The sequence below is a fragment of the Pleurodeles waltl genome, chromosome 1_2 (genome assembly GCF_031143425.1).
Source record: "Pleurodeles waltl isolate 20211129_DDA chromosome 1_2, aPleWal1.hap1.20221129, whole genome shotgun sequence".
Lineage (NCBI taxonomy): Eukaryota > Metazoa > Chordata > Amphibia > Caudata > Salamandridae > Pleurodeles > Pleurodeles waltl.
Genome location: NC_090437.1, coordinates 1,175,711,252 through 1,175,855,430, shown reverse-complemented (window position 1 = coordinate 1,175,855,430; position 144,179 = coordinate 1,175,711,252).

Genomic DNA, 144,179 nt, shown 5'->3' with positions numbered 1-144,179 from the left:
TATCTGGTCCAAGGGAATTGAGGCCAAGACCCACCAAGGAGGGAACTGCACCCTGGTCCCAGGCTGGATCTCTGCATCAGGGTCTGCCTCTCTAACCATTGTGCCACACCCCTAACCTTTTTTCAGTGAATTTTGAAGGTTTTTTTTTTTTAGGTAAAGTTAGATATTCTTATAATTCCTAACTAAAACATCACTTTAACCTTTGTTTTTTTCAGTGAATTTCTAGGGGATTTTTTTTACAAAAGGAAAGATAGCCATTGCAGTGCACAGCAAGGAAGTTGGACACAGGGCCTGACATTGTCTGTTGCATTGTGCTGTCCTCGCACAAGCTTGCTGCCCCTGCCTCTACTCCTCCTTGCCCTTAATTGTTCGATTCCATGTCCCTGGCCCCTCAATCCAGCCAAGTTTGGCTGTTGTTCTGCCACTGCCCTTCCCACTGCCCTCCATGGTTAGCTGGCTGCCCTACCCACCTCCTCTCTACCCTCTGTACCCGGTGTCCATGCACCTGCCCCCTCCTTTCAACCCCGCATGTCCGATGTGCTGCCACTGCCCTCCATGGTCAACTTGCTGTCCCTGCCCACTCCTTCTGCCCTCCACTGCCCGAGTCTATGCCTCTCTCACTACCCTCCTGCTTAGACTTTGTGCTTAGCTTGCTGTTCCTACCCTGCTTCTCTTGCCCTCCGATGTCTGTGTGCATGCCCCTGCTCCCTCTCATTTGCCCACCATGTTCCTTTGCGCTGCACTGCTCCTACCGCCTGCCCAACATGGTCATGTTGCTGCCCCTGCCCCCTCAACCTCACCTTCCATTATCTGAGCCCAGGCCCCTAAACCCTGCTCCGTGCCCTTCATGGTCTATTTTGCTGCATCTCCTTCCTGCCCTCCATGCTCTTTTGTGCTGTGACTGTCTCTCCTGCCTGCCGTGCATGGTCTGTTGTGGAGCTCCTGCTCCCTTCATCTTTTGTCTGTTTCCAGCCCCTATCCGCCCACCCTCCATGGTTCTTCGTGCATGCCCCTTCACTTCCCTCTTGCCCACAATGGTCTGCTAAGCTTCCACTAACACCTCTGCCTGAACTGCACAATCTTTTAAGCTGCCTCTGCCTCATCCCACCAGCCCTATGTGTCAGCTTGCTGTCCTTGAACCCCTCTCTCCTTTCCTCCATTGTCCGTGTGTATGCCCTTATAGCCTCCCTGTTGCCCTCCACCTGCCTAGTACTGTCCATGTGTGGGCTCTATCCCCTCTCTCCTGCCTTCCATGGCCATTCGCGTGCCCCTGCCCTCTCCATCCTGCCCTCCATGGTCCATTGCAATTGCCCCTCCTGTCTGTCTTGTATGGTCAGTTTGCTGCCCATGTATCCTTGCTCCATCCTCTTTTGTCCTTATGCATGCCCCTCTCTCCTCCATATTGTTTTACATGGTATGTTGTGCTGCACTGCCCTCCCACTTGGCTTGTCTATATGGTGTCTAATGCTGCTGCGACATCTGGTACCTGCCCTGTAAGGTCAGTTTGGTGCCTCTGCCACCTCCCTCCTGCCCTCTATTGTCTAAGTCCATGTCTCTACCCCATTCTTCCTCACCCCCCATTGTTCTTTGTGCCATGCATGCCAATAATTTGAACTTCGTAAAAGTGAGATTTTGAAAAAACAATTGGGGGAATTGATTTTTTCTATTGACTTAACTTTAAAAAAAGGAGATTTTAGGCGGGAGACTTAAAAAATAAAGCTCTTTTGGGCTTAAAAAAATCATGAGTCTCCCATCTGATTGTGATCTGTTGGCTTGTATGATTGTACTGCTGCTTCCTCTCCCTCCTTCCCTCAATTGCCCGTTGTGTTGCCACAGCCTCTTTGCCTGTTCTGCATGGTTGGTTTGCTGCCCCAGCCCCCCTTGCCCCTGCCCTCCATGGTCCTTTGTGCTGCTACTGCCATTCCCATTAGCTATACTAATTGATTGATGGTCAGCTTATGCATTCCTTTGCTGATATTTGTGTGTAAACTATTAAACCTAGTCCTTGTCAGTCATTCTTATACAAATGCTTACATCTGAATTGATTTAAACCAAGCAGAGATGGGTTTACTGGGGAGCACCAAAGTCCGATAGGGACTACCATATGCCCGGTCCAAGCCGTTAGCGCACATTGGAAAAGTAAATGAGGCACAGGTTTGCGCACCAACACACCTAAAGTCATCTTGCTAGAATCAAAACTGTTACACTTAAAGCATTTCATTTAGAAAGGACAAAAATGAGGGGGTCTTTTTCCCCCATATTAAATTATGGTTAGTGCTCTAAAAATCTAATATAAAGACACATTTTTTTAGTTATTCAAATATCAACAAAGCAATTTTGATATCATTTGCTAGTTTTTAAATTATTTGTCCAGTTGATCACTTGAATATTTGTTGCATTCAGGGGAGCATGTTAGACTTGGTATCCTTGGCATGGTTTCCATGTGACGTTTGGCCTTCAGACCTATTTCTCTTGCTGAATTTGTTTTTGCGAGCCTTAGGACTCTGCCCACTTTACCACTGCTAACCAGTGCTGAAGTGCTTGTGCTTTTTCCCTGAAACAAGGTAACATTGGCCTATGCCAATTTGACATATTTAATTTACTCATAATTCCATAGTAAAGTGCACTACATATGCCCAGGACCTGGAAAATAAATGCTACCAGTGGGCCTGAATCACTGATGTTGTCACCTACTTAACTTGCTCTTTAAACAAATGTAAGTCCTGCCATTGTATAACCTGTGTGTGTATTTTTAACTTGCTCTAATATAACTTCTGCCCTGTTGTGCTGACCTACTTCTCTCTTGCCTGGGGAAGAAGAGCTTGCCTTGCAAGCACTATTTTGAACTCAGTACCCTAGCGTGACTCAATGGGCTAGTCTGCTGGCCTCCTAATCTGAGCCTTAGGGACATAACAAGCTCCCCAACAGCTCCTGAACCCATTTTTAGAAAGTACCTGGCCCAAAAGTGGCGCTTCATGTTTTGAGGCGCTATTTTGTAGTTTTCTTTAAAAATTCATAACTCCGGTTCTACTGATTGGATTTGTGTTGTTTTGGTCTTGTTGTGTTGATTAAATTACGCTTTATTGTCCTATCCTGGAGTGTGATCTTTTTGTCTGGTGTTTTCACTGTTTGTACACATACCCATTGTTTCTAAGTTAAGCCTAACTGCTCTGAGCAAAGGTTAATTAGGAGTTTCCTCTTGCCTAGGATTGTGGCTACTGCTTGATCAGGGCTCATGCCCCAGTCAACCAGTAACCCAAATTCTAATAGAGAGGATGTGGTGTTACAGCCTAGAGCTGCTGATTTTGGAACTGGGGAACCAGGTTTGGTTTTATCCTCTGCTCAACATCCTGTGATTATGGAGATTATGGGCAAATCATTGAATCTCTCTGTGTCGAAAACCAAAATGAATGTGTTGCTGTCGCGTTGGTCCTTAATAAGTAAACTTACAAGGTGACGCATATAGGTCGATAAACCCTTTGATTCGTATAGGTGCTCTTACCATACTTTCTTCACAGAATCAGAAATCAATACACAATAGTCATTAACCATTAGTCAATTCAACAATCAATGGAGTCAGTAATTTTCACTCACCATGACTTTTCAGTCATGAATTACAACATCTTGATTATAAGTTTAGTACGTTTATTCCCTATTCGTTAACAATACTAAGTCATGAATTTTTAATCATCAACTCTTAATCAAAACAATTCTAATAACACTTGTTGATCAGCAAGTCACAGAAGATGTGACCTAATCAAAGCTTGAATCAAAAGACATTCTAGTGCATCAAAATGAGACATTAATGAAACCCAATTCAGTAAAACTATGACATCCATTAAGTTCAGCAAGATAGTCCTTCAAACCATTTGTCCCTATATTTTGTCAGTTGTCACATGAGTAACCTTAACTAACTCAAATTAGCATCACCATGTGGGGTGTCCAACAAAACAAATTTAGAACACAAATTTGGAAAACATCTACGTAAGAAAGGTAGTAAGGCAGCGAGGTTGGTACCTAGAAAGAAAAGGCATGAAAATGCAATGCATTCATTGTCATATCTACCTATCCACGGTATTGGTCAGCAAGCAGAATCAGTCTTCGTCTTCAGGTCATCAGTCAATCAGCAACGCATCAGGCTCTCAGTCAAAGAGTATGAGCCCAATGACAGAATCTCGAATCTCTACTTCTCAATATCGCAGAAAAATCTGAATAAGTCTCTCTCTGTCACGTCGTTATATCAAAGTTCCCCAAACCATCCCCCAATTTCCAATGGGTCAATTAATCGTATGTTATTACTCTACCCAATAAAGTCCTTTTACCAAATCTATGAATTCTATTATTTCACAGTTCTCATGTCTTTGATTGGTCCGCCTTACAATGTTCTCATCATCCGGCTCGTCAGGTATCAATTTTGTTGCATCTTTGTCTTCAGTCAGTGTCTTCATTGTTTGCGTCCTGGGAAAGAACCCTTTGCACACTTTGCACACATATAGTTACTTTACAAGAGACCTCATCTCCTGTCCGTCGGTTCCCATAGAAAGCCTCTGCTAAGCATTTTATTAAAACAATGAGCGTTTCACAGTCAGTTCACTCTGTCAGCATTTTTCATTAAACGCTAATAAATACAGCTTTTGCAAGAGGCCTGGCAAAACTAGGCCAAGGCACTCGCTAAGTTAAGGCCTACAATTAATAAGAATGAGAATAATTCATTGTCCTTAATATAACATATTACTACATTAATCCAACACATTTTCAATATTTCAGGTGGATTAATTATATTTTAGTACATTTAGTGAATACTGGTGGCCATTCTTCGAGGTCACAATTTCAAACGTGCACATTATCTTTCTACGTTATTCATTTTTCTACATAAGTCATTATTCAAAATACATAAACATTCATTAATAAGTTCTAATTAAGACATTTGTGTTAGCAATCCCTCCTCTGATGACTAAATATGTCATCACACCAAATTTGCCACCCACAATTTTACAATTCTATCTCTTCAACATTTTGGGGGTCATTCTAACTCTGGCGGGCGGCGGAGGCCGCCCGCCAGAGTTCCCCCGACAGAACACCGCTCCGCGGTCTGAAGACCGCTGCGGTGATTCTGTGTTTCCCGCTGGGCTGGCGGGCGACCGCCAGGAGGCCGCCCGCCAGCCCAGCGGGAAACCCCTTCCTGTCGCGAATTTCAGTGTCTGCTCAGCAGACACTGAAATTCTTTGTGGGGCCCTCTTACGGGGGCCCCACGACACCCCATACCGCCATCCTGTTCCTGGCGGGCAAGCTGCGTCGCCATGGAGGATTCCAGAGGGCAGCGGAAAACCGGCGGGAGACCGCCGGTTTTCCTCTTCTGACCGCGGCCAAACCGCCACGGTCAGAATGCCCTGCGGGGCACCGCCAGCCTGGTGGCGGTGCTCCCGCCGACCCCGGCCCCGGCGGTCCTTGACCGCCGGGGTCGGAATGACCCCCTTTGTCTTCTCCTTGAATTTTCCCTGAAGATTCTTTCCCTATTTCTTTTTTCCCTCCTCTGATTATTTGTAAACTTTTTTAACCTAATTCTTTTGCATAATTTACATAATCCTCGTATTCTGAATAAGTGAACTGTGACAATTAATATTCCCTGTATGATTTTCAATAGCACCCTATTCCAAATACTACTAAGCCAATTTCCCACTGAAGCAAACCCCTTACCAACCTTTTCCCAAACACCTGGTTCTTTCAATTCCTTCAAATCACTACTTGTGTTAGTCAGATTAGTAGGTAAGTCTCTTATCTTTTTACTATTGATAGGAATATACGAGCAGCAATGCCTAGAGTTAATCATTTTACAGACTGCTATTTGTCGTTAAATGAATGTCTAAAGCTAGACAATTTTGAAGAGTCACAGCTCTATCTGCAGCCAATTCATTATCTATCAGGAGTATAGCCCCTGAAAATGTTTTCAGCATGTTATCCACAATAGTAGACAACTTTCGAATCTTGATTGAATTTAGGATGACTCCCACTGAAGGAATCACTGCACCAAATATATCTCCCACTATCGCAGAAGAGGTTTCCCTCCTCTGTCTTTTACGATGTAATTTTGTCCTCCATCTGGTAAATCTTTGTGAATACTATCCTCAAATAACATGTCCCATACCATCCTGTTGGAAGACAGTAATAAGCATTAAGTCCACAAATATAGTAGATCCCCGGAATTACAGGGCCCACTCCATTCAACACAAATGTCCATTTACTCTGAAACAAAACACATGCCTACATTCACTCGAACCCACAAACAAAGTGTCAGTGAGTGATTTAGGCCTATGTATACAAAGCTTCCCTACGTGTAATGCATCTAAAGCTAATTTTCTTTGTGTTTTAATTGCAGTATAAGCATGATCATTTAATAAGTCCTTTTCTCTAATCCTTTCTTTAATCTTTCTTTAAGTGCCTTTCTCCTGTCATCAGTGTGATCTAAGAAGCTCTTCCCTAAAGGTGTAAGCAAGAATGTGAGGTTATTCTTATGAGCATAAGCGGTCCCAAACATTAGTGTAGGTTCAAAGAATCCTCTAACTAATTCTATGTTATTATCCTTAGCTACTCAAATACCTAATAATAATTGGGACAAATGAAGACACAAGGTCGTGATTGTAATAAAAATATTGAATGTACTCTTGATTTTAGAATCTTTTTAGTAACAGACTACAACTTATCCCATAGGTTAGTGGAAGGCTATGGTAAGTGACTCCTTCCTCGGCTGATGAAAGAATCTCTGTACACACAAGACAATCCTTGCATCCATCATCTCAACATACTCCCTCAATAAGCGATAGAAAACATTAGAAGAAAGCTCTCCTTGAACATTAGTAAAGTCATGCAAATACTTCTCATCTAACTTAAATCTTTCTAAAAACGTTAATGTAGTAGTCTCAAAAGCAGAAGTATGGTTGGCTCCTTTTGCGTCAAGAACATACATACCCACAATCAACATTATAAACAATATCTCACACATAATTGCCAAACCAATGCTCATATATTTACAGCACCTAACATCCATAATCTGCTTATCTACATCAGCCATGATCTGTAAAGAATCAGAAAGCAGGAGTAACTTAGGGAAGTGCAGCAAAATCAAAAGTAGACAAATTCTTTCAGCAGTTCAGTTTCACTTCCAGGAACCCTTCTCCTTTTGATAATCGGTTAGCAGCTTTGTCAAAATCCGTTTTCAAATGTCATATCAGGTCTTTTCCGGTTATTTCATCACTCTTTTTCTCAGAAGTTTTTCTCAGATTGTTTCAACAGTTGAGTTCATCAATCTTCTTCAAGTCACTTCAAAATACTGACTCAGAACTTCCCTATCAAAACAAAAAGACATAAACTTGTGTTACCATTCGTTTGCAGTTGCATATGCCCATTCAGGACCTGCGTATCTTCGACTTGCTATTCTCTTTCTTTTCAACTTTCAATCACCACTCAGCTCTCCTTCACTCAGTTCTTCTTTTCTCGTAGTATCTACTTCTTCCTCTATAATTTGATCGACAATCACCTCTTTCCTTTTCTCCACTTACGAATTCGGCCACTTATTTCCTTTTCGTGTACCTTCTGTTAGTATTCTCTTCAGGATTGGACTAGCACCCTTTTCCTTCTCTGTGGTGTTTTCTCTTGATGGACCTGCAACAGGTTCAGGAGGAGTCAGATCACTTTGAATTTGATCCCGCTCAACTCCTTCCCCTTCTTGGTCTGGCACTTGCTCTGTTTTTCTCTCGGAGTTCTCTGCTTTTGGGAGAGCCCTCTCAATACTTGACTCTCCTGCTCGTTCAGTTGCAATAGGTTCCTCTGCATCCTCCTGGAGGTCTTCACTTTCATCTCTCACAGGGGTGATAGAACCGTCCTCAACGAGCTCAGGTTCAGCTTCAGTTCTTTCTTGCTCCTTTTCTGGCTCTGGTGCTGTAATTTGTCTCACAGTTGTTGCTACTCTCAACAATGCTTCTTCATGATCCAGTGGACAGGCCACTTTCTTTGTGTGACTCGCGTGATTCCAGTTCGGAATCCCTGCACACTTCACAGCTGTCGTAATTGTTAAGATCACCTGGTATGGTGCCTGCCTACGAGGCTCCAAACACGTCTTGTGCACGTGCTTGCGGACAACAACCCAGTCACCGGCCCTCAGGTTGTGCTTTGGATCGTGGATTGGCGACAGTGTGGTGGCCTCTACCTGCTGAGAGAAAGAGCAAACCACATCAGCCAGACCTGTGCAGTAATCCATCACCATTTCATCTGTTATGTTGACAAGTGCATTGGCTGGAACTGCTGGCAACCTCATTGCTCTGCCCATGAGAATCTCATGGGGTGACAATCCTGTCTTCCTGTCAGGTGTGTTTCTCATTGACATCAAAACCAAAGGCAAAGCATCTGGCCATTTCATATTTGTGGCTGCACACATTTTTGCAATTCTTGATTTCAAGGTACCATTCATTTGCTCCACTAGTCCTGATGCTTCAGGGCAGTAACTACAATGCAACTTCTGCTCAATGTTCAATGCTGCACACAACAGTTTAATCACTTTGTTTTTGAAGTGCGTTCCCTCATCTGATTCTAAAGAGATCGGAAATCCGAAATGTGGTATCAGTTCCCTAAGCAATAACTTTGCTACTGTGGGACTATCATTTCTCCTTGTAGGGTACGCTTCAATCCAATGACTAAAAATGCACACAATCACCAACACATATTTCAGACCTCTACATGCAGGCATCTCAATGAAATCCAATTGCATTCTGCTGAATGGACCTCCCGCACTTCCAATGTTGCTCAAATTCACCACGGTCCCTTTCCCCACATTTAATTGCTGACTAATGACACATCAATGGCATACTGTTTCAGCTGCTTGTCTAAATTTGGGATTAAACCAGTCAATTTTGAACAAACAAACCATGGCGTCCCTCCCACTGTGTGCCTGACCATGATAATACCTCGACATCTGGGACAACAAGCTATTTGGCAAAACCATCTGACCCTCTTCAGATACCCACAGCTCATCTTGTCTTTGAACACATTTCATTTTGATCCATGACCTTTTCTCTTCTTTGTCAACATTACTCTGCAAAGTTTTTAACTCTTCTAATGTATCGATCACTTTTAATGCAGAGCTCGTACATGTATTGCCTTCTTCAGACATCAATTCCCACTTGTCCTTGAATGATATACAGTTCAATGAGCAAAACCTTGCGATTTGATCCACATAGCCATTTCCCAAGGACATATAGGCCCTCATTACAACATTGGCAGTAAATACCGCTTAACGCCGTGCAGAAGACCACCAACACACCGCTGCAACACACAAACACATCCCCCCACACATCACAACACACACCACCTCACACATCACCCACACCACACCATGGCACTGCAAAGACACACCAAGTTCTCTGAGGAGGAGCTCAGAGTCATGGTGGAGGAAATCGTCCGGGTAGAGCCAAAGCTATTTGGATCACAGGTGCAGCACACCTCCATAGCTAGGAAGATGGAGATATGGCGCAGAATCGTAAACAAGGTCAACGCAGTGGGACAGCATCCAAGATCTAGGGATGACATCAGGAAGAGGTGGAACAGCCTATGGAGAAAGGTGTGTTTCGTGGTCTCAAGACACCAGATTGCAGTTCAGAGGACTGGCGGCGGACCCCCACCTCCTCCCCCACAACTAACAACATGGGAAGAGCAGGTCTTGGCTATCCTGCATCCTGAGGGCCTCGCAGGAGTAGCAGGAGGAATGGACTCTGGTAAGTCAAATCTTAACTATTACATCCCCCACCCTACCTGCATGCCATCACATACCCCACCCTCACCCTCACCCTCACCCCCATCACTCCAACACCTCACAAATGTCCCACTATCACAACCCGCACATCCCAACACCAAGCCCTGCATGTAACACCAAAGCATGGACAGCCATCGCCAAAGCATGTCCACTACAGATACCCACACAGATCCCCAAACCAATTATCACACAAGGTCCTACACAAGAATGCAAGCACTGGAGTACAGGGTCACCCACCCATTGCGCACGATGGCACACACAGATGCAATAATCATGCCTTTACACCCCTGCAGGACCCCTACCCAACATCACCTGACAGGAGGTTCCAGACATGTCCAATCCCCCCACAGAAGAGGCCCACAGTGATGACAGCAGCTCTGTCCAACTGGATCAAGATGACCAGCCCGGCCCATCTGGGACCTCGGGACAGTCGGTTCCCCTGACACTGGCACAAGCCACCACAGAGAAACACCAGCACAGCACCCACGCAGTGGGCCCATCCCTCTGTCCCCAGGACACGTCAAGCAGCAGTGTGTCCACCACTGCAGGAAACCCAGGCAAACCCACCACCCCAAGAAAATCAGGGACCCAGGGCAGTGGCAGTGGGCACACGGTTCAGGGGACAGAGGCACAGGAAAACAGGGGAACTGGGAGGACTACTGTGCGACAGGGGGAGGACAGGCCCAGGGAACCCACTCTCCACGAGGCCCTCTCCAACATCATGGGAGCGTACCATCATTCCCAGGAGACAATGGCAACGGTACTGGCCAAGTTTCAGGAGACCCAGCGGCTGCAGGAGGAACAGTATCTGGGGATCAGGGAAGAACTTACGTCCATCAACACCACCCTGGTCACCATTGTAGGGGTGCTGAAGGACCTTGTGAACACCAGGAGGGACACTGTGGCACAACAAGGGGCCCCTGACACTAGCCTGGATGATGAACAGCCCACCACCTCCGCGGCGCTAGTGGACAGGATGCACCGCCACAGGACCACGACACCAGCACCCCACCCCCTGCAGATGGAGAACCACCCCGCAAACAGTCCCTGAGATCCAGGACAAAGACAGAGAACAATGCCAAGACCCCCGACAGGAAATGAGACCCCCTGAATGTCATCATTCTGTCCCACTTCATCACCCTGTCCATCCATCAACTGCCCTAGCTCCACTTCCTATGCCCCTTTGGACAATGCACCTGTGAAACAAATAGACTGGACTCTGCCATGGACAATCCTTCACCATCACCCCTGCCCATTTTACAACCCCCTCCAATATTTTGCACTGAAATAAACACCCTTGAATCACAAATCAAGCTGGAGTCAGTCTGTGCTTTCACAAATGTGTATTTGCAATAATTATGGAATATGGCAATGTCAATTGTATTGTCAACATACCGATGTAAACAGCTCTAGTCCATGAGGTAATATAGCAGAGGTCACACAGTGGGACCCACATCTGTGAAATGGAAAGGCAAAGTGACAAGTCAAGGTCCATACACTGGGTGAAAGTGACAGACATATGATGGGTCTAACAATTGTATGAGAGGTGTGAGGCAGTGACATCTTCTTACCTGTGTCTCACTGGAAGTATTGCTGGATAACATTGTTTCTGTTGTCGATATCCTCTTCTTCTGCCTCCTCTTCTTCACTGTCCACAGGCTCCACAGCTGCCACAGGACCCCCATCTGGACCATCCTCCTGCAGAAAAGGCACCTGTCATCGCAAAGCTGGGTTGTGCAGCATACAGCAGGCCACGATGATCTGGCACATCTTTTTTGGTGAGTAGTAGAGAGAACCACCTGTCATATGGAGGCACCGGAACCTGGCCTTCAGAAGGCCGAAGGTCCTTTCGATCACTCTCCTAGTTCGCCCATGTGCCTCATTGCGTTCCTCTGCCCTTGTCCTGGGATTTCTCACTGGGGTCAGTAGCCATGACAGGTTGGGGTACCCAGAGGCACCTGCAAATGTCGAGGGACAACTGTTAGACACACTCTAACCCTTAGGGACAACCCCAACCCAGACAACTATTCACAGGGTATAGGGTCCTTGTCCTCACCTATTAGCCACAAACTGTGCCTCTGGAGTTGCCCCATCACATAAGGGATGATGCTATTCCTTAGAATGTAAGCGTCATGCACTGATCCAGGAAACTTGGCATTCACATGGGAGACATACTGGTCGGCCAAACACACCATCTGCACATTCATTGAATGGTAGCTCTTCTGGTTTCTGTACACCTGTTCACTCCTGCGGGGGGTACCAAGGCCACATGTGTCCCATCAATGGCACCTATGATGTTGGGGATATATCCCAGGGCATAGAAGTCACCTTTCACTGTAGGCAAATCCTCCACCTGAGGGAAAACGCTGTAGCTGCCCATGTGTTTAAGGAGGGCAGACAACACTCTGGAAAACACGTTTGAGAACATAGGCTGGGACATCCCTGATGCAATGGCCACTGTTGCTTGAAAAGACCCACTTGCCAGGAAATGGAGTACTGACAGGACCTGCACTAGAGGGGGGATTCCTGTGGGATGGCGGATTGCTGACATCAGGTCTGGCTCCAACTGGGCACACAGTTCATGGATTGTTGCACGATCAAGTCTGTAGGTGACTATTACGTGTCTCTCTTCCATTGTCGACAGGTCCACCAGCGGTCTGTACACCGGAGGATGACGCCATCTCACCATCTGCCCCAGCGGACGTGCCTTATGGAGGAAAACACAAGCAGAGAGTCAGCCAACACTGAGGTATTACTACATGTCATTAGCAAATATTTGGAAATCCGCAATGTGCCTGTTACTGTGTGTATGCAAGGCCTAGGTAGGTGTGACACAGTTAATATAAATGCCATGTGGCCCCCAGAAATGGCAGCTACCTGACCTGTAAGGTGGGACAAGGGGATATGAGGTAACTGCGCTGGCGTTCTACACCGTCGCAGTAGGCAGCGCAATCCTGCATTGGTTAACATTGGACCCTATGGGTCCCAGGAGCCAATGATGATGTACGCCGGCGGTGACGGTATGCACCGCCGCCGACGTGACTGCCATTTTCTGTCTGTTCACTCACTTGATACCTGACCTTCGACAGGAAAGGACCTACACTGCAAGTGCTGCTGTGACCTAAGTCTGGAAGCGACAATGGCTCATGTGTCTGGGGAAAGGGCCCCTGCCTTCACTTCGGAGGAGTTGGAGAAGTTAGTGGATGGGGTCCTCCCCCAGTACACGCTACTCTACGGTCCTCCAGACAAACAGGTGAGTACACTGTGAGCATGCTGCATGGGCAATGCCTGTTTGGAATGGTGTGGATAGAAGATGCATGGGGGGGACTGAGGCCTGCATGTGCGGACGGTGAGTGTATGTGCGTCAGGGCAAGGGTGGGAACGTGGGTCAATAATTGTGACGGTCCGGACGGTTGATGTTTTTCCTTTTCCCCTGTATTATTCCTCTAGGTCAGCGCCCACCAGAAGAAGGATATTTGGCGTGCCATCGCCAAGGATGCCTGGACCCTGGGGGTCCACCATAGACGGACCACCCACTGCCGTAAAAGATGGGAGGACATTTGCCGCTGGACGAAGAAGACAGCGGAGTTCCACCTGGGGATGGCCTCCCAACATAGGAGGGGTGCCCGTCCCACCATGACCCCCCTGATGTTCTGGATCCTGGCTGTGGTGTATCCGGAGTTGGATGGGCGCTTGAGGGCATCACAGCAGCCACAAGGGGGTGAGCATCTGACTCTGCGCGCATCACGAGGTGTCTGGGTGGGGGAGGTGGGAAGTGGGTTACCCTAGGCCAGGGCGGGCTTTGTAGGCAAGGGTCCTTTGTGAGGCAGGCTATGTGGCACCCTAACCCCACCAGTGGTAAGAGCCATCTACACCTAGCCAGGCTCCTGTGACTTCCATGTGTTCAGTAATCGGGCATAGGCCTTGTACCGCATGGACATGTGATTAATCTAGGAACACTAAGTGCATGGTGTACTGCAGAGGGCTGCTGTGTCTGTGGTGTCTGCCAATGGTAGTGGTATTGCATGCACTGAACATGCCTTTCTTCTGCCTTTCCCCCACCCTTTTTGTGGTCTCCTTGTTCTTGTGTGCAATAGCATCATCAGGCAGAGGAGCAGTGGCACCGGAGCAGGAGGGAGCTGCATCCCACTTGGCCCTGGAGGGCGAGACAACAGAGTCTGAAGCCACCAGTGGGACGGAGATTGAGGGGAGCTCCACGGCGGGGACAGGAGGTGACATCAGCGACAGCGACTCCTCCTCTGATGGGAGCTCTCTTGCGGTGGCGGGCCCCTCTGTGCCCCCCGCATCTACAGGTATAGCTGCCACCCCCCTACCAGTGCCGCCCTCACAGCAGCCCCTTGGTGTGTGTCCCGTGGTCGCTCACCCAGGAGTGTGGGCATCTCCTTCGCCCCAGGCACCTCAGGCTCTGCCGCAGTCAGCCCTGCTGCCCTCAGTGAGGAGGCTATTGACCTCCTGAGATCCCTCACTGTTGGGCAATCTATCATTGTGAATGCCATCCAGGATGTCGAGAGGCATTTGCAACAAACAAATGCACACCTGGAGGGCATTCATTCTGGCCAGGCAGCCCAACAGAGAGCATTTCAGGCTCTGGCCTCAGCACTGATGGCAGCCATTGTCCCTGTGTCCAGCCTCCCCCCTCCAACTTCCTCCACCCAGACCCAATCACCTGTACCTCAGCCTATCCCAAGCACACCATCAGACCAGCATGCACACACCTCATCACACAAGGGTGGCTCTGGCAAACATAAGCAACACACATCCCACAGGCACTCACACAAGCATCATTCCCATGCAGACATACCAACATCCACTGCCTCCACTGTGTCCCCCTCCTCCACATCGTCCTCCTCCCTCTTTGTCTCGTCTCCACTCACACCTGCATGCACAACATCTTCCGCCACAACCTCCATCACCCGCACGGCCATCACCACACACCGTTCACGTGCACTCACCACCCCCACTACCATTCACACATCCCCTGTGTCCTCTCCCAGTGTGTCTGTGAGCCCTCCTCCCAAAGTGCACAAATGCAGGCACACACTCACCCAACAGCCATCCACCTCACAACAGCCTCCAGCCCATGCACCTTCACCCAAATTCAGCAATCGTACACCTCCTACAACCACTACCTCTTCCTCCACTCCCAAACCCACTCCATCTATCCATCCCAGTGTGTGTAACTGACCTCTTCCCTACACCTCCCCCCATCCGTCTCTTAGGGCCAGGCTTTCCAGGTCCCAACCCAGCACCTCAGTCACCACATCACAGGGCACAGTGGTCCCAGCAACAGCCGGCTTTTGGAGTGCACCAAGCATCAGGGCAGCCAGTGTGCCACGGACCGAGGGCAAGGACATTCCGCCACCTGCAAAAGTAAAAAAGTTGCCCACATCCCGGAGGGAGAAGGCGAAAACACCTGCCACCAAGGGCTCAGGGAAAACAAAAGGGGATAGTGGCAAGACAGCTGTGCACCATCCAAGGTGGGGAAGGGTCAGAAAATCAAGGGCATGGTGGCACCGGCTATGGGACCAGTATCACACCTTCTGTCCACGTCAACCGGTACGGAGGAGAAGACCACCACCTGCACCGCCACATGCACTGCCACCAGCACTGCAGTCCCTGAGCCCGCCACCAGCACCGCAGTCCCTGACCCCACCACCAGCACCGCAGTCACTGAGCCCCCCACCAGCACCGCCACCACAGAGTCCGCCACCAGCACCGCCACCACAGAGTCCGCCACCAGCACCGCCACCACAGAGCCCGCCGCCAGTACCGATGCCACGGAGGCCGCCGCAAGCACCGCTGCCACAGAGTCCGCCGCCAGCACCGATGCCACAGAGGCCGCCACAAGCACCGCTGCCACAGAGTCCGCCGCCAGCACCGATGCCACAGAGGCTGCAGCAAGCACTGGCGCTATTGACACCGCCGCAAGCACCGCCAGCGACCCTGCGACGTCCTGAGCCAATGGCACCACCACAGACATGGCTGCCAATCCCAGTGGTCAGTGGACCGAGCCTGGTGGTCAATTCCAGAAGCCTGGGCAGCTTCCATGATGCAACACCTTCAGTGGAGAAAGGCATCCACTATCTCTGTCCTTGGCAGGATGATGCACTCTGGGCACAAAGCCCCCTCCAGAACCAGTGGAGAAGGGCATCCACTACCTCTGTCCTTGGCAGGATGAAGCACTCTGGGCACAAAGCCCCCTAAAGAACCAGTGGAGAAAGCCATCCACTACCTTTGTCCTTGGCAGGATGAAGCACTCTGGGCACAAAGCCCCCTCCAGAACCAGTGGAGTATCACATCCACTACCTCTGTCCTTGGCAGGATGAAGTACTCTGGGCACAAAGCCCCCTCCTGAACCAGTGGAGAAAGGCATCCACTACCTCTGTCCTTGGCAGGATGAAGCACTCTGGGCACAAAGCCCCCTCCAGAACCAGTGGAGACTGTTATCCACTTGAGAGACTGTGGCTTTGTACTCCCCAGGATAATGCAGTGGGCAAAACACCCACTGGACAGACTTGAGAGACTGTGGCTTTGCACTCCCCAGGATAAAGCAGTGGGCAAACCACCCACTGGAGAGACTTGAGAGACTGTGGCTTTGCACTCCCCAGGATGCAGCAGTGGGCAACCCACCCACTGGAGAGACTTGAGAGACTGTGACTTTGCACTCCCCAGGATAATGCAGTGGGCAAACAACCCACTGGAGAGACTTGAGAGACTGTGGCTTTGCACTGGAGCAGTGACGTCATGCACTCATCCGGCTGAGGTGCCCCCCCTGCCCTTCCCCCTGAGGTGCCTGTTTCATTTCGATCTGATGCCCCTGCAGTGTTCTCTGCGTTTGAAGTCTGGTATAGAGTGTGGGCCTCGCCCATGCATTTTTGGCCCAGTGGTCCACGGACAATTAATGGTGCACTATCCGGACTTGTGTAGTTGGTGTACATAATTGTGTATACTGTATTTCGAGTTTTGACTACTGTTTTTTTCATGATTACAATCATTCAACTCATTTTCTTTTGTCCTTGCGTTCTTGAAAGGGGGGTGCGGGGGATTAATGTAATGTTGCAGCATGTATTTGTGTGTATGGTGTTGTGGGTGAGGGTGGGGATGGGGGTGTTGCGTGTTACATGTGTGTGTCACTCTCTTTTCCCTCCCCCCTCCCCTGTGTTGTAGGTGCAGTACTCACTGTGGTCATCGCCGCCGTCTTTGTTGCTCCTGATAGAGGAGCGGGAATACCATCGCAGGGAGTATTTATAGTTCTGGCTCCATGGCGTCCTGGTTCCTCGTGGGGTGTGGAGAGGTGAGTGTTTTCCCTTCTAAGTCCTGTTTCCGCTGTGTTTTTGTTCATGTTGGTTCCGCCCCAGAAAGGGTGGTGGATTGACCTCTCATAATAGTGTGGGCGGTACATTGTCTTCCGCCTGTCTGTTGGCTGTGACCGCCGTGCTGTTTGTTTGTACCGCCGCGGCGGTCTGAGTGTTAAAGTGGCTGTCTATGTTGGCGGTTTCCACCAAGGTCGTGATTCCATTTTTTTTTTCACCGGCCTGTTGGTGGTCTTACCGCCGCTTTAACACCGACCGCCAGGGTTGTAATGTGGGCCGTAGTCCTGTGACTTTATATGTGCACTGCATTTCACCGCGGCAATTTCTTCAGGCAGTTGAATTGCACATAACAAATCCTTTATTCTCTCACCATTTTTCACTGGTGACCCAGTAGAGGTCAACAAACCTCTGTGACCACAATTGACCAAAATCATGAACTATTCCAAATCCGTACAGGCTATCTGTATAGATAGTAACTCTCAATTGAGCAGAGACATGGCACGCTCTAGTAAGAGCGACCAATTCCACTACCTGAGCAGAATACACTCCTTGAAGCCAGGAAGCTTCTAAGGTACCTGTAATTGTGCACACTGCATATCCTGCTCTCAGTGTCCCTGTACTGTCTCTTAGACAAGAACCATTGACAGAAACAATTTGGTCATTTTATTCAATCTGGTATCTCTAAGGTCAGGTCTCGGTTTCGTGCACAACTCAGTTACTTTGAGACAATCATGTTCAACATATTCCTCTTTCTCAATTTCAGTAGTATTACTTGGAAGTAAAGTTGCCGGCTTCAGCACTGTACATCTTATCAGTGTCACATTTGGAGCACCCAAAATACTCGTCTCATATCTTGTCAGTCTAGCACCAGTCAAGTATTGGGTTTTCGTCCTTGTCAGTAAAATCTCAAACGAGTGAGGGACCATTACAGTCAGGGGATATCCCATCACTACTCCTTCACGCAGTGAAAGACTCTGACCAACCCCGGCAACGGCTCGCAAACAACCCGGTAAGCTGCTGCAACTGGGTCCAAGGTAGCTGAAAAACATGCTACTGGGCGATGAGCACCTGCATGGACCTGCGTCTAGACAGACAATGAACCAACATCACGCTCATGACAAAACAATGTGAATGGCTTTGTGTAGTTAGGCATACCCAAGGCTGGAGCTCTGCACAAACTCTCTCTCAATTCAGTGAACGCTTTCACCTGATCTTCATCTAACGCTATGGGATCTGTGACATCCTTATGAGTCAGCTTCTGCAATGGTTTTGAGATTTCCGCAAAATTCAGGATCCATTGGCGACAATAACCCACCATTCCCAGGAACATCCTGACATCTCTCTGTGAAGTCGGAGGGGTTCATCTGCAGTATCATTGTGATCCTTTCTCTGGATATTTTCCTCAATCCCTTTTTCAATCTGGTGACCCAAGTACTTCACTACCTTCTGGCAGTACTGCAACTTCAATGGTGACACTTTATGACCAAACTTTCCCAAATGATTCAATAGGGCAATCGAGTCATACTTACACTCGTCCCTTGGCCTGAATACAATCAATAAATCATCAATATACTGCACCAGAGTCGATTGGAAAGGTAATTCTAATGAGTCCAAAGTCTTTTTCAAGATCTAAATAAACAAGGATGGTGACTCTGTGTATACTTGAGGAAGTCTACACCAACAGTAGACATGATCTAAGAATTTGAAACTGAAGAGAAATTGACTATCCTCATGAAGAGGCACAGAAAAGAATGCTTGTGACAAATCAACTTCTGTGAACCACTCTGCATTGCATGGAATCTTGAACATCATTACAGCTGGGTTGGGCATTACGGGACAACACTTGACCACTATGTCATTTATTTTTCTTGAATTCTGAACAATTTGGACTTTCCCACATGGCTTCTTCAACCCCATTATTGGTGAATTACATGGGCTGCTCAACACCTGTTTCAAAACTCCCTGCTTCACGAAATCTGCAATTATCTGAGCCACCTTCATCAGTACATCTTGTGTAATAATATACTGAGGAAGATGCGAAAACTCTGCATTCGGCTTTAGGTAACCTTAATCGGTTTCACTCCTTTGATTAAACCCATTCTTTCCCTGTCAAATCCCAAACATTTTCTTGAACCGTTCCCTGCAAACCAGAATGCTCTTTTACTGTGAACATGGGGAAAAATTTAATCAGGGAATACTCTTCATTTGTAGTCACACTCAGGTTCTGGAGCTGGATCCTCCATTGCTATTTGTCTGGATCTCAATTCCATCAGTTGAACAAGTAATCAGACACCTAGTTTTACACAACAAGTCACTTCCCAGTAGGGATACCGGGCTGGAATCACAGACTACGAACGTATGCAGTCCCTGGAAATTGCTAATCTCAACTTGCACTGGATCTGTAATCGGGTTTGTCAAATACTGATTTGCTACCCCTACAACCTTAACTGTTCGACCTGAAAGGGGCAAATTTAGAACTTCTGCACTGTAGTGTGTGTAGCTCTTGTGTCTACCAAAAATAAAACTCTATGACCCATAACCTTTCCTCTCACATAGGGTCCTCTCTGGTCCACTTCTAAGGAAGCTGCAAGCATACCTGTCTCATCATCCGAACTATCATTCACCCAATCACCAATTAATTAATTCTCACTGTGTAACGGGAACTGGTGTACTGCATTACTACTTCTGTCTTGTTTCTGACCTGTGACCTGTTGTGTAAGCATCATCTGTTGCTGCTCTACCGGGGCTTGAGGTATCTGCATTTGCTGTCTAGGTACCATGGTGACCTGCTGCTGCATCGGCTGCAACTGTGACACTTGTGCACGGGGCATTTGCACCTGTTGCATAGGCTGAAAATTCTGCATTTGATTTACATTATTCTGGAAATGTGGATTAGGACCCCTCAATCTCGGTCCTCTCATAGTCTGAAATGCATTGACGTAATTATTTTGCTGAACAACACCCTACTGCACCATCTTCGGACACTCCCTCTTCCAGATGTCCCACAGCGCCACAGATGTGACACAGCAATAACTTCTTCATTCCCTGCACATCACTCCGAACCTCTACAGTATTTAAATCTGGACCACAAATCATATTGTCTCCGTGACCTCAACCTCTCATTTGAGGCTGGAACATGACATTTCCCTGCTGCTGTGGCATTTGTTGCACATAGGTCACCTGTACTCCTGTTTGAGCTGCCTTAATCTGCATCACCATTGCCTTCTCTTTCAACTTTTTCTGCTTTAACTCAATCTCATCACTACAGTATTTTGCATACTGCAACATCTCATCAATTGGCTTCGTTTGCTAACAAATCAAATGACTCTTAATCATTTGACCTATGTCAGGTCTCTCCACAAACCAAAACTTGAAATGCAGCATGTCTTTTGTCTCAATTGCTTACTTGCCACTAAACTCCTTGAATGCTTTCAACAATCTCTCATAGTACGCATGTATTGATTCCTTCACCTCCTGCACTGTCCTTTTGATTCTCTGCCAATCAATGTTTTGGGATGAAATCCTCTTCTTCAGGAACTCAATCACCTTATAATAATGTTTCATCACCTCAGGTGATGGTGCACCCGTATTCTTATCCCTTGTCAGCCAGTCTACGGCTCTTTTACACTCGACCCACAAGTCTGCTGGAACCACTATCTCCAGTAAGGTATTTCAATCTTCCCACAAAGATTTTGAGAGCTTCACAAATCTGTCCGCCTGCTGATACCATTCTACCGGCTTTTCCCTCAGCTTTGGGTAATCATTTGCGAACAACAGAATATCACTCCTATGCCAAGGGACATGAACAAACTGTCACCCTGGAATCTTTCTCATCTGTAAAATCTTTACTGGATTCTTGCCCTGTTGTACATTCTCAGTCGCCTCAATAGAGTCTTGTTTACTTTTATCCTTCTTCTTTGCCCATCTGCCTTCCTACTTTTCTAATGCTCCCCAAACCTGAGCACTCTGCAGCAATTCTTTATGGTGTGTCTTCATTCCAGCTGTCATCATGTGTTCAAAATCCTTTGCCTCAAAATCCAATCTGTAGCTTCTCTTTAGATGCTTCATCTTCTCAATTTCTATGTCTGCTTCTCTGCCAAGTCTGCTAACCTCTGATGTACCTTGCTCACTCTTCTTGTAATTCTCACGCATAAGTATCTCAATTCTGCCACTGTGTCTGACTCTAATCTATTCACCCCATTGTTCCCTCAACTAGTTCATTCACTTCCATGCTTAGTCTGACACAATTGATCTGCTCTTCACCTTTGGAAGCATTCTGCAGAGTATTCAGCTTGTCCAACCATTCGGTCAGCTGCTAAGCTGTCAGTCCTTGTAACAAAATGTTACTCGCGTTCATCTGTGGTACCTGCTGTACCACTGCACTTGATGCCTGCGGTGTCAATCATTTCAAGCTCTGATCTGCACCAGGTCCATTCATAGTATCTTGAAGTGCAACACGTGGCCTGAGATCTAACAATGATCTTGACCCATCAAAGGTTTGACCCATGGAAGAGACTACTTGAATTTGCTCATTGGTTCCCCTCCTCACTAGACTCTGGGACATCTCCCCTTGCTAACTCACGTCCAGTTTCTTCTGCGTAAGTAATGGTACCACTGGACCAACAGTATTCGGCAGCGATATTGCATCTGGGGCTGTTCTACCCCCCGAACATTGTGGGAGTGTAATTCCCATGCTCTGATTCATAATTGGTGTCAAGTCCGACTGTGTCCCTGTCATAGGCGTAAACCTCGGCATCTCCTGCGGCTGTACCTGGGGCAACAAAATCATAGTCGGTGCAGTCTGAACCAACAGTGGTCTTGGAACCACTTGCTCCGTAGGTACCACTAAGTTCGAAGTTGTCTCTAAAACAGGCACTTCAGGATAGATTCTCTGTATGTGTGGCAGATGCATCTGTGCCTGAAGTACTGGAGTAGTCAACACATTAGATCCTTGCACCACACCCTGTGTCTGGCTAGTATTAACCTGTATCAGACTCACTGTCCCCATTGCCTGTGCTGGGCTGTTGGATCAGCACTAGTATTCGGACCATTATCATGCACCGTATACGGTGGTGGTCTGTCTCTCAGTATCTGTTTAACAAGGTCCTCAGTATCAGAGTCATCCTCTAATATAGAAGGCTTTCTTGCTTCCTTACTTTCAGACAAACCCTTATTTGACTTTCTAGTTGATTTCTTTCCTTCCATCTCATCTTCCTGCGTAATCACTGGAAATAACTTAACATCCTGCAATGTCACTGCTCTCCATTTCTGCTGCTCCCAATCCCATCTTGCCTCTGCTAGTGACTTCTCTACCTTTCTCACTCTGCGCTAAAATTTCATTTGCTGTTGCTGTCTAGCTACCATTTCCCAAACTGCTAATGCCTCAAACTATGCTGGTCTCAGAAGGGGCTTCAATTCATATAGCGCCATCCGCAACTGCTCTAAAATTTTCAAATTGAATGTCCCTTTCTCAGGAAATGCTAAGCTTCCATTTTTCTCTGTCAACTTGCACCACTGCTTCAACCAAAGACATAGCGTGACACCTCGCTCCTACATTACAATGTAAGTCGGAGTATTCTCTGGTGGTGCAGGATCTCTTACACTCTCTTTAATGTAAGTATCTCCCTTTAAGGCACTCTTTAATGCCTTGAAAAACTTCATCTTTTCTACCTTTTGTTTATTCAAATCAAATCAAGAAATTACTTTTACTCCTAAGATTCGTTTCACCCACGTTCTCAACCAATTGCCTCTCACGGATGGCAGCCAATCCTCCGTGCGTGACCCTTCACTCTAACCGACCTATCCCAGCGCGGCTCCAATGAGGTCACACTCACACACACTGCAGCTGACAAAGCCTTACGGCTCATCCTCCTAAACTCCAATTCACACAACTAATGCAAATTACTGCGAGCACTAACCAAAACCCAATAACCAAAAACAAATCTGCTGGTTTACTACAGGAAGGTGACTCAATCGCTTCAGAAATCTTACAGATTTTCAATGATGGCCCTTTCACTCATCCAGCTATTCCTCTTTCTTGGTATCCCGGGTTCTGAAGCAAAATTCAACACGCAAATTGTACTCTCAACTGATCAATGGGTCTGTCCAGGTGCACATAGGACTCTCCAAATTTCAATCTAAATTTGCCTCTCGCCCACTTTAACTCAAACACTGACTTGTTGACCACGCCCGATCAACCTGCTAAACCAGACAGATTGCAAGATATAACCAAGTGTCGCATACACTTTTTCAATATACTCCAGAGTCCTAGACCATGCGGGATCCGCGCATCAACAACCATGTGGACAATTTTTTAGCACAAAGCGTCACACACATATGAAGTTCAACGACTTCCCTACTCTCATACTATGGAGTACGCACACTCCTACTTAAACTTCATCTGGAATACGCAGACTCCCTAAATTCCCTCACATACGTCACAATTCACCTGCGATTTGCATAAGTCGTGAAAGCGCAATCTATCTCTCCCACTCTGTCTCTGGAATACCAGGAACATACCCAACACTACAAGCAGGATCCAAGATCTGGGAAAGTCATTTCTGGGTTAGGGGAACATCATTCCCTCTACAAATGCCATTTTGAAGAACAAAATCCAAATTTCAATAATACTGAATTCTTGAACGGATCAATCTTTAAACTATTACCATAACTAGAAACACCTGTCCATCAATCTCCATCAGTGGTCAATACCCATCACTCTATATCGAACACCTATGGCAAGCCCCTATAGGAACAAACCATCAGTCTTCTAACATAACTGCTGTGGTGTCGGTCCTTAATAAGGAAACTTACAAGGGAACGCATATAGGTAGATGAAACATTTGATTCGTATAGGGTGTTCTTACCGTAGTTTCGACACAGAATCAGAAATCAATACACAATAGTCACTAACCATTAGTCAATTCAACAATCAGTGGAGTCAGTAATTGTCACTCACCATGACTTTTCAGTCATGAATAACCACACCTTGATTATAAATTCAGTACGTTTATTCCCAATTCATTAACAATCCTAAGTCATGAATTTTTATTCATCAACTCTTAATCAAAACAATTCTAATAACACTTGTTAATCAGCAAGTCACAGAAGACGTGACCTAATCAAAGCTTGAATCAAAAGACATTCTAATGCATCAACATAAGACATTAATAAAACCCAATTCAGTAAAACTATGACATCCATTAAGTTCAGCAAGTTAGTCCGTCAAACCATTTGTCCCTATATTTTGTCAGTCATCACGTGAGTAACCTTAACTAACTCCAATTAGCATCAGCATGTGGGGTGTCATGCAAAACAAATTTAGAACACAAATTTGGAAAACATCTACCTAAGAAAACTAGTCAGCGCAGTTGGTACTTAGAAGATAAGGCATGAAAATGCAATGCAGTCATTGTCATATCTACCTATCCACGGTATGGGTCAGCAAGCAGAATCAGTCTTCATCTTCAGGTCATCAATTGATCAGCAACGCATCAGGCTCTCAGTCAGAAAGTATGAGCCCAGTGACAGAATCTCGAATCTCTTCTTCTCAATATCGCAGCAAATCTGAATAAGTCTCTCTCTGTCACGTTGTTATATAAAAGTTGCTCAAACCATCCCCCAATTTCCAATTGGTCAATTAATCAAACCTTATTACTCTACCCAATAAAGTCCTTTTACCAAATCTATGAATTCTAATATTTCACAGTTCTCATGTCGTTGATTGGTCCGCCTTACGATTTTCTCATCATCCGGCTAGTCAGGTATCAATTTAGTTGCATCTTCATCTTCAGTCAGTGTCTTCATTGTTTGCATCCTGGGAAAGAACCCTTTGCACACTTTACACACATATAGTTACTTTACAAGAGACCTCATCTCCTGTCCGTCGGTTCCCATAGAAAGCCTCTGCTAAGCATTTTATTAAAACAATGAGCGTTTCACAGTCAGTTCACTCTGTCAGCATTTTTCATTAAACGCTAATAAATACGGCTTTTGCATGAGGCCTGGCAAAACTAGGCCAAGACAATCGCTAAGTTAAGGCCTACAATTAATAAGAATGAGAATAATTCATAGTCCTTAATATAACATATTACTACATTAATCTAATACATTTTCAATATTTCAGTTGGATTAATTATATTTTAGTACATTTCGTGAAAACTGGTGGCCATTCTTCGAGGTCACAATTTCAAACATGCACATTATTTTTCTACGTTATTCATTTTTCTACATAAGTCATTATTCAAAATACATAAACATTCATTAATAATTTCTAATTAAGACAATTGCATTAGCAGTGTCCTTGTGTGATGGAACTCATGCTCATGTAAAACACTCCAATACCTTTGAAGCACATCTCCGCTATTAAAAACTGCAAAATAAAACCTCAAGCTTTGTGCACACTGCTATTGCTGGCATTGGGCTATACTTGGGCTACGTTTAGGTGTTTGGGCTATATTTGTGCTCTTTTTCTTGGTGGCCATATTTGGAGACGTTTTGCTAAGAAGCTCCTTAATTTCTTATTTTACTTCATTAGCCTCAGTAGAAAATGCTTTCAGTTTTTCATTCTCAATTCCATAGAGGTGAGGTTCAGATGTGCCACACTATTGTCATAAATGCAGAATGTTAGCAATGTGGTTGCTCATTAGATCATTGTGGTAAAGCTGAAGTTGATTACCAGGGAGTTAACTGGCAGTCTGCTGCTGGTGTTGTGATTGCATTTTTCATTCTGAATGTAAGAATGTATTAATGAATTAGACGAGGAAGATATTTGATAACTTGTTTAAAATGTGTCATAATTTTGCTTTCTACAGCACTAAACATAATTTCTATGACAAAGTGGAACCCCCTCGTTTTGCCTCTTTGCTACAGGAAATGTTTTAAGGATCATCAGTTTAATTCAATAAAGATGGCTTTAGGACTGCCACACTTTTGTCATAAGTAAGACTGTTAGTGCTCTAGTTGTTTTGAGAACACTCTGGGAGGCTGCAGTAGAGCCAGCATTGTATGATTGGGCTATTTTCCACACAAATGGGCAACATTTTTCCCATTTGTGTGAGGAAAAACGACAGCTAGTGGAAGTCAGATTTTCGGGCTGCACTATGCACCTTTTTCCTTATGATGCGGTGCCTCATCAATGTCTCTTGTTGCACAGTGCTCTCAGTGTGCACACTGCCTCCCGAGCACAGCTGGGTGCTTTCCTTGCACTGTCTGCCTGCAGGCTCAAGTCCTCCTCAGCCTGCCCTCCCCTCTCACAAGCCAAACCCCTCCCTTACCCCAAACTGTGGGGCAGCAGCCTATCACAGACAAAGTTGCAATAATGACACAAGCAGATACATTAAGGTGTGAGGAGACATTGTGGCCCTCATTCTGACCTTGGCGGGCGGCGGAGGCCGCCCGCCAAAGTCCCGCCGTCAGGTTACCGTTCCGCGGTCGAAAGACCGCGGCGGTAATTCTGACTTTCCCGCTGGGCTGGCGGGCGGTCGCCTTCAGACCGCCAGCCAGCCCAGCGGGAAAGAGGCTTCCATGATGAAGCCGGCTCGGAATCGAGCCGGCGGAGTGGAAGCTGTGCGACGGGTGCAGTTGCACCCGTCGCGTATTTCACTGTCTGCGCAGCAGACAGTGAAATACATGTAGGGGCCCTCTTACGGGGGCCCCTGCAATGCCCATGCCAGTGGCATGGGCACTGCAGGGGCCCCCAGGGGCCCCGCGACCCCCCCCTACCGCCATCCGGATCTCGGCGGTCCGACCGCCGGGATCTGGATGGCGGTAGGGGGGGTCGGAATCCCCGCGGCGGTGCAGCAAGCTGCGCCGCCGCGGAGGATTCAATGGGGCCGCGGTACACTGGCGGGACCCCGCCAGTGGTGCCGGTCCGACCGCGGCTTTACCGCCGCGGTCGGAATCCCCATTGGAGCACCGCCGGCCTGTCGGCGGTGCTCCCGCGGTCCTCCGCCCTGGCGGTCAAAGACCGCCAGGGTCAGAATGACCACCTGTGTATCTTAATGTAACTACTCATTTTGTTCTTGGCACAATCCCCCAGTGGTGTTTCATGGCAGGGTCACTATTCTCCTTCGATATGTGAAAACACTTCCAATAATGACAATGCTTGAAAGGAATCCTTCACAGTGTGTGTCCAGTCCTTAAGTAACGGAGTGACCTCTGCTCACTAAGAGAGTCAAGTTTTGCAGCAACCGGGCCTTAGATAGGAAGTCTCCTCTCCTCCTCTTTTATGTCCCACATTGTCCCACATCGTGCTTGAGACCCAGTATGAGATGAAAGAAGAATACTACAAACAGCAGTAAGTTAAATCTGTTTGTTAATCCACCTTGAGTAAAGATTTGTGTTTTGTCATATAACAGAATTGACTGACCATAAAGTAGGACAGGGTTAATGGGCCTGCTGAAGAGCACACCTCTTATAATGTCAAGTTTTTAATTTACCATCCTGCTGATATAGTGCAGTGAAGTAAGAACTGGAATTAAGGATCTGCATGCACACTGCAAGGCATAGGTTTAGAACATTATAGTTTTTCCAACCTTTTGTTATTCTAGCATTGCTAAAAAGGCTTCATTTGGATAGCAATAGTGTATTTTGTCTGTAGACAACCCTAACTATTGAAGTATATGTTAAAGTCAGACTTTGGCCCTCATTCTGACCCTGGCGGTCTTTGACCGCCAGGGCGGAGGACCGCGGGAGCACCGCCGACAGGCCGGCGGTGCTCCAATGGGGATTCCGACCGCGGCGGTAAAGCCGCGGTCGGACCGGCACCACTGGCGGGCTCCCGCCAGTGTACCGCCGCCCCATTGAATCCTCCACGGCGGCGCAGCTTGCTGCACCGCCGCGGGGATTCCGACCCCCCCTACCGCCATCCAGATCCCGGCGGTCCGACCGCTGGGATCCGGATGGCGGTAGGGGGGGTCGCGGGGCCCCTGGGGGCCCCTGCAGTGCCCATGCCACTGGCATGGGCATTGCAGGGGCCCCCGTAAGAGGGCCCCTACATGTATTTCACTGTCTGCTGTGCAGACAGTGAAATACGCGACGGGTGCAACTGCACCCGTCGCACAGCTTCCACTCCGCCGGCTTGATTCCGAGCCGGCTTCATCGTGGAAGCCTCTTTCCCGCTGGGCTGGCGGGCGGTCTGAAGGCGACCGCCCGCCAGCCCAGCGGGAAAGTCAGAATTACCGCCGCGGTCTTTCGACCGCGGAACGGTAATCTGACGGCGGGACTTTGGCGGGCGGCCTCCGCCGCCCGCCAAGGTCAGAATGAGGGCCTTTGTGTCTTCTCTACACCAAGCACTATTAACACACAACAGCTACTGGATGAATAGTATGTGACGCCTACCCCTTGTAACCTTCATTCTCTTATGTAACATTCCTTGTACATTGACTTACATTTGCCTATACTTGATTGTGTAATATGTGTTTAATATAAAGTGCTCTGACACATACCCTTGCTCTGGGATGAGTAGAACTCCACATAGCAAAATAAATAAAAACGTACATTTTAAATTATTACTTAAGCAATTACAGACATTCTATTAGCGCCTGCAAATCTTACAAACAGAGGTTGAATAAAGCCAAAATCCTTTCTCAAAATCGTACAAAATGGGTGCTTATTCCTCTCCATTGCTTTGGCATCTAGCTTTTGGAGTTCAGATTGCTTCCATTTGGGATGAGATACCAACAAAAGGAGGGCTGGTGGCCATAGAAGTAAGGTCTTTTGGTTGGCCCCAGAGGGAAGTGAAAATAAGAAACCCATCTTATAGTCTACAGGTTGCTTTTCTGAAAGGAAAACAGATAAGTTGTGGGTGCTGCTGAATGATCCTTAGGCCCATATTTATACTTTTTTGTATTATGTCCCTTAGTGTCTGCAAGTTGCACCAGGACAAATTCAGCATATTCCACTATCTCTTGGCCAGACCTGGGTCAATTAATGCTACTGGCCGTGGCTGGGCCACCATCAGTTTCTGCACTGGTGACATGGACTTTATAAACAAGGAGAGAGTGAAAGCCTGGTGCTGAAGAGGAAAGCGATTACATGAGATGTGCAGATGGAAGATTTCAGAAAGATGTGTGGGAGAAAAAGGGCCTCACCTTGCCTAGATGGTCTAATGTAACGGGCTTTAACCTTGATTCTGGCTGTACAAGTATAATTTACAAGTGACAACCATTCTGTGTGTTCTGTAGAGAGGGCAACGATTGGAGGAGAATGGAATTGAAGGAGACAAGTGGAGTGATGACAGTGTCATCAGACTTGAGGGAAAGTTAGTGTTGATATGTTCGGGAAGGGAAACGCCCAAGGTTTTGGAAAGGGGTCTATTTCTTTTCCCCCCCAATAGTTTTTATTTGAACCCAAACAAACCCATCCGCTTCTTGCCAAAACTGGGAGCTTTAGTCTAGCTTTTGCTGAAAGACGAAGGCAATAACGTAGGTACTGTATAACATAAAGGCCCTCATTATGACATTGGTGGTAAATCCCACTTACCACCACGCTGACTGCCGCCAACTTGCCGCCGCGGATATCCATTCACCATATTATGACACACACACACCAATCCATCAGTATTCAGCCACTCACACAAATCCGCCACACCAAAGGTCAGTGATAAACTGGCGGTATCCAAACCCACACCGTTACGCCAACAGAACAACGCCCACCACATTATGACCCACAAAACACCACGGCGGACATTCAATGGCAGTAAACCATTGGCGTATATACTGCCATGCTCAAAATGGACACAAACAAAACAACACCACATTGGACAATTCGAACAACACACACCTGACACCCATACACACACCACCATACACCAGATTACACAAGGGAAAGCTGCCAGGGCAAATCCAACCAAGGAGGGCAAGCCATGGATGCACAATATGTCAGACATAGAAACCAAAACGCATCATTTACATCCCCACAGGTATCCCAACCAATGTCAGCGGAGAAGAGGTGCCAGCAATATCCAGTCCCCCAACTGAAGAGGCCCACAGTGATGACTGCAACTCTGGTCTTCAGGATCTGGATGACCAACCTGGCCCATCAGGGACCTCTGGACAGCCGGTTACCCAGGGCCAGTCACACACCACCACAGAGCCTCCCCCATCAGGAAACACCACCACAGCATCCACCCAGAATACCCACACCTCTGTCCCCAGGACACATCATTCAGCAGTGTGTCCACCTCTTCAGGGATTCCAGGCCATACGTCATACCCAAGACAATCAGGGACCTGGGGTCAGTGGCAGTGGGCACACGGTTCAGGGGACAGAGGCACAGGCCAACAGGGAAACTGGGAGGACTGCTGTGCGCCATGGGGAGGATAGGCCCAAGGAACCGACTCTCCAGGAGGCACTTGCAGAGATCCTGGGAGCCTATCAACATTCCCAGGACACGATGGGCCAGATCCTGGACAATGTGCAGGAAAACAGGTGGCTACAAGAGGGACAGTACCAGGGGGTCAGGGAAGACTTGCAGGCCATCAACAACACCCTGATCTCCCTAGCAGGGGTGCTGGCAGACATGGCCAACATTATGAGGGATGCAGTCACACAAAAGCGGGCTCCTGCCACTAGCCAGTCATCTGAACAGCCCTCTACCTCCTCTAGTGGCCAGGAGGCCCCTCCACAGGACTCATAGGCCACCAGCACCCCGCACCCTGCAAAAGGGGAACCACCCCACAATCGTTCCCTGCGATCCAGACAGAAGCAGGAGACACTTGCCAAGATCCCCGCCAGGAAATGAGACTCTCCTGATTGGCCCCCTTGTGTCCCACTCAGTCACCCTGTCCACCTTGAACTGCCATTGTCCCCTTCCTATGTCCCCTTGGACAATGCACCTGTGCTACAAACAGACTGGGACAATACCCTGGACTCTCCTGCATCATCACCCCATCCGCTTGCACTTGCCCCTCAATATTTTAGCACTTCAATAAACACTCTTGAAAAACAAAAAACGGTTTGGAGTATGTCATATTTTTCAATTATGTATTTATTGAAACAGGTACAAACATTGCAATTCAGCTGTACAGAAAATGAGCATACATTAATGACCTGTAGCTGGCTGCAGTGATCACACCAGAAGTATATGTGAGGTCACCAACATCTGCAAAATGAATTGCCAGAGGGAACAGTAAGTGGGCATAGAAGTTGGAAATATCAGCATGCCAGTGCCACAGAAATTCAAACAAAGTTCATTTAAATGTGAAGTAACACTGTCCTACCTGTGTTTCATTGGAAGTATTGTCTGATCACTGATGTTCTGTTGTCCTCATCCTCATCCTCATCATCTGCCTCCTCATCCTCACTGTCCACAGGGTCCACTGCCGGCACACGGGCATCTCCAGCCTCCTCCTCCTGCAGAAAAGACATATGGCGTCTCAGGGCCAGGTTGTGCGACATTCAGCATGCCACTACTATCTTGCAGACCTTCTTGGGTGAGTAGCACAGGGATCCACATGTTAGATGGAGGCACCGGAACCTGGCCTTTAGGAGGCCAAAGGTCCTTTCAATTATCCTTCTGGTTTGTCCATGTGCCTCATTATAACATTCTTCTGCCCTTCTCCTGGCATTCCTCACAGGGGTCAGCAGCCATGATAGGTTTGGGTAACCAGAGTCACCTGCAAATATTGAGTGACAACATTTAGCCACATATGGCCCACACCAAACCCATACACCAACATATACTGGGTGGGAACCATGGCTCACATATTAGCCTCTGTAGTTGGCCGATCACATTTGGGATGCTGCTATTCCTCAGGACAAAGGCATCATGCACCGACCCAGGATACTTAGACGGGAGACGTACTGGTCCACCAAGCACACCATCTGTACATTCATAGAGTGGAAACTCTTCCAATTTCTGAACACCTGTTCATTCTGACGGGAGGACAAATGCAATATCTGTTCCATCAATCGCCCCAATTGTGTTGGGGATATGTCCCATTGCATAAAACTCGGCCTTCACTGTGGACAGCTCTTCAACCTGGGGAAATACAATGTAGCTGCACATGTGTTTAATCAGTGCAGACAACACTGTTGTCAGCACTATTGAGAACATTGGCTGTAACATTCCTGCTGCCAAGCCCACTGTCACTTGGAAAGAACCAGTTGCCAGGAAATGGAGCACTGATAGAACTTGCACATGAGGGGGGATCCCAGTGGGGTGACGGATAGCAGATATAAGGTCAAGCTCCAATTGGGCACACAGCTCTGTGATTGTGGCCCTATCCAGTCTATAGGTGATGATAATGTGCTTGTTCTTCATTGTTGCCAAGTCCACCAGGGGTCGGTAAAGAGGGATATGTCTCCATCTTCTATTCATCTGCAGCAGCAGGAACCTATGGGGCAAAAGGGTGAGAAGCCTGTCACAAACTGAACAATGGAGCTACAACAGAACTTTGCATGCTGTTAACTTGTAATGGGTCAATGTTATTTGTCCAGTATGTCCTAATTTCACCAGTGACGCAGTAATTTTCCAGGGCCTCCCCCCCGAATTGGCGTATTTACCGAATTGGCGTATGCCTGTCCTGTGTGGAGGGACAGGTGGAAGTGAGGTAATTCCGCTGACGTTGTGCGCCGCTGCGGGAGGCGGTCGGGAATCACTGTGCAATTCCTCATTGGTTAACATTGGGCCCTATGGGTTTCAGTGGCCAATGTTGATCTACGCCGGCGGTGATGGTATGCACCGCTGCGGACATGACTGCCATCTTCTACCTGATTCCTCACTTGCTATCTGATCTTCTACAGGAGAGGACCTACACTGCATGTGCTGCTGTGACCTATGTATGAAATCTACCATGGCCCGTGTGACTGGGGAAAGGGCCCCAGCCTTCACTTCAGAGGAGTTGGAGAGACTGGTGGATGGGGTCCTACCCCAGTACGGACTGCTGTATGGGCCTCCAGACCAACAGGTGAGTACACGGTGAGCACGATGCATGTGGCATGAATGCATGGAGTGGTGTGTGTGAAGGCCTCGTGTAAAGGGGGTGGGTGGATGTCCTCTGGGCGGCGTATAGGTTGTGTGCTGGGCCATGTGTGTGTAAATGGTGATGTGAAGGGGTATGGTGGGCCTTAGTGTAATAGGCAGGACTGTTTGTCTCTTGGTATTTTCCTGTGTGTATTACCTTTGCAGGTCAGCACCCATCAAAATAAGGGTATATGGCGTGCCATCACCAGGGAGGTGAGGAGCCTGGGGGTCCATGGCAGGCGGTGCACATACTGTCGCAAACTGAGGGAGGACCTAAGACGCTGGGCATGGAAGACCACGGAAGCCCAGCTGGGGATGGCTTCCCAACGAGGAAGGGGTGCCCGTCAAACCCTGACCCTCCCGATTGCCCGCATACTGGTGGTGGCCTCTCCAGAGCTGGATGGACGGTCTGGGGCATCACAGCAGCCACAAGGTAGTGAGCACAGTGCCCGTCCATACAACTTACGCATGGTAGGGTGGTATCCAGGTGGGAGGTGTGTGTCAGTAGGTGCCCCTAAGCCAGGCCTGACATTGCAGCACAGGTCCCCTGGTGGCTAGGGTTCAGAAGGGAAAATCTTGCTACCTAGCTCGTAGGCATCCACTACTGGCCAGGGCTGCATGGGTCCCAGGTGTGCTGCATTTGGTGGTGTGTGCCCCTCCTCATGCCTTGGCTGCTAACTATTTCTCTGTTAGTGCTATGGTATATTGCGTAGTCCTGTTCCCTGTGTGTGAGAGTGCTGTGTACACAAACAGTGGTGTTGGTGCAGCCATTGACTAAGTGTATCCTTGTCTCTTCCCCCCTTTTTGTTTTGTCATCCTGTCCTTATGTCCATTAGCATCATCTGGCGGATAGGCAGAGGCACCGGCGACAGAGGGAGCTGCATCACACAGGACCCTGGAGCCAGAGTCCACCGATGGTGAGGGCACCAGTTGGACGGAGGGCGAGGGGAGCACCACGGCGGAGACTGGAGGGGACAGTTCTGACACAGATACCTCCTTCGATGGAAGCTCCCTGGTAGTGGCGGACACTTCAGTGACCACCCCAGCTACAGGGCCACCCCCGTACCAGCACCACCCTCCCAGCAATTCCTCAGCAAATTGCCCAGATGCAACAGACTAATGCATTCCTGGAGGGCATTCACACTGGATTGGCGGCCAAACAGAGATCGATCCAGGTTGTGGCTTCCTCTCTGATGGCAGCCATTGTCCCTGTTTCTACCCTCCCCCCTCTATCTTCCTCTTCCCAGTCCCATTCTCCACAACCCCAACCCATCCCAAGCACACAGCCAGACGAGCATGCACACAAGACAACACACAAGAGTGGTACAGGCAAACACAAGTACCACACTTCATCCCACAGGCACTCACACAAACACTATCCAAATGCAGACACACCAGCATCCACTATTTCCTCCCTCCCAGTTCAGTCTACACTCACAACTGCATGTACTACATGATCATCCACTACCAGCATCATCACCACACCAAGCAGAACACACACCTCACTGGCAGACACCTCCACAACAGCCATGCACATGTCCCCTGTGTCCTCTCCCACTGTGTCTGTCCCCCCACCTCCTAAGGTACACAAGCGCAAGCACTCAGACACCCAACAGCCATCCACCTCACAACAGCATACAGGCCATGCACCTGCACCCAAAAGCAGCAGACAGACACCTCCAACAACCACTCCCTCTTCCTCCATTCCTTCTCCCTCTTGCCACCCCAATGTCCCTAAAAAACTGTTCCTATCCACTATTGACCTCTTCCCTACCCCCCATCCTGCACATATGGGCAGTTTTGGAAGAACCCAGCCAAGCACCTCAGCCACCCATTCCACAGGGTCAGTCGTCACCACACCCACTCATGGTGGAAAAACATCCAGGCCACATGTCCTGAAGGTGGAGGAGCTTGCACCAGTCAGCCTCAAGGGGAAGGAGCCTGCCCCAGCTGCCAGAAAGACCAAGGTGCCTGCCCCAGCAGGCAAGAAGGGAAAGGAGCCTGCCCCAGCTGCCAGGAAAACAAAGGAGCCTGCACCAGCAGACAAGAAGGGAAAGGAGCCTGCCCCAGCTGCCAGGAAGAGCAAGGAGCCTGCCCCACAAGCAGGAAGACCAAGGGGCAGGAACTGTGACAGAGCCCCCACCACCAACCATGGTTGTGCAGCCGTCCTAGTTTGCAGGGGATGGACAGGAGCCTCCCCTCACCAGCAGCACCACCACCATGGAGCAGCCGTCACCGCTGGTGGACGGTATGTAATCCTGCCTCCATGGCTGCTGTGCGGCCTGCCCCCTGCAATTCCAGTGGGTATGACACCCACCTGAGAGACTGTGACCTTTCACTTCCCAGGATCAAGAGCACAGGGCACAATGCCCTCTCCAGAACCATTGGGTAAGACACCCAAATGCCCAGCACGCCCCAGGATCAAGAGCACAGGGTACAAGGCCTCCTCCAGAACCAGTGGGTAAGACACCCACATGCCCAACACTCCCCAGGATCAAGAGCACAGGGCACGAGGCCCCCTCCAGAACCAGTGGGTAAGACACCCACATGCCCAACACTCCCCAGGATCAAGACCACATGCCCAACACTCCCAAGAATCAAGAGCACAGAGCACAAGCCCCCTCCAGAACCAGTGGGGAAGACACCCACATGCCCAACACTCCCCAGGATCAAAAGCACAGGGCACGAGGCCCCCTACAGAACCAGTGGGCAAGTCACCCACTAGAGAGACTGTGGCCTTGTACTCCCCAGGACCAAGCACAGGGCATGTTGCCTCCTCCAGAGCAAGTGGGCAAGTCACCCACTTGAGAGACTGTGGGCTTGCACTCCCCAGGACCAAGCACAGGGCATGTTGCCCCCTCCAGAGCAAGTGGGCAAGTCACCCACTCGAGAGACTGTGGCCTTGCACTCCTAGGGCCAAGCACAGGGCACGTTGCCCCCTCCAAAACAAGTGGTCTTGTTACATCTCCTGTCTGAGATGTCCCCCTGAGGTGTCTGCCCATTTACCAACTGATGCCCCTGCAGTGTTCTCTCTGTGTTGAAGCCGGTGACATGGATGGCCTTGCATTTTGGCCTGTGGCCATGTGGCCTTCGAACACTGTGGACTGGGCTGTGTCCCTTTTTCTGTACATATGTGCATATCTATTATCTTGCCTGACTTATTTTTCATGCTGTGTTGATCGCATTACATTCACTTTTTCAAAATCGTTCTGAGCTCAGTTTCCACCAGGCTTTTGGTGTCGTTGGTACCACCTCGGAAAAGGTGGTAGTTTCCAGGATCTTAATAGGGTGGGTGGAACATTGACTTCTACCTTGCTGTAGGCGGCTACCGCCGTGGTGGCTGTTGTTTCCGCCCTGGCAGTCGGTGTGGTACATTGGCTGTCTTTCAGAGATCTTTCAGCCATGGTCATAATTTGGCATAGTTACCGCCAGCCTGTTGGCGGTATGATCGCCACTTTAACACCAACCGCCAGGGTTGTAATGAGGGCCTTAGTGTCACAGTAGGTGGTCATTGTGAAGGACTCTGGAGTAGAAGGCAGAGGACTATTCAGAGTAAGTAACTATCTCCTTTTTGACGTTTGTACATTTTAATGGGAGGGAGTGGGCTTCTAGTCGCAGCTTGCTAAACAAGTTGTGCTGGAATTGCTCTAACGCCAGGGTTGTTTCCTTATATGTGTATCACTGGGAGTTTGGACAAAATATCACGTACAAAATATCCCTTTGACAAAATGTTTTGTCAAGAATATTCAAGACAAGAATATCGTGAAGGTATGTTTCTATTTGTATGCATATAACTCAAATGGGCTTTAGACCGGGCTACAGCACTGAATCTGCCATGATTGCGGTTACGGAAGAAGCGAGAAAACGAATGGACCAAGGTCAGGCAACTGTAATAATAATGCTAGATTTGAGCGCGGCATTTGATATGGTCAATCATGATCTACTCATTCAAAGAATGGGAAATAGTGGGATTAAAGGAAGGGCGCTTAAATGTTTAAGCTCGTTCTTACAAAATAGAACCTTTCAAGTCCTGGATCGTTTTTTTTTCTCAGCCCAGTTGAAACTTTTATGCGGAGTTCCGCAGGGCTCATTTTTGAGTCCCACTCTGTTCAACACTTACATGTCCCCCCTAGCAGAAGTCATAGAACCCTTTGGGGTATCCCTGTTGTCGTATGTGGACGACACACAGCTGGTGGTTTCCTTCTCCCCCAATAAGGAGGCAGACAACTCGGCTTTGTCTGCCTGTCTCCAAGCGATTGCTGCCTGGATGACAGAAAGCAGGCTGCAACTCAACGAAGAAAAGACAGAAATTATGTTTTTAGGAAAACTGGCCAACCCTGCAAAAAATATAGGACCAGTAATACATTTAGATTACTTACCCCCCCGCCCCCAAAGCTCAGATTAAAGCCTTGGGAGTTTGGTTGGATCCCAAACTCACCATGGAACATCAAGCCAAGAGAACGTCAGCTACCTGTTTTGGGATTCTTAAGCTACTAAGGAAGATTATTGGTCTGCTTCCGCCATTGGCCAAAAGATTGGCCATACAAGCCCTGATTTTATCTAGATTAGATTATGGAAACAGCCTCTTTTTGGGATCTCCAGGTTATGTGGTTAACAAACTACAGGTGGTACAAAATGCTGCATCACGTCTGCTCTTTAATCTGACTAGGACCACATAAGCTAAAAAAGCTCTGATTGAACTGCACTGGCTTCCAGTGGCAAAAAGCATAAAGTTTAAGGCTCTTTGCTTCTTCCACAGAGCTCTATATAAAAAAGATCCTCATTATCTAAAATCATTAATTTCACTATATACACCCACAAGAGTTTTGAGATCGGCCTCTAAAGCCCTGGTAGTGGTACCCAAAGTAAAGAGAACATCATGGGGAGGAAGATCCCTGAAGTACCAGGGAGCCAGACTTTGGAACTCCCTACCCACGAATATTCGCATGATGAATCAGGAGACAGAATTTTGGAAGGCCATTAAAACCTGGCTATTCTAAATTCTTCTAAGTCCCCCCCCTCTAGGGAAGTTTGAGATTCCTCCAGTATGTTCTAAACTTTTCAAACTGATCAGCGCTACGAGGCCTCCAGGTAGCTGGCGCTATATAAGTCTCAATAACATAACATAACAATAACATGCAAAGCTTTACTATACTTAATCCCACAAATATGTGCTGTTGGAAGTTGTCCTTTCTACAGGGTCACCCCCAAACCTTTTGCCTTCCTCCTCCCCTTTCTGCTGAATTTGTTTTTGTTTGCTTTAGGACTCTGGGCACTTTACCACTACTAACCAGTGCTCAAGTGCATATTTTCATTCTCTAAAACATGGTAACATTGGCTGATTCACAATTGGCATATTTTATTTACTTATGAGTCCCTAGTAAAGTGCACTACAGGTGCCAGGGCCTGTAAATTAAATGATAAAAGTGGATTTGCAGCACTGATTATGCCACTCACTTAAGGAGCCCCTTAAACATGTCTCAGGCCTGCCATGTTGACTTCAATCAATCAATCAATTAATCAGTGCTTGTAAAGCACAACTACTCACCCATTAGGGTCTCAAGGTGCCGGGGGTAGGGGGCAAGAGTAGCATATACCGGTGAGGTGGTTATTAGAAAAGCCATGTCTTCAGTTCTGTTGTGAAGCTGAGGAGGGAGGTGGTTTGTCTGATGTGGAGAGGAAGAGTGTTCCAGGCGGTGGCTGCGAGGTAGGAAAAGGAGAGTCCTCCTGTTCTGGTCTTCCTGACGCGGGGTACTTCTGCGAGAGAAAGACTTGGCATTTAAAACCCCTTTCCAAGCCGTCAGCTCCACTTTCATCACACAAAATACACTCCTAAGGTAGACATTAGGTAGCCCATAGGGCAGGGTGCAGTGCAAGTAAAAGGCTGGACACATACTATTTAGTTTTCATGTCCTGGTAGTGAAAAACTCCTAAATGTGTTTTTCACTACTGTAGTCCTACCCCTCTCATAGGATAACATTTGGGATTACTTAATACATTTATTAAGTGTAATTCCTGATTGGAAGGATGTAAAGATATCATGTTTAGAACCTATGAAATTGCAGTGAGAAATCATCTTTAATGGTAAAATCAAATTTATCATTACCATTTCAAAAATTGGCACTTTGAGAAAGTTGGCATGTTTCTGCTCTCAGCCCTGTGTCGCCTGATTCCTGTCTCCAATACACATCTGGGGTGGGTGACAGCTGGGCCTTGTGCATTCCCTCTACACAGCCACACACAATCAAGGATTTTAGGTATGACTTCATGGGCATTAATGGGTCATTAACTGGCTTGATGGGGAGCGCAGAGCTTAACACTGCCTCACTTACACCTGAATAGGCTAGTCCTGTCTACCCACAGTGGGGCTTTGTCACTCCAGTCAGCTTGGAGCCAGGACAGGGGAAGCAGGGCACCCGTATACTTCAATGGAATGCCTCTAGATGCCTCTCCCACCTTACAGAACCAGGGCTCCAAAGTATAAATACTCAGACACCACCTCTTCAGTCTACTTCTGCACCTATGGATACTCTGCTAGGAAGAAGGACTACTGTGCAGCTGAAAGGACTGCCTCTCTGCTGGACTGCTACTTTGCTGGATTCTTGCATTGCTGTGTTGACCTGTGACTGCTGCCCTCTTGTCTCGGAGTAAGAAGGACTAGACCTGCATCTCTACAACCCAGGACCTAGAGTGCCTCCTGTTTTCTGAAGTCTCACAGACACAAAAGACTTCTTTCTGTGGCCCTCACCGGAATCACTATGAAGTCTTGTAAAGCAACACCACACAAAATGCTCACCAGGATTTTAGCTACTGTGTTCAGCAGGCCTAAGTGGATCCCTATATTCCGCCCACACTCTTGACCTTGTCCCCAAATTACCACTGTTGGCACTTTGTACTTTTATGCACTATTTTCACCTAAATCTTTAAAATGGCATATCTCAGGATCAACCAATTGGATTTTTGTCATTTTGGTCTTGTTTCACTAATAAAAATATGCTCTAATTTTCTAAACTGGAGCATTTTTGTGGTGTTTTCACTGTGTTACTGTAATATAGGTGTTGCAAAAATACTTTACACAATGCCTTTTAAGTTAAGCCTGACTGCTCTGTACCAGGCTTCCAGGGAGTGAGCACAGTTTAACTTAGGGTGTGTATCTGATGTACGCATACTAGGACTGTGGTCCCTACTTGGACAAGGTGTATACCTCTGCCAACTAGAGACCCAATTTCTAATATGTACCTTGACAATGTATGTATCTTCAAGGTACATAGATGTGAAATTAAGAATAGTAAATCTATACTTACCTATTTACACTTACCATCTCAATATTTTGAGCTTCTGTATTTTTGGCACAATATTCTGTCCAAATGAAATATTTGTCCTTGATATTTTATCAGTGATCTCCGATCTTCAAAAATCATTAATTACTAATAAAACTGGGACATGAATGCAGAAGCGCATAGGTGCCCAATGAACCTCCTCCCACTATATGCACATTGAATAGAAATTAGAAGTATGCTTAAAGCTTAAGATGTTTTCTGAATGCTGCTTTTGCATTTATTGAGGGCTGCAACTTTGGGCTGATTTTTGGGGTGAAACTGGTCTGCCTTCGGCTGAATTTGGGCTCAAACTTTAGACCCCTCCCAATGATGGGCTTGGGACGGGCCTCAAAATCTAGTAAGACTGAGTATAACGTAGTGGAATCAACTGACAGGCTGCTGCTGTCGGAAGTATATGTTTTACTCAGAATGTCAGACTTTGATTTCACATAGCTGAGGAAGATAGTGTGAATTGACAGAAAATATGCTCTCATTCTAGCTTCTGGAGCACCTTCTATAACCTCTCTCAGAAATTCAATACAGAAAATAGTTGTGTCTCAAACGTGGTTCATTAAATCGCACCAGGGAGTCAGAAATCAATGCTTTGTATGTCAAAAGTTTAGGACTGGAGAGAGTTTTCGTAATGACCTTGAGTGAAGTGCCACCCTAATAGTACATAAGGGGAAATATGAAACCGAGGGAAGTGAAATTAGTTAATTTTGTTAAGAGTCGGTCGTATGTTCCAGTTATGATGGGAGATAGTAACTGCACAACTTGGTGGCCCAGAAAACTTGAGACCACTTTCCTTCCACAGATGTCCATTAACTGTCATTCGCAGCTAATCTCGTGCCACCTATGCTGCAAATGAGTGGACACACTCTAAGTCAGTGAAAACAGAAGTAGAGGATAATTCAATTCATTTATTGAAAATGATCCCTGTAACATCTTAGGCTGCAACCAGTCAAGGCAGGCAAAAAAAACTAAATGTCTGGGCAACCTTGAAAAGTTTTCCCATATTAAAATTTACTAACAGCCTGTGGCAGCTAAGTACATTTGGGGAACACTTCCTTCCGAATCCTTATGGGGGCAACGTTTTCTAGTCTTAACTTGTCAACGCTTCTCACGTTTTTGTTGCTACCTGAGATATTGAGAGACTCCCCGAAGTATTTCTGATTTAGATCGTGTATGGCCTTGAAAAATATATATTGATTACTCCTAATGAAAGAGGAACAATGGCTGAAGAGAACTGAGGTGAACGAAGTGCAGATAATTGCATAATTATCAATTTTTACAGTCCGAGAGCTGTGAAGATAAAAAGACAGAGACATCGATTTTAAGAAAAGGAAACAAATGTGAATAGTCACAATAGAGTGATATGATTGACTCAATGAATGGAACTGTTTATTATCATTAGGAACAATGTCTTGCTTGAACATTTTGATTACAGAGACAATAATAAAGATTACAGCACTGAGTGCAGCTTTGGGTCGGGACAAATGAGTGAAAACATCGCATGTCATTCCCAAGAGGGAATGTTATCTAGCATAAATAAATTCAGACATTTTTTAAACCTGGACATAGGTTTATTGTAGCATTACCTTTGTGAACTGGGCCTGTCATCTCCAACCCATGCTCCTGAAGACATTTATTTTCATGTTAAAGTTACGAGCAAACCCAAAGCATGACCCAGAGAACACTGTTCCACTGCATAGCTGGGCATTTTGTCATTAGCAAATAAATTACCTTGAAACTAATTATTGCCCGCTTGCAGACTGACTCACTTGTTTCTAGAATGCGGAATTAATTATTTCCTCCTAGATAAACTAAAATATCACCTTCTTAAAATAACAGACATTAAAGCTTTACCAACGTAAATTTTTTTGCAATTTGATCAGCTTAATGAGAAAATTCAACAGTTTTTCTAAGTGAGCCATGCAGTAATCAGTTGAGTGTACTGTTCTCTGAAGTGAAGGTTTGGAAAAACACTTTAGCAATATATTTAGTGTTTTTATAAACAAACATTGCATGAAATAACAAGCATCCTTTCAGTAGTTTTAGAGATATTAGTCTATGAAAAATATGTGGGACTCCGTCGACAGGCATAGAAGAGTTGCAATTTAAAGATATCTTGACTGTTAAATAGGGTGTTTTTAATGTGCCCATAACTTTAGGGCCATTTGACGAATTTGCATTACATTTGCCAAACTCTTAGTATGTTTAAAATACGCTTTGCATTTTTAAATGTGTGCAGATCCATCAAGGAGGGGAAAGTTTAGTGATGTGGATCAAAAAAGTAGCAGGGGTTGTGGTGTCTAACAGCCATTTAGAATGTTTTGTTTTTGGTTAATATGTCAAGTTTTATGTAGATCCATAAAAGGTGGCTTAGAGTTCAGGAGTAAGGGCAAAAGCGATTATATGTGCCAATAACTTTGACACATTTAATGAATATGCATTAAAATTAGCAAGCTGTTAGAAACTTACACCCAGTGCAGGAATCTCACGGTTAATACTGAATCAACAAGGGCAGGTGAAATTGAAGGGGGAAGAGGGAGACAATAAATCTTTGATTTCCTAATAATCTTTGCACAGATTCATGGATTTGTATGAGCACTGGCAGACACGTAGGGCCTCATTTACTAAGTCAGGGCGCAGGACAGTGTGGCAAGCCTTTTTGCTGACCCACCCTGAGTCAAAACTTAAGGGCAGGAATGTGCAATATCTACAAGATATAACACATTCCTGTCCTTGTCCCCTGCACTGGTGCACAAATCGCTGCGTAGAGCCAATGCAGGCGTCCTTGCACCATGGTGCAAGATTGTCTGCATTGCAGGGATGATTGTTTATGTGCAGGAAGGGGCACCTTCTTGCACATAAACAATAATTAATTGCTTTTTACTCTTACTATGTATGCTGAAGAATGCAGCACACATAGAGGAAAAAATGGGAAGAAATAATGTTATTTCCCCCCATTGCCCCACTTTAACGTCGCCCCTGAGTTGGCGTAGGAATCTGACGCATTCCCAGACTTATAAATCTGGGAATGCATCAGATTTTATTGGATTCCATGGGTGTTGCTGTGGGAACAACCACAACAGCCCCCATGGAATACCCATTTCATGCAGTGTTATGCGTGGAAATTGGTCCATTTTTACAAGGTCATGAAAAGCCACGCAAAGTTGCTTCGCATGGTCATGTAAATATGGGCCAGCCACTGGAGCGTCACCAAGAATGATGCTCCGATGGCGCAGTGTGCCACTGAGGCCTTGTAAATGAGGCTCCTAACATGGTTTACTTAGGGGGTCATTACAACATTGGCGGTAAAAGGCGCTTACCGCCGTGCAGAAGACTGGCAAAACACCGCCGCGTCCGCAGAATTCCACCACAGCTATTATGACCCACATCTGGGAATCCGCCGAAATTCAGACACCCACACAAGACCGCCACACCAAAGGTCAGTGATAAACTGGCGAAAACAAAACCTCCACCGTCACGCCAACAGAAATACGCCCATGCTATCACGACCCACGAATCCACGCGGCGGTCTTTCAACCGCGGTATTCCATTGGCGGTACACAACGCCGCGCTAAAAATACACACACATCTCCAAAACAGCGCCACATTGGACAATTCAAAATACACACACCTGATACACATACAAACAACACTCCCACAAACCCAATTCAATATAAAACACACACCCATATCACCCACAAACCCCTACGACCACAATTCACGGATGAAGGCCAGATAGACAGAGAGCACAGCAACTGAGAACCCCACCACACAGAGGCACACAACATCATCACCCATACAACATTACACGCACAAAACACCACACACCACTACACATCAACACACACATCAACACTGACACCACCCCACACATCACCCACACCACCCCATGTCACGCCAAAGACACCCCCGGTTTTCAGAGGAGGAGCTCAGGGTCATGGTGGAGGAAATCCTACGGGTAGAGCCACAGCTATTTGGCTCACAGGTGCAGCACACATCCATAGCTAGGAAGATGGAGCTATGGCAAAGAATCGTGGACAGGGTCAACGCTGTGGACAGCATCCAAGAAATCGGGAGAACATCAGGAAGAGGTGGAACGACCTACGGGGGAAGGTGCGTTCAGTGGTCTCCAGGCACATCGCGGTACAGCGGACTGGCGGTGGACCCCCCACCTCCTCCCCCACAACTAACAACATGGGAGGAGCAAGTCTTGACCATCATGCATCCAGAGGGCCTCGGAGGAGTCGGTGGAGGAATAGACACTGGTAAGTTAAATCTCAACTATCATATCCCCCACCCTACCTGCATGCCATCACACACCCCCACCCTCACCCCCTCCCCTATTACTCCAACTCCTCACTAATGTACACATAACACAAACCACCCATCCCAACACCAAGCCCCGCATGCAAAAACAAAGCATGGTCACCCCTCACCAAAGCATGCTCACTGCACATACCCAGAACAACCCCCTAACCAACATCACACAAACCCACACACAGGAATGAATGCACTGGGGTACACAAACACCCACCCATTGCACACCATTACACACACACATGCAATAATCATGCTCTCATATCCCTGCAGGACCACTACGGAACGTCACCACACCGGAGGGTCCAGACAACTCCACTGCACCCACAGAAGAGGCCCACAGTGACAACAGCAGCTCTGCCCTACTGGATCCTGATGACCAGCCCGGACCATCGTGGGCCTCGGGACAGTCGGTTCCTGTTAAAAATGGGGTCTTTGGTTGACAGTCAGGTTACTCCCTGTTCAAGCAAGGACCCTCACTCTAGTCAGGGTAAAAGAGAATCACCCTCAGCTAACCCCTGCTTACCCCCTTGGTAGCTTGGCAGAGCAGTAGACTTAACTTCAGAGCGCTAGGTGTAAAGTATTTATACCAACACACACAGTAACTTAATGAAAACACTACAAAATGACACAACACCGGTTTAGAATAATAGGAAATATTTATCTAAACAAAACAAGACCAAAACGACAAACATCCAACATACACAAGTCAAGTTATGAATTTTTAGAGATTAAGCTAAAAAATAGCGATTAGAAACAAAAATGCTTCGATGAGATGTTAACACGGCGTCATGACGGAGTCGTTCCCAACAAGCCGACATAGCGGCGCCGGACACGGAGTCGTGTAGACCCCCAAGTACAGTACCTTTGGTGAAGAGTGAAAACAAGCCGATGCGCGATGTCGGGGATCGCAGCGTCTGCGCGAAACGTTGAATCCGTGCACTTCGAGCGGAGTCGGTCACGACGTGGTGTGGCGACTTCCACGGAGTCGCGGACTTCAGCGGGGCTGCAGCGGCGTCGGGCCTGTGAAGAGCGGCGCGTTCCAGCGAGGGTCACAGCGTCGGGTGCAGGCGGCGTTACCGGATTCGGCAGCGGTGTCGGTCCGGAGTCGTCCGAAGTCGATTTCCTTGGATTTCCACCAGCTTTCCTTTCAAGGGCCCAGGGACTGGATAGGGCACCCCTTGTCAGAGCAGGAGTCTCTCCAGAGACTCCAGGTGCTGGCAGAGAGAAGTCTTTGCTGTCCCTGAGACTTCAAACAACAGGAGGCAAGCTCTATCTCAAGCCCTTGGAGATTTCTTCACAAGATGGAAGGCACACAAATTCCAGTCTTTGAACTCTTACTCTGGCAGAAGCAGCACTGCAGGAAAGCTCCACAAAGCACAGTCACAGGCAGGGCAGAGCTATCAGCTCTTCTCCAGGCACAGGTTCCTCTTGGTTCCAAAAGTGTTTCTCAAGTCTGTAGATTTGGGTGCCCTTCTTATACCCATTTTAGTCTTTGAAGTCACCTTTCTTCAAAGGGGACTCACACCTACTTGTGAAATCCAGCCTTGCCCAGGCAAGGCCTCAGACACACACCAGGGGGTTGGAGCCGGCATTGTCAGAGGCAGGCACAGTCCTTTCAGATGAGAGTGACCACTCCACCCCTCCCTCCTAGCAGAGATGGCTAATCAGGAAATGCAGGTTACACCCCAGCTCCCTTTGTGTCACTGTCTGGTGTGAGGTGAAAAACAACCCAACTGTCAAACTGACCCAGACAGGGAATCCACAAACACAGCAGAGTCACAGAATGGTTTAAGCAAGAAATTGCTCACTTTCTAAAAGTGGCATTTTCAAACGCACAATCTCAAAATCAACTTTACAAAAATATGTATTTTTAAATTGTGAGTTCAGGGACCCCAAACTCCATATGTCCATCTACTCTCTAGGGAAATCTACACTTTAATCATATTTAAAGGTAGCCCCCATGTTATCCTATGAGAGAGACAGGCCTTGCAACAGTGAAAAACGAAGTTGGCAGTATTTCACTGTCAGGACATATAAACCACATTACTATGGCCCTCATTCTGACCCTGGCGGTTTGAAACCGCCAGGGTGGAGGGCAACGGAAGCACCGCCAACAGGCTGGCGGTGCTTCCTGGGCTATTCTGACCGCGGCGGTAAAGCCGCGGTCAGAAAAGGGGAACCAGCGGTTTCCCGCCGGTTTACCCCTGGCCCAGGGAATCCTCCATGGCGGCGCTGCTTGCAGCGCCGCCATGGGGATTCCGACCCCCTTCCCGCCACCCTGTTTCTGGCGGTTTACACCGCCAGGACCAGGATGGCGGGAACGGGTGTCGTGGGGCCCCTGGGGGCCCCTGCACTGCCCATGCCACTGGCATGGGCATTGCAGGGGCCCCCTAACAGGGCCCCACAAAGATTTTCACTGTCTGCTTAGCAGACAGTGAAAATCGCGACGGGTGCTACTGCACCCGTCACACCCCTGCAACTCCGCCGGCTCCATTCGGAGCCGGCTTCCTCGTTGCAGGGTCTTTTCCGCTGGGCCGGCGGGCGCTCCTTTGGCGGGCACCCGCCGGCCCAGCGGGAAAGCCAGAATGGCCGCCGCGGTCTTTTGACCGCGGTGCGGTCATTCGGCGGTGACCGCATGGCGGGCGGCGACCGCCGCCAGCCGCGGTCAGAATGACCGCCTATATGTCCTACCTTATCCATACACTGCACCCTGCCCTTGGGGCTACCTAGGGCCTACCTTAGGGGTGCCTTACATGTAAGAAAAGGGAAGCTTTGGGCCTGGCAAGTGAGTACACTTGCCAAGTCGAATTTACAGTGTAAAAATACACACACAGACACTGCAGTGGCAGGTCTGAGACATGATTACAGGGTTACTTGTGTGGGTGGCACAACCAGTGCTGCAGGCCCACTAGTAACATTTGATTTACAGGCCCTGGCACCTCTAGTGCACTTTACTAGGGACTTACTAATAAATCAAATATGCCAATCATGGATAAACCAATCAACAATACAATTTACACAGAGAGCATATGCACTTTAGCACTGGTTAGCAGTGGTAAAGTGCTCAAAGTTAAAAAACCAACAGCAACAGATCAGAAAAAATAGGAGGCAGGAGGCAAAAAGATTGGGGATGACACTGCATAAGCAAAAAAGTCCCCCTTGCACAGGCACAGCCCAACACTGACCTTCCCCCCTCTGGAAACACCAGCACAGTGCCCACCCAGCAGGCCCATTCCTCTGTACCCAGGACACATCAATCAGCGGTGTGTCCACCACTACAGGGAACCCAGGATAACCCACCACCCCAACAACAACAGGGACCTGGGGGCAGTGGTAGTGGGCACACAGTCCAGGGGACGGAGGCACAGGAACACAGGGGAACTGGGAGGGCTGCTGTGCGACAGGGGGCGGACAGGCCAAGGGAACCCACCCTCCACGAGGCCGTCTCCTCCATCATGGGAGCATACCACCACTCCCAGGAGATGATGGCGACGTCCTGGCCAAGTTTCAGGAGACCCAGCGCCTGAAGGACGAACAGTATTTGGGCTTCAGGGAGCAACTCAGAACCATCAGCTCCGCCCTGGGCACCATTGTAGGGGTGCTGAAGGACATACAAAAAACCATGAGGGACACCGTGGCACTCCAAGGGGCCCCTGACACTAGCATGGACGATGAACTGCCCACCACCTCCGCCGGCGCTAGTGGACAGGACACCCCGCCACAGGACCACCACACCAGCACCCCACCCCCTGCAGACGGAGAACCACCACGCAAGCGGTCCCTGAGATCCAGGAACAGGACAGAGCAAGATGGCAAGACCCCCGCCAGGAAATGAGACCACCCTGATTGTCCTCCCACTGTCTCACTTTGTTACCCTGTCCAGATTGCAACTGCCCCAGCTCCACTTCCTATGCCCATATGGGCAGTGCACCTGTGTGACTAATGGACTGGACTCTGCCATGGACATTCCTCCACCGTCCCTCATCACCATATTACTACCCCCCTCCATTTTTGAGCACTTAAATAAACACCCTTGAACCACAAAACAATCTGGAGTCAGTCTGTGATTTGGTAAATATGTATAATTAATGACAGTGTCAACATGCGTTTCCAATTGTAAAGACAACATACCTATGTCACACATCACAAGTCCTTGAAGGATACAAGCAGATAACACACGTTGCTAACCACACCTGTGGAGCCGTAATGGAAAGGTACAACTCAGTGACGAAATACTGCTATGAAATGACAGACAGGATAGAGGTAGAAGTGTGAAAGTGAATGTAATGCTAAAAAGAAAACTGTTCTCACCTGTGTGTCACTGGAAATATTGCTGTATGACTGACTCCCTGTTGTCTATGTCTTCTTCCTCAGCGTCCTCCTCATCACTGTCCACAGGCTCCACAGCTGCCACAACACCGCCATCTGGACCATCCTCCTGCAGAAAAGGCACCTGGCATCGCAAAGCAAGATTGTGAAGCATCGAGCAGGCAATGATGATCTGGCACACCTTCTTCGGTGAGTAGAATAGGGAACCACCTGTCATATGGAGGCACCTGAACCTGGCCTTCAGGAGGCCGAAGGTGCGTTCAATCACCCTCCTAGTCCGCCCATGGGCCTCATTGTAGCGTACCTCTGCCCTGGTCCTGGGATTCCTCACTGGGGTCAATAGCCAGGACAGGTTGGGGTAACCAGACTCCCCCAATAGCCACACCCGGTGCCTCTGGAGTTGACCCATCATAGAAGGGATGCTGCTATTGGGCAGGATGTAGGCGTCATGCACTGAGCCAGGGAACATAGCATTTACCTGGGAGATGTACTGGTCTGCCAAACATACCATCTGTACATTCATCGAATGATAACTCTTCCTGTTCCTGTACACCTGTTCACTCCTGTGGGGGGGACCAGAGCTACATGGGTGCCATCAATAGCACCTATGATGTTGGGGATACCAAGGGCATAGAAGTCACCTTTCACTGTAGCCAAATCCTCCACCTGAAGGAAAACGATGTAGCTCCTTACGTGTTTCAGCAGGTCAGACAACACTCTGGACAACACGTTGGAAAACATAGGCTGGGACATCCCTGATGCCATGGCCACTGTTGTCTGAAAAGATCCACTTGCAAGGAAATGGAGCACTGATAGCAACTGCACTTGAGGGGGGATTCCTGTGGGATGGCGGATTGGTGACATCAGGTCTGGCTCCAACTGGGTACATAGTTCCTGGTTAGTGGCACGGTCAAACCTGTAGGTGATGAGTAAATGTCGCTCCTCCATTGTCAACAGGTCCACCAGCGGTCGGTACACCGGAGGATTCCTCCATCTTCTCAAATGTCCCAGCTGACGGTGCCTAGGAAGGACAACAGCGACCACAGAGTCAACAAAATCCCAGGTATGTACCCACAGATACACAGAACACGACACCAAAGACAAAAATCTTCCTGTATGTGTGTCGAGTGTAGGCCTAGGTATGTGTGACGCAGTTGTAAATGAAGCCATGTGGGCCTCTGAAATGGCGGCTGCCTGACCTCTAAACTGGGACAATGGGATGTGAGGTAACTGCGCTGGCGTTGTACACCGTCGCGCTAGGCTGTCGAAGACCGCGGCGCAATGCTGCATTGGTTAACATTGGACCCTATGGGTCCCAGGAGCCAATGATGAAGTGCGCCGGCGGTGATGAGACGCACCGCCGCGGACGTCTCCACAGCGGACGTGACCGCCATTTTCTATCTGTTCAATCACTCGATACCTGATCTTCGACAGGAGAGGACCTACACTGCAAGTGCTGCTGTGACCTCGGTCTGGAAGAGACAATGGCTTCTGCATCTGGGGAAAGGGCCCCTGCCTCCACTGCTCAGGATTTGGAGAAGCTCGTGGACGGGGTCCTCCCCCAGTACACGCTACTCTACGGTCCTCCAGACCAACAGGTAAGTACACAGGGAGCACGTTGTATGGGCTATGCCTGGGTGGAGAGGGCTGGTTGTAAGAGGGAAGGGGGCAGAGTGCAATGAACATGAAGGACTGTGAATGCATGTGCCACATGGCAAGGGCAGGGATGTGGGCCACTCACTTCGACGGTGCTCTTGCTAATGACTTCTCTTCTTCCCCTGTGCATGTCATGTAGGTCAGCGCCCACCAGAAAAAGGACATTTGGCGTGCCATCGCCAAGGACGTCCGGACCCTGGGGGTCCACCAGATACGGGGCACCCACTGCCGGAAAAATGGGAGGACATTCGCCGCTGGAGCAAGAAGACGGCGGAGGCTCAGCTGGGGATGGCCTCCCAACGTGGGAGAGGTGCCCGTCGCCCCATGACCCCCCTGATGTTCCGGATCCTGGCAGTGGCCTACACTGAGTCGAATGGGCGCTTTAGGGCATCACAGCAGACACAAGGGGGTGAGTACACCCTCATTCTGGGGACTTTGCGTGCAGTTGAGGGGTCTGGGTGTGGGAGGAGGGCTGTGGGTTTCCCTAGGCCAGGGCGACTTCCATAGGCTAGGCCCCTCCGTAATGCAGGCCATGTGCCACTCCACCCCACCGCAGTAGAGTGCCAAGTACAGGTATACATGCCCCTGTGGCATCCATGTGTGCAGATGTCCACCATAGCAATGTAGGCCATATCCCAGGAATTGCATCTGTAAAGGCCAAGAGCACGGCGTAGTGCAGGGGGCTGCTGTGTCTGTATTGTCTGCAACGGTAGCGGTGAGCCATGCACTCAACCTGTCTTTCTTCTGTCATCGTCCCCTTTTTCTGTTCTCCCTGTTCTTTTGTGCATCAGCATCATCAGGCGGAGGTACAGTGGCACCGGAGCACGAGAGAGCTGCATCCCACATGGCCATGGAGGGCCACAACACAAACTCAGAATGCACCAGTGGGACGGAGGGCGAGGGAAGCTACACGTCGGTCACCGGATCACCAACCAGCGACACAGACTCGTCCGCCGATGGGAGCTCCCTTGTGGTGGCGGCACCATCTGTGCCCCCCACTTCTACAGGTACAGCCGCCACCTCCCCTACCAGCACCACCCTCCCAGCAGCCCCTCAGCGTTCGCCCCGTGCCCGCTCACCCAGGAGGGTGGGCATCACCTTCGCCCCAGGCACCTCAGCCCCTGCCCCTGTCACCCCTGCTGCCCTCAGTGATGAGGCCATTGACCTCCTCAGGTCACTCACTGTTGGGCAGTCTACCATTGTGAATGCCATCCAGGGTGTAGAAAGGGAGTTGCAACACGGTAATGCATTCCTGGAGGGCATTCATTCTGGTCAGGCTGCCCTTCATCGAACCCTGCAATCTCTGGCCTCAGCACTGATGGCAGCCATTGTCCCTGTGTCTAGCCTCCCCCCTCCAACTTCCTCCACCCAGACCCAATCCCATGTACCCCAGCCCATCCCAAGCACACCATCAGACAAGCATGCATACACCTCAAAACCCCAAAGTAGCTCAGGCAAACACAGGCACCACACATCCCACAGGCACTCACACAAGCATCACACACATCCAGACACAGCAACATCCACTGCCTCCACTGTGTCCCCCTCGTCGTCGTCTCCCTCCTAACTCCCAGTGTCGTCTACACTCTCACCTGCATGCACTACATCTACAGGCACTAGGACTCGCACCAGAACACCCAGCACCACACCCCGCTCACCTGCACTCACCACCCCTACTCCCATTTGCACATCCCCTGTGTCCTCTCCCAGTGTGTCTGTGATGCCCCCTCCCAAAGTACACAAACGCGGGCACCCACACACCCAACATCCATCCACCTCACGACAGCCTCCAGTACCTGCACCTGCACCCAAAACACCTAAAGTGACACCTCCTACAACCACCTCCTCTTCCTCCACTCCCAGACCCCCTCCAACTACCCATCCCAGTGTTCGTCAGAAACTCTCCCTCAGCAACGTTGACCTCTTTGCCCCCATCCCCACCCCTCCAATTCATAAGTCCCGTGGTAGCGCCTCAGCCAAAAAGACTTCAGTACCAGTGGTGCGTGTAACAGGTGTGTGGAGTGCACCGGCCACCAGGGCAGGCAGTGTGACACGGAGCCAAAGCACTGCCAGTCCACCCCCTGTAAAGCATCTCAAGTGGGAAAGTGGTCGGCGGGACAGGGTGAAGACTCCTGGCGGCAAAACTGCTCACAAGGGTCCCAGGGGGATTGCAGAGTCAGCTGTGACTCCTCCAAAGGTGGTGAAGTGCTAGAAGAAGTCTGCACAGTCTGGTGAGAGCAGCACGGCGGAGAAGGGCGCCATCCTCCCTGGCGGCCGGGACGCCACCGCCAGCACCGTCATCACTGGTCAGGAGACCACAGTCGGAGTCATTGCCCAGGAGGGCAGAAGTATTGTCACTGGTCAGGAGACCACCGCCGGAGTCATTGCCCAGGAGGGCTGAAGCATCTTCACTGGTCAGGAGACCACCGCCGGAGTCAGTGCCCAGGAGGGCCCGGCTGCCACAGCCCCGCTGGGCAATGAGGGACCGTCATGCCACACACCAATGCACAGGTCAGAGACCGCCATGGCAAAGCACCGCAGAACAAGAGAATCACTGCCATGGTGAAGACCGCTGAACAGGGCAAAGCACCCCTGAACAGGGCAGAGAACCGCTGAACAGGGCAGAGACCGCCATGGCGAAGCACCGCAGAACAAGAGAATTACTGCGATGGTGAAGACCGCTGAACAGGGCAGAGAACCGGTGAACAGGGCAAAGACCGCCATGACACAGAACCGCTGAACAAGAGAATAACCGCCGTGGTGAAGACCGCTGAACAGGGCAAAGCACCGCTGAACAGGGCAGAGAACCGGTGAACAGGGCAGAGACCGCCATGGCAAAGCACCGCTGAACAAAAGAATCACCGCCGTGGTGAAGACCGCTGAACAGGGCAAAGCACTGCTGAACAGGGCAGAGAACCGGTGAACAGGGCAGAGACCGGCATGGCAAAGCACCGCTGAACAAGAGAATCACCGCAATGGTGAAGACCGCTGAACAAGGCAAAGCACCGCTGAACAGGGCAGAGAACCGGTGAACAGGGCAGAGACCGCCATGGCAAAGCACCGCTGAACAAGAGAATCACCGACATGGTGAAGACCGCTGAACAGGGCAAAGCACCGCTGAACAAGGAAACACCGCCACATCAAGCATCGATATCCCATGTACAGCTGGGACTGTGACGGAACAGGAACCGTCACGGAGAGCCTAATGCAGTGTGGGCACCATTCCCCCTCCAGAACCAGTGGAGACTGTTATCCACTTGAGTGACTGTGGCTTTGCACTCCCCAGGATGGAACAGTGGGCAACCCACCCACTGTAGAGACTTGAGAGACTGTGGTTTTGCACTCCCCAGGATGGAACAGTGGGCAACCCACCCACTGTAGAGACTTGAGTGACTGTGGCTTTGCACTCCCCAGGATGGAACAGTGGGCAAACCACCCACTGTATGGACTTGAGAGACTGTGGCTTTGCACTCCCCAGGATGGAACAGTGGGCAAACCACCCACTGTATGGACTTGAGAGACTGTGGCTTTGCACTCCCCAGGATACATCAATGGGCATGGAGCCCCGTCGTGCATCTGGCGTGGTGCTGTAATCCGGCTGAGGTGCCTCCCCTTCCCTTCCCCCTGAGGAGCCTGTTGTATTTCTATCTGATGCCCCAGCAGTGTTCTCTCCGTTTGTGGACAGGTATCTATTGTGGGCCTCGCCCATGCATTTTTGGACCAGTGGTGCACGGACATTGATATGTGCATACCTGCACTACTTCTTGTAATGTATATACTTTTGAATGTGTATATATATATCTGTATATATTTGGTAACTGTATTTTGATACATTACAATTTTTGAACTCATTTCCTTTTGTCTTTGCATTCTTCAGGGGGGTTGTGGGTTGTTACTGTGATGTTTTTAAATGCATTGGTGTGTGTGTTGTAATGTGCGAGGGTGAGGGTGGGGGTGGGGGTGTTGCGTGTGTGTCCCCCTGACTTTTGCCTCCCCCCTCCCCTATGTCGTAGGTGCAGTACTCGCCGTTGTCTTCGCCGCCGCAGTTGCTGGTGTTCGTAAATGAGCAGGAAGACAAGGGCAGATAGGATTTGTAATTCTGGCTCCATGGTGTCCTCCTTCCTTGTGGGATGTGTAGAAGGTGAGAGTTTTCCCATTGCAGAAGCTGTTTCCGCTGTGTTTTTATCCACGGTGAATCCGCCCCGGAAAAGGTGGCGGATTGGCGGGTTGTGATACTGTGGGCGGTACATTGTCCTCCGCCTGTCTGTTGGCGGTGACCACCACGCTGCTTGTCTGTGCCGCCGTGGCGGTCGGAGTGTTAAAGTGGCTGTCTATGTTGGCGGATTCCGCCACGGTCATGATTCCCTTTTTTTGTCCGCCAGCCTGTTTGCGGTATTACCGCACCTTTAACACCGTCCGCCAGGGTTGTAATGACCCCCTTAGTCTTGATAGTTAGCAGTTCCTGTTAATTTGTCATGGGTCACTGTTAAACGGGGGTGGGGTGATCATGTGCTAATTTGGTGGTATTTTATGATTGTTCATGAAATTTCACTGGCTATTTACAAGTTACACCCTTAAGGACGACTTGTGGCTCCTTGTTGGACTTTAGCACCAGTGTCCACAAATCTGAGGGGCGAATAAGGATCTAAGAGTCATCTCATGGAGTCCGTGGATGCAGGAGAATGGTTTTCAAACCTAAGAGTTTTGTTTAGGGGTTCACAGACTCAGCCCCAGTGTAGCAGAAAATAATTATTCCAATGCGAATTAAAATGGAAAATACTGCTTTTTTTTACCACTTTCTCAAATTTGCATGATTACATTTTAGGTATAGGCAGCTGCAGCCTCAGGAAGGCTGGTGATGCTTCTACCAACTCAATGAATTAAGATCTACTGCTTATAAGTAATAGGTTGCCTCATGTTTCCAACATGCTAAATGCAGTGCTTAATTTGTGCTTGTTGTTTCCGGTGCTGAGCACCAGCACTTATTTTTGAGGGCCGGGGCTTATTCTTCTGTCTCAAGCATTTGCTGGAGCAAATGAGACATATGGGAAAGACGGAGGAAGGGAAAAACGAAAAAGTGTTACAAACGGAGAGAGAAGAAAGCGGCAGGAGTGACCTGAAGGGGCAAGGAATGGATTGAAGAGGCCCGAGATGGCTTCAAGACCACGCCCCCTCAGTATTCCGTGCACGCAGATTTAATTGCAATAGGCGCGTGTTTAGTCGGATTTCATGTTTTGATCAAATTATGTCATGGGTATTAATATTATTATGTATTTATAAAAGCTCAGTTAGTAAAATCCTTTACATACAGTATCATAAAATCAATTAATTCACATAAAATAGTAATCATAAAAGGCTTCAAGTTTGTTCATTTTTTTATGTGATCATTTTATTGGATATTAAAGTTTTTTATAACAACAAAAGTGCAAAATAAGTTGGCAAAATGATTAACCAATTACAAGCTTACTTGGCTGTCAGACTTGCATGAGATGTTCTAAGGAGATGATGCTGAAGGGGCATTGAGTTGATTTGCTGCACAAGTCAACTACTTAACGAAACTGGCAGTTAGTCTGTAGTCAGTGACTCCATCACTGCTCTTCTACAGGTGCAGATCCTCTTAGTGTAAAGATTGTTTTTAGCTAATATCTACGTGCTATTTGAATAGCCTGACTGATGCATGCTTTATGGTCTATTGTGTCCTGTGGATGCTTTCATAACCTGCATTGTTTTCTGCCATCGGAATTGTGCCAGCTCTGAGCCAGGTCTAAAGTCATCAGCTTGCCAAGTCGATACATGGTAAGCTGGCGTGTGGCTGTGGAAGACAGGTCGGCTACTAAATAGGGTTATAGCTGTTAAGAACAAGGGAGGTGTGAGATCGCCTTCCTAGTGTGTTCTTGTCCTTGCTGGAGGAGAGACGCCGGATGGTTGCGATTTTGAAAGTTAACAAGAAAGCTGCTAAATGCCCAAGGTCACCCTAGTTGTGAGGGTGTGACTGCCTGTTCGATGTAAATGCGGGCCAGGGATGATGGTCCCTGGACCTCGATTTCTGAGCATAAACGCTGGTTTAGGGTGTGAGGATTGAGCAGCGCAGTTTGTGGCTGAGTTTTACATGCAACCCCAGGCGCATATCAATTTGACTAACAAGTCTAAAGTCCAAACAGATTTGGGACGAGGATGCGCTGTGAGGTAAGCTGAGGACCTTCCTGTATGTGCTTGAAACCATAGTATTCAGAAACTTTGTGTCTCTGCAACGCAGGGCTTCTGAACCATAAGAGATGGTTGGGATCATTTTTGCCCTGATTACATTTATAAGTGGTTTCGATGAGGTCCCAGACATGTGCTTTGCCAATTTTCCAAAGGTGTTATCTTTGGAGATCATGTTGACATGATTTTGATTTTGATTTTGTTTCCTATAATCATCATTTTGATCATTTATAGATCCACTACAAGATGGTTCTTAACAGTGTGCATTTGGAGGACATTTAGCAGGCGTGGAAGGTCTACTTTGGTCCCGGTCACACGAAGTTCGTATGCGTACAGCAGGCAGCCCAAATGTTTTACACCTATTTGGGGCCTAAGGTAATTATAACTTGCGTCCACACCTTGCACAGTTTTCTCATCAATAATTTTATTACAAATATTACAGTGATATTATCAATGATGTCATAGAAGATGCCCTGAGTGATGTAATATCTGGGGAAATTAGCAGTGCATGGCGAGGGTGCGAGTTATAGTTACTTGAGGGCATGAGTTATAGTTACTTGAAATAACTCTCACTATAATAGCTGAATTTCTATGGCTTTGTACGTGTGCAATTTGAACCTAACTATAACATCCCTGTAACCTTTAGGTTCTTAGTGGATTTTTAAAGACTTTTTTATCTATTTCCTAACTATTAACATACCTGTAACCTTTGTTTTTTCAGTACATTTCCAGGTCTTTTAATGTTAAGTAAGAATCTGGTGCTTCCCAACATTTGAGTCAGTTGAGGATGTTGTTAGCCCAGATCAGGCCTTGGCAAAATGTCGTATGAGATCAATGTAAAATTTACTGAGCCTAAAACTGTTTACTACTCAAGGTCCAGCTATGATCCCCACATGTGTCTACAACATATATGTGCACACAATACACCTATCTGCTTCTCTTGTGCCCCTTAGTATTGTAAAGTATGTTCCGACGACCAGAAATACTGTCACAGGTGGGGTAGAGTGCACCATGGTTATTTGGGATTTGTGACCAGCAAAGCAGTAAGGGGGTTATTACAACTTTGGAGGAGGTGTTAATCCGTCCCAAAAGTGACGGTAAAGTGACGGATATACCACCAGCCGTATTACGAGTCCATTATATCCTATGGAACTCGTAATACGGCTGATGGTATATCCGTCACATTACCGTCACTTTTGGGACGGATTAACACCTCCTCCAAAGTTGTAATAACCCCCTAAATCTGTTCCAGACATCGCAGCACTCAAAGGAGTTGTAGAAAAATAAGTCCTTCAGTTAAGTTCAGTTGCGGTAGGTTCTTTTATTGAAAGACATCGACATTAAGTCCATCGAATGGTCATCTTACCATAACCACAGCCATTATATTCATTGGATGAACATCGTTACAAAGCAAGCCAACACGTGTTTCGTCACAACAGGTGACATTTTCAAGGCTCTAGGAGAAAGCATGGTCATAGAGTTCCAGAAACGTGAGAAAGGTAGGTGCAATATGCCTAAAAAGTATGTTGGGTAACTCGCTTATAGTAGTATATAGAGAGGGTCAAAGTTGTATGAGACCATGGTAGGTCTCACGCCTCGGAAAAGTGAGCCGAGAATAAAGATGGTGAAGAAACGTGTGTTCTAACGTCAGCCAGCAAAGCTCTACACTGATGATTGTATAAGAGAATCCACATATCAAGGGAGCTTTACATATGTTGAGATGTTACTACACATTTAATAGTCACCAAAATTGTAGTTTCAACTGCCAAAATGGCAGATGCCTGGCCTCATGGTGGGGGGTTTCAACTATGGCAGACACAGCAATAGGCTACCGTTGTTGACTGTGACAGTTGCAGTCCAATGGTTTTTCCCATCTGCGGTGACGACCGTGTACAAGGCATACATGAACACTGCGGTTTGGCAAATAACTCACTTGCCTCCTGACACTGCTGCCATCAACACCTCCACCACTTCAGCTGCTGGGAGCAATCATGCCAGGCAAAGCAGGTGAAAGGGCCCCTGCTTTTGAGCTGGAGAGGCTTGTGAAAGAGGACTTCCCCTGAATGGGTAGCTCTATGGGCTCACCAGAGGAGCAGGTAACTATTTGACTCTGTTCAACACCATCCTTTCCTTCCTCACAGGCTACAATATGCCTCTGAGTTCCAGTGAGTTTTTTGGGTGCCTGTTGTCACAATCTGTGGTCCATACATAGGATGTACAGGTTGTGGATTGTGGAGCCCTGTACTCAGTGTACAAATAACCATTGTGTTGCGTGATGTGTGCCTAGTAATGGCACTAACTTTGGCCAGGGGGTTCTGAGAACAGTTTGTTTTTTACTTTCTTTGTGTGTGTGTTTTCCTGAATAAACCACGTTTTTGGGTTGTTGAATTTCTGGCATGGTCTCCCTTTTTTGGGGTGTTTTTTTCAGTGGTCCGGTTCTCAGAAGGCCAGTTTTGTTGAATCCTTTAATGAAAAGGACGAGGATTGGGGGACCAAGGGTATAATGCCCTATTACTTACTGGTAATCTTCATTGCTCCTGGTCCTGTTGTCCTCATCCCATTTATCACATCCCACCCTCTCTCCTGTGTGGCCGGCCTTCTGTTCTGGGGCTTGGTAGTCCAGGCGTAAAGCTGGGTAGGCACAGTTTATGTACTACTGGGATATAGAGTACCCAGCGTTCCTTGTGTTCTTTTTTCTGTCATGGAGATAGTTATTTCCTTATAGACCTACTCTGTACCCCAGCAGGAGAAGGAACACCAGCCACAGGCTAAGGAAGCTCAATAGACTGCTTGATCCAACAGCCAATAGAGACAGAGATGCAGCCCCAAAAGAAACAAAGAGAGATTCAGATTTCTGGAATTCCTCAGTACGAACCAAATACAAACTCAAAGTTCTCTTCACATCCAGCAAAGACCAATCCAACTCAGAGTCCTCCCCCACCTCAGATGCCAAAGCATGCCAAATCACCTTCTGTGAACAATGAAACTGGGAAGAAACTTTAGGAATAAAGGAAGAGTCCACATGCAAAACTACCCCATCCTCTGTGAAGGACAAGAAAGGCTCCCTGGCCATGAGGGCACTCCGTTCCCCAAGACGCCCAGCTGAAGTCACAGCCACCAAGAAAACCATGTTAAAAGTGACAAGTTTAATATCAGCCCTCTCCAGAGGCTCAAAATTAGCCAAAACCAAAGCCATAGGCAAATCCTAAAAAGGAAAAGAAGGTTTCTTCACAGGACGCTCTAGTGAACAAACTCCTGAGCAAGCAAATCACCAAATCATCCACATCCTGCAGATTTACCCAAGGAGACTGAAAAGCCTTGATCACAGCCCACTGCGCACGCAAGATGGATACAGCCAAACCTTTCCTCAAAACCCACCCACATAAACTGGAGGACCACCAGTAGAGAACAATCGAAGAGAAATACCCCCACCAGGTCAGCACCACTTTTGAAAATTACCCCAGTGACAATTATAAGTCTTCAGAGTAGAAGTTTTTCTGGAGCACTGCACAGCCCCGTGGCAGGCCCCTGTTCCAAAAAAGAGACCCCACCTCTCAATTTCCACACCGACAGCCGCAGCCTCATAAGGTCCAGAGAGGAAATGGAGAAGACGAAATCAACCACAGCTCATTGACTGCCAATCAATTGAGAGTGGGAAATCATGATCTCCTGGGCCAAAAAGGGACCACCCAAATCACCACTTGATCCTCCCTCCTTAACTAAGTCAGAAACCCTGCAATCAGGGCTACCAGAGAAAAGGCATCCATCAAACAATTTGGCCAGGGGATTTACAGGGCATCCACCGCCCCATGCCCAATCCTGCAGAAACCAGTCACAAACATGAGTAACCTGTGCATTGAGCCGGGAAGCAAATAGGTCCAAGAAGGGAACACCAAACCTCCTGCACACCTGGGGAAGCATGGCCCAAGAGAGATAGCTCCTGGGCAGAAGGAAAAATCTTACTGAGGGAATCCACCACCCCATTCTTCACTCCCCCAATATACACAGCTCTGAGTGAGAGATGGTGCAACTCCCCCCCAGTAAAACAACAGTAGCACCGCAGCATTGAGGGACCGGGAACAAATATCTCCTTGATTCTTCAAATAAGCCATTGTTACCTGATTTTCAGACCACACCACCAAATGGAAACACTTGAAAGTTTGACACCCACATGTTTTTTTGGTGGGTTTTTTGCTTTTTTTTTTTAGCAAATATAACCGTGATAGCTAAACAGGATGAAACATTGAATGAAAATTGACAAAGTTGGGTAGATGAAACAGACATACAGAGAAAAAAAAAACAACGAAAATTCCTTACAACCATACACTATTGTGAAACTATTTTCTGAATTATTACCCAGACCAACATCTTATTAGACAGCAAAAAGCACCTAAAAGTGCTCATTTTAGCTTCTTACAGCACCATATCCGAATGTTATATGTTGGACTTTTTGCCTTATGCAGGGTCATCCCCATTCTTTTTGCCTCCTTCCTCCTGGTTTTTCCGACCTCTCGCTGTTGGCTCTAGGACTCTGAGCACTTTATCACTGCTGACCAGTGCTAAAGTGCAGGTGCTCTCCCATCTAAAGTTGGTATGATTGGCTTATACCTAATTGGCATATTTAGTTTACCTATAAGTCCCTTGTACAGTGGTATCTCTATACCCAGGGCCTGTAAATTAAATACTACTAGTGGGCCTGCAGCTCTGCTTGCGCCACCCACTGAAGTAGACATTCAAAACCTGTCTCAGGCCTGCTAGCGCAGGGCCTGTGTGCGCAGTTTTCTGCCACAGGGACCTGGCATCTAAACTTACTTGCCAGGCCCAGAACTCACCTTTTACTACATGTAAGTCACCCCTAAGGTACGCCCTAGCTATCCCTATGGGCAGGGTGCCATGTATGTAAAAAGGCAGGACATGTGCCAAGTTGCGTGGCCTGTCCTGGTAGTGACAAACAGCCTAACTGGTGTTTCACTGCTGTGAGTGCTGCCTTCTCATAGGATTGCATTAGAAATGCCCTGCCTTATGTGTAAGGGTTATTGTCTGTTTTATGAGGGGTAGCGTAGGCTTGTTTGGTATGGTTGTGATGGTGATAATAAATGCTGCTTACTGGTGTGGGTGTATTTTTTATTACTATCACAGAAATGCCACTTCTAGAAAGTGTACATTTATCTGTGCTTATGACTCTGGTGTTTTGCAGCTTGACTCCAATCCACGTCTGGGCAGAGTGACAGTTGGGGCTTTGTGCATACTTTTCAGACAGCCTGTACACAGGGAGGGTGGAGGTGTCACAGAGGTGCATCTGCATACTGAATAGTCTTCCTGGGCTGAGAGAAGGGAGAGGCGGGGCACACCTACATTTGTAAAGACTGTGCCCTGGCCTCACACAATAGGGTTGTTAACCCCCCAATGATGTTTGGAGCCTGTGCTGAAAGGAGAGAGGGGGCACTCCCAGAACCAGTTGTAACTGTCTGGAACCTCCTCTCCCTACCATTGTAAAACACTGTAAGAACTGACTATAAGTACAGGGGAGTTTTCCCCACAATTTGGAGACTCTTGGAATCATCTTGGAACTGGACACCAAAGGCTAAAAGGACTCACCAGGAACCGCCATGGACTGCTGCTGCTGTGCTGACCTGTGACCTGCCTGGTCACTGTGAAGGACTTGCCTCTTGCTGACTTTCCCTTGTGCTGGCCTGTAGTTGGGCCCTCCACCTGAGGACCTTGTCTTAAGATTCTGCTCCCCAGGGGCAGGGTGCTGTGGCCCCTGACCCCTGCATCCATTTCTTCACGAGGGGTGCTTCTCTGTGGTTTGCAGTGCGCTTATGGAGCCTTGGGAGCTCAGAGGCTCCTGGCCGCAGCGGCCCGGAAAGCTGGAAGAACACTCGCGCGCCGCATCGGGTGCAGGCGAGTGTCTGCTCGGGCCCCAGGAGTGGTCTGATCTTCTTGTGGCTTCACGGCAGGACCAGGGGAAGGCGCAGGAAGTGCCCCCTGGCCTCTGGGTTAGGAGCAGGACGCTCCTTTTCTGCTGTTAGGTAAAGCGGGCATTATTGTGGGCCCCCCCTTGGTGGAAGGGTCAGTGGAGGCCCGGGGGGGCCCCCCAGAGATCACGGGTCCTGGGAGGGTCCTGTCATTAAACTGGAGGGGGTGCGTGGTGCCCCACTCCTGCCCTACGTTGTTTTTGCTGGCTTTGGCCCCCCTCGTGAGCGTCAGTTGAGGCCCTGGGGGGCCCCCAGCAATCGCGGTCCCCTGAGGGGCCTGTTTATATAAAAAAGAGGGGAGGTGTATGTCGCCCTCCTCTGACCCCAGAGTATAAGGGAGGCCCCCGTTTTGCGCATAGGAGCGCCGGGGGGCCCATTGTTCGCCATCTAGGCACTCGAGGTGCCTTCATCCAACCAGGTACTGTTTAAAGGACCAATATAGTTGCAATCCAAAGTTCTTTCTACAGACTTTTGTTTGATTCATATATTACCTACCTGCGTTTGATGTTTTTACATGTGTGTATGCAAATGTTCCTTTTATGGACATGCTTGCTAATATGTTTTTCTAACTTGCCATATGTTTTCTAATGTTCCTACTTTGGGCATTTTATGATATTCTTATGACAAGTGCTGTGATGTAATAACGTGTTTTCCTGACTACTGCTTATGTTGCAGAATACTGAGTAACCTGTATGTAATGTGTGACTACTGCTAGGTTGCAGAGTAAGTCTAACGTTCTGACAACTGCTAAGGTAGCAGGATAGTACTGATATGTGATGTTTGGTCTGATAATTGCCTTGTGTACAATACAGTATATTTTCATATAATTTGTTGTTGTGTTTCTTTTGTGGTGGGGATATTGCGTCACATGTGTTGTGTGTGTTGTGCAAACGCTTTACACATTGCCTCTGGGTTAAGCCTGACTGCTCGTGCCAAGCTACCAAGGGGGTGAGGAGGGGTTATCTTGGACGTGTAACTCCCTTGCCCTGACTAGAGTGGGTAAGTTCTGCCTGGCTGAGGTGCATACCCTAGCCAACCAGAAACCCCATTTCTAACATTATACTTCAGGAATCGGTCACCATATACCCTTAAACTTACAAACTGCACCTATTTGTTGCCCATAAAGTTTTCCTTAAGTGCACAACTTAAATTTTTGCCTCCCAAGCCACATATGAAGGAGGAATAGGCGATTTCCAGGCTTGTAAGATTAGAGATTTGGCAATCAGCTATGCTATAAATAAAATCAGTTTCGCCCGAATAGTTAACTCAGAATGACAAGAGGTGCCAAACAGGGCTCCCATAGCATCAAGAATAAGTACAACCCGCACCTCCAAGTTAATCCACTGAAAATATTTATCCCAGTGCTGTACCAGCTTTGGACAGGTGAAACGTAAATGAAGCCACTCCCCTTGAGTATTATTGCATTGCGGACAAAAACCTGAAGCGGACAGGTATGCTTTTCAGATTTGTGCTGGGGTGAAATATAACATCCATTTTGAAAAAAAAAACATTCTCTTGAAATTTGCCTTATAAGATATACTATTGAGGTTCCTCCATGTTTGTAGATCTATTTTGCACACAGCGGTGTTTTAGATCTTTGTCAGAAACGAGGGACTATTCAAAATGCTTCCTGGGAGCTCAGAATCTGGTACCAATTGGCTATCCCCTTCTGGTGCCCATAAAACACCTGAGAAATTAGAGGAGGAGAAAGGTCAACTTTTGGGACGCATGGAAGTAAAAAATGCAACATATGGAGATAGGAAAATCTAAGAATATCTGTAATAGGTACTCCACCATGGCATTGTGCCCAGGTAAAAAATAAGCAAATCTAGTGAAACCCAGTTTTGTCCATTGATTAACATGGGATGGAATCAACTTTAGCCCCATCATCCCTTAATCAACAAGCAAGACTGCTGGGTGGAAAATGGGGACTTGATATTTCTCTAGAAATTGTGAGAGCCTAGCACAAATTGAAGTAGGTACTTTATATCTAGTAAGTTTGGGCTGTCGTGGACACTTAAAAAATATGGTGCAAGCTGAAAGCTGTGCTCTGCTAGCATAGATTTCAAATACAATTTGAGATTTGTAGATAAAGCAGCTCTGGTGCCCCAATCCATAAGAAAAGCCTCATAATACATCTTAAAATGCAGCGGGGATAGCCCTCCATCTTCGACAGAAAGGGCTAAGACTTCAAGCTGCGCCTGTGGGTTTCTGTTGACCCATATAAACTGATGATTAATCATATTAAAATGTTAGACATTTTTTTGAGGGATTTTCATAATCACACTAGAAATGATGAACAAAGAAAGAGGAAGAATCATCATTTTGACCAATGCCACATGTCCAATAATTGACAGTCAAGAAGCTTGCCATTTCTGTAAAAACCATTGTACTTTCTTAAAGATAGATATATAGTTTAAACAAAAAAGTTCCGAAAAGTTGTGAGATACATATATACATAAATATCTAATGGGACAAGAGAAATGGAACTGGGCCCTGTTAGAAATTGGGTTTTTGGTTGGCAGTCAGGTTACCCTCTGTCCAAGCAAGAACCCTCACTCTAGTCAGGGTAAGTCACACACAATCCAAAATTATCCTGTGCCCACCCTCTGGTAGCTTGGCACGAGCAGTCAGGCTTAACTTAGAAGGCAATGTGTAAAGTATTTGTGCAATAAATCATACAATAACACCATATATCACCACAAAAATACACCACACAGTGTTTAGAAAAATATATAATATTTATCTGGATAATTGCAGGTCAAAACGAATAAAGATGCAATGTGAAATTGTAGAGATATCACTTAAAAGTGATATAAAGGCAGTCATTCCAACCGCGGCGGGCGGCGGTAGCCGCCCACCTGGCGGGAACCGCCGAATGACCGCACCGCGGTCAAAAGACCGCGGCGGTCATTCTGGCTTTCCCGCTGGGCCGGCGGGCGACCGCCAAAAGGCCGCCCGCCGGCCCAGCGGGAAAGACCCAGCAACGATGAAGCTGGCTCCGTATGGAGCCGGCGGAGTTGCTGGGGTGCGACGGGTGCAGTGGCACCCGTCGCGATTCTCAGTGTCTGCAAAGCAGACACTGAAAATCATTATGGGGCCCTGTTAGGGGGCCCCTGCACTGCCCATGCCACTGGCATGGGCAGTGCAGGGGCCCCAGGGGCCCTACGACACCCGTTTCCGCCATCCTGTTCCTAGCGGTAAAAACCGCCAGGAACGGGATGGCGGGAAGGGGGTCGGAATCCCCATGGCGGCGCTGCAAGCAGCGCCGCCATGGAGGATTTCCTGGGCCAGGGGAAAACCGGCGGGAAACCGCCGGTTGCCCTTTTCTGACCGCGGCATTACCGCCGCCGTCAGAATGGCCCAGGAAGCACCGCCAGCCCGTTGGCGGTGCTTCCGCGGTCCCCGGCCCTGGCGGTCATGGACCACCAGGGTCGGAATGACCCCCAAAGTGTCTTAAGTCTTTAAAAAGCAAACAAAAGGCCTGATTACAACTTTAGAGGAGGTGTTAATCCGTCCCAAATGTGACGGATATACCACCAGCCGTATTACGAGTTCCATAGGATATAATGGACTCGTAATACGGCTGGTGGTATATCCGTCACTTTACCACCGTCACTTTTGGGACGGATTAACGCCTCCTCCAAAGTTGTAATCAGGCCCAAAGTCTCTTTCAAGCACAAAGTACATGGTTGGGAGTGGAAAATCTCCGCAAAGGGCCGCAGAAGAAGAGATACGTGGAAAAATGGTGTGTGCGTCGATTTCTCCCCAGCACACACGGACTTGCGTCGTTAGTTTTTCACGCGGGGAAGTCGTGTGTAGTTTTCCGGCGCGCGGACAGTCTCTTTCTGTGGGTCGCAGGATTACCAGATGTCGCGGGGTCTGTGCGTGGATTCGCCTGCTTGTTTTCCAGCTGCGCGTCGTTCCGCTGGGCTGTGCGTTGAAGTTTCGCTCTAACGCCAGGCGTCGTGTCGATTTCCCCTCTGGAAGTCGGGCGGCGTTGTCCTTGCGAGGCCGTGCATCGAAGTTCCGGTCGCCAAGAAGGCGTCACATCGATCAGCGTCGGTGTGTGGCGTTTTTCTCGCCGCAGAGCAAGCTGTGCGTCGAAATCTTTGGTGCACGAAGAGTCCAAATGAAAAAGAGAAGTCTTTTTGGTCCTCGGACTTCAGGGAACAGGAGGCAAGCTCTATCCAAGCCCTTGGAGAGCTCTTTTACAGCCAGACAAGAGTTCAGCAAGGCAGCAGGGCAACAGCAAGGCAGCAGTCCTTTGTAGAAAGCAGTCAGGTGAGTCCTTTAGGCAGCCAGGCAGTTCTTCCTGGCAGGATGCAGGTTCTGGTTCAGGTTTCTTCTCCAGCAAGTGTCTGAGGAGGTAGGGCAGAGGCCCTGTTTTATACTAAATTGTGCCTTTGAAGTGGGGGTGACTTCAAAGAGTGTCTAAGAAATGCACCAGGTCCCCTTTCAGTTCAATCCTGTCTGCCAGGGTCCCAGTAGGGGGTGTGGTAGTCCTTTGTGTGAGGGCAGGCCCTCCACCCTCCCAGCCCAGGAAGACCCATCCAAAATGCAGATGTATGCAAGTGAGGCTGAGTACCCTGTGTTTGGGGTGTGTCTGAGTGAATGCACAAGGAGCTGTCAACTAAACCTAGCCAGACGTGGATTGAAAGGCACAGAAAGATTTAAGTGCAAAGAAATGCTCACTTTCTAAAAGTGGCATTTCTAGAATAGTAATATTAAATCCGACTTCACCATTCAGCAGGATTTTGTATTACCATTCTGGCCATACTAAATATGACCTTCCTGCTCCTTTCAGATCAGCAGCTGCCACTTCAACAATGTATGAGAGCAGCCCCAATGTTAGCCTATGAAGGGAGCAGGCCTCACAGTAGTGTGAAAACGAATTTAGGAGTTTTACACTACCAGGACACATAACTACACAGGTACCTGTCCTGCCTTTTACCCACACAGCACCCTGCTATAGGGGTTACCTAGGGCACACATTAGGGGTGACTTATATGTAGAAATAGGGGAGTTCTAGGCTTGGCAAGTACTGTTAAATGCCAAGTCGAAGTGGCAGTGAAACTGCACACACAGGCCTTGCATTTGCAGGCCTGAGACAAGGTCAAGGGGCTACTGAAGTGGGTGGCACAACCAGTGCTGCAGGCCCACTAGTAGCATTTAATCTACAGGCCCTAGGCACATATAGTGCACTCTACTAGGGACTTATAAGTAAATTAAATAGCCAATCATGGATAAACCAATCAATAGTATAATTTACACAGAGAGCATATGCACTTTAGCACTGGTTAGCAGTGGTTAAGTGCCCGGAGGTCAAAAGCCAACAACAACAGGTGAGAAACAATAGGAGGAAGGAGGCAAACAGTTCGGGGATGACCCTGTCAAAAAGCCAGGTCCAACAGGCCCATATATCCAAAGAAAGAATATTATCAGTGGTATTAAATTACAGAGTTTCTGACTTAGAATGATTAATCCTATATCCCCCAGATAAAAAATCTTATGATCAGCAAACAGTTTAAATTTTAGTGCCTGAGGAACGGGCAGGAGAATAGAATTATCTTGGCACTGTGCTGCTGTTAGAGGCTCAATGTACAGCGTGGAAAGCACCTGAAAAGGGCGCATCCCTGACGGTGCCGCAATGAACTTGTAAAGTTCCTGCTACATGCGTATTAACCAGAATTTTTCACAGAACAAAGATTTCGCAGTACCTGGATAAACTACCTAGGAAAATTAAACTTTGCTAGGATCTTGAACTAAATCAAACGCTTTCACAGCGTCCAGCATGATAATGGAAGTCAGTTTGTTATTGTGGGAATAATAATCAATAGCCTGAATTAGGAAGTTAGTATTTGTCGCTAGCGGCCTACCCGGCAGAAAACCACACTGATCTTCATGAATTAAGCCTTTTGCTACTGAGGTAATTCTTTGTGCCAAGATCTTTGCTAAAAGTTTATAATCAAAATTAAGTAAACTAATCGGACGATGAGGGTCGGGTTTTTGAAATGGCCTATCGTTTTTAGTAAGCTGATAACGGTAGCCTTTGTAAAAGATGCTGGAATCTCTGACCCCTGGAAAATATTATTGAACAGAGAAACCAAGCACCCATCTAATTAGCCTACAAGAGCTTTGTAGACTTCAGCCAGGAGGCCATCTTCCCCACAAGCCTTCCCATTCGATGAATCCATCATGGCCTCCTTAACTTCAAGAAGTGAGATAGGTTATACAAGTTTTACCCTAGATATCTCGTCTAATATTGGTAAGTTTAATGCATCAAGGTATTGATGAATCAGCTGGACATTGTTTGGAAGAGAGGAAGTATAGATTTTTAAATAGTGGAATAAAAAGACCCTTTCAATATCTTCAGGGTGATTGATGTGTATACCTTGTACCTCATCAAAAATAGTTTTAATAATGTCTTTATTAGATTTTATTTTTTTCACAGACCCGGACATAAATTTACCTACGTGTTCGCTCTCCTCATAAAATCTATGCAAGCTTGTATGTTGATTAACTATCTTGCGAGATACAAACTTAGCCTGTGCCTCACTCAGTCTTATGATTGCCTTTGAATCATGAGCGGTCTGGAGGGCTCTTTGTGCTTGATTAAGCACCTATTGGAGCTCTTTACCTTTTCCTTAGCTAGTTTGACCATATAAGATTTATAAGATATTGTTTCACCTCTTATGTGACCCTTAGGTGATTCCCAAATGGAGAATAAGGATGCAGAGTCTTTGTTGATCTTTAAAAAATCAGTGACCGAAGTTTTAAGAATCTGTACTCATCCTTCATCTGCTAAAAGAGATTTATCGAAGCTCCAGCATGGACGATTTGACACCCACATGTGTCGTCATATGGTGGTTGAACCACCAACACTGCGGCAGTTGTACTGCCCCCATGGCGGACTTCCAGGACTGCCAAACTCATACTATGGCCCTCAGTCTCCTTTCTATAGCTGTACCAAAAAGGAGAGGCGACAGTACAACCAACATGAGTCATAAAGTAATTTATGTTATTGTAACCCTTTCGCTGCTAGGCCCTCCCCCCGAGTGCAAAACCTTTTTTAGTCTATGTGGGGAAGTTTGTGCATAGACCTTAATAACGTTTTGTCCACATAAGCTAACCATGCAAAATGTGTATCCTTCTTTTCCAATATCCTGGGGATTCTAAAGCTACCCAGGGTTTGTAAATTCTCCTGGAAAGTACTGAGAAAATAGCCAGAATATAGCCATTTTGTCTTTTATGGAAAAATAGAAAAAAGGGCTCTCGTTTCAGGGGCATCATCAACAACCTACTTCAGCAGCTACAGTAGGGGTGAGATTTTTATGAGCCTTTACTGCCTGCAACTGAGCAGACAAAGGCTCAGAATTTTATGGGAAAGGGTAGGAAGGTGAGTGACCGAATGGATGGATGTGTGAGTGAAAGGGTGGATGGGTGAGTGAAGGAGTGGATAGATAGATGAATACATTAATGAGTGAAAAGATTGATGAGTGAAAGGGAGGAAGGATGGATGAATAGATTTATGTGTGAAAGGGTAGATGGATGATGAGAGAAAGGATAGATGGACGATAGAGTGAAAGAGTAACATGGATACTAAATGGATGGATGAATGGATGGATGGATCGGTGGATAGGTGGGTTGACAGGGTGGATGGGAGGATGAGTGGAAAGATGGATGGCTGAGTGATATGATTGATGTAAGAACGGATGAGTGAAAGGATGAATGAATGAGTGAAAGTGAGGATAGATAGATGGCTGGACGAAAGGGTGGATGGATGAATGAGTGAAAGTGTGAAGGAGTAGATGGATGAATGATTGAAAGGATAGATAGATGAGTGAAAAGGTGGATGGATAGATCGATGGATGCCTGTGTGAATGAAATGGTGGATGGATGGTGAATAAAAAGACGGATGGATTGATGCATGGATCAATAAATGAAAGGCTGGATGCAAGGATGGATGAGTGAAAGGGAGGAAGGATGTATGGATGGATGAGTGGATGGACAGATGAATGTTGAGGTGGATGGATGGATGGGAGATAGGATTAATGGATGAGTGAAAGGATGGATCGATTTGTGAAAGGACAAATGGATGGAATAATGAGTGGAAGGATAGCCGGCTCATTGGACTGAGTAAAAAGGGTGGATGGATGGATGAGTGTAAGGAAGGATGTAAGAATGATGGATAACTGATTGAAAGGATGGATGTAGGGATGGATGAATTAAAGCATGGATGATGGTTGAAAGGGAGGGTAGATGGATGGGTGGATGAAAGGGTAGACAGATGGATGAGTGAAAGGATGGACGGATATAAGAGTGGATGGATGGGTTGAAGAGTGGATGGATGAGTGAAAGGATGGATGGCTGAGTAAACGTATGTTTGGGTGGAGGACTGAAAGGGAGAATGGATGGGTGTATGGAGTGAAAGGTTGGACGGATGATTAAAAGGGTGGATGGATGAGTGAAAGGAATAGATGGCTATATGACTGAAAAGACTGATGGATGAATGGATGAAAGGGGGAATGGATAAGTGAAAGGTTGGATATTTGAGTGAAAGGATGGATATGATTGATGGATATGTTTGAAGGTAGATGGATAGCTTTCTAAATGGATGGGCAGATGGATGGACAGAATGGTAACAGACTGAGGGGGTCATTCTAACTTTGGCGGGCAGTGGACGCCGCCCGCCAAAGTAACCCCGTCGAAAGACCGCTCCGCGGTCAAAAGACCGCGGGGTCATTTCGACTTTCCCGCTGGGCCGGCGGGCGACCGCCAAAAGATCGCCCGCCGGCCCAGCGGGAAAGGCCCTGCAACAATGAAGCCGGCTCCGAATGGAGCCGGCGGAGTTGCAGGGGTGCGACGGGTGCAGTTGCACCCGTCGCGATTTTCACTGTCTGCAATGCAGACAGTGAAAATCCTTGTGGGGCCCTGTTAGGGGGCCCCTGCACTGCCCATGCCAGTGGCATGGCCAGTGCAGGGGCCCCCAGGGGCCCCACAACACCCGTTCCCGCCATCCTGTTCCTGGCGGTAAAAACCGCCAGGAACAGGATGGCGGGAAGGGGGTCGGAATCCCCATGGCGGCGCTGCAATGGAAGTCAGTTTGTTATTGTGGGAATAATAATCAATAGCCTGAATTAGGAAGTTAGTATTTGTCGCTAGCGGCCTACCCGGCAGAAAACCACACTGATCTTCATGAATTAAGCCTTTTGCTACTGAGGTAATTCTTTGTGCCAAGATCTTTGCTAAAAGTTTATAATCAAAATTAAGTAAACTAATCGGACGATGAGGGTCGGGTTTTTGAGATGGCCTATCGTTTTTAGTAAGCTGATAACGGTAGCCTTTGTAAAAGATGCTGGAATCTCTGACCCCTGGAAAATATTATTGAACCGAGAAACCAAGCACCCATCTAATTAGCCTACAAGAGCTTTGTAGACTTCAGCCAGGAGGCCATCTTCCCCACAAGCCTTCCCATTCGATGAATCCATCATGGCCTCCTTAACTTCAAGAAGTGAGATAGGTTATACAAGTTTTACCCTAGATATCTCGTCTAATATTGGTAAGTTTAATGCATCAAGGTATTGATGAATCAGCTGGACATTGTTTGGAAGAGAGGAAGTATAGATTTTTAAATAGTGGAATAAAAAGACCCTTTCAATATCTTCAGGGTGATTGATGTGTATACCTTGTACCTCATCAAAAATAGTTTTAATAATGTCTTTATTAGATTTTATTTTTTTCACAGACCCGGACATAAATTTACCTACGTGTTCGCTCTCCTCATAAAATCTATGCAAGCTTGTATGTTGATTAACTATCTTGCGAGATACAAACTTAGCCTGTGCCTCACTCAGTCTTATGATTGCCTTTGAATCATGAGCGGTCTGGAGGGCTCTTTGTGCTTGATTAAGCACCTATTGGAGCTCTTTACCTTTTCCTTAGCTAGTTTGACCATATAAGATTTATAAGATATTGTTTCACCTCTTATGTGACCCTTAGGTGATTCCCAAATGGAGAATAAGGATGCAGAGTCTTTGTTGATCTTTAAAAAATCAGTGACCGAAGTTTTAAGAATCTGTACTCATCCTTCATCTGCTAAAAGAGATTTATCGAAGCTCCAGCATGGACGATTTGACACCCACATGTGTCGTCATATGGTGGTTGAACCACCAACACTGCGGCAGTTGTACTGCCCCCATGGCGGACTTCCAGGACTGCCAAACTCATACTATGGCCCTGAGTCTCCTTTCTATAGCTGTACCAAAAAGGAGAGGCGACAGTACAACCAACATGAGTCATAAAGTAATTTATGTTATTGTAACCCTTTCGCTGCTAGGCCCTCCCCCCGAGTGCAAAACCTTTTTTAGTCTATGTGGGGAAGTTTGTGCATAAACCTTAATAACGTTTTGTCCACATAAGTTAACCATGCAAAATGTGTATCCTTCTTTTCCAATATCCTGGGGATTCTAAAGCTACCCAGGGTTTGTAAATTCTCCTGGAAAGTACTGAGAACATAGCCAGAATATAGCCATTTTGTCTTTTATGGAAAAATAGAAAAAAGGGCTCTCGTTTCAGGGGCATCATCAACCACCTACTTCAGCAGCTACAGTAGGGGTGAGATTTTTATGAGCCTTTACTGCCTGCAACTGAGCAGACAAAGGCTCAGAATTTTATGGGAAAGGGTAGGAAGGTGAGTGACCGAATGGATGGATGTGTGAGTGAAAGGGTGGATGGGTGAGTGAAGGAGTGGATAGATAGATGAATACATTAATGAGTGAAAAGATTGATGAGTGAAAGGGAGGAAGGATGGATGAATAGATTTATGTGTGAAAGGGTAGATGGATGATGAGAGAAAGGATAGATGGACGATAGAGTGAAAGAGTAACATGGATACTAAATGGATGGATGAATGGATGGATGGATCGGTGGATAGGTGGGTTGACAGGGTGGATGGGAGGATGAGTGGAAAGATGGATGGCTGAGTGATATGATTGATGTAAGAACGGATGAGTGAAAGGATGAATGAATGAGTGAAAGTGAGGATAGATAGATGGCTGGACGAAAGGGTGGATGGATGAATGAGTGAAAGTGTGAAGGAGTAGATGGATGAATGAGTGAAAGGATAGATAGATGAGTGAAAAGGTGGATGGATAGATCGATGGATGCATGTGTGAATGAAATGGTGGATGGATGGTGAATAAAAAGACGGATGGATTGATGCATGGATCAATAAATGAAAGGCTGGATGCAAGGATGGATGAGTGAAAGGGAGGAAGGATGTATGGATGGATGAGTGGATGGACAGATGAATGTTGAGGTGGATGGATGGATGGGAGATAGGATTAATGGATGAGTGAAAGGATGGATCGATTTGTGAAAGGACAAATGGATGGAATAATGAGTGGAAGGATAGCCGGCTCATTGGACTGAGTAAAAAGGGTGGATGGATGGATGAGTGTAAGGAAGGATGTAAGAATGATGGATAACTGATTGAAAGGATGGATGTAGGGATGGATGAATTAAAGCATGGATGATGGTTGAAAGGGAGGGTAGATGGATGGGTGGATGAAAGGGTAGACAGATGGATGAGTGAAAGGATGGACGGATATAAGAGTGGATGGATGGGTTGAAGAGTGGATGGATGAGTGAAAGGATGGATGGCTGAGTAAACGTATGTTTGGGTGGAGGACTGAAAGGGAGAATGGATGGGTGTATGGAGTGAAAGGTTGGACGGATGATTAAAAGGGTGGATGGATGAGTGAAAGGAATAGATGGCTATATGACTGAAAAGACTGATGGATGAATGGATGAAAGGGGGAATGGATAAGTGAAAGGTTGGATATTTGAGTGAAAGGATGGATATGATTGATGGATATGTTTGAAGGTAGATGGATAGCTTTCTAAATGGATGGGCAGATGGATGGACAGAATGGTAACAGACTGAGGGGGTCATTCTAACTTTGGCGGGCAGTGGACGCCGCCCGCCAAAGTAACCCCGTCGAAAGACCGCTCCGCGGTCAAAAGACCGCGGGGTCATTTCGACTTTCCCGCTGGGCCGGCGGGCGACCGCCAAAAGATCGCCCGCCGGCCCAGCGGGAAAGGCCCTGCAACAATGAAGCCGGCTCCGAATGGAGCCGGCGGAGTTGCAGGGGTGCGACGGGTGCAGTTGCACCCGTCGCGATTTTCACTGTCTGCAATGCAGACAGTGAAAATCCTTGTGGGGCCCTGTTAGGGGGCCCCTGCACTGCCCATGCCAGTGGCATGGCCAGTGCAGGGGCCCGCAGGGGCCCCACGACACCCGTTCCCGCCATCCTGTTCCTGGCGGTAAAAACCGCCAGGAACAGGATGGCGGGAAGGGGGTCGGAATCCCCATGGCGGCGCTGCAAGCAGCGCCCCCGTGGAGGATTCCCCCAGCCGGGGGAAATCCGGCGGGAAACCGCCGGACCCGGCTGGGCGACCGCGGTCGGAATACAATATGAAGCACTGCCAGCCTGTTGGCGGTGCTTCAGCCAGCCTCCACCCTGGCGGTCATAGACCGCCAGGGTCAGAATGAGGCCCTGAATGTTGGATGAAAGACTGAATGTATGACAGAATGCAAAGGTGAAATTAAGGACATCAGCGGGCAGATGGAAGGATGAAAAAATGAATCAATAGATGCTTGGATCTAAGAGACAAGTACGATCTTCTGAGGAGGGTCGAGATGGCTCGCTTTGCTTGCTTGGTGCCATCAGAGCTTTGGTTCAAAGTGAAGGGTATTTTCATTTTCTGGTTACTCCCTTGTCTGTTTCATTTCTTTAAAATGGTATCAACGATTAGTTTAAAGTGCTAAAGTCACCATTTTCTCAGCTTTCAGAAACATGCAGAGCTAAATAAAAAAACAATTTTTTTTACCACAGTTATGGCATTTTTCAAAGAGGTAGCCCATTTCCCCATTTTTTGTGCTTTCAACCTACTTACTGTTTGTGGTGCAAACTAGCATGAAACCCATGGGTTTGCACCATACAATAGGCCTTGATTGGGCACTGATTAGAGACCAGTTCATATGGTGAAATATGTAGAGTGACAAATAGGTATCAAGGTACCTGTGCATTTCTGAAATGGGTACAAGATATGGATTTTAGGAGCAGTGGTTATTTGTATCTGGCTTTCATTTAGAAGGCACAAATGCAGCGACACCCAATTGGTAATAATAAACATCCCACTTCTATGCTACCACATGTTTTCTGATAAAAATGGTACATCACTTGTGCGGATAAGCCCAGTGCCGGCAACAGGAAGCAGCCCAAAATGCAACATGGATACATCACCTTTTTCCACTCAAAATTGACCAATTTTTTTGACCTTAGGTCGCTGGAAACTAAGGAAGCCTAGAAAACCTATACATTTTTTAAAACAAAACACCTAAAAGAACCCAGGATGGGGTGATTTGCATTTCTCTTACCAGGTTGTATTACCCATAATCCATTGCAAACCTCAAACTGTTTACTGTTTACTAAAAGCAAATGTTCCTCATATTTCTGTGATGAAAAGGTTTGAAATCTGTGGGGAGCCATTAACATCCTTCCACCCAGCATTCCCCTAAGTCTTCTGATAAAAATGGTACCTCACTTCTGTGGGTGGGCCTGGTGCCCACAACAGGAAATGTAACATGGATACATCACAATTTTCCACTCAAAACTTACCTGTGTTTTGGAAAGTGGATAGCTGTGGAGTTTGGACGCTAGCTCAGCTGGCACCTAGGGAAACCCAGCAAACCTGTACATTTTTTAACACTAGACTCCTTGGGGAATCCTGGATGGTTTGACTTAAGTCCTCACATTTCTGTGATGGAAAGTTCTGGAATCTGCAGGGAGCCACAAAGTTCCTACCTCTTGCCATTCCTCCACTTGTCCTTATAAAAATGCTACCCCACTTGTGTGGCTGGGCCACACTCGACAGGCAAGCATCAAACCAAGGTCAATGGGAGTCTCGTGGAAGGCACAAATTTTGTGGATTCCTGATGAATCCAGAGGACTACGTTACAGAAATCCAAGGTAAATGCACAATTTTAAGTAAACTTTAATGGTTTTCATGGCATTAAAGGGATGAAAAAGTTATGGTATTCAAGCAAGGCATATCACCCTGAACTCCCTCGGTTGCCTAGCTCCCATAATTATCTGGGTTTGGTAGGTTTCCCCAGGTGGCAGCTGACCCGAGCTTGAAAAGTGCAGCCACTCGACATTGAAGAAGGAAGATATTGGAACTTAGTCTAAATCTGCTACCCGGAAGTATAGAAAAAAAAATCACCCAAAATCAAAATGTCCCTTCTTGCCAAAAAGATGGGGCTGCTTTAGTCACCAGGGAGAGACTGTTGGTAATAATATTGGAAGTGGAGCTCATGCCTGATGTGTAACCCCACATGTTGCAGTAATAAAAAAACCTCCCTAGTGTCTAGTTAGCTTTCTGCCTCTCCTCTGGGGGTAGATTAGAGCAAAAAATGCCTCTTATCTGTCCCCGATGGGGGCAGAAAGACTGCTGAGATTTATTTAGTGGGTGGGACCTAGGCCAAAATGCCTAGGAGGGCTACCTCCACCATAGGAACAAAACAATTCCATGGTGTCTAGTGGACTTTCTGCCCCCTTAAGGCATATTGGAAGTAACATCCTCCATTCTGCTCCTGGGGTGGGCAAAAAGACTTATTGGGCCTGGAAGAGGGGGGTGCACTACCCCATTGCAAGCCCCCCTCAAAAACTGGTCCTTTGTGTTCTAGTAGGTGGATCCCTGCTTGGGGATCGCCCTCCTGCAGCAACTTCCAAGCAGGGATCCATTAGCCAATGGTATCATTTGATAGGAAGATACTCCCCTTTCCAATGATGCCTCTCCAGTCTGAATCAGTGGTCGTTGACTGAGATATCTCCCCGAGTATGATGTAGTGAAAGTGAAATGAGTTGATCGGCTCACTTCACTTTCGTTTTCTCTGTAGTGATTTTCTCTGTAATGATGTTAGTGTGCCATGTGTGTTTCAAAGAAAAAAAAAAGCCTCAGGTGGTGGGAAGCTCTTCCCCAGCTCCCAAGGCTATATTAAGTCAAAAGAAATCACTCCAGTGTGAGGACTGCCTGGAGCCGCCCTTAACACACAAGGACTGGTTCGAAGGACACCACAGAGCTGTCTTTGCAACAAACCAGTTAAGGATCTGCATCAAACTGTTGACACGTTTGCCTTCAACTGGACCATAGAGGCCTTTACTACAAACACTCAATTTAAAGTGACAAAGTGCTTCAAAGTCCTTTCACAGTTTCTTAAAACAATTAGAATGCTTTATATTAATGCAAACTTTGTCCATCTCCAGCCTCCACTGCAATAGTTTCACTTTACCTTACTCACTTTTTCACTGTTACAAGAGAATCTTTATGGAGCATGAGCAAATCTTACTTCTCATTATGTTTTACATTTTTAAGCTCCAAGCACAATAATGAACAAAATTAGCAAAATTAAACAAATGAGGTATAAATTGAAATCTATTCAGGAGACAAATATAATCACTATAAAGTACTTAATTAACTGCATGCCTCTTTGATAGGATAATCCATTCTAACATATTGTGCCTAATAAACACCAAACAATATTTACAGGTCATATTTGTTAAAAAAAAAAAAAAAAATAGAGCAACAACGGGAAGGGAGCTTAGACTAAGACAGACAGTTTCATGTAATTTTCCGTTTCCATGTTCTTTTTTTCTTTTTTACTACATGAACAGGTGAGATAGTGAGGCGTCCATAATGCGTGATATAGACAACCATTAAATTAATTGGAATATGCCCATTTAGTGTAACGAATTATAGAAATTCAAGTATTATTAAAAATTTCTTAATGAAAGTATATGATTTCAGCATCTTGAAATGAGCTGTAATTTGATTTATACATGGGCAATAATAAAGTGCTGGAACAAAAGAAAGGGTGCATGTTTACATGTGCACCCACATATTTTTTTAGTGCAAACGAATATCCAAACCATCACATCTTGGTCACAACATTACTGACATAAAGTTTCTCATTATCAAAAAATGCCAATGCTAAAGTGCTTTTAGCACGAAAGTGCATGTTAAGCCTCAGTACATGTGCCAATCAATTATATTCTAAAAAACTAAATGTACCAATCATCTCCAATACAAAAAATCCAACAATTACATTCTGAAAAATTACAATACATTATTTTATGTGTGACATGCCAATCAATCTCATCAGTCACATCAAAAAAAGAGAAATGTCTATTCCATACTTGATGCAATCGTCCTATAAATTAACATGCAATTCTGCATTCCTAAAGTGGTCCAAAGGTGCCTCAGTTTCCATTAACCTAGTTAGCCTTGACTCTTTCTCCCTTCTTTATGTGTTTGATTCCAAAATACCTTGGAGCCTGATTTCAATATTAGCAGATGGGTTACTCCGTCACAATGGTGACGGACATCCCATCTGCTGAAACCAAAATCCCATTATTTCCTATGGGATTTAGATTTCAGCTGACAGGATATCCATCACCGTTTTGACGTAGTAATCTATCTGACAATATCTAAATCAGGCTCTTAGTTCTTTGCAGTTACTTTTGTGCTCCTCCCAGAAACTCTTTGCTGTGGGGTATGTGAAGTCCCTGTTCTTTATTTCATGAAGAATCCTAAGTTTTACTTTCTTCGTTGTACTACCTACGTAACTCTTGTTGCAGGTCAATTGCAGCACATAAACAACATAATTTGTTTCACATGTAATGAATTCCTTGATTTTCTGTTGTTGATTATTATACAATTTATAAACTGATTTATTCTCCCCATATTCACAGGCTCTGCATTTTGAATATTTCCAGAAAACAATCTTTTCTTTGGTAAGCCAAATGTTTTTGTTGATTTTAAAGATGGTCTGCGGCTATGCAGCAATAAATCACTCAAAGATGCTACTTTCCTATAGATGATTTGAGGATGGTCAGTGAGAACTCCTTTGAAATGTTCATCCATTTTCAAAAATGTCCAATTCTTCCTCGTTATTTTTTTTAATTCAGAGTGCTTAAAATTGTAATCCATGATGAACCAAACACTATTTTCCTCTTTAGATGCCTTATTTTAAGTTATTAGCAATCTCTCCCATGACTTGACATGACCTCTTTGTAAAGCATTCTGAAAGACAGCAAATGGATAACCTCTTTGCAGAAAGCAAGCCATCATTTCCTTTGCACAGACGTCAAAGTCATCTATTTCCAAGCAGTCTCTCGTAGCATAAAATAGCTCTCCAGGGGGGCGTGGCTTCGGGCGTCAAGATGGCGGTCGCACTTTGAGAGTGCTCTGGACCCCTCCGTCATCCGCCCTTAATTACCGTGGTCCAAGGGAGCGGAAAGCGCTATACATGGCGCCCCGGTGTCCCGTGGACCTGTAGAGAAGTCTGGCAGGACGAATTGATGAAAAGCCGGCGGCTCACCCTCATACGATGACCCGGCTGCTCCCGTGAAGAGGAGCTCAAGATGGCGGCCGCTGCGAGCTGTGCCCGGCGGATCTGAGGTGGGCTTTGGGGCCCCGACGAAGTCGTCTGCCGCGGGTCGAGGGGCGGCGAGAGGCCTGGTGAGAGCTGGGGCGCGCCCCGTGGGTGGATCCCTGCCGCGGGGGCGCCGGCGGCCCCCCCCCTCCTGTCGTGGAAGAGGGCGCGGGGTGAGCGGCGCCGCACCGGCGCGCGAAGCGCAAGTGTGACCCGGAGGACCGGGAGCCCTCCCTGACCGCCTGGGCGGCTTGCGGTGCCGGGCTGGGGCCGTGGCGGAGGCCCTGGCCCCCGAGATCCTCCTGCTGGGGGGAATTTAAATTTGGAGGCGAGAGGCCCGGTGAGGGCTGGGGCGCGCCCCGGGGATGGATCCCTGCCGCGTGGGCGCCGGCGCCCCCCCCCTCCTGTCGTAGAGGAGGACGCGGGGTGAGCGGCGCCGCGCCGGCGCGAGAGGCGCGAGTGTGACCCGGAGGACCGGGAGCCCTCCCTGACCGCCTGGGCGGCTTGCGGTGCCGGGCTGGGGCCGTGGCGGAGGCCCTGGCCCCGAGATCCCCCTGCTGGGGAGAATTTAAATTTGATGGCGTGCTGAGGACCAGGACCCGGCTGAAAAGCAGAGTGGTGCCCCGGGGGGGCAGGGAAGTGAATCGAGCGAGCTGGACTGCGGCAACATCTGGACTGCGAGTTGAGCGGTGAAAGGCAACACCTTGAGGCAAGTGGATATCCTGGGTTCCGGGTCGTGCTTGGTTGACTTTAGACCCTGGTCGGAACGACACGAGAGATTGAGAGCGCGATCGCGACGGCGCGAGGCCTACAATGGAGGCGCAGAGCCCTTAAGGTGGAGAGACCTGGGTCAGGGTCTCGGACGGGTCCCCCCCAACTGGTGGAGAGAGCGAGGAAGGGAGCTGAAAAGAAGGGGCCAACGGTGTCATCGCCGGCCGTCCTTACGTGATCAGACACAGCGAACCCCCCCACAGTCCATGGTACTTAACAACGCACTAAATTCTCAGGCTTGAAACCGCGTTAAGAAAGGGGTGGCCCACCTGACGCCCGCCTCAAGTGCCATGATGGGGAAGGATAAAACGAACAAACAACCTCCGCCCTCCCAACAAAAAATCGACCAGTTCACGACTGCGACGGGCCAACGAGGAGGGGGAGAAGTGGCTGGTGGGGGTTCAACCCCTGATGGGGTAAGTGCCATTCTCCAAGCTATTCAATCATCGCAGATAGCCGTGGAAACGAAAATCGGTGAGGTGCGAGTGGACGTGGGCCTCATCAGACAGGACCTTAGAAATGCTGTAACCCGAATTACGGAAGTGGAAACCCGAGTCTCCCAAACCGAAACCGATTTGTCCGACCTCAAAGCCAAAGTAGCCCAGCTGCAGTCCCGAACCGGCGAGCTTCACCGTCGTGCAGAAGATGTGGAAAACCGGGCCAGGCGCAACAACCTACGCTTCATAGGTTTCCCGGAGGGCATAGAGGAGGATAAGGCCGCCGAATTCCTGGAGACGTGGATCAAATCTTGGATGCCTTACCAATCCTTCTCGCCCTTGTTTGCAATTGAAAGAGCCCACAGGGCGCTCGCGCCTCGCCCACCTCCGGGCGGTCCGAAGCGCCCGATGATCGCGCGATTCCTTAACTTTAAGGACAGAGACAATATCCTCAGGGAAGCGAGGCGGCAAGATGGTACGCAGTGGGAAAACCACAAAATCCTAATTTTCCCGGACTACACCAGAGAAGTCCAGACCCGCCGTAGGTCATACGAACAGGTTAAGCAAAAACTAAGGGCAATGCAGCTCTCGTACATGCTCCTTTTCCCCGCTTGCCTCAAAGTCCTCATGGCTGGGAAAGCTTACTTTTTTCATTCCCCGGAGGAAGCTTGGGACTGGCTGATGGAGGAGGGCATTGGAGCCCGAAAGGGTCCCCCCGGGACCACTGGAAGAACCCCATATGTCGGGCCCTCACCATCAGAGGGGCCCCGGAGGAGCAGGCGGCGCACCAGATCCCGGAGAGGCAGACAGAAAGACACGATCGCTCCTGCAGAGGACGAAGCAGCCCGGGACTCTGGTCCTCATACTAAATCTAACACTGAGACTCTTCCGGTGTCCCAAACACCGTCCCAACCCGCCGAGGATGGGCGATTGAGTCAGTCTCCGGTACTCGGCTGACAGGAGATGTGGGACCCCTGCGTGAGACGTAAGGGGATTCGGGCTTCGTCTGACCCTCTCGGGCGACCCCTAGCGAGATTAACATCGATGTCTCCGGGGGCTTCCTAGAGTATGGTGTGGAACGCTTGTTTTGTGACTACTAATTGCAACTGATCCGAAAGAAAGGAGGGGTCCACCACTCCACCCCAATGACAGTTTTACTGGCTGTCTGGTTTTGGTTGGGTACATGGGAGACAGATGCTTCCGGGGGGGGAGTATGGGGAGGGGGGGAGTTTAGGGGGGAGGGGAAGTTTAAGTTAGGTTTAGGAGGCGACAAGTTGGTTAGCCTGGTTTGTAGATTTAAAATTTTACGGTCATGTCCGAAACGGTCATCCCTGGGCTTGCTCCCGCACATCCAAACATGCCCAACAGTGTCATACCTCACGCTTGGCCCTCAGTAACCCAGGTCCTCTCCTGGAATGTAAACGGCCTGTTAGACAAGATCAAAAGATCGGCAGTATTTAACACCCTCCGCAGGTATTCCCCCGCAGTAGTTTTACTACAAGAGACCCATCTTCTTGGGTCCAGATGCCCTATGCTTGCGAGAGGAGGATACGATAGGGTATATCACGCAGGGTTTTCCAGAGGCTCTAGAGGAGTTGCCATTCTGCTCCACCGATCTCTGCCCATGGTAATCTCTTCCACGCAATCTGACTCACAAGGTAGATTCATGGTGGTCACGGGGACTCTTCACGGACAACCGCTAAACTTGGTGTGCGCTTATGCGCCCCCAGCAAATCACGACTCCTTCTTACTTTCGCTCCACCGAGTAACCTCAGGATTACCCCAGGGAACTACCCTGCTGGGAGGCGACTTTAACGCGGTCCTTGACCCAAGGCTGGACATTTCTGGGGAAGCTACCATACAGAGATCCAAGCGGGCCTCAGCCCTAAGTAGTTGGGCGGAAAGCCTGGGCTTGTGTGAGGTGTGGCGCACCTGGCATCCCAGGGAGCGCCAGTACACACATACCTCGGCAGCCCACCAGACGCAATCCAGAATAGACCTGGTGTTTATGCCCGCCCTAGATTTCTTAAAAGTAGCAGGGGCTGAGATTCTTCCACGGGGGGTCTCCGATCATGCGCCAATACGGATCCGGCTGGGTAGAGCAGACCCTACCAGACGGCCTATGTGGCGCTTGAACGCGTGGCACTTACAAGATACAGAATACACCCAAGAGATCAGGTTGCACCTCGACCAATATTTCGAATTAAATGAAGGCTCGGTTCGATCCCCAGGAATGCTATGGGCTGCTTGCAAGGCCACTATTAGAGGACATGCCAGAAGCATTCTCCGGTCCCGTGAACGAGATCATAATTCCCAAATCACCGAGCTAGAGAACAAGGCCCGGAGACTCGAATGCCAACATATAAACTTGGCATCGGCCACGAACATGAGGAAACTGACCAGGGTAAGAGAAGTTATTAAACATATAATGCTAGATTCGGCCAAGCACATGTGGAGAGCCTCAGCAAGCCGAATTTATGGATGTGGGGATAAAAACGGGAAACTACTGCATTGGCTGGCCACCCGCCCCATGGCTAACAGTATTATACCGGAGATCTTAGATGACTCAGACACCCTTGTCAAAACAGCAGTGGGAATCGCACATAGCTTTGCCTCTTACTACACCCGTCTATACGCCAGGCATCCATGCCCTGCTGTTGAGAGAGAGTCCCCCCTACTAAATGAGATTACCCTTCCCGGGGTAACTCCAGAGGCGAGAGACAGACTGGACGAGGCCATCGGTCTTGAGGAAGTCTGCAGCGCAATATCGGGACTGGCTTCAGGCAAAACACCAGGTCCCGACGGCTTTCCAGCGGAATTTTATAGTAAATGTAGCGATATTCTGGGTCCCCACCTGCTCAGCATGTACGAAGAAGTGGAAAATCAAGGCCGCTTCCCAACAGAGATTGATCAAGCCACTATTGTGGTGATCCCCAAAACTCAACCCCCATCGCGACAATGTTCAGCGTACCGGCCTATCTCGCTCCTAAATGTGGAAGTCAAGGTACTCTCTTCGATCCTTGCTTCCAGACTGAGGGAGGTAATGCCCACGCTGGTGCACCCTGACCAGTGTGGTTTTATGCCCACTCGTAGCACAAGGCACTGCATCAGACGATTACACCTTGCTTTGGCGCACCGCAAAGTGCTATTGCATAAGCAGTTGGCACTGCTTTTACTCGACTTCGAAAAAGCCTTTGATACGGTAGACTGGTCCTTCCTCAATCAAGTCTTATATAAAAACGGGCTCGGACCTAAATTCCGGGGACTGGTAAAACTCCTATACTCTAATCCGACGGCTCGAATCAGGGTGAACGGAGTAGTCTCCGACCCAATCCCCATTGGTCGTGGGACTCGACAGGGATGCCCGTTATCTCCCCTGCTCTTCGCACTAGTGATAGAGCCACTGGCGATACTAATGAGAGGCGACCCACTGATCGAGGGCTGGCACTGGCCCTCTGGCTCGGAAGACAGAGTAGCTTTGTACGCAGATGATGTGCTCCTGTATATCTCCAATCCATCCAAAAGCGGCCCACGCGTCCTAGAGATCCTTAGACTTTTCGCGGAAGCCTCAGGGCTGACCCTGAACCCTGCCAAATCTTTACTGATCCCCCTTCATCGCTCACACAAATGTATAGATTGGCAACGGAATATCCTGATACGGAGAAACAGTTTTAAATATCTCGGGATACATATCTCACTTCTCCCCGAGCTAGCGTGGGAACTCAATGTCACGCCGCTTTCAAAGAAAATCAAAACTGACCTTCTGCGCTGGAGGACCCTCCCCCTGAATCTACTTGGTAGAATAGCGCTGTACAAGATGATGATTCTCCCCAGGATCTTATACCTCCTGCAGAATTTTCCACATCCCTTCCCCGTGAGATGGTTCAGGGAGATGGACTCTTTAGCACGCCAATTCATATGGAGTGGCTCACGTACAAGACTGTCGCTAAAAACCTGTCAGAGGGATGTTTATGAGGGTGGACTGGGTATGTCGAATATTCAATACTATTATCTAGCGATGCACATACTTGTAATTAAATACTGGATGGGAGGTGGATGGACAGACCCCGCATATCAACTAGAATTGCAGACGATGGGCTACCCACAGATCCTTGACATGCTATACGGGAGCCCGATACCCCGGGATACTCCAGATGTGACCAAAATGGTACTTCTGGGATGGCGTACAGCCCAGAAAGTGACGGGGTGGTGGGGACGCCTAACCCAACAAACCCCGCTATGGCAGGGGAAGCAGCTGATACATGTAGCAGGTCTGGAGGGCTTCCAGAAATGGGACACCATAGGGATCTCCACACTGGGAGATATTTGGAGAGGGACACATATACGATCTTTTCAAGACCTCCAGAAACAATATTCCTTAAATAAAACACAATTCCACCGATATCTCCAACTACGTCATGCCCTACTAGTCCACCTACAGACAGGAGACAGCATACCCGAGCACAGCCCCATGGAAGCCAAGGCACTGATGGGAGTTCTGGGAAGGGGAGGGGTTTCTCAGATTTACCGCACCTTAATCACTGCCCCTGGGGACCCCTGAGAGAGCTTCACCAAAGGTGGGAGAGCTGGGTGGGACCCATGGAGGAAGCGGACTGGACAGAAGCACTAATGGCCCCACGCTCCCTGACAATGGCCACACGCTTCCGTTTAATACAATCCTATTTCCTTCACGCCGCATACCTCACACCCGCTATGTTACATAAGGCATGCCTCCGCCCCACAGCGGAATGCCCCCGCTGCAGGTATCATACAGCGGATTTCTACCACATGGTATGGACATGCCCGATTATAGTGGCCTATTGGGAAAGGGTGGTGCAAGAGATATCTGAGGCCCTACAGAAGGAGGTAAAGAGGTCGCCATTGCCCCTACTTCTCGGGGTGATGGGTGATACAGAGCTACGAAGAGCAGATCGGTCCTTCTTAGGGGTGGCATGTCTGGTGGCCAAAAGGGACATAATGGCAGACTGGAAGGCCAGGGTGGCTCCGGCACTGGCTAAGTGGAGACGGGGAGTGGATTGGTGTGCGCAGCGAGAGAAACTTGTGTACGAGGTCAGAGGTTGCTTACACAAACACAAGAAGATATGGGGGAAATGGGAGGATGTAGCGGGCCTTTAAGAGGGGAGGGTGAGTAACATTAGTAATGAAAGCGGCAGGGACCAAGGACTGGACCATTATTGTTTTGAGGCCCGTTGGCTTCAGGTTGTACTGTATTTATATTTGTTCTATGCAAAATTTAATAAAATCTCTTTATCAAAAAAAAAATAGCTCTCCAAATGGCAAACTTCATTTTTAAGGCTTTAGGGTTCCCACTGTTGGCATGCATTATATTGTCACAAGATGTGGTCCTGTGATTAACTTTACTGCAGATTCTGTTATTTCTAATATAAACTAAAATGTCCAAAAAGTGAATTTTGTCAGCACTGATAGTGTGATTGACTTTCAAAATATATTCATTATCATTTAGGGAAGAAATGAAGAATTCCAGACTCTTCCTTATCTACTCCCTGAATAATGAATAGGTAATCAATAAATTGAGTCCACAACCTGACATGTTCCAGTAAGGTTAGATTTCTCTCTATTCACACAACTTCTGCTTCCCACCAATCTATCATCAAATTTGCATATGTTGTGGCAAAGGAGGTCCCCATTGCTGTACCTTGTTTTTGCAAGTAGAGAGTACTAATGAAGATAAAAATGTTGTGAGTTAGGCAGAATTCAAGCATTTCTAGCAGCAGATTAGACTGTTATATATAGCTCACTGACCTGGCTCTAAGAAAATACTTGCATGCATTTAGGCCATCTTAGTGATGGATGAACATGCATAGAGATATCATTTCTATGGTTGCCATTATGTAGATATCATTAAAGGGTAGGTAATGAATGGGAAATCATTTGAATCTCTAAATTATGAAGGCAATGCTATCACATATTGGAGGATAAAAATATCAACAAATCATGAAATCCTATAAGCAACCTATAGTGCTGACAATTGGGCGCCCCAGTTGGTCTTTGATCTTTTTATGCACTTTAGGAAGAAAATATATCACTGATGTGAGTGAATAATCTATCTTCAAATATTTATATTCTTCCTCATCAATAAGTTCCAGTTTCGCCCATCTGATAAGTTTGTGATGGTATTCAGTAGTGACTTCATTAGTTGGATTCTTTGTCAGCTTGATATAGTGCTGCTCGTTCCACATTTTCTTTCAGCTTCTAATATGTATCTAGGTTGATCTTGAATCACTATATTGCCCTTTCATCAGAGGCCTTGATAATGACTTGCTGGTCTTCTTGTAGATCCCTTATAGCCTGCCATTTTTTAGTAGCCATATTACCTTTCCTTCAATCTGGTCTTCTATTATCCATTCAATTAATTTCTTCCACCATAAGTTTATGAAAGAGATACATTTTATTGCCAGTAGGCATTTTGTGGGCAGGAAAATGAGTGAGGTTTATATCCACACCTCCCATATGTTCCCATGGTTAGACCCATCTCTTTGAAAAATTGTCTGAGCTCATTTGAAGAAGTTCCTCAGTAGAATTCACATGAGATTTCCCTTCCAAGCTCATCTGTTTTAAAAAAAAAATATGGTATGTTCTTTGTTGTCAGAATGGATGTAGATGTTTTATCTCTCTCATTAGCAGTTCTCTTATGGTGAAAAAATATGTTTTCAGATGTAAGTTCCTTGAAAAATGGTACTGATCTATTCTAATGTTGACAAGTTCTAAGTTTGCTTCTAAACATAATGTTAAACCTTTATTCAGTACTTTGTATTGATCTGTGAGAAGTTTAGAAGAGAGATTAATAACCAAGTTCTCATTGTCGTTGTTTATTGATTTCATTCTCTTTATTTGTCTTTTCTCCTCCTTGCTTTGTTTTTCCATATTCTTTTATTTCTGTGGATTTTGCCACCCTGCCTCTTTTGGTTGTACCTCCTCTCGCTTTTTGCCTACCGCACATCGATAGATAGACAGACAGATAGATAGATAGATAGATAGATAGATAGATAGATAGATAGATAGATAGATAGATAGATAGATAGATTAACAGTTGAGTCTGGGTTTTAACAAAAAAAGCATTTTTTGTTTTGTTGGTGCTGTTTAAAATATATGCATGAAACTTTACAAAAAACATACATCTACTTTGATTCTGCATGGTAAGTTTCATGCAGATCTGCCCAGCAGGTGCCAAGAAAAATAGGAGTCCCAAAAATTCCATTATTCTTTTAATTTTCATGGAATGAAGTGCTCTTCAAAATGGTTGAATGGAATTACACCAATTTTGGCATACAGTTTGAACTTCAATAAAGCTTAGTAAATCGTTCTTGGCTGGTGTCACCGATCCGTCAATCTTCACTTGCTGGTTCTGGATCCAAAGCACCAAATAGGAACCGGCAAGTGAAGCTTGCATGAGTCTTCGAGACCAACCTGGAAGCTTGCCATGGGTCTGTGGGTCCTAGTTTTGGACCCACAAACAAATTTAAAAAATCAAGAAGATTCTGGCCCATTGATCAGGATATAACTTGTGCACTAAATGTAATGTCCATGACTAAGAACATTTATATATATGAATAACCACATCTAAATACAAATTTAATTAAATAACAACAAACATGAAACCAATAAATATTACTACATTCATAGTCGTCTCTATCAAAGTGGTATGGGTAATGTGATATGTAATTACAATATTTGTATTTGCATCAGCTTCATAAAGGTACAGTCTTGAGTATCGCATCTGGTGTGTAAATGATGGCTTGCAAGGCTGTGGTTACAGATTGTGGTCCTAACCATAACTTTTAAATTGTGTGTTTTTTATGTTTAAATGCATGACCATAATGCACTTTTTTAACTTCGTTTTTTTAGGCAAACTTCTGAAGTTTGATTTAAACATGTGTTAAGGTGTAATAACAAAAACAATCATAATTTCCTTTTAAACTTTGATTTTCCCATTTAATTTATATTCATATGGTCAGCGTGTAGGTTACTAATTATTACCATTGGCAACTGAGTCTAAGGGACATGATTCACAAGAGAGGAAGCTTTGATTGAGACAGGACACCCCTCATTTGCCTCAATAACATTAATAAATAGCTCATTGGACTCTGTGCATCTGCATGTATGGTTTATGTTGTGGTGTTGTTCACATGCATTTGAGTAAAAAAATAGATAGTCGGCATGTCACGCTGGGGAATGGAGTAGGTGTGAATCCTGTGTGATCTACTCTGACTTCACTGACAGTGGCTTGCATTGCTGTCCCACTATGACTACAGAAGCCTGAAATGCAGGGCAGAACAGCAAAATGTAATGCAGGCTGGAGAGCCTACTAGAACTGGATTTAACTGCAGTCCTGTTGTAAACTGAAGCCCAGCATCTGGTGCCATATTGATGTACTGGCCGATGGAAAGACACCCCAGTGGACCTGCCTGCAGCAGCTGTAGCAGCGGCACCAAACTCCAACCCTTACCATCCTGAGGTCCTCAGAAAAGCTGAGCAGAACCACAGAGATAAGAGAAGCACATAAGCAGATTAGGAAGAGCCCCACAATCCTGAGAAGGAGGCTGCACTGGTTGCCATCTTATAAGGTCTAGCTGGAGTGAATTGGCACTGCAGCACTCCTCTGCTGCTGAAATGATGTCAGAAGAAATTTGCGGTTAGCAAGGAGACACGCTTGGGCAAGATGGTGAGCCAAAACAGTGAGTGCTATCTTAAGGAGAGCCCTACAAAGGAAGCACACCAATCAGTGAGGACCCCAAGATGAAGAACTACTGCAGTGAATGATGATGATGATGGTAATGATGATCCTTACCTATGAACTGCACTAAGAGTAACTTAGAAAAATGGGAAAATCATCTGAATGGCACTGGAGAACAAAGAAAGACTGTCTTTCTCTTCTACACCTCCACCAGTGAGCAACGGGGGGGCAGAATTGTACAAGCAACACTGCATCCTGTGACGACAAGCACACACTTAATTGCAATGCTAATACACTATGGAGAGGCAGCACAATGTCAAAAGTCGGCGGTGAACTTGCCAAACTGTGAAACTCAATAGTTGTCCTGTTCCTTCCTCCACCAATGACCGCTGACTGTCTTGATCATGGTTGAAACTACTTTTCAAGCTATCTTACTCCTGGATGAATTGATTAGATGACATTAATAAGTGAAAGTGACATGGATAAAGGAATGAATTAATTGCATTTTTGTAGAGCACATTGTTACCCAATAATGGAAGTCCAGGAGATAGAGCTACAAACACAATTAGATCGAAGCAGAGGGAAACAGATACTACTAGATGTAACAGTGAGTTTTATTAAATTTACCAAAACTATTATGTGATGTAGCAACTCACAGAAAAAGGAGGTAGGGTATTCCATGCTTCAGCAGTAACAGACTGGAAAGCAAGGACACATTTCGTGACCATAGCAATAAGAGGTTTTGCTTGAACATTTGGTCAGATTAGTCAGTGCCATTATGACACATGCATAGTGTCTAAAAATGCAAGAGTTTTTCCCAAGTTAGAAAATAAATGTGAAATGGAATAGAATTTCCAATGTCATGAATGAGGCGAGCTGCTTTCTTATATACCATCTGAAGATGACTACAAAGATATATGGGTAAGCTGATGAATAATGAATGGTTTGTGATATTCTAAAGGAAGAGGTTTTCCTAACATTTTCTGGTGGAACAAAACAGGAATTAAGCTTAGAAATGTGAAACACAAGAGTAAGAGATTAGAGTCAAAGATAACCCCTAGATTCTTAGCAAATGAAATAGGAAGACGAGCAGATGATAGTTTTACTGGCTATAGTGACCGGCTGGTCACGGTCTAGTGTTTCTGTAGTAATGTGTTTTCACCAGCCTCTCCTTGAAGGGTGGCTTACACACTCACCCCACACCCATCTTTCACAGGTGTCACCGGTCAGGTGACTCTAAGAAAAGGGTCTGGGAGCACGTGTCCTGGGCCAGTTCTTGACAGTGTGTCTACGTGTCTGTGTAGTCATTTGTTACAGCATCAGAGCCCAGGCCACCACAATGGCGATGAGTGGATCTGCCCCACATGTGAGCCAGCTGAAGCTCTGTCGCTCCTTGAGGGAAAATGCTCCAAGTGCCCCCGCACCTGCTTTCCACATATTAATGCCCCTGTGGCAGCCCACCGGCTGTGAGCCATTGCGGATGCACTGACTGCTTTTGACCCGAGAGTCAAGGAGAAGAGGACAATTTGCCCAAGGTCCTGCTGCCACGACCCAGTGGGGCAGTGGCGGACCAAGAGAAGTGAGTTTGGGCTGTGTGAGACTGGGTAGCAAATTGATCAGTGCAAGGGGGTGGAGGGCTCCAGTGGTCACCAGGCACCCTCAACGTTTGTGGCACCCGGCACAGCACATAGAATGTAACCACCCCCCCCCCCCCACCAGACCTGAAACCGCCCCTAACTGCTGTGGAGCTCACCTGCTGCCCCGATTGCCTCCGTTTGATCCCAGCAAGGAAGGGACGGAGAAGCGCCCTCCCAAAAGGCAAACTGTGCCATCACTAAGGCGGCCGAAGTACCCAGGAGGGGATAGGAGCCTGATGCAGCCACCAATTGCATCTTGAGGTGAGGGTTCCCCTTCAGCAGGACATCTCCAATGTCTGGTGAGGCCTCTAGTAGCCAGGTAACTGCCGCTGCCTGAAGAGAGACTGCTAGCAGGAGTAGGACTGCAGTGCCACCTAGTGGTAGATCCTTGACCCGCAGCCAAGAAAAGCATAGATCGGCCCGAGCTTTCTCTTTGGGGAGTGCTGATCCCCCTGCCATCACACGATAGGTTTGGCAGCATGGGCACATAAAGGAGACCAGCATTCTTAAAGCATTGCACAGCGGCTGCCATATGTAAGTTTGCTAGTGGGCCACGCCCGGCCTGGAGGATAAAGAAGACGCGTGCACACTGTACTCCGTCTGCAGGGAAACTGCGTCAGTGCAGTCCCTTATTTATTAAACTACCTTGGTTCTGCGTTCCGTCCGGATACGTGAAACCAGCTACAAAGTATAGAAGAGGCCGGGTGGCTCTCTACATCCCTCCCATGTTTTACTTCACACAGAAAAGGGGAAATAACCCAAAACAAACGAAAACACAAATGTATACATGTGACTACACACAAAATGTCAAAAACACCTAATAGGGTGCATGCCGCATCTGAGAACGAAACTCTTCTGATTACAAGGCAGCCAGTAACACACACACGGATCCCTATGGACTCAGTGAACATACAAAGTCTCGGAGCCGACTGTTAGGGACAGGATTGGGGCGTAGACTATAACGTCCGCCCCTACTTGGGGATCCCTCCCCAATGCCGTCTTCACCTGGATGATGTCGGGCACTTGGCGTCGCCACCGGAGCGTCCCGAATTCCTGGCCTCCTCAGCCACAGACTCCAACGTGGAGTCATTGACCTCTTCTTCCTGATTTATAATGGGAGTTCCGGCACTCCTAAAGTACGATACATTTCTGGTGACCCTCTTACTGCCTCGCGCTGCGGTCACCATGGCACCCCGTACACTTACAACTTGCAAGGGTTCGGGCTCAAACGGAGTCTGGAATTTTCCTCCTGGCCGTCAATTCCTTACCACCACTTGGTCTCCCTTTTGAAACCCTCGATATTTACTTCGCCTTCGCTCGGTGGCTTTGCGATTAGTACGCTCCCTACGTTGTTGCGTGGCTTCAACATCGAGCTCGGGTGCGACCCACTGGGGACCAGACGGAATGCAATCCCTGGGAGGGACCTTGAACATCAGTGTGGCCGGGGCACACCCTGTAGTACTGTGGGGGGTCTGGCGATAAGCACTCAAAAATTCGTATAGATATTTCTCACTGTCTTCTCTTTGTTCGACGCCTATTCTGAGAGCTCGGTTTAAAGTTCGCATAAACCTTTCCACATCGCCATTTGCTTGCAGCCAGTAGGGCATAACCTTACGATGACGTATGGCCAAACCCTCAAGGTAAGACCGAAATTCCTGTCCGTGGAAAGGCGGGCCGTTATCTGTCCTGACTTCGTCGGGGAGGCCAAACATGGCAAATGTTTTCTGAAGTACCGGCCTCACATTCTCAAACGCTGTGGAGGACACAACGTCGACGACAGGGAACTTGGTGCACGAGTCAATAATGACGATTGTCAGCCGCCCATCGGGGAAGCTCCCAAAGTCCATGCTGACTTTTGTCCATGGCTTCACACTCGCCGGCTCAGTGACCATGGGGCAACAGGGTGGGTCCCTGGAGGTGATGATACAGGAATGGCACTTTCCCACCAGTTCATCCACCTGGCTGTCCATGCCGGGGAACCATACCTTGGCCCGCAATCTTGCTTTAGCCTTTGCAGCGCCTTGATGGCCTTGGTGTGCTAGCTCCACTACTTTGGCCCACAGACTCTGGGGCAGCACGATTCTCCTTCCTCTCAGGACCAGTCCTTGTCCATCCTTGGACAATTCATCTCGCACCCTCCACATTCCTTGCATGGCTGCTTTGTACTCCTGATTGGCTGCTTTGGTTCTTTCCAGGAACAACTTCCATTCTTCGTGTTGGAGCGCTTCTTTAACCTGGTTGAGGGTTGCGTCCACTTTGGAGGCGTCTACAATGTCCCCTACACTCAAGGCCTTAGGACACGCCGATTGCACCACCATGTTGACAAATATCTCTGTACTCTCCTCATCATTCTCCTGAGAGTCATCGGATGTGACCAGTGACGGGTGACGAGACAATTAATCTGCAGGGTTATTCACTCCTGGCCGATAGACAACTGTAAATCGGTAGGGTTGCAATAGAACAGTCCACCGTTCTATCCGTGGAGGCGCCAGACGAGGACAGCCAGCAAACAATGCGGCCAAAGGCTTGTGATCAGTCACTACCCGGAACTCTTGGCCATACAGGTATAAATGGAAATGTTTACAAGCCCACGGGATCGCCAGGGCCTCCCGTTCTATTTGGGCATAGCGTGTTTCTACTGACGACAGAGCTCTACTGGCATATGCAACTGGAACCCACTCCTGTGGGTTTTGCTCTTGCAGAAGAACAGCACCTAGCCCTACTGGAATAGCATCTACCATGACCTCGGTTCGCCGGTGAGGGTTGAAGTATGCCATCGTTGACTTGTCGAGTAGCGCTGTCTTGATGTCAGCAAACGCTTTGTCCGCCATTGGACTCCATTCCCACCGATGTCCAGTCTTTGTGAGTTGTCTGAGGGGTTCAGCCATGGTCGCAAGCTGCGGAATGAACCTACCACAATATGTTGCCATGCCCAGGAAGCTTCTTACTTCTGTGGTGTTCCTCGGAATCGGTGCCTGACGGATAGCATCCGCTTTATGAGGGTCAACTTGCAGACCGTTCTTTGAAAAGACATAGCCAAAAAACTCTACTGATGTCTGATAGAACGCACATTTCTTTTTATGAGTGTTAAACCTGCCTCTGATAACCTTTGCAGTGTAGCTCTTAGGTGTTGATGATGTTCTTCTCTGGTTTTGGAGTATATGAGGATGTCATCGCTCAAGTTGATTACCCCTTGCAGTCCTGAGAGCGTCTCCCTTATCATGTTTTGAAAGACTTCGGCGGCCGAGGATACCCCAAAGCTTAGTCTTTTGTATCGCCTGAGTCCCACATGTGTTGAAAAGGTGGTGATATTTCTACTGTCAGGCTCCAGTTCCAGCTGGTGATACCCAGCATTGAGGTCTAGCTTCGAGAAACACTGTGCACCATTCAGATCTGCTATGATGTCGTCCATTGTAGGTGTTATGTGCCGCTCCCTTTTGATCGCCTTGTTGGGTAAGCGCATGTCGACACATAGACGGATAGCACCAGGTTGCTTAGGTTTCGGCGCTATTACCAACGGCGACACCCACGGTGTGGGCCCTTCTACCTTCTCGATCACTCCTTGATCTTCGAGTAGTTGTAGTTCCTTTTCCACGGCGGGTCGTAGGTGAAACGGAACTCGTCTATGCCTGAGAGCAACAGGTGTCACGCTGTGATCTATATGTAGCTTAACACTTTTGCCTTTGAGTCGCCCTAGGCCTTCGAAGAGCTGCGGAAACTCGTTAACTAACCGTTCAGCGTGAGAGTCATATATTTGTCGCGCGAAAAATACTAGTTCAAGCTCCTCCGCGGTGTGGCACCCCAACAGCGTACCTCGGTCTCCAGCTACCACGTGGAACCTTGACAGTGCCACCGCTTGTTCGCTGGATACTGACACCTCCACCGTGCCCTTCAGAGGGAGCGGTCCTCTGCCGCCATAATTGTAGATTTTGGTGGTGGTTGGGGAGAGCACTGGTGCGGGGTTAGCTGCCTGAAGAGAGTCTCATCCATGACATTCACTGATGCGCCTGTGTCTATAAGCACTGTCGCTGGCTTGCCATTGATGTGGACCTTGCTCATGGGTGAAGGTCGCCTTTTCAGTTGCCTCTCACCAGTGAACGACATGACAAAGATGTCTTTGTCTTCATCCTCTTCGAAGATGGGTTTTTTCTGAGACATCATCTCGCTAGAATTATTAGCTTCGGTGGTCACACTTCTGACCTTGGTGTCTCCTCCTCTCCGGTTCCCTGGCCAGTTTTCTCCAGACCTGCATACTCTCGCAAAATGGTTATCCTTGCCACACTTGTCACATTGTTTTCCTTTGGCGGGGCACACCATGGGTGGTTTGTGGTCATACCCACAGCTTCAGCAGGTGCGAGCATTTCGTCCGCCAAAGTTTACCTTTCGTCCTGACGGTTGACGCGTTTGGATGGCCTCCACTTGCTCTTCCTTCACCGGGACGGGGGTGCAGTTGACGCAGCTGCCAGGGACTGCCCCCTTACTGCCGCCATGGCGTCTGCTCTCACTGCTGATAACTCATGTGAACGCGCTAGCACCAGAATGTCATCAAGGGGCATACCCTGCTGGCGTAGGATGAGTTTCCTTAGTGCATTTGACCGACATCCTTGAATAATCTGCACCCTGATCTCCTCTTGTTGATCCAGGCCTACGCATGAGCTTGCTAGTTTTCTTAATCGGGCATAGAACATGTCCATTGATTCAACATCAGTTTGGTGAGCCTGCCGAAGTTTAAAACGCTCAAAGTCTGAATTTAGTTGTGGGTCAAAGTGTTTATTGAGAGCTTCGACCGCCTCATTAAAGTCCGACTTATCACCTGTGTTGGGGAGCGCATCAAACAGTTCTTGCAGCTCATCCCCTCCCATTAACAGCATGAGAGACCTGCGCACGGCCCCGTCTGTCTCTCTCGTGGCGCAGAAGTAATTCTCCAGTCGGTTCAGCCATAGGCGCCATCTTGGCGAAGCAGTGGCTGGGTCAATCAGTTGGCTAAATGGTGGCAGTGCGGTTACTGACGGGTGGGCACTGGGGCTCGCTTGCACAGGCGCCTGGGGGTTCTCCTGCGGTGGGGCACTCATGGTGTGCTTTGGTTTCTTGTGCCCCTACTCCTTTATATGTTTGTTTTCCAACTATTTATTTATTTATTTATTTACAGGTTTTTTTTTTTCTTCTCTCTAAGGCTTCCTCCCCACTGTACTGTTTCGTTTTCTGTAGCTTTGCCCGTTTTTTGTTTTTTTTGGTGGGGGGGGGCGCTCCTGCCCCTCTGGCTCTTATGCTGTGTTCCCCTCTCTGGGGAGCACAGCCCAAGCGACCTGAAGGTGGGGGTGCGTGTGCCCTGGATAGCACACGCCCCACGTGGTGTTACTGGGCTGCCGGGGCGCTGCCTCCAGTCCCGTTTCTGAACACGTTGATTTTTTTTTTCTTTTAGCTGCCTCGCAGCTTCTTTGTGCAGTGCGTGCCTTCCGGGCGACAGCACAGTCACTCAACAGAGTACGGGACGCCAAATGTCCCTCGCGGCAAGGAGGCGGGGCACGCCTCACAACTTAGAGCGCCCCGTGTCACTTGCCTGCTGGAGGTCCGACGCTACCAGCGCCGCTGGGCGTGGAGCTCCAGATCGTTTCTTCTCCTCTTCTGGAGACGACGCGGGGTGTCAGCTGGCCCGCTCGTCGCCACTGTAAGTTTGCTAGTGGGCCAGGCCCGGCCCGGCCCGGAGGATAAATAAGACGCATGCACACTGTACTCCGTCTGCAGGGAAACTGCATCAGCGCAGTTCCTTATTTATTAAACTACCTCGGTTCCACCTTCCGTCCGGATACGCGGAACCAGCTACAAAGTATAGAAGAGGCCGGGTGGCTCTCTACACCATGCACCTTTTGGGCACCATGCAGTGCATAAAAATGTGCAGCGGCCTGCTAAGAGGCACTTCGGCAAACAGCAAACCTCTAGCAAGGGAGATAAAACTTGCACATCAGTTGGGAGGGTAGCATGGCAACTCGAGGCCACCCTGATGTATTGACTGCTGTACGCCTTCCTCTGCAGCACCTGAGGGAGCAATGAAGCTTATGGCCACAAAAAATCTGGTGAGGCTCCTTCAGTGACCAGAGAAACACCTAGCGGTCACATGTTGCGCCTCATCCCTGGCACCAGAGACCAGGCAGCAATGATGGCAGAGCTGCAGTGTGGCCTGTAGAGACTGCTGCGAGCTGCAGGTGAAGAGGCCCTGCATGACAGGAACAGTCTAAGGGTGCCACACAGCCGCTATTCGCTGCAATTTGTTTAAAAAGGAGAGAGATCGTGAATCCCTGTATGGAGAGACTGTCGACCCCCATCAGTATCCCAATGCTGCCCCCCACAAAGAAAGCTGCCAGGAGGACAGTAAAGCAAACTGATTGAAACCAAAGGCAGCACCTGCAACAACGAAAAGAAGCAGAGCAGCAGAAGTCAGTGGTCAACCATGCAAGGCCCTGCTCATCAGCCTGTAAGTACTTTCTGAGTCCTGTGTCACTTGGGAAGGCTGAGAGAGCGTTGGCCTGAGAGTAGAGTCCCACGACAAGAAGAAGAGTTTCCCAAAAAGAGAAAGAGCCCCAGTGGTGAACTACCACCACTGCAAGCCAGGAGAACGGGCATGCAAAGCACCAGCAGAGGACGCCCATGAAGAAGGGCCAAGAGCGTGAAGTCAGAGGTGCGCAGAGGGCCACCCCAGGGAACCTGGCAGCACATGCAGGAGCCTGGGAGAGAGAGAGCCCCAAAGGACAAGAAGAAAGGTCACACGACAGAGGCTGCACCAGCCAGCCACTCCCCCAGCGCCGGATGGCCACCATTGGCCCACCATTGAGCACATCACGTTGAGTGACTGACCCTGGCAAGAAAACCTAAATGGAGGCAGGAGCAAGCGCCGTGACAGCGCAGTTTCAAGAAGCAAGCACTATGCCCTCTAGTGAAGACAAGAAAAAAGGAAACAGATGACCCTCCAGTCATGCAGCGGTGCATCAAGAAGGTCCCAGAGGAGGGACAGGACCCATGATAGATCCATCAGAAAATACATGTCCTATTGACAGGCCTGCATTTGAGTCCTATGAACAGGATGTGACATGGGAAGTTTCTGTAAAGTGCACGTCACAGTGAGACACCTGGTCAAGAGAGTCTAGGAGATGAGGGTAGCACAATGCCATGTTGCAAGAAACAGTGATGAGCAAAAGAGAGTGGCATGAGTTTTTGGTTGATTCTGGCATAGAGTGTGTTGCCACAGTCAGGTTTACTGCTGACGAGTGCCTGGGTGACTGTTCTTCTTGCATCAATGGGGATTCACCTGAAGATCTTCTGGAGCAGGCAGAGAGTGTGGACATGGCGGGCCATGGACAGTGATGAGTCGAGAATGACGCTGATGTTGCATGCGTGGTGAAAAGGAGATGGGGCAGATCTGAGGGCAGTGGGCCACCAGGAGTCATCCCAGGAGGTAGTGGTGGGGCCCAGGATTAGGATCTCTGTCTTGTTCGAGTTGAGCTTGAGGCAGCTGTCTCTCATCCAGTCGGTGACTACCTTCATTCTGTAGTAAAAGTTCTTGTTGGCTGTTGATGGTTCTTTGGTGAGAGAAAGAATGAGCTGTGTGTCATTGGGGTATGAGACGATGTTGAGCCCATGATGTCTGATGATATGGCGAGCGGGGTCATCTAGACATTGAAGAGAGTGAGGCTCAGGGAAGATCCCTGGGGAACTCCGCATCTGGTATCCATCAGCTTCGATGTGGAAGGTGGGAGCCTGACTCTCTGGGTTCAGCCGGTGAGGAAGGAGCAGATCCACTCTAGTACTTTATCGCAGATGCTGGTGTCATGTAGTGTGGTGCACTAGGTGTTGTGGGAGACGGTGTCGTAGGCGACAGAGATGATGGCAGCTGTTTAGCCGTGGTCCAGTAGGGTGTGGATGTCACTCGTGGCTGCAGGGAATATGGTTTTGGTGCTGTGGTTGCTCCTGAATCCGGATGTGGAGGGGTCGAGGATGTGGTTGGTCTAAATGAACTCTGTGAGCTGTGCATTGATCACTTTTTCGATTACCTTGGCTGAAAAAGGGAGCAGTGCGATTAATCTGTATTTTCTCAACTCTTTTGGGTCTGCGGAGGGCTTCTCAGAAGGGGGTTTGGTTTATCTCTGCGTGTTTCCAGGCGTCCAGGAAGATGATAATCTCAGTGGAGTGGTTGATACGGCATAGTTCTGATGCAATGACGGCACCGGCTTGATTGAACATGTCTTGGGGGCATGGGTCTGAGGGTGCAGCAGACAGGATGGTATTCATGAGCTTCTGGGTGTCTTCTAGCATGAGGAGGGTCCAGTGGTTCACAATCGGTTGGTGGTTTGAATCCGTGGTGGTGCTAGTGCGCGGGGGCAGCCATTTGCTTGCGAATCCTTTGTAGATGTCCTGAATTTTCCGATCGAAGAAGGTGGCGATGCTGTTGCAGAGGTCTTGGGAGGGTGGGATGACTATGGTGAATAGTTCTTTGATGTTGTGTTCGTTAGTGTTGATTCGCTCCTGAATGGCTGATTTTCTAGCTGATCTGATGAGCCAGTGGTGTGATGGGATGGCATCTTTGAAGGCTTTGTGGTCTGTTAAGCTCTTACTGCTTCTCCCTTTTTGTCTCGAGTCATCTGCATGACCTCTTGGATTCTTGGAGGACGGGGTTAGAACCAGCTGGGTCTGTTGTGGTGTTGATTACCAGCGGATTTCCTTAGGGGGGCTAGGGTGTTGGCACAGTCGGCGATCCATGGGTGGAGGTTGTGGGCCAAGGTGTTGGCATCCATGGGGTCTGGTGGTGGGGAGTGGCGGGGAGCAACAGAGAGCTGGGCCGAGTTGAACTTGGTCCAGTTCCTGGGAGAGGGTGGTGAGTGTGGTGCCTTTCGACTGTCTTGGTGAAGGAGAAATGGACGCAGTGGTGGTCGGTCCAGTGGAGTTGGGAGGTGTGTGAGAAGGAGATGTGGTTTCCGGCGGAGAAGAAGGAATTGAGGGTATGTCCTTCTGAGTGCATGGGGAGGTTGACCAGTTGCTTGAGCTCGAGGGTGACGAGGTTTTCCATGAGGGTTGAAGTGTTCAGGATGCAGTGGTTGTCAAGGTGAAAGTTGAGATCGCCGAGGAGTATGTAGACTGTTGAGGTGAGGGCCTGGGGGTCATGAAATCGGCCATGGCTTTGCTAAAGGGTGAGCGGGGTCCATGGGGTCTGTAGATGAGGGTGCCATAGAGGATGGGGTTTGGATCTGTCTGGATTTGAAAGTGCAGGTGTTCGGCGATGGGGGTCTGGACATCGACGCTGGTCATGCGGCGGAGTGAGTTTTTGTGAACAATGGCGACACCTCCACCTGGTCGGTTGATGCAGTCTTGATGTATGATCTTTTACCCATTGCGGATGGCAGTGACGATGTACGGTGCTGAGGAGGTGGTAATCCAGGTCTCCGTGAAGATGTCAGGGGTGATGGAGTCGAGGAGGTCCCAAGCTTCTATTGTGTGCTTGATGGGGGAGTGGGAGTTGAGTAATATAATTCTGAGGTATCCGGGTGGTCCAGCAGAGGGGGGGATTAGTGTAGGAGGACAGGTGAAGGTGCAGTTGCAGTAGGAGAATGGGCCATGAGTGACCTTGGGCAAGGCGCAGTGGAAGGAGGTGGAGCCTCTGGTATTGAGGGTGTGCAGGGCACTGACGTTGTATCGATGGATGGTGCAGGAACCAGGGTCCATGGCGCTGGACGCAGTATCGCATGGATGGGCACAGACAGGCTTGCCTTTGAGCCTTTGACGCGCCTTCGACTTGAGGTTGCAGGAGGTCTGGACATGGCCCTGTTGGAAGTTCCACAGCGACCCCTTTGCTTGGTCTAAGTGAGAAGTCATGTCCATGGGGTTGTACATCAATAAAAAATGTCACTAGTCCATTTAGAGGCATTTTTATTCCTCTAACCAGACTAGTGTCATCCTTTGACGCACAACCTCCTGTTCACCCTATGCCTCCCCCACCCAACTAGCGTCCTTTTTTATGACACTAGTAGGGCCTTACCTCTGGCTACCGTCATTCCATAAATATGACTCCCGGCCGGCGTCTTGGAATGGTGCTTGGAACTTTTTCACACAAAACTGCATTAGTGCAGTTTCGCATTAAAAAATGTATAAATCTTGGCCCAATTGTTTGCAGGGTGTTTCTGCTTCACTCAGAGAAGAAGAAAAGCAAAAGGTGGAGTGGTAAAGACACTTGCAATATGAAGGTGTAAGGGATATGGAAGAGTCAAGCACCTTGCTCATCTAATCATTGAAGACTGTAACACTATACTCATGATCAGCCGTCATGATGTGGGGATCTTTTTGAATTTTTAAGTGATTCAGCTACCAAACTGGTTGAAAAGCTAGACGCCCATCTGCTTAATAGTTTAGAGACCAACGCACATGCCTGAGGAATATGAAGCGATGACTGACGAGAAATAAAAATGACAGAGTTATCCCACCAAACGAGAGGGGTAATGCTATGAACCAAGGTCGAGTTGGTAGGAGAAAATATGAGATCCAACGTGTGACTTTTGCAATGAAAAGGTGCTACAATATCTTCAAAAAGTCCAAGGTTTGCAAGAGTATTGAGGAACAATTTGGCTTTGCACATAAATCCATGTGTAAACTGAAATCACCTAATACAATGAAATTAGTAAACTGAGGGGCATATTTACAGGCCCCTAGCGACACCCTGGTATGCTTATGGGATGGATGACAATGGCCTAGCAATTGATGTGCTACATTGCAGAGTTACTGTGTAAATCGTGTCCTAATGGTAAGTTGGGGGCACATCTGATGGAATGGGACTTTTCTGCTTGCCTTGGCCAAGCTGAAGTGGCAGATTAGGAAAGGCTGGCATGTAGATGTGATTCAAATATTGCATTTAGACTCCCCTGGCTGGCTCACGTAGTAGTGGGATGTGTACGTGGTATACAGGCAGTAGTATTGGTCCATTTGTGCCTAATGCATCCTGACATTTACCGTCTAAGATGTGTGTTGTCTGACCTCTGCGATAAGTATTGTCATTTCTGGAATGGTATCTGAAGGTGGAGTCATCAGTCCTGTCATGGTTTGGACTCTTGCTCTGGGCAAGATTGCTGGTTAAAGGATGACAGTACTTTTGGCCGTAGGCGACTATGCCTTTCCTACAACAAATCGCAACTGTTGTCCCAACCTTACCGGCTCACTAGCAGCACCTCACCAGAAGCACAATAGTAAAAGGTGATTTGTGGTAGCCTTTACGCATGAACTCGAGAGTAAGACATCTCAGGGAGTGTTGTGGTTAAACGGAGATTACCCCTTTCTCACAGATATATCATGTCTCATACAAACACAGGCAATGACAAATATGCAGTAAAGTTTCAATCGTTTTTATTTAGCATAAGTGCAATTTGCGATACGTTGCATGGGCTGCAATGATTAGGATAATGAATAATGCAAGAAACAGAATTGTGAAGACAAGAGTCATTATATAAAGACCCCCACCATCTTGCAATGCATAGAAAAGACATATGAGATGTAATATGCCCTAATACCCTAATGTGAAAGGCCTAACCTCCTACCTAAAGGAGAGCTGGGTTTGCTAAACCTAATCTGCCAATGCCATTTCCATGAGAGGAGCCCTCATCCCTTGTTACCTTGGAATAAGGGCTCTTTCTCAGACTCCGCGGGGACACGAAGACTGGGTCAGCATCAAGACGACGTCTAGCATCGATATCAGCGATGGTGGTGATGCCCTCTGGTCGGAATCCCTCTGATTATCTGTCTAAAGTGCGATATATTTATACAGATCTACAACGACCCCTGACGTAGGTGTGTTCCCAAACAATAGATAACAGACATGCTTGGGACGGCAATTAATATGAACAATCCCTCAAAAGTATAGAGAGGGAAAATCCCTAAGTGTGAACACCTACTGTTTGTTTGTCTTTGTTGCTTGATCTTGACGCCTTAGCGTGGTGACACTGATAATGTAACTCATAACAAGTGGCCTAACTATAAACAAGGCAGCCATCTTAGAAGAAATAAATAATTAAATGGGCTAAGACAGAGCAAGCTAAGTAGGTTAAAAGTCACTAGGTGACGGGGGCACGAGTCTGCAAGCCAAAGGCTAATCTAACTCCTGTTATCCCATTAAAAACGAAGTAGGATTCACTATAGTCTGTCTGGTGGGACTTCATGTGTGGGTGCATTGTAAGCGGACCATGATGTAATATGTGTGTTCCTGAAGTACATCTGGTGTGGCACTGCACTCAGTGATTATGGATGTGTCATATGTGCTATATGGGAATTTTTAGATGCACTTAGCAATATGATTAATTGTGATATATATGTGTTTTGTGTCTGCTGATCTGGCTGTATGATTAGATCAGACTATTCTAATGGCTATACCACAGACTCTCATTTTACACATCAGATGTCAACTGTCTGGGTGTCTGACTTGTAATGACCAAATCATTGTTGATTTGCAAATTGGCATCACTATACAGAGTGCTTGGTCTGGCATGTAATTTGACAAGTAGGTGCAGTGTGGTCTTCCACATTATGGATATGTTACGGAGGGCATGGTCTGACCATGTGTTGTTACAGTAGTGGCCAGAGGTGTTTTGTCAAGTCAGCTGGACATCCAATGGCTGATAGGGGCATGGAGAGGTATGATGTGTATACAGGCATACTATTGATTGTCCAGCAAGGGCATGCTGTGACGACAGCAGAAATGGCTTTGCTAATCATGTGGATGACTCGAGTTGTGCTGTCCTACTTAGGTATTGATGTAGGAGGGAGGGTTGCAATACAGGTATGGGTAGTAGGGACATGTTGTGACATGATGTAGGTAATGTATAATGGCACCTGCGATGTCCTAGCCAGGATATGTATTGTCACAGAAGTGCTTGTTAACCAGTGTATATGAGAGGTATATATTAACCCATTTTCGCCCTATCCTCTCCTTGTATTCCCCTCCCTCTCTTTCTATTTGTGTGCGTCAGCATCATCAGGTGAAGGAGAAGGGGCACAGGCGAGTGGGGAAGCAGCACGGTATTCAGGAAGCTGGAACCAGCGAGGCTAAGGGACCCAGTGGGATGGAGGGCGAGGGGAGTGCCACAGGGGAGACATGATCTACCACCTCTTCTTCAGAATCCTCCTCCAGTGGACACTCCCTGGCAGTGGTGGACCCATCGTTGTCCACCCTCCCCGTAGCTACCCACCCAGTTTCCTGTGCCCACTCACCCAGGAGGGTGGGCATCTCCAGAGCCACAGGCACCTCTGCCCCTGCCCCAGTCAGTCTTGCTACACTCAGTGAGGAGACTATTGATCTCCTGATGTCCATCTCTGTGGGTCAGTCCACCATTGTGAATGCCATCCAGGGATTGGCAGCTCAAGTCCAACAGAGCAATGCTTTCTTGGAAGGAAGTCAAAGTGCCCTGGCTGGATTCCAGAGATCCTGGCAGGCTCTGGCCTCCTTACCAATGGCAGCCAGTGTCCCTTTTTTCTACCGTCTCCCCTCCACGTACCTCTTTCCAATCCTAAACCCCTCTCCCCAAACCCATCCAAAGCACACATACACACAGGCATGCATCCACCTCAACAGACAAGGTTACCACTGACAAGCACAAGCACTACAAGACCCAACACCGGCATGCACACAAACAACACCCACCTGCAGTCGCAACAACATCCACTACCTATACTGACTCCCCCATCACCCCCTCCTTCACAGGCACTACACCTAACACACCTGCAGCCACCACACCATCATTCGCAGATCCAGTCACAAAACCTGTCTTACCTACAGTCACCACAATATCACACCTGCAGACATCCACCCAGTCACCACATCCACACCCACCACAACCACCAACACCCCTACATGCAGCACATGTACCATACCTGCAGACACCACCCCCACGGATAGTCAACCATCCAGCATGGCATCTCCCTGCACCTCCTCCCCCCCTCAACACACCTAGGGCCAGATGTAGAAAAGAAACATTTTGCGACTTGCAAATAGCGAGTCATAGCGACTCGCTATTTGCAACTCGCAAAATGTTATGCAGTACGGTGTCTCAGACACCGACTGCGACTCGCTATGGGGTCGCAATGACCCACCTCATGAATATTCATGAGGTGGGTCGCAAATTGCGGCCCCATAGCGAGTCAAGGCACTCGCAAACATGGAGGCCTTTCTGTAGTCAGCAGACCTCCGTGTTCGTGACTGCTTTAAATAAAGCAGTTTTTTTTTTTTGAGTGTAGCCCGTTTTCCTTAAAGGAAAATGAGCTGCACTTAAAAAAAAAATGAAACCTTTAGTTTCGGTATTTTTTCAGGGCAGGGAGTGGTCCCTTGGACCACTCCCTGCCCTGAAAAAATATTTTTGGGTCCATTCACAAAGTGGAAGGGGTCCCATGGGGACCCCTTCTAATTTGCGAGTGGGTTACCATCCACTTCAAGTGGATGGTAACTGCGACTCCATTTGCGACCGCGTACACGGTCGCAAATGGAATTGCATCCCACTGCGAGTCGCAAATAGGAAGGGAACACCCCTTCCTATTTGCGAGTCGGAAATGCATTTTGCGAGTCGGTCCCGACTCGCAAAATGCATTTCTGCATAGGAAACTCACATTTGCGACTCGCAAACGGCAATTTTTGCCGTTTGCGAGTCGCAAATCGTTTCCTACATCTGGCCCCTAAACACCTGCACTCACCCACCCAACAGACACCCAGCAACCACAAGCATTCCACGCACATACTTGCACCTAAAACATCCAAACCGACAGATCTTGCAACCACTCCCTCCACTCCCAAACCCTTTTGCCATGGACACCCCTGTGTGTCAAAAACAGTTTCCTCATGGAGTTTTCCTTGTTCCCTACTCCTTTACCACCCCATGATACCTCCTCCTTCCCCAAGTCTAGCCCTTCTACCTCCAAGTCCTCCCCTGTCCCCACTGTTAGTGCCCATGTCCCTCCCCTGCCAAGAAGTCTAACCCTCCCAAGCTGAGGCCCAAACACTCCCCTCCCAAACCCAAGCCCAAGCCCAAGGACACCCCTCCCAAACCCAGGCCCAAGGATCCACCCCTCCCAAACCGAAGCCCAAACCCCTTCAATCCCCCCAATCCCTGAGGTGCCTGCTTGCCCCTTGATGCCCCTACTATGTGCAGGTCATTTTGCAGTCATGCATCTGGACCAACATGTTGTTCAATTCAATGTTTACATACTTGTCCTACCTTTCTTTCTACATGGCATCTTGGTGTTTGTGGCCTTTGGTTTGTGCATGTGTGATGTGTGTGTGTTGGATGTGTCATCTGTTGTGTCTGGGCTGCATATGTGGGTGTGCCATTTGTCCCACTGTCATTGCTGTGTAATGTGTGTAAGATATGATTGTGTAGTAACATGCAGGTATGTTGCTGAATTGTGTCTTGTTTGTGTAGAGATATGTACTGGTCGTGTTGTGTACCCTTGTGTGGTTGTTTTGTGTGTATTTGTGTGTGTGATGATGGCTATGTCATATGTGTTGTGTGCGGTGTTAGCGTGTTGTGATGTCTGCTTTGTTGTATGCCATTGTAAATGTGTTACTTGGTTGTCTGGTGTTGTTATGTGTTGATGTCAGTAGGTGTAGTCATGTGGAGGTGTGCAATGACATTGCTTGGCGTAGCATATGTGTAGTTGTGTAGTGGTGTTGTCATTGTGCATATGGTGCTGTTGTGTATGGTTGTGTGAGACAGTGGCGGTGCTGTGTGTGCTGGTTGGTGTTTGGCACATGTGCTTTGGCCGTGGTGTGTATAGTAAGGGTGTGCATGTGTGTAGTATGGGTATGTGTGTGTGTATGTCAGTGTGTGTGTATGTGTATAAGGGTGTGTGGTTACATGTGTGTGTCACCATCACCTGCCGTCCCAGATGTGTATTTTGTGTGTGCATGTGTAGTTTGGGTTTACCCTCCAGTGTGAAGTAGGTGTGTGTACTCACGGTTGTTGTCTTCATCACTATGGCTGGTTACAGAGTCGTTGTACAAGCAGGAGCAGTGGGAGGGCTTCCAGTTCAGGTTCCATAGCAGCTGCGTCAAGTATGTGTTCATGGAGGTGAGTGTCTCCTTTTATAGAATTGGTTTCTGCCAGGATTTTCGTGGTGGTGCATCCACGGCAGAAACCTTGGCTGTGTTCAGCCTTGTAATATGTCCCGCAGAAACATGGCCCCCACTGGCAATACTGGCGGTTGCTTGGCTATGTTCTGTTGGAAAGACTGCCATGCTCATAATTTGGCATTCTTCACAAGCCCGGCCGTTGGTGGTACAACCGCTGCCACCAGCATGGCGGTCCTTTGACCACCAAATTCATAATGACCACCTCAGTCTACACACACTGTTCAGCACTGAAGCTTTTCTGTATTTAACCAGGGTGTTCTTTTTACAAACATGCATGCTGCCAGCACACACAATTACCATGTGCACGCTGCACAACACTTCACCCTTTACGTATTGTACTTCACACAAGAACACATACACCCAGCACATCCTCTCATTGCACATGCACTGCACAATACTACATCTCTTGTGTCATCTATTCCTTACAGACATAAACACACCTAGTACATGAACTAACCGCACACATACTGCACAGCCTAGTCTCTCCTTGTACTGTACCCTTCCTAGGCAAACATACAACCAGCGCAGAGTCACTGTGCAGCACTTCACATCTACCCAATGTAGGCCATGGGCTGAGTTAAGCACACATCAGCAGAACTTTAAAAGCCAAGTGAGCCTATACACCTCACTCTATTGATAAAGTGGTATCACTGGAGTGAGTGATACCACTAGTGGTAAAAGATCCTGTTCATTACTACTGATCATTACACAGTATGCTGCCACCACAGAGCTTGTGCTGCTTAACTCCTGGTGAAGGTGGTAGCCTTAAACTACTATTAGGGGAGTGCTTTGGTGCCCCTCTTGATCCAAAATAACCGCAATCCATGAGACAGGAATGACCCATGTTGGTGTATGACAAAAACATCAGCAGGAGGGATACAGACAAAAGTACAGCTGAGCACTTATGGCAGGGGCACATGTGTTCAAACAAGCAGAGGACTTTTCCATCCCATTCCAACACCTACTTCGACAAGTTTAAAGTCCAAGGGTTTCCGATGCAATATTGCAGTTCAGGCCCACATAAAAGAGCAAGGGACAAGATCACATAGTAGTCCCATTTACTTCACATAGTAGTCCCATTTACCTTGACCTTACATGATACTAGATAAATACAATTGGGAAAGGTGCTTAATGTCACAAGCTACAGACTACACTGTAGGTCATAAAGCCCTCTCTGACCATGCATCCATGACAATCACACTGGCTCGGCACTAAACCGAATCTGAACGGCTAATTGGAAACTTAACTACAACCTTCACCACAAATTGACACCTTTCTTGTTCCATTTTACAAATTTACATTGCATATAGTTTGCTACTTTTCTGTTTCAGGTTCTTTGGAGTGCATTCTTGCCCATCTTCTAGCTAAGCATTACACCACAGTCTTCCCTTTTTGGGATTACCTCTTTTTAATTCTTTATCCTTTTTTGACTAGGGATTTGGTTCTCTTTGTTGACCTTATACAACTGAAAATGATTTCTCAGGGCAGATTTCCCATCTCATTTTTTATTCTTTCATTCTTTTTCTCATCTTCCTTTACTTTTTTTTCTAAACAGTACTTAGTTTTACAATATTTGAGAAGATGCTTTACATTAAATGCATTTTTCTTTGTTTCATGCCTAATTTTCTTTCATAGAATATCAAAGGACAACTTGAATTGGCTCAGCTGGCTAGACTATAGGGTCGAATTGTTTGCTACCAGAAACCTATTTTCCTTTTGAAGATATTAGCAAACTCAAAAAACAATAGATTGGTGAGGTATCTCTCTTTTCCATACTAAACAGTATGAATGGAGTTGCTATTTTATTTAAAATGTTAGGGTGTTTCACATTTCTCATGAGTTTGATATGGTAAAGAGGTGAGTTCTGGCCCACATTAAAATTGATGCTATGCACTTTTGCTGATAGAATATCCATATATCTAACCGCAAATGTCCATAGACCCAACCACATAGATACAGCAACATGTAATATCCGGATGACAATTTTCTTCTAGGTGGTGACTGTAACCAAGCTTATGGATCCTTTACATTATAGGAAGAATGCAAATGTTAGCTATGTTTCAAATAAGAAGCACCAGTCCTTCAAAGCGTTGTTTTGCAGAGAGGGCTGATGCATGAAGAACTGTTAATCCTGACCTTAAAAAAAATATTTTTCCATCTAGTACATAAATCCTTGACTGGAATAGATTATACTTTTAGGAAATGGCCATCTTCTGCGGGTGTACCCCCAGATTTTTCCCTTACCTGTTTTGCTGGATGTAAAACTCTGTGCATTTTACTCCTACCAACTAGGGGAAAGTGCCTATGCACCCCTTTCAACATGATGGAATTAGTATACAGAAAATTAGAATGTTTAGCTCACATTTAAATTGCTAGTACATGGTTCGTAGTTTACCCAGCGCCTGTCATGAGAGGACTGCAAAACCCATTGTGGCGCCCACTATAGTGATAGTGCAACAGTGCCAGCAGGCCTACTATTTGTAGCTTTTCTGTCAAAATAACCCCTTTTGACTGATCAAAACCTTCCTTTCAAATATTTATCATTCACCCCTACGTAGGCCAAATTGTCCATCAGGCAGGATGCATGGTATTTAAATGTAGAACCTATCTGAATTTAATGTTAAACATGTCCCTACAGTGAAAAAGTCCCAATTTATTTCATTATTTTCACTGTAGTAAGGTTGGTCGTTCCATATGAAAACACTGGGTTACAATAATACATTTAATAATTCTGATACAGTAAGAAAACAGTTAGTTGCTTTCTTATTTCTGCCAGCCAGTAATTAGCTTTTGAATAGGTGTGAATGGGTATGAAATGCCTCCCAGAAGCAAATATAGGCTGACCTGAGCAGGCAGATATGATTCCTTTGAACTTGACAGAATATGCAGGGGGGGGGTGAGCATTGCTATTGACATTACAGTATCAAATCTTGATTTAATGTAATATCCAGCTTGAAAGATCTGCTGGGCTTTTAATATATAACACTTGGGGTTCAACAGGATGCCAAAACAGTTGTTGTGTATCCACTGTTTGGGTGCTGGAAACCCTGCTTTGTTCTACTAGACTAGTGTCTCTTGGCTTATTGTGGGTACAATGACGGCCCCAAACTTGATTTCAGTGTTAGACATGGAAAGACACTAGGACTACCATTGTACAGACCATATACACCTGGCCCTCAGAACCCAAGTCTAATAGGGTTTCACTGCCCAAAATAGGTAGGGTTTTCCTAAGCACTTTTACCTCATTGGTTACGGCATGTTCAGCATAAATGTGGCATCTCCAAGGATCCTTTTCAAAACACTAATGAACCTGAGGAAGATCATTAGAGGTCTGAACCTGCTGTCTGCTACCTAAGAAGAGCCCTGAGAGAATTGGACCTACACTTTTTTGCATCCAGAGTAAAGCATTGGACTCCAAGGGTCATAAGTCTGACCTCCTATTAAAGCAATAAGGATTCAATAAGCTACAATATTACTTTTCCTGCAACTGCCAAGCTGACAAGTGGCAACTGGACCTGAAGTGAACCCTGCTGTTTGGCCTCGACCCAACATCCTATGAGTCTCTAAAGACCTTTCCTGATGTCCTATGGGGCTTTACACATTTCTATATGTGGGGAATTGGGACATAAAGAACTAATATCATTGATCTGGACACACCTGATTGGTATATTTGACCTGTGCTCCATCAGTGCCAGCGTCAAATTGCACTTAGGTCCTGGTCCTTCAACTATTGACTATCATTGGCACGTTATGCCTCTTGAATCTATTCCTACTTAAAACTTTAACAATTCATTTCTCTGGTTCGACTCATTGATGTTGTTTGTCATTTTGGTGCAATTTTGTTCATTAATCATTTCTCTATTTTTCTAATTTGCTTTGAGATTTTTATTGTGTTGCATTTTAACTTTATTACTGTTTTGGTACTGCATAAATACTTTACACAATGTCCTAAGCGTAAGTCTGTCTGCTCTGTGTCATATCTACCTGTGGGGTTGAGCTTAGATTAATTTAGTGATTGAGGGTTCATTCTTACAAGGGTTGTGAATGTTCCTTGTGGTGAGTAGTCACCCATCAAAAATAATGTTCTAATTTCTTACAAGATGTTCTTAACAAATCCTCAGTGGAACACCTGAAAAAAAAAGGATGAACGTGTTAGACCTGCTCCTTTTGCTGTGGTAGTCCCCAAAGATATTTGCCTTAACAACTCTATTTTTGCTCAACTCATTTTTGTTCGAATTACGCCTCTGTGCACTTTACATCTTTTTTTGAACCAGTCGTAAAGTGCTTGTATCCTCTCCCTTAAGCATGGTAAAATTGGCATACACCTAAATGGTCAATTTAATTTACTTATAAGTCCCTAGTAAACAGTACTACATGTGCCCAGAGTCTGTAACTTACATACTACTAGTGGGCTGTAGCACTCATTGTGCCAACCACTAAAGTAACACTGTAAAACATGTTTCAGACCCGTCACTGCAGCTTACAGTGCAGTTCTAAACTGCCATTTTGACCTGGTGAAATAAACCTTTTGCCCGGTCTAAATCTTCCTGTTCAATACGTATAAGTCACCCCTAAGTGAAGCCTTAACACCTCCTGGGGTAGAGTGCACAATATTTTAAAAGAAGGGCATTTGTACTTATGTTTTATTCCTCCTAAAGTCATTTTTCGCTGCAGCAAGGCTATCTCTCCACTACACTAGCACTGGGTTACTTTAATACACTTAATAAGTAATAACTTCAGTTTAGAAACATATAGATAAAAGCTTCTTCCACTCATCTGATTTGTAATTTCAAATCCTCTTTAATTGTAAAGTTGGATTTTGAGTTACTATTCTGAAAATGCCACTTTTATAAAGTTGGCATTTTTTGACCTAAACAAACGTGCCTTTCTGCCACTGTCCTGAGGTCACATGACTGTGCTTGGCTCACCTGTGCATCGTTGTGTATTCCTTCCAGACATGGGGATCAAAGGGTGGAATGGACACAATCAAGATAAGGATTTTACCTGATTTTTCTTTACAATGTTGGCAATTAAAATACAAAAACCTTTTCTTTTCCAAAACAGACGGAATATGTTCTAAATTCTCATGGAGTAACAAAAATGCAAAGATATCTCTTAATAAACTTAAGAAAACAAAATGAAATGGAAGAGTTAATTTTCCATATTTTGTTAGGCATCACAGTGCGTTTGGCTTGAAACAAATAATTCTCTATATCATTGACCAGGACACAAATTATAATAGATTGCTGTATTAGTTGAAACACACCTTTATTTTGATTTTCGTTTTTATTTCTTATGCATGCCAATAACTCCTAAGATTTGGATTTTCCTCTAAAAATTCAAAAGTAATCTGATTGATTAAGACTTACTTTGTTGATAACATTTCCTACTAAACCAATTAAAAATGATTCCCAATTGATATAAAACTTCATCTAAATAAATGGCAATGTGGTTGTCTGGAAAAATGGTTATCCAAAGGGATCCTCTTAGCTTCAAAACTCATGAAAAATGAAGGGATAATTGCTTGCGCTAATTCAACATATATGTACAGGCTTCATAAAAATGCCTTTCCTCACTGTAAGAAGCTAATTTCTTCTCTTGAGGATGACTTAGCACAATACAGTTTACTAACCTCAAATACACTGTCCAGTCTCAATGCATTAATATTTTAAATAGTTCCTTCTAGGGCTTCCATCATAAATAATTTCTTAGAAAGGCATGATTTAAATAGAGATGTATACATGGGGAAACCGGCTTGAATAATTCTCTGCTCATTGCTAAAGTATGGTCAAAGATTCATTCCACCTCTAGGTTTACTAGCATGACTCAACCCCTTTTCTTCTTTTATTACAGATTGTACTAAACCCCAGAATATATATGCATATGATACAACTCTTAAGCCATCATAAGTGTTGGCTTTGTGGTGAACAAATAGACTAGGTGGAATCTCTATTCATTTCACTCTTAGTAATGCTTTTCTTGGTCGGACTATAAGTTTCTTAAACTATAATACATTGCTGGGCAAACGCATCCATATTTCGATTGCCACTACAAGTTGTAGCTTCCAGTTGGAAAGCTGTACTGGGATTTAAAACAGTGTGCTCCCAACCCCCTTTCTGTTTAAAAAGCTCTCTTGAGCCAGCAAGCTGATGAGCTTAGGAGATAAACCTGTGTGCCTGTGAATGATACTGTGACATGTGATGATTTTGGCAGCATACCCCAGATGAAATATTTCTGCTCTCTACAGAGGAACGACGAAATACAGAAACATATCAATCAATCAATCAATCAATCAATCATGTATTTGTAAAGTGTGGCTAATTACTCATAGGGTCTCAAGGTGATAACTGTAGGTGTGCTGCTCAGTCGAAAACCCAGGTCTTGAGGTCCTTCCTGACCTGCTTCAGAGATGCAGTCTGCCTGAGATTGAGGGGCAATGTGTTCCATGTCTGGGCTTCTAAGAAGGAGAAGGATCATATGAATGTCAGAGATATACACCACAATCTGCACCAACTTTGGTAGAAAAACTATAGTCAAATTTGAAGTAAGCGCTAACTGTGTACTGCATTTACCACAATGGGAAGGGGCGAACTGTACTGGGATGTGAAACAGTGTCCTCCCAACCCCTCTTCTGGAAATCTGTTGATCAAATTATCTCAAAATGTAGGTAGAACTCTGCTCAAATGTTTACAAAGATGATAAAATGTCTTCTTTGGTGAAATATTTATAAAAAGTTGCGACTTCTTCCTTCAATGCTACTACAGTTCTATGTCTAATCGTTATCCTTTTATGTTTCTACTGTGGTTTGCTTTATTGGCATTAATCATTTTGTTATCTTTTCCATTATAAAAAATATTTCTTTATCAATAACAATAAATCATGTAATTGTATATCAGTTTATCTTTCCCTCAACTATTGTACCATTTGTATATCTTCATTTTTATCTCCTCTTCTATTCTCCTATTTTATTGTTGTTTTCTTTTCCTTTTTATTTTATAAAGCATCATTTCTTTCTAATAATGCATGGCAATATAATTGTGAATCTTTACAATCCTAAATCTCACATGTAATGAAATGTAATAACTACTGCAGTTCTTTGATGTTCCATGTAATTTATCATATGTCATATTGCAATTTATAAATTGTTAAACACTTTCTAAATTTTTTGTACAGGTGATTGTAAATATTATTATTTTATCTCAATAAAAACTGTTAAACTTTATGTTGGACTTGTCCTTTTCTGCAGGGTCATCCCCAAACTTTTGGCCTTTACCCGCATGTTTTCTGCACATGTTTTGGTGACTTCTAGGACTTTGCACACTTTACCACTGCTACTCAGTACTAAAGTACTTGTGCTTTTTCCTCTAAACATGGTAAACTTGGCTTGCACCCAAATCACACATTTCATTTACCTGTAAGTCCCTAGTAAGGTGGGACAACATGTACCCAGGAACTGTAACTTAAATGCTACTAGCCAGCCTGCAGCACTGATTGTGCCACCCACTTAAGTAGCCCTTTAAACATGCCTCAGGTCTGCCATTGGAGCCTGTGTGTGCAGTTTTAAACTACCATTTTAACCTGGTAAAAATATTTTGTGCCAGGCCTAAACCTTAGGGTAAGACCTACATAGCCCATAGGGAAGGGTGCAGTGCATTTAAAACATTAGACATGTACTTTTAATTATTACATGTCCTAGTAGTGACTTACTCTTGAATTTGTTTTTCACTACTGTAAAGCCTACATCTCTCACAGGACAAAATTCGGCTACCATAATACATTTAATAAGTTATAACTTTAAAATGGGAGTAGATTGGAATGTCCTGTTTGATGTCTGGCGAATTGTAATTATAAATCCTATTTAATGGTAAGGTTGGATTCTAAGTTACAATTTTGAAAATACCACTTTTCGAAAGTTGTCATAGTCCTACCTTATTTGGTACCTGCAGCCTTTTACTGGGTCACATGACTTGATGCCTTTACCATCCTGTTTTCCAAAACCGTTTTTTCGGATTGCACACATTACCACTTTTCACCAGTACTAAAGTGCTTGTGCTCTCTCCTTAAACCATGGTACATTTAACTTACACCCAATTGGTCCATTTAATTAACGTGTAATTGCCTAGTAAAGTGGAACTATGTGTGCCCAGGGTCTTTAAATTAAATGCTACAAGTGGGTCTGCCCCATTGATTGTGCCACCCATTTAAGAAACCCTTTAAAACATTTCTGAGGGTTGCCATTACAGCCTGTGTGTGCAGTTTTAAACTGCAATTTCAACCTAGCAAAATAAACCTTCCTTTTTAATACATGTAAGCCACTCCTAGGGTAGGTCCTGAACAGCCCAGAGGGCAGTGTGCAGTGAATATAAACATTTAGACATGTACCTTTAAATTTTACATCTTGATAGCAAAAAACTCCAAAATTTGCTTTTCACCACTACATGGTCATCCTCTCCCCACAGGATAACAATGGGTTACCTTATTCCTTTTTAAAAAAAAATATAGCTTCAATTGGGAGCCCTTACCAATTGTAATTAAAAGCCTTCTTTAATTGTAATTTTAGATATTTAGACACAAATATGAAAATGCCATTTTAAGAAAGTTAGAGTTGTCGTGTTCTAACCATTTGTTCCTTGCAGCCTGTTTCTGGGGCACAGGACTAGGGGCCAGATGTAGCAAGTCGGCAATTTTCGACTTGCAAATTGCGAGTCCCTGCGACTCGCAATTTGCAAGTCGCAAATTGCTATGCAGTACGGTGTCTCAGACACCGACTGCGACTCGCAATGGGGTCGCAATGACCCACCTCATGAATATTCATGAGGTGGGTCGCAAATTGCGGCCCCATTGCGAGTATAGGCACTCGCTAACATGGAGGCCTGCTGTCGTCAGCAGACCTCCATGTTCGCGACCTGCTTTTCAATAAAGCAGTTTTTTTTTTTTGAAGTGTAGTCCGTTTTCCTAACAGGAAAACGAGCTGCACTTCAAAAAAAACGAAACCTTTAGTTTCGGGTTTTTTTCAGGGCAGGGAGTGGTCCCTTGGACCACTCCCTGCCCTGAAAAAATAATTTGGGGTCCAGTCACAAACTGGAAGGGGTCCCATGGGGACCCCTTCCAATTTGCGAGTGGGTTACCATCCACTTGAAGTGGATGGTAACTGCGACTCCATTTGCGACCGCGTACGCGGTCGCAAATGGAATTGCATCCCACTGCGAGTCGCAAATAGGAAGGGAACACCCCTTCCTATTTGCGAGTCGGAAATGCATTTTGCGAGTCGGAGCCGACTCGCAAAATGCATTTCTGAATGGCAAAGTGGCTTTTGAGCCTCGCAAACGGCGATTTTCGCTGTTTGCGAGGCGCAAACACTTTGCTACATCTGGCCCCTGGTGTAGCTGGCTGTTGGTCTTTGTGTATTGCTCCCAGACTATGAGACAAGAGAAAGCTAAGTGTTGGCAGTATGGACCACTCTGAGTTGATGAGTAGAAGAAGCTGTCCCATACCACACTTACACATCACAAAGGCTCTACCTGAGCACTCTCACAAAGGGGTTTGACACTGATCTTTTTTGGCCTCAAACAAACTGGGGCAAAGACAGAAAAGGAGGGGATGACTGACACCTTAGTGAGGTAGAAACCTCTATCAGCTTCCTCTACTTCAAAGTGGGCAACAGGTATAAATATTGGCCTTTAGGCCCAACTCTTTGGTACACTTCTGGACCTGTGGACTCTACCAGGAAGAAGGACTGCTGTGCTGCTGAAAGATCTGCCACTCTGCTGGACTGTTGCCCAGAAGGACTGCTGCACTGTGCTGACCTATTGCCCAGCTGCCCTCTTGCCTGTGTGAGCAGGACTGAACCTACTACTCTAAACCAAGGCCCCCAGAGTGATTTCAAGAGCTAGCATGCTGGCCTCATGATCAGAAGTCTCAGGGAGAGAACAGGCTTGAAGAGGACTATGAACCCAGCACCTGGACTATGCCATCTATGAGTTCTGTCCTCCCAAGTGGTGCAACCCCAGTATTGGACCCTTGAAGGTGGACCTCAAGGTGCTCTGCTAGGCCATTTGTAGATACAGTAGAACCAACACATCTTCTCCACAGTGCATCTGCCACACCACTAGCATATCCTTCTGCTGCCCAATGAATTGCCCTTGGAACCACCACATTGCCTCAGTTGCATGGACTTGGCCAACGCAAAGATTTCACATTGCCTGTAGCAGCCCATTGGAACCACTGCTGTGTGATGTATCTCCACACAAGGACATCACCTCACCCCATGCAGCCCATCAGAAGCACTGCTGCATGACACCTCCCATGCAAGGACATTGCATCATTCTTTGCAACTCCCTGGAGCTTCTCCTGGCTGACACATCTCCTTGCCAGGACCTCACGTTGCCACTGCTGCACTAGACATCCTTAACACAGGATTCTGCATCTCTTCGCAACCAAGATTAAGATACTGTGTTCAGTGGACCTAAGTGAGTCCCTGTAGTCGGTCCAGTCTCCATTGCGGTTGGCCTCAACTTGTGACTTTGTCCCTATCTATAGGGACCAGCTAACCTCTGTTGGCACATAGTGCTTTTTTGCGATATTTTCACTGAAATCTATAAACTTGCATATCTCTGATTCTACTGATTGGATCTTTTGTTGTTTGGTCTTGGTTTCATTTTTAAAATGTGCAATACATTCTTCTAAATTGGTGTGGGATTTTACTTGTATTGTGTTTCCACTTTATTGCTGTTTGTAGTGCTGCATAAATACTTTGGACGTTGCCTCTAAGTTAAGCCTAACAGCTTTTGTGCCAAGCTATTAGAGGACTGAGCACAGTATAATTTGGGATTTGCTTGTGCCACTACTGCATTATTCATGTAGCCAGCAGGTTAGGCAGGAAACATCAAGGACTTTGAAGGGAATTCTCTTGAAACGTCTTCTACTTCAAAACTGGCACCAAGTATAAGCATTGGGCACAGCTCTTCAGTACACCTTTGGACTCGTGGTTACAACAGAAGAAGGACTGTTGTGCTGATCTGCTGCCAGAAGGACCTTTAACCTTCTTCCCTGCTACTTTGCTGCCCAGATGCCTGCTACCCTGCTTGCTATTAAGGAAGACTTGACTTGCACCCTTCACCCTAGGCTGAAGTGACTCAAACGGTCAGATTACTGACCTCCTGTTCTGAGCTACAGGGACATAACAAGCTCCATATGCTTCCCACATCTGCCCAGCTGACCTATTGGATGGACCTGCAACTGGACTTACCTGAGCCTTGCTGGCCTCTGGAGTGAAGTACCTGAGCCCTGCTGGCCTCTGGAGTGAGGTCCTGACCCCTTGCTGGTGCCCCTCAGCATCTAGACCCTTTGTGCAGCATCATTTGACCTCCAGCTTGTTCCAAGATCTATCTGCCCATCAACATAAAGTTCTGGTGAACCAGACTCTTTGTGCCACATCGACCACCAATGACGCCCAGCAACGGGTAATCTGCTCTTCTTACTACAGTGTCAACAGCTCATGGTGACTGCCAACGTGAACCTTCAGCAACAACTGTCCGCGACACCCAGCCAGCTCTTCGCACAACATTGGCAAGCATCTGCGATGTTTTCCCTGCTCCCCTTGGCCCCTTCCAGCGTAAACCGACCTCTTTGTAGGTAACTCTTTCAACAGGACTAAACTGGTCCCTATATCCGGACTGTGCTTCATTGTGCTTCATTGTGGTCATCCTGAACGTGTGACTTTCTCTCAGTCTCACACAACCAGATAATTACGGGTGGTGTTTTGTGCTTTTAGGAGCTTTACTCCTCTGACATTCAATATATCTGGTTCTACTGATTGAATACTTTTGTGCCAAGCTACCCGAGGGTTAGGCACAGGTAAATTTATTTTGTGTGTGTTTCACCCTCACAAGAATTGTGGTTGCTGCTTGAGTAGGGTTTTGCCCCCCTCAGCCATTAACCCAGTTTCCAACATTTTAAAACCCTGAACTTCTGTAAATGTATGAATTCGATACAATGATGTCCATTTCCAAATACAAAATGGTGGCTGTGTGCTTGAAAATATAATTAAATTCACAAATTCATCATATGGTAAGTGCATTTTTACTGCTTGTCTTACAATCTTGTCATGCATCTGTGATCATAAATAATGCCCATTTCCAAAATACAAAAGGTGAAAAAGTGTTTGTAAACGTTAAGAAATTCACAAATTCACCACCCACGTACTGCATTTAGGACTAAGGGCCAGATGTCGTAAAGAAGCATTTTGCGAGTTGCAAATAGCGAGTCTTAGCGACTCGCTATTTGCAACTCGCAAAATGTTATGCAGAACGGTGTCTCAGACACCGTCTGCGAGTCGGTATGGGGTCGCAATGACCCACCTCATTAATATTAATGAGGTGGGTCGCAAATTGCGGCCCCATACCGACTATGGGCACTCGCAAACATGGAGGCCTGCTGTAGTCAGCAGACCTCCGTGTTCGTGACTGCTTTAAATAAAGCAGTTTTTTTTTTTTAAGTGTAGCCCGTTTTCCTTAAAGGAAAACGAGCTGCACTTAAAAAAAAAAACGAAACCTTTATTTTCGGTATTTTTTCGGGGCAGGGAGTGGTCCTTTGGACCACTCCCTGCCCTGAAAAAATGTTTTTGGGTCCAGTCACAAACTGGAAGGGGTCCCATGGGGACCCCTTCCAATTTGCGAGTGGGTTACCATCCACTTGAAGTGGATGGTAACTGCAACACCATTTGCGACCGCATATGCGGTCGCAAATGGTATTGCATACCACTAGGAATCGCAAATAGGAAGGGAACACCCCTTCTTATTTGCGATTCTGAAATGCATTTTGCGAGTCGGTCTGACTCGCAGAATGCATTTCTGCATAGGAAAATGCGATTTGCAACTCGCAAACGGCAGTTTTTGCCGTTTGCGAGTTGCAAATCCTTTCCTACATCTGGCCCTAATTTCCTTATAACTTGTTTATGCCTCCCTGATTATTTCTACCCCCTCCCTAGTGCTTACAACCTGTCATCAGACTCTCTGAATTATTTTTCGCATCGCAGAATTCATTAATTTTGCCAAATGCCCACGTCTTTAGATGGTCAAGAAAATGTCAAGCTAATAGAAAATCACTTTTGAAAAAAATCAGATGTGTATGGCAGAACCTGCAGGTTTGTAGCATACAAGTTTTAATAGCCGAAGTATCTCTAAATCTGAAACCCCCAAATCCTGCCTAATAGATTTTTCTAAACAATAATAAATACCTCAGAAACTGAACGAATTTACACCACTTCAAAATAGCATTTTTTTCTGAGTGGAGGTCAATTTACATTTGGAGTAAAACCATTTTCAGTTTTTGCTGCAGCAGAGACCAAACTGTCCTATGGGGACTTGAATGGAACGTTTTTTTTGTTTAGCCCCTTGACAGATCTCCATTAAACGTGGCATGCCAAACCTTAAGTACTTTCGTAAGCAGTATGCAAACTTTGCTTAAGATTCGGCAAATGGAATCCAGAAAAAGCAACTTAAATGGAAAGAGAGGCTGAAGCTCAGCTACCCTGATACATCTCCTGTGGCCTGCAGAGTAGTGGACAGATATGCAGCATTTCCTGAAATGGTCTGTCTGCTTTAGCACTGCTCTTGTGCTGTCTGTGTCCTGGTTATGTATACACTGTGTGGTTACAATGTTTTCTCAGATCCTGAGGTTCTCCAAGGATCTGCCTTTAATAAACTTTGTGAACTGACAGATATTGTCATCTGTTAGCAGTTTTACATTGTATTTACTGGCGCTGAACTGATCCCAGTTGCTATCTCATCTTCTGATGGTATGTGCCCCAATGTTCCTACTTATTAAGCCTAGTCAGTGATGTTTACCTACAGCCAGCAGTACTGCAACGCACAAACCTCATTATGATAATGCCTGTGAAGATCACTACTGTCAGCAAAGTGGCAAAGAGATTCCTTTTGTGGTACATACATAATGGGAATCGCAATATACTGGAATGAAATAATCATGTATTAATAAATATTTTTTCTGCATTTTAAATAACAACATAGAATGAATATACGTACAGCATCAGGAGTTGGCAAAAACGCAGTCTTGGCGTGACTCAAACAAACCAATAAATAGCAGGTTACCTTAGGAGAGGAACTGGAGCAAACACTTTAAAAGATAGAAATGTACCAGTGGTGCGCAATTCGTAAATGATCGTCATAATTTAAATTTCATAAAGTGTCGTTTAATGAATTCTAAAGAAAACAATGTATCACCAGGAATGCTGCTGGATTATAAATTATGCACGATAAAGTGGGTGGTAATTAAGATGTCAATTAACAGCTGTTCTTAAACTGATTGTGGCGCTTGTAGTCGCATGCTTCAGAAAATACAAATTAGTAATTAGAAAGGCTTTATTTAATGCTGAAACGTGCTCAGCAGAGGCAGCTAGGCACGCCTCGTGGTAGATTCTTTTTATAGAAGTGGCTAAAACAGTTCATGCTCAAATGTATATATAAAAAAGCTAATTTAAGAGAAGGAATAGACAGTGTTACTTACTCGAGTAGTGGGAACGAATAAGGAAACTGATTTTGTAAAGACAAAACGTGTTTTTAAAAATACATACAGCCGTCGGAAGTACACTTCAAATAATATGCTTTCATGTAAAATGTTCTTTAGAAATCAGTGTGTAAATACTGCATTATAGAGAAGCTCAGTTGCAGAACAACCTAAGACAGTAAGGGCCAGATGTAGGTAGACAGCAAATTGCAACTCGCAATTTGCTATGCAGAAAGGTGTCTCAGACACCTTCTGCGACTCGCTATGGGGTCGCAAAGACCCACCTCATTAATATTAATGAGGTGGGTCGCAGTTTGCGACCCCATAGCGAGTCTGGGCATTCACGGGGATGGTGGCCTGCTGGAGACAGCAGACCACCATGTCCGTGACTGCTTTTAAATAAAGCATTTTTTTTTTTCTATCTGCAGCCAGTTTTCCTTACAGGAAAACGAGCTGCACATAGAAAAAAATAACGAAACCTTTTTTTTTTTTTTTTTTCAGAGTAGGCAGTGGTCCATAGGACCACTGCCTGCTCTGAAAAAACTAATTTTGTGATCATTCACAAAGGGGAAGGGGTCCCATGGGGACCCCTTCCCGTTTGAGAATGAGTTACCATCCACTTCAAGTGGATGGTAACTGCGAGTTGATTTGCGACCGCTTTTGCGGTCGCAAATCAACTTACATCGCGGTGCGAGTCGCAAATAGGAAGGGAACACCCCTTCCTATTTGCGAGTCGGAAACGCATTTTGCGAGTCGGTTCCGACTCGCAAAATGTGTTTCTGCATCGCGTGCGGGCATTAGCGCCTCGCAAACTGCGTTTTTCGCCGTTTGCGAGGCGCTAATGCCTTGCTACATGTGGCCCTAAATCACTTTTCCCTGACCAATTAAATTTCGCAAAATGTGTCTGACAAATACGTTACTTTAAATCTGCAAGAAATTATCAAAAAGTGTGCAGGGGTTTACAAGCTGCATGCCACAATGTGCATCAGTGGGCGTGGCTCAGAACACTAAAAGAGCTGATGCAAAATATACCAAACCAGAAGCTCAAACCGCCCCCGAAATATGCACCGAAAATGTAGGCACTCCTAACCTAACCTGACATGACTATATTAAAATAGCGAGCATCTGTAAACCGATGCGATACGTAAGAGAAGGGGAAAGAGGTGTGCTACTATCACCATGAAACCATTCATCCAACCATAGAGCATATATGAACACTTGTATCATCTACAATGAGACCAGTCATGCTATTTAGCCTGTTGAATGCTGGCAGTAAATAATTGCTACACACTTAACAGTGACACTTACTGTGTGCAATATGCCTGAAATATAGAAACATTGCATGTTTTCTTTACTTTCATAGTATCTGATATAGGAGAGGTCAAGTTCCAATCATCAGTGGAATACAGGGTGTAGAACATTTCTATAGTACAGGAGCAGGAAGTGCTGTACATATTGGGATGTGGCATGTCGGGCCCCACTTAGAATCTCGTACAGGAACCAGTATGTGTGGTGCACTTGTGCGTTGGAACATGCTTTTGGAACAGTATTAAGGGCCAGATGTAGCAAAATGCTAATTTGCGACTTGCAAATTGCGAGTCCTTGCGACTCGCAATTTGCAACTCGCAAATTGGTATGCAGTACGGTGTCTCAGACACCGTCTGCGACTCGCTATGGGGTCGCAATGATCCACCTCATTAATATTCATGAGGTGGGTCGCTAATTGCAGCCCCATAGCGAGTCTAGGCACTCGCAAACATGGAGGCCTGCTGTCGTCAGCAGACCTCCATGTTCGTGACTGCTTTAAATAAAGCATTTTTTTTTTTTAAGTGTAGCCCGTTTTCCTTAAAGGAAAACGAGCTGCACTTAAAAAAAAAAAATGAAACCTTTAGTTTCGGGTTTTTTTCAGGGCAGGTAGTGGTCCCTTTGAAAAAATATTTTTGGTTCCATTCCATTCACAAAGTGGAAGGGGTCCCATGGGGACCCCTTCCAATTTGCGAGTGGGTTACCATCCACTTGAAGTGGATGGTAACTGTGACACCATTTGCGACCGCATATGCGGTCGCAAATGGTATTGCATACGACTCAGAATCACAAATAGGAAGGGAACACCCCTTCCTATTTGCGATTCTGAAATGCATATTGCGAGTCGGTACCGACTCGCAATATGCATTTCTGCATTGGGAAACGCGAATAGCGAGTCGCAAACGGCAATTTTTGCCGTTTGCGACTCGCTATTTGTTTCCTGCATCTGGCCCTAAGTAACGCACACTGTAGATAATTATATACTGTAATTATTTGAAGCACATGGAAATGCGTATATCCAGGTCAAATGTGATGGTGGCTTGCAACACAGGTATCCTGGTTTAAACCTAACCACGTGACCACATTGACAACTGTTTCAGCTTATGAGCCATATGAGGTCTCTCGCCATGACACTGGATTCTGAACCCAACTCGGAGCCTGCCAAGAACCGGACATCACAACTGAGGATAAGGAAAGTGGACAGGATGGGTGGGACGAGGAAGAGGAGGCACAGTTCCCGAACAGCTGGATTGTACAGGTATGACCAAGTTTTGTCCCCGTCCACAAAAATTGTAACTAGCTTAGGGAAATTAAGGAGGTCCAGCAACCTAACCCAGTTTTCTGTGTTAAATGGGCACTGCTCCAGCAACCAAGATGGCATCCCCAGTATGAGGTGTACAAAAGTACACCAGAGTAGTGCATTTTTTCAAAAGGCCATCACAGAAAAACACACATCAGGGTCAGGTAATAGACAAAGGTAAGAAACTGATTGCTTGCACTGTTGAAAGCCCTGGGCTCTTAAAATAGGTAATACCAGTCTGCGTCTAAAAGGTTTATAATACTTACAAAAGAGGGTAAAGTGCCTACAGGCGCAGCTCCTCCACTAGGGCGGATGAGTGTCGCCCCCCCACCCCACCAGCAGCAGCACCTGCAAACTTTTTACCAAAAAACGATAATAAACCAGGTTTATTATCAGTTTTTGGTAAAAGGGGTGGGGCCACAGACTGTGACGAGCACTGCGGGGGAGTGCACAGCACTCCCCCTCACTGTGCATATATGTTTGGCCGGCCATCATGGGCCGGCTAAACATACATGTGCAGTAGGCTCTCTCCAGCCAGGCACTGTGTTGCCGGGCTTGATAGAGCAGGCACAGGCTCACAGTCTGCCTGGGAGCGCCCTGGCTGGGTGCTCCCTGCCAATCCTAATGCTGCTCTGAGCAGCGTCAGGATTGGCCGCAGGGCAGGCTGGGAGCCTGTGCCTGCAGCCTGTCTGCGCAGGAGAGTAGAGCGCAGTGGTGGCTGCGACAGCGGTGGGGATGATGCAGGTAAGTTTTTTTTATTAATTCACCCATGTCATCCTCCCCACCCACGCACGCACCACCCCGCTCCTCTTTAGCATCATGAGCTGCTCATGAGTGCATATTGTCTGACAGGAAGTATCATCAAAGGGGCTTATAAGGATACTTTTTGTGTCAAACTGTCCTAAGGGGAAACAGAGATTGTATCTGAAAGAACCTAGCCGGAACCTGGACAAAAGTGTTCTTCCCCAAACATTACTGACCTGCGAGAGATAGAGTCCAATGCCCTGACATGTCTTAAACATAATGTAAACCCTCATTAAGGGTTTCTGTAGTTCCCTTACCTCTGTAGCAGCAGACGCCCATCTCAAGGATTACTATATAACTGAGCCTGACCCCATTTTCTTCAATGAGTGAGGAGACAAAACCAGCTCCGGCCTTCCTAAACCTTAATCAGTCCTTCTAATGTACCCTAACCATGGGATTTTATGTCCTAGGTCACATGCCAAACAATCAGAGATAATCTCTCTATTGAATTCAGTGTGTTATTCAGAGAAGAAATGGCGCAAGCTTGCAGACTTGGTTCGATCTTCCACAAGACCCAAGCCCAATTCCTTATGTAAAAAGAAATGGGGGCTGCCAGGACTAACACCAAGCAGTCATCTGCAAAACCAGTTCTCTTCCTTTTGTAAGCTGTGGCAGTCTTGGTACCCCATACTGAATCCCCGGGTAAGCACTTACGTGTGTACACTTCAAGTAAGGGCAGGATTGGTTTATTACCTACTCTAGATACCAGCCCAAATATGGTCCCCTCTGAGGTATTAAAGCTTGAACAGTGCTTCACTAGACATGGTGGCCAACTACTCAGAGAGTCAAAAGTTACCCCTAGGTAGAACTCATTCACTCACCTGATGTTTGTCCCTTTATCTTTAAACGCCTGGTTGTTCACTGTGGTTTTCCACTCACCATATAAAGAGTTTTAGACATGTTAACTTCAAGATCTAAATCATCCATATACTTAACAAAAGCGTCAATAAGGCCTGCATTCCATTAGGTGTATGTGTACGCAGGACCATGTCATCCATATATGGCAGAGCTGGCCCAAATTTTGCTTTTACTTTCGAGAGATCCTTCCCTTGTGAGGCCAAAAGAAGGTACAAACCATTAATGAACAAAAGAAAAAAAAAATAGGAGCTAGGGGCCAGATGTAGCAAACTTAAAAATTGCGACTCGCATTTTGCGAGTTCATGCGACTCGCAAAATGCAAGTCGCAAAACGAGATGCAGGCAAAACAACAGTGCCGAAATTGCGACTCGCACCCGGACTCGCAACGCAGTGTGCGAGTCCGCCGATTGCGAGTTCGCTTTTTGCGACTGTGCAAAAAACGAACTCGCAATTAGCGAGTGGTAGTTGCAAATTTCGATTAGCTTGTTAATTGATTACAGGTGCTGCAGAACACTCCAGAAACCACTCCAGAACACTCTGGAAACACTTCCTGGCACAGGATGATGACATCAGAGCCAGGAAGTTTACTAATACACCTGGGAGGAGGGAGGACCACACCCTTTTATAACTGCTGAACTGCACACAGGAGAAACAGCAGCTGCCATGGAAGGAACTCCAAGGAAGAGAAAGCTGAAGTTCTCTGAGAGGGAGCTGGAGGTGCTGACAGACGAATGCTGTCAGCACTATGACAATTTGTTTGGGAAATCAGCCCTAAATGTGCCTGAAGCCACCAAGAAACAGCTGTGGCAGGACATCCAGGACAAAATAAATTCCCTGGGGGTGAGCCACAGGAGCATTGATGACATCAAAAAAAGGTGGTATGACCTCCGCTCCCGGACCAAGGAGAGGGTGGCAGAAAGGCTCCGGGAGATGAGAGGCACAGGAGGGGGACCATCGTCTGTGCCACCACCCACATCCCTGGAAGAAAGGGTGGAGGAAACCCTGGAGCAGGAGGCAGTCTCTGGATTTGGGGACCTGGACACCTCACAGCCCAGCACATCAACCGGGGAGTAGCATGTGACATGCCTGTACCCCTATCAATGCCATACCCCCACCCACCATGTACACAGGGGCATGCTCAACCAAGATAGCTCCATTTCAGGGTAGCAAACGCCAGAATGATGCATTATGGGAAATGTAGTCAAGTAGGCAGTTCATAGTCAAATGTTCGTTAGGAAGTGTGCAACAGATAGTAGACACTGACAGTCTGTTCCCCATGTCCCACAGGTCTCCAACAAGACACCACCACTACTCCAATCAGCCAGCCCCATGAGGACACCTCAGGACCCGCCAGCACTCCCACCTGCACGGCCAACAGCATCCCTGCAGTATCCACACCTGCTGCAACTGTATCCCAAGAGGCTGCGCCAGCAACAGGCAGGAGTGAGACAGTGGAACTCACAGGGCAGCCACCGCTGCGCAGGTGACGTAGGTCCAGGACATCAGGGCTGCAGTCCGGCCAACAACCTCCCAGCACCAGTGAGTCACAGCTGCTGCATGGTCAGCGCCTACAAAATAGAATTTTAGGGAGGATTAGTGGTGTGCTGCACCGCTTCGTGCGCAATAACCAGGCCAGCATGCAGCAACTGAACTCCAGGATGGACATGATATGCACGAACACTGGGGACCTTGCCCTAGCCATGAGGGAATTGGTGGGAGGACTACTGGCCCAGGCCGAGGGTGGGCAGCGCAGGGACCGTCAGCTCCTGCACAGACTAGACAGGATGGCCACATCCATCGGCAGGCTCGACATGAACACCACAGGCCTGTCGAGGAGGACAGTTGGGCTGCAGGTGGAAATGGGCCATTTCGCTGGGGATGTGGCTAGGGGCCTGGGACGTCTCACCCACATCATTGACTTGATGGAGGCACAGCATCTGTCTAGGGGCACAGGGGAAACACCCCAGGACAGTGAGGAGGGCTGGACAGTGAGCAGTGTCTCTGCCACTGACAGTAGGGTGCTCAGGAGTACCAGGCAGAGCACAGCAGAAGCACCAGGGACCAGCCAGGCTGGCAGGAGGGGCAGAAGGTCATAGACATTACCCTGGTCCTGTAGAAGTGGCACATGACGTCAATGTGCCACATGCCTGGTTTGCATTTTCATGCCCATGGACATTCATTACTTGTATATAGTTCAATTTCTGCACTAATTAAATAGTTATTTTTGTTCCACTTAACGAATGGTGTTTTTGGTCAATAGGTGAGTATGGTTGGAGTTGACACGTACCTTCTAAAGTATTGGTTTGCGATGTGTTCCCGTCTCAGTCTGCCTTGATTAGCTATACTCCGATCCCCATGATGGTGATGTGGTTGTTCTTGCTCTTCATCATCATGATCTGGCTCTGCAGGGGTGAGAGGTAGCCCACGTCGGGTGGCTATGTTGTGGAGGATGGCACATGCGACCACAATTTTGAATGCTGTAATGGGGGTATACTGGAGGGCACCTCCACTGCGGTGGAGGCATCTGAATCTTGCTTTCAGGAGTCCGAAGGTGCGCTCTATCATGTTCCTGGTCCTCTTATGTGCATTGTTGTATCGCCTCTCACATTCATTGCTGGGTGTTAAAAACGGAGTTAGAATCCATGGCCTTAGGGCATATGCACTGTCACCTGTTGGGCACAAAATGTACACTGTTAGGAAGTCCTGATTGTTGTGCACAGTGACCTGTGTGTATGTCTGCAAGGTGTATGTAGCTCTACCTAGAAGGTATCCGTCTCCAAATTCCCCACGTTCCAGGCGTTGATGTATCCCACTGTGCCTAAAAATGTATGAGTCATGGGTACTGCCTGGAAACTTAGCTACAATGTCAGTGATGACATAATGGGCGTCACAAACTACCTGAATATTCAGTGAGTGGGTACACTTTCTGTTGCGGAAAATATGTTCCAGGTTTGCAGGGGGGCATATTTGAATGTGTGTCCCACCTACACATCTTATGACATGGGGAAAGTTGGCAATGCGGTAAAAGTCCAGCTTGGTGCTGTTAATTTCTGCCTCATTCCTTGGTAGGTATATGAAGTGAGACATGTGTGTGACTAAGGCATCTAGGAAGGCCCTGAGGAACCTTGACACTGCACTTTGGGATACCCCACCTGCCACAGCAATGACCCCCTGATAGCTCCCTGAGGCCAAGAGGTGCAGTGAGCATAGCACTTGCACGTGCGTAGGGAAGGCGCAGCCACGCAGAGTCTGGTGTTCTAGCTGTGGTTTCAGTAAATCAATTAATTCTAGTATGGCTGCGCTGCTAAGGCGGTATTTATCGTATATCTCATCCTCAGTTTGCTGGAAAAGAGTCTGCCTTGTTCTATATATCTTCTCCTGTCTGTGGCCCCTCCTCCTCCTCTGCTGTGCGGCGTGGACTCTCCTCCTCACTGCTATCAGGTATATCTCCGCCATCTTGAGTAACCCAGATGCTTTCTGGGTCTCCTTTTATGCTTTGGTTATGGTTACCACCTGCTCTGAGTTAGTGGTAAATGGGACAAGCAAACTGGGCTTTTTGCGACTAGTCGCAATTTGCGAGTTGCAATTGCATAAGCTTTGCGACTCGCAAATTGCGACTTGCTATTTGCGGGTCGCAAAATGGGGTCGCAACTGTTGCGACTCGCAAACGGCTCCCATCGCTTTTTGCAAGTCGGAAATGGGGTTTTTGAATCCCATTTCTGATTTTGCATTGTCGCAAATAGCGAATCGGCCCATTTGCGACTCGCAATTATTTGCTACATCTGGCCCCAAGACACATCCCTGCCGAACACCCCTAAAAAGATTAAAAGATTTGGTGCACTCCCCCTCCACACCATATCTGACTGATGCCCTGACCCCTCATGCAACTCCTGTAAGAATCAAAGGCACTGCTGAGGTCCACAAAAGCTAGGTACAGCGCACCCTTTTTAGCAAACGTGCATTTCCCTATTAAAAGATGTAAGTTTAAACACTGCACTTGTGCACCCAGCCCTGCCTGGAAATCATTTTGCACAAAATGTTTATTTTATTGGGCCCAATCTGCAGTTCTTTGTGGAATATCATGCCCCACAATCTTGACCACCGAATCCACCAATGAGATTGGTCTATAACATAGGAGATCCATCCTGTTGCCTTTCTTAAAAACAGGTACTATACAAGCTGATTGACAGGAGGCAGGTATTTCGTGGGAGACAGCAGCATTGAGAACATTAGTAATAACGGATGCCCAGGGGGGATATTTTCTTTGTAGACATTTATTGGCACCCCGTCAGGACCAAGCGCCTTATTGAATGGACTGTCCTTGATGGCCATTACCACTTCTTCACGTTGAAAGCTAATTTGCAGAGGAAATGGGGAGCTACAGCCATTTCATCATTCCCCACAATATTCCCAAAAGAGTAAATCTGCCTGGAGTGTTCTAGCCAACATTATCGGCTAATATTGAAACTTTACCCCAGTGTGGTTAATTTCCTTTCTTTACTATATCCCAACATTTTTTCATATCCTTTTTTGAGCCCCACTAAATTCTCCCACATTTCCTTCTTAACCCTTGATTTCCTATTTCTGATGTATTGCTTGTAGTCAAGCCTAGCAGCTGTCACTGTTGCCCTCTTCCTTGGTGTACAACCAAGAGCCAGGCTCAACTTTTCACTGGCAACTCTACATGAGCTGTCAAACCAACTTGGGTAAGGACTCCTTGCAGGTCTGTGATTGTCATTGATCAGGTCCCTGACAGAATTATTCAGTTTTCCAAGAGGTGATAAAACATCATGTGGGGACAAGTTATTTGCCAATATACAATCCAAAATCGGTTCACGGTTGGATCTCACAAAAGCAGTTAACACATTTGGAATATGGGCTGTTCTCCAACACATCCTAAGTCCATTATGTTTAACACCCAAATCTGTCAGCCCTGAAGGTTTATGCAGTTGCCTACAGCCGGATACCCCAAGGGACAATTATACAGGGCTGTGGTCACTATGCTCATGATACTTAACTCCTCCCTCGCAGATACATAGTGGCTCAATTCCCCAGAAACAAAAATATAATTGATAGTTGTACCCTGACTCCGACCTACAAAGGTGGGTATCGGTCTCAATAAAATGGCCTCTAAAGGTTTTAGATCTCTGCAATCAGCTACCTGGGTATACAAGAACCTATCCCCTACCGCAAATGGTTCCTGTAGGGTGATGTTAGTCCCCAGTTTGGCGTTAAAATCTCCACCTACAATAGTGTGGGACGAGTTAGCTATGCCAACTGATCTGAGCTTGAATGTTGTCAAAACAGAAAATAAAACATAAATCTGGCACCCTAACTCACAGAGTTATAAAAAATAATTAAAAAACAAATTCAACCTGTTAGGAAGGAGAACCCATACAATTAAAAAGGAGAACCCATACAGTTATAATCCCCTCACGTGTAATGTGTTTTTACTTACTTATAAAATAAATACTTACATTTCCCTTGTAACACCCTCTTAACCTGCAACCGCTAAACCCTAAAAATATCATTGCCATTCCAAAACCCATACCCCTCCTAAACCCTAAAAATAGCCTTACCACCCAAAAACCATAAACACCTTAAACCCTAAAACTACCCATACCACTCACAAAAACATACCCTCCCTAAATCATAAAAATACCCTCACCACCCAAAAAACTATACCCACCATGAACCTCAAATTTACCATTACCACCCAAAACCCCATACCCACCCTAAACTTTTAAAATACCCTTGCCGTCTAAAAACCCATACCCACCCTGAACCCTAAATTACCCTTGTCACCCAAAAACCCATTCCCACCATGGCCCCTAAAAATACCCTTGCACTCCCAAAACCCATACCCACTCTAAACCCTAAAAATACCCTTGCCACTCAAAAACCCATACCCTCCCTAAACCTTAAATTGACCCTTGCCACCAAAAGCCTATACCCACTCTAAATCCTAGAAATACCCTTGCCATCCCAAAACCTATTCTCCCCAACCCTAAAAATACCTTTGCCACCCCAAACACATACCCACCCTAAAACCTAAAAATACCCTTGCCATCTCAAAACCTGTACCCACCCTAAACCCTAATATATATATATATATATATATATATATACACATATATATATATATATCCAGTAGGTAGTTGTAATTAGGAGCTAGAAGACATATGAAAATAGTTTTTTGTCTTAGCTATATCTTTGGCACTGTTTTGACAAATCTTCCTGAAATTTTCCACAGAAAGTGTCCTCTAGGGTTTTTTCTGCATGGAAGGTTTCAGGGTGATCTGTGAAGAGGGGGCTGAGAAAAATGGGGTGAAGCAAAAAAAGTGTGTCTCCCATGTTAATTCCAATCGAGATTTTAGACACAACTACAGCTGATCCACTGAACGGAATAACACCAAGATTGGCAAAAAGATAATTCTTGGTCCAGAAAGCACACTTTTTGTTATTTGGTATAAATCTGTTCAGTAGTTTTTGAGGAAGTAAAGGAAATTAAAATTTGTACATCTAGGGTAGTGACGAATTTGTAAGTACTCCCCAGCTTGTGCAGAGATTGGATTGGCTGTCAAAACACTTTGAATAGGAAGTGTTAGCAGCCAATTTGGGACTCGAACTCAGCAGAGTCCCAAACAAAAACATAAAACTAAGGAAAAGGGGGCAGGGTATATATATCCTAACTACCCAGTCTTGATGCTGGATGTTAGAAATGGGTTCTCTAGTAGGTAGAGGTATTCACATTTGTCCAGATCGGGACCACAATCCTCGTCAGGGTAGGCCACACACAATCCAACTTATCCTGTGCCCACTATCTGGTAGCTTGGCACTGAGCAGTTAGGCTTTACTCAGGAGGCAATGTGTAAAGTATTTGTGCAATACATTTTACAGTAACACAGTGAGAACACCACAAAAATACACCACACAGCTTTAGAAAAATAAATTATATTTTTCTGGTTCAATTAAGGTCAAAACGATAAAGATTCAATAAGCACAAGTTGAGATATCACTTTTGAAGGATTAAAAAGAGTCTTAAATCATAGAAATCAACAGTTGTCTCTTGTTTACCCAAAGTACCTGGTTTGCCTCAAAATATAACACACACGGAGACCACAAAGGAGGAGATGCATGGAAAAATAGGGTGTGAGTTTGAATTTCCGGCGCAGCACAGACGATGCGTTGTTTCTTTCCGCGCTGCAAGGGGCTTTGCATCGATTTCTGGTATGCAGGCTTGGTTCCTCACTGCGGTGTGGGAATCTTTTTGATGCCCATGGATGATGCGTGGAAATCCTGGGCGTGTGGGACAAAGTCACAGGCGTTGCGTCGATCCGGTAGATGATGCGTCAAATTTTCTGTCACAGAGCAGGCGTTGCATCGATTTGTCACCCGGGAAGTCGTGTTGCGTTGTTCCGGTTCGGCTGTGCGTCGATCCGGTACACCTATACGTCGAATTTTCAGTCGCAAGGCAGGCACTGCGTCGATTCTTTACTCGGGAAGTCGGACTGCGTTGTTCTAGTTCGGCTGTGCAGCATTTCCAGCAGGCTGTGCATCGATTTTCAGTGCACAAGGAGTTCCTTGAAGAGATGAAGGGGGTCATTCTGACCCTGGCGGTCATTGACCGCCAGGGTCAACGACCGCGGGAGCACCGCCAACAGGCTGGCGGTGCTCCCAAGGGCATTCTGACCGCGGCGGTATGGCCGCGGTCAGAAACGGAAAACCGGCGGTCTCCCGCCGGTTTTCCACTGCCCTGAGGAATCCTCCATGGCGGCGCAGCTTGCTGCGCCGCCATGGGGATTCCGACCCCCTCACCGCCATCCTGTTCCTGGCAGTTGTGACTGCCAGGAACAGGATGGCGGTGAGGGGTGTCGTGGGGCCCCTGGGGGCCCCTGCAGTGCCCATGCCAATGGCATGGGCACTGCAGGGGCCCCCATAAGAGGGCCCCTAAAAGATTTTCAGTGTCTGACATGCAGACACTGAAAATCGCGACGAGTGCTACTGCACCCGTCGCACCCTTCCCACTCCGCCGGCTCCATTCGGAGCCGGCTTCCTCGTGGGAAGGGGTTTCCCGCTGGGCTGGCGGGCGGCCTTCTGGCGGTCGCCCGCCAGCCCAGCGGGAAACACAGAATAACCGCTGCGGTCTTCTGACCGCGTAGCAGTATTCTGTTGGGGGAACTTTGGCGGGCGGGACCTGCCAGGGTCCCAGTAGGGGGTTTGACAGTCATTGTGTGAGGGCAGGCCATTAACCTTTGAAATATAAGTGTCAGGCCCTCCACCCTTCCATCCCAGGAAGACCCATTCAGTTTGCAGATGAGTGCAGGTGTAACTGAGTATCCTGTGTTTGTAGTTGTCTGGATGAAATGCACAAGGAAGCTGTCAACCAGCCCTGTCCAGATGGATTTTCAGTGCAGAGAAATGCTCACTTTCTAAAAGTGCATTTCTAAAATAGTAATATAAAATCCAATCTCACCAATAAGCAGGATTTTGTATTACCATTCTGGCCATACTAAATATGACCTGGTTACCCCTTTTCTGATCAGAATCTACCACTCAAACAGTATATGAGGGTAGCCCTAATGCTATCCTATGAAAGGAGCAGGCCTCACAGTATTGGAAAACAAATTTAGGAGTTTTCCACTACCAGGACATATAAGCCACACATGTCCATGTCTTGCCTTTTACCTACATAGCACCCTGCCCTATTGGGCACCTAGGGCTACCTTACAGGTGACTTCTATGTAGAAAAAGGGGAGTTTAAGGCTTGGCAAGTACTTTTAAATGCCAGGTCAGAGTGGCACTGAAACTGCACACACAGGGCTTGCAAGGCCAGGCCTGAGACATGGTTTTGGGGCTAGTTATGTGTGTGGCACAACCAGTGCTGCAGGCCCTCTAGTAGCATTCAATTTACAGGCCCTGGACTCCTGTAGTGCACTTTACTAGGGACTTACAAGTAAAACAAATATGCCAATTGGGGATGAACCAATGCTACCATGTTTAAGGGAGAGAGCATATGTGCTTTAGCACTGGTTAGCAGTGGTAAAGTGTGAGGAGTCCTAAAACCAACAAAAACAGTGTCAGGGGATGCGCTAATCTACCTGTGCGGCACTACATATCCCAAACTCCTCTTGGCCCCAGGAAGCGGCCATTTTGGTGATCATCTGCTCACGCTAGAGTCCACCAACGAGCACTATAAAAGCACGGCCTGATCACCACAGCGCGGGACGTGCTAATCTGCCTGTGGGGACCTACACATCCCAGACTCCTCTTGGCCCCAGGAGGCGGCCATTTTGGGGACCAGCTGCTTACGCTGCAGCCCACTAATGAGCGCTATAAAAGCACGGCCTGATCACCGCAGCGCCGGACACGCTAATTTACCTGTGGAGGATTACATATCCCAGACTGCTCTTGGCCCCAGGAGGTGGCCATTTTGGGAGCCAGCCGCTCACGCTAGAGCCCACCAACGAGCGCTATAAAAGTGCGGCCAGATTACCGCAGAGTGGGCTGTGCCTGGTCTAAGCCCTGCCAAGGGCAGGCCCATCTGCGCCCGTCAGTGGCCGGAATAGGCTGGGCTGAGCCTGCTCTCTCAGTTTTTCTGTTTCTTTCATTTTCATGTTTTTTAATGCATAGACATTGAATGCTGACTCATATAGTATAGAAAGTGGTGAGTAAAGTAGGGTGCACAAAAAGGATTGTTATAGGGCTAATACAAGTTTATGTTCATTGGTAGCGGGCTATAGCAGACTAGAAAGCAGTCATGGGCAAGAAGAGGGTAGCCTGCAATAAAACATCCATAGGGTGCAATTCTACAACCATCAATTCCTTTTTGGCGAGAGCAGTTAGTGTTGTCTCCAAGGAGATTGATGTGGCAGAGAGGAGGTTGTCTTTGGGTTGGGCAGGTTCCCCCCATACTGATATTATAGGGACGCCCGATGTAGAAACTGAGATAGGAGGCCAGGCTAATAGTGCCTTAAACAGCTCTATCCCTGTAATTAGCTCAGATGCCCCTATGGTCAGTAGTAGGGTACTTAATTCTCATGTGGAGCACCCAAATGGATCTATAACTACAGCTTCATCTACCACTAAGCGCAAGAAGAAAGCTAAGACCATCAACGCCCTTTCACCTTCTCTAAGAGGGTCAACTGCAGGAGAGCATGGTGAAACCGTCAATCAGGGTATGGTACAAATAGCGGATTAGGATATAGTTGCCCAAAAGCTCATAATTTCCCTGAATGAGTGTTTAACCCCCCTGAGAGATAGATTGGGGAAATTAGAAGTAGCAATAGAAAAAGTTTTAGGATTATGTCAAAGTCAACAAAGTCTGTCACCGAGGGAGCCTATAGATACTACAAACAATCCTGAGAAGATCCCTTCGGGACACCCTTCTCTATTGAGTGCCTCCCCCTGCAAATACCAGACAGGAAGAGATAGCAGGAAGCAGTTGGTTGTGCCCTGGCTTATGTTTACATGATAAGCGACCTGCACCCATTTTAGCTTCTATAGGTAATCCAAGTGTCCCTGATGCGGCGCTACAAGAATCTTTAGCTGTTGCATCATCTTCATACATACCAGTGATTAACCTCCCTCCTGCTTGGTGTCCATATGTTGTTGTTCTGGCTAGTGTTCCTTCTGTGCTAAACTCACATTTAGAATCTGCATTTCAATTGCAAAACAAGGTCTGTCATTGGTTAGTTAACCATTTTAAGTTTGATATCCGCGATTATGGTAATATCTTGATCACTTGACGGGTTGCTTGAGTCGGTCCCTCTGGAAAATGTATCCATGGTGACTGCATTATTGTTATCTTTAGGCCACAACATCTGGCAAATAAAATTACCTCCCAGCCTTCTGAGACTCTTGCCAATTCGGGTAAAATTAGAGTTTTACCTCTTGATTTTTTCTACAGACCAAATAACCCACGAAAGCCCATGATTCCTTCCTTGACTTGCCTAGCACAGCCTCTTTTAGGTGCTACTAGTGTTATGTAAAAACCGTTTTGATCCATTGGTAGATCTCAATGAGATTCCTTCTCTGACTTGCCTAGCACAGCCCTCTCTAGGTGTTTCCAATGTTACGTGTAAAAAACGTTTTGACCTATTAGTAGATCTTAACGAGATCGACTGACAGTATAAGGGCCTGCAAAGGGTAGCTCCTTGTGTCAGAGATAGGGAATCGGACGGGAATGTTCCCTTTAGACCAGTTTCTTATCATAGTGTGTCTTCACGTCATGACGAGTCTGCTTTAGAACCATTCTCTTCCATCACTTCTTTGCCTGTGTTTAATACTTTATCGAGGGAAAGGGGCTAAGGAAGTGAGATGTACTGTAATGGCCAGGTCAGAGATAGTCACTTTTCCCTGTTAAGCTGGAATGTGGCTGGCTTCAGAAGCAAAATTGCCAACCCAGTGTGGATTTCCTTTATTGAAGGTTATGATTTTATTGTATTCCAAGAAACTTGGGATACCACTTCTGCGGTTCTGAATGGTTTTTCTTGTTATTCTTGCCCTGTTGTTGCTGTTCAATTTAGAAGAGCTAGGGGCGGTCTTGCTATCTGGTAAAGATTAGTATCAGAATACTGTTACAGTTATAGATACAGATCAAGCAAGCGTTCAGCTTACATTTAGTACATTTTTAGAACAACAACTTTTCAAGCACTCATAGAGACCTGTTTGAGGATCTATTTAGCTTTATTAGAAGTCTAAAGCTTTGTGGGAAGAGTATCACTCAGCATTCAAGCATTTTAATCTGTGGTGATTTTAATGCCAAAATGGGCATTGATAATTCAGATTTTGTGTTATGGAAAAAGTGCCCTGTGCCACAAGAGGATTGTATCTGCAGAACCTAGTAGGTCAATATGATTTGACAGATGTAGTTCATTTCTTTCAAGGCTCTGGTCCAGAAAACACAACATACACAACATACAGAGGAGAAGGACATGGCTCCGTTATTGATTATATATTTGCCATTAAAAACTGTCTTCAGTGGTTTAAAAATAGTATGGTGTTAGAAACTTCATAGAGTGATCATAATGCCATCCATCTAGATGTTTGTTTTCCCTTGAATAAGGACGCCAACCCAAAAGTGTCTGATGGCATTAATAAACACACGAGGGATGGCTTAAGGGTAGGTAGTGTGGCACTTAAAAGACCCCATAGCAACTCTAACGGGCTTTATAAGAGAGAATCGCTCAATTATTCTGGGATGTTTAGAGGAAGGCCCTGGGGCTGAGTTATTCCAGAGCTATATGCTATTGTGTGAAGCAGTCAAGAATATGTTATCACAACCTTTTAAACCCGAAATAAATAGTCCCCGTTGGTTTTATGCAAAGTGTTCTATGGCTAATCGCCGTTTGAGATTAGCTTTAGTGAAGCTCCCCAGAGATAAAAAAGAGGTTCAGAAGCCACAACACTTTTACAATGTGGCCATAAAAGAAAGGAAGCACTTTCTGTTTAATAAGGACTGGGAAATGTTGGAATAGGCTGCTGCTCAAAGTAATAGTAAGGTAAGGTAAGGTTTTTTGGGAGAAAGTCAACAGCCTCTATCAAAGGGACATGCTACAAACAAACCATCTAAGCAGCAGTATCTTAGGTCATGATTGGGTAGTACACTTTAAAAATGTTTACTCACAGGTAGCAGACAGAGAGTTAGAGACCGTGCTGTGGAAAGCACTTGCAGCTGCAAGTAACAGTCCAGGAGGTTGAGACGGCTATTGTTTTCAGCACAGGTGGAAAGGCACCAGGTCCGGATGGGATCCCTATGGATCTATTCAGATGTCATCCGGGTTTCTGGGGACCCCTACTTGCGAACGTATTCAATAATTCATTATGCAATAAGATACCTGAGTCATGGTCACTCACTACAATTGTCCCAATTTTTTAAAAAGGAGACAGGGGATCATCTAAATGTTACAGGCCCAATTCTTTAGTTGACAGCTCTGTTAAGATAATTGGGAAAGTAATTTTTAATCATTTGCAGGCTTGGACCGCAGAGAATAAAGTATTGTCTCTCTGTCAATATGGTTTTCGACCAGGTCTTGGAACTGTAGAGCAGTGCTGGAATTTACATCTTATTGTAAGTAAATATACTGTTGCTAAGTGTGGCCCAATGTACCTGGAATTTATGGATCTGTCTACAGCATTTGACAGGGTAAATAGAAGTAAGCTCTGGATGATGTTAATCAACTTAGGAGTGGATGTCGACCTTGTGAACTTTCCGTATGGTTTACATGACAATTTAGATGCTAAGGTGCGTTATGGCCGGCAGGGTGAATTATCGGACACCTTTTCTTTAGAAAGCGGTGTCCAGCAGGGGTGTGTCTTAGCACCTCTCCTTTTTGTTCTTTATTTCAATGACTTAAATGCCTGCCTCTCTAGCTCCGCGTGGGACATACCAACAATTGATAATCTCCCTGTGCCAGCTTTGTTGTATGCCGTCGATGCGGTTTTGTTGGCTAGAACGCCGCGCACCTTACAAATTTTAGTTGATGCTTTTGTGACCTTTATGCATAACCTACACATGACCACTAATTTGAATAAATCACATATTATGACCATTGGACATGGAAAAAGATCAGCAGTGGCCTTGAGGTTGGGGGAAAATCCCTCAGCGTTGTCAGGAACTTTTGTTATCTGGGACTGGATTTTTCTACAAACAATACCTGGTCAAATCTGGTATCTGTAGCTCGTTGGAAATTGGGTAGATCTGCTGGTTCTCCACTTAATTTATTAAGGAAAGATGGAAGGTCCACAATCACACCATTTATGAAAATCTTCAAAATGCAATGTAATCCAACTGCGACTGATGGCGCAGGAGTATGGGGCTATCAAAATCCCACAGCAATTCAGGTGGAAGAAAATAGAATCCTACAGCGTTTACTGAACCTCTCGCCTTCAAGTGCCAGTTTTATTCCACACTCTTAATTGAACATGGAATACATTACGGATGTGATAAAGCGGGCTCCTCTCCTGCTTTGGGTTAGCGTGTGGTGCATTAATAAGGTGAGCCTTAATAGAGAAATAATTAGGGATTGTTTGAAATGGGATAAAAGGCCCACTCCTTGGCTTAAGTACATAGCTAATTCCCTGACCAACATTGGCATCCCAGACTTGTTTACCAACCCTGATGTGATTGTCAAATCAGATAAAATGGTGGTGAGGTGGAGATTTGAGGAGTACACCACCCAACAGAGGATTCATGATGCTCTTAGTAAACCAAGCATCTGCAACTTTTATGTCACCCTGGCGGTTGGTGATACTCCCTTGTATCTTACATTAGAGTTATCTAGATGGGAGAGATCCATACTTTTTAGATTCAGGTCAGGTACCGTATGGCGACTACTCTGTTTTAATGATGGAAATGATGTATGGGGTACTTTGTTGCCGCCTTGTCTGTGCTATGGCAGCGCAAAACAATCCCTATTCCATTTTATGTTTTTCTGTGGTTTTTACAGGAGATTTTTCCAGACATACCTTAAACCCTTACTAAGAAAATCCGCTATTCGAATGTGTAAATAGACTCTAATTTTTCTTCATCTGTTAGATAATACAGATGTTTGTACTGGGGTGTGTAGTTTTTGTAAACATGCTATCCGCAGTAGGAGAACAATGGGGGACAACTAGTAGGGTATTAAGTAGCATAGCTCAATTTCCAATCTTATTGTATGTTATTGCCTATCATTAGACTCCCTATCAGACTTTTAATGATTCACTAATTATATATCTGCACTTTTATGCGGTTACGTCCCCTAGCTGAGCTGAGAGATTTAATCTAGGCTGGTTTTGATAATTGCTAAATTTGAAATAGACGGCAAAATTAGAATAATATATGTCCATGCCCTTTAGAGGGGTTTTAATATTTTACACAGTATGCCTGTAATTTTATGATATGAATGTTTTTTATTGATATACTGTTTAATGAATGTTGTATTTACAGAGAATTAACTGGATGACATTTTGGTACTAGAAATATATTTTAAGTTTTGGTCAGGTTACGCTGGTTGATGCCTACTGAACAAATCACAAAATTGTAATGTTGTATGATTTTTAACTGATTATTTATTTTCTGTATACTTTTATGGTTTTTGATAATCCGAATAAAGTTATTTTTGACTTGACTTTGACAATGTCAGAAAAGTGGAAGGAGGCAGTCAAAAAGTTGGGGGACGAACACCCTAAGCTGTCAAGTCTAACATGGTTTCCCCCCAACTGAAAGGGGAGAGATTTACCCAACCCTTTGGAAGCTCTCATCACCAGGGCAGAAGTATCAGGAGAGACCATCAGCATTGGCGCGGTCAGTCCCTGGGCGATGCTCCACCATAAAGTCCATCCCCTGTAGGGAAATGGACCACCTCAAGAGTTTTGGATTTTCACCCCCCATCTGAGGGGCCTGTGGTCCGTCTGACCCGGAAGTGAGTCTCAAACAGGTAGGGTCTCAGCTTCTTCAGTGCCCAGACCACAGCAAATGCTTCTCTTTCTATGACACTCCACCTCTGGTCCCGTGGTAACAGCCTTCTGCTAATAAAGACTACTGGTTGGTCTAGGCCCTTCTCATTCAGCTGTGCTAGAACTGCCCTTATGCCATGCTCTAAAGCGTCTGTCTTCACAATGAACTCCTTGGAGTAGTCAGGGGCCCTGTGCACAGGTGCTGTGCACATGGCTTCCTTTAGAGAGTCAAAGGCTTTCTGACAAGCCTCGGTCCAATTCACCAACCTAGGTTGCTTTTTGGATGTTACTTCTGTCAAGGGGGTCACTGTGGAGCCCTAACCCTTGACAAACCTATGGTAGTATCCAGTGAGGCCTAAAAATGCTTTTACTTCTGCTTGGGATGAGGTGGTTGCCAGGCCATGATTGTCTCAATCGTGGCCTGGAGGGGGTGCAACTTGCCAAGTACACCAAGAAACCCTGCCCAATCTGGCACTTACTGGCTTTGATTGTCAGGTCTGCCTGTTGCAAGGCCTGGAACACCTCTTGGATGTGGAGCAGGTGTACCTCCCAGCTGGAACTGTAGACGACAATGTCATATAGGTAGGCAGCGCAGAACGCATCCTTACTAGCTAGGACTCCTTTAATCAAACATTGGAAGGTAGCGGGCATTTTTCAATCCAAGGGCATTACTCTGAACTGGTATTGTCCCTCAGGAGTAGAAAAAGCGTATCTCTCTTTAGCCCCCTCAGTCAAGGCGATCTGCCAGTACCCTGATGTGAGATCAAAAGTACTGAGGAATTTGGCAGTGCCTAGCCTGTCTACAAGCTCATCATCTCGGGGGATGGGGTGAGCACCTGTCTTTGTGACAGAATTGAGACCCCGGTAGTCCATGCAGAACCTAAGTTCTAGCTTAGCACTGAGTGCGGCAGCCTTGGGAACCTGCACCACAGGGCTGGACCAGGGACTGCTGGACTTCTCAATTACCCCAAGAACCAGCATCTGGGCAACTCCCTCCTTGATGCTGGCCTTCACCCAGTCTGACAACCTGTAAATTTTGGCCTGTAGAGGTGGACTGTCTCCAATGTCAATATCATGGACACACAAGTGTGTGAGTCCAGGGGTGAGGGAAAACAGGGAGGACTACTGTTCCATTAACTGGTAGCAGTCCACTCGCTGGCCCAGGGTCAGGGAGTCAGAGAGATTGGCACCCTCCACTGACCCATCACCTTGCTTGGCAGAGAGGAGGTCGGCGAGAGGTTCACTCTCCTCCTCCACACCTTCATCTGTCACCAGAAGCATGTTGACCTCAGTCCTCTCAAAATGAGGCTTGAGACGGTTGACATGGAGCACCTTTAAGGTGTTCCTAGGGGACTGGAGCTCCCCTAAGAATGTGACCTCCCCTTTACTCTCCTTTATCTCAAATCGGCCAGTCCAGCGGTCTTGGAGAGCCCTAGGTTCTACTGGCTCCATTACCCACATTTTGTCACCAGGCTGAAACTCCACCAGGGTGGCCTTCTGGTCATACCAGCGTTTCATAACCTCTTGACTGGCCTCGAGGTTGCTCTTGGCCTTCTTGCAGAAGCATTGCATCTGGTTGCAGAGGGCTAGGATGTACCTAACCACATCCTGAGGATGTGCCTTGGGAGCTTTCTCCCAACCATCTTTTACAATGCTTAAGGGTCCCCTGACAGGGTACCCACAGAGAAGCTCAAAGGGACTGAACCCTGCCCCCTTCTGGAGTACCTCTCTGTAAGCAAAGAGAAGGCATGGCAAGAGGGCATCCCACTTACGCCTCATTGCCTTAGGGAAGCCTGTGATCATGCCTTTCAAGGTCTTGT